This window comes from Diadema antillarum, unplaced genomic scaffold (assembly GCF_040938485.1).
Source record: "Diadema antillarum isolate AM-2024a unplaced genomic scaffold, OU_Dant_1.0 seq00000170_RagTag, whole genome shotgun sequence".
Lineage (NCBI taxonomy): Eukaryota > Metazoa > Echinodermata > Echinoidea > Diadematoida > Diadematidae > Diadema > Diadema antillarum.
In genome coordinates, this window is record NW_027271239.1 from 1,846,335 (window position 1) to 1,990,513 (window position 144,179).

Sequence of the window (144,179 nt, forward strand, 5' to 3'; positions counted from 1 at the left end):
TATAATATCATATAATCAGTATTATGTCTGTGTAAATAAGATAAAACAACATATCATTCCCGAACAGCCGTTTGGAAAGGTAGATCAACTTTATTCTGCGTATACATAAGAGACAGTGAAAGAAAAGAAAAGTTATCACAATATCGTTCAATTTTAAAGAGCATAGCGATGGGGCTATACTTTCTTACCTGTTGAATTTTTCCTGAAGATACCATATTTTTTTTTTGTCGTCGCAGAAATTGGATATGGAAGTTTAAAGTGTCAAATGGGCTTATTCGCAAATTCAAGTTCAATGACTTATCCCAGTTGCTTCCATACAAAAAAAAAAAGTTACAGTGTATCGAAAATGTGTGTTCACTTGTGCTGATTTGTAATACCATGATCATCCTTATATGTGGCGAATAGAACAACTGCCTGCCATATATATCTTATGATATTTTTTCTACTGTATATATACAATCATAATATAATGTATTCATATTCATATTTCTCCAGAGGACTTCGATAGGCCCGCAAAACACACACACACACACACACACACTCTGAACAAAGATTTTGTCGATCCACACAATACACACAATACCTTTTGTATATCATTACGTGATATCATGGAAATATTAGGTGCTCAGTCTATAGGGGAAGGTGCATTCCAATGTCTTTTGTAGATCATATAATTACTTTGGCAGTTATCAACAGATGACGTAACTGACAAAATCTTGGTTTGTTTGTTTGTTTGTTTGTTTGTTTGTTTTCGTGGGGTTATCCAAGTAAACAGAAGAAAAATATTGTAATATTCATTTGCCACATAATTATCATATCAATGATTCTAAGACTATTGGAAATCAAGACAAGTCAACATTCACTTGCAGTGTATTGTCATTTTTAATGATATCTCGAAAGCAAGCAATTCTCAAGAATTGATGCTTTCACATTTCCTGTATCAATATACCACATCGTGTCCATTTTTGCTGCCTTGTGTTACATTTGTTAACTTCAGAACCCTAAAGTTATACAACACCCATTATAGAATTGATAACTCAGAGGGAAGTTAAACATTATTCCGATAATTTTGTTCACAATATACTCTTTAAAATCATGAGCATGTACTTATAGGGGTCCAAAGTTAAGTCCGAGAAGAAAATATGAAAACAATATGGTAAAGGAAGCATCGCTGCTGTTCTATCTAGTGCCTCACATATTCTTACTTAATAAAATCGGTAAACAACGACGCGAACAAGACAGTTTTGATAAGCAGATGTCCTTGGACATAATGCTTTCAGAAACAGCTCGAACCATCTCTTTAATTCACATTCATAAAGCGTATATATGACTGCTGTATGACTTATGTTTTGGCAGTTTCATTTCTTCATAATCATCATGACAGTCTTACGCTAAATAATAATTGAGCCACTACAAGGTATATGCTTCCTTTGGTTATACCCTCATAATCATGAAAATTTTATTGCCTCATTTTCGCTAGTTCAAGAAGAATTAATATAATATGTTGCTTATATGTTCTTGCTCTTGTTTTGCAATGTTATTGATGGTTTGTTTTTGATTTATGGTAAATATAGAAAAATAAATATTTTAACTAAATCAAATATAGAAACAAGAGGAACCACTCAGGCTGAATTTTGAGGTAAAAAAAAAAAACATTGCAGAAAGCACAGAAAAATTAATCCTATGAAGCGGTGCCACGTTTGCACTCGACGGCTTAACCCAGATTATGGTTCCCCATGATATAATCGGATTGATATACCCATTGGTGGAATAGGCTTATGAAAACGCTGTATATGCCAATGCGAGGTTTACCACATTATCTTCTAGGATGAGAAGGCGCAATGGGTGTGCGTGGAATGGCCGGGGTAGCCCGGGCCGAGGTTTTCAGCAGCTCCGTAGGCGGAACATTTCGACATCCACTGGCTGTAGGAGCTGGAGCTGAGTATCTGGAAGTCAACGGCTGTGCCCTGGTAGTGCCATGAATTAGTGGAATGACAGGCACCGGCTATGGCGTTTATCTGTGATGTATATGGAAGGGAGAAAATCTAATATTCTTCGTCCGCGTCATTGAGGTTGCGAGATTATTTTCATCTCTGTAGTGACAAACAGAGCCCTGTTTCATAAAGCTGTTCGTAAAGTTACGAACAACTTGCGAACGACTGGTGATCAGTTCTGATGTGCTATACCTATCAGAATTTCCATAATTCAGCACAAGAACTGATCACCAGTCGCTCGTAAGTTGTTCGTAACTTTACGAACAGCTTTATGAAACAGGGCCCAGATCCGTGGAATTTTACAACGTTATCAGTAGTAGTATACGAATATATGAAATAGATGGTTCTGCATTGAAAAGACTAAACCAATGCCTTCGCAAGCGCTGCATGGCGTTTTTTTAGCGTTTGTAGTTGAGAAGTATAGGTTAAATGGGTGCAATTACAAAGTGGATGAGTAAACCTTTTTGATGTATTCATGCTTTCACAACTTCTTTTTTGTTTTACCTTTTGCTTGTGCCAAGCACATCAAAATTAAAGCAAGTAATGGTAGGACTGAATCTACCTATCACTCTTTTTTTTTCTGGCTTCATAGATATCTTGGGTCATAATCGCAAAGCAAAAAGAAGTATATGGGCAATTGTCAGATTAAGTGTTCAATTCCATGTGAGTAAAACCGAAAAATCAACCACAAAGTAATACATTCAAAGATGTGTTTTTGGTAACTTCAAAACCGGTCAAATACGAAACAAAAAGAGGAACATTCTAAATGATGGGCATTCATTGAGTAAAAATGAATTGAAATAGAGCATGATATATGATTTTTGATCACCAATCAGATACGTTACCGCAAATTTACATGTTGTAATGGACTCCTAACTTTGAATTAAATTTATTGTTTTGATCCAATTTCCGTTCAGGAAAAGACATCTGTCCCCCCTAAAGATATTGAGATTTTTCAAGAGGTAAAGACGTTGTCATCTCTTGCTAGTTGGTAGAAATTATTTCTGTGTGGTAGGTTGAAATATGTTTTTTGCTGAAATTAAATATAACCTTAAGATTCACTTTGTATTTTTAACAAATTTCGCTTACAAAGTTTCGAATGCCACAAATCATGCAAAGGGAACGATCCGATCTGGAATTTGCACAGGAAACAAATATGAATTGCTTTCCTGGGGAAATAACTATCGAAAAACATCGAATTGCCTTTGGTAACGTATCTGGTAAAATATAACTAATAATTTTAATTATGTGTGAATTAATGAATATCACCTGTTTAGTTATTTACTTTATGAATTGATGTAAAAATGAATGATGTAAGCCCAAATTAACAATTTTAAACATTGTACGTAATATTTAAACTATGAAATGTAGTGGAAAAGAGCCCTAAATATGAGAGCTGAGTTCTTCATTCACAGAATATTCTCATCTTACGTCTGAATGTATTTATCCATCTGACTATAAATATTCATTTAGTTTTGATGGATAATGCAAACAAGGTTTAAAAAAGATATTTTGTACGCACTTAGAAGGAAGTAGGTACAGTCTCTATGAACTCGATATACTAAAAAGTTGTTTGATCTATGGTAAAGTATTTGGCTCACCCCTTTTAATGAAAATGAATACATAATTGTTCAACTTATCAATGAATCTTGAGTAGTTCTTCATATGTTGAAAAACACTAGAATAAATATGCAACAGAACACTGAAACTTTTCCCGGAAGCTTTTCATAAACTACTTTTTACTCTTTCAAAGTTAGGTAACGTATCTGGCGTACCATAATGAATCCGTCGGTGAAGTTACAGAGTAATATCTACTGAATATTCTTCATTTGAACATGACTCTAATTTTTTATGGAAGCGTCATTCTATGCAGAATTGGTTTATGAACACTTTGTTGTACATGACATTATTTGTCACCGTGGGTGCCCTGAATAATACGTAACGTATCTGCTAAATCTGAAAAGCAAAAAACTGCTATGCTGAATCATAGCTTCGTCTTGTAAAATAAACGTTAAAAGTTGTTGCATAGAATATGAAAGTGGCTGGGTTTTATAGATTAGAACTTTGGAATTTATGAGCACATAACGATTTGTTTGTAAAAACATTTACAATTTTTTTCAGCATTTTGATTATGTGGTAACGTATCTGTCGGAAAAATTGGCATTAAGTTGTGAGACACTGACGCAGAAAGAAAAATCATGTGGAAGTGTTGCTCTTTTTCACCTCCCTGTCCTTTTGGTGTACGAATATAATCCTGAGGTCCAAGAAAACGAAGCATGTAATGTGTAGGGATGAATTTTGACCAGATTTGATCCCCTGGAAGCACAAGACCAATGAACAAAATTCGGTCACGTATCTGTGGTAACGTATATGGTCGATCATGTTATTATGAGAGCGATATCCACCGAATATTTCTCACTTGTACTAAACTTTAATGTTGAATCGATGCGTCATTCCGAGGAGTATTGTATAATATACAATTTGTCTGACATTGCAATATCTGTCGCAGTGGGTGGCGTGAAATGTATGTAACGTATAACTGTCCAAATTAAAATGTAGAAAACCGACATTTCAAACATTGTACCGTATTCTCAATAAAAAGCTGTTGCACAAAAAAACTAAGTACTTGCAATGTATGAAGTATATCCTCAGGGTTTCATACTCAGGGTCAGTGCATAGTCTTGTTATTTTCGCAATGCTGTAACACTAAAGAAACTGGTAACGTATCTGGTGGTGAATTTGGCGACAGGTTTCAAAAGGCTATGAAAAAGAAGTCAATAAAAATTTTGGAACTTTTCGAGTATTGTGATTAGCACATAAGATTTGCTTATCGTCCATGCAAAATAAATGATATTTGGAAAGTGTGGTTGTGGACGGAGAGGAGCATTTATTTATTTATTTATTTATTCACAACATCTTTTAACAGGGACATTCCGTTCAGTTCTGCTGACAGCCAGCAGACCTGCTTTTCAAGGAAGCCCTGTATACGATAATACAATGCATACATAAACTTTCAGGTAAAAACAAACAGTAGGTGACCTACACAAAAACAAACAAACAAACAAACGAATTATATACAGTATTTACAAGTACATTCACAAATGGTACTAGAGGGGTACCAGTGTATTACAAAAACATGTGGTAACATGTGATACAGGATTATATCAACTCAACTCAATGTATAATCAAATGAGCAAAAAACAAACAAACATTATTTTCTACCATGCTTCACAACCTAAGATCATATAGTATGTAGCAATGGTCGGCAGTGTTTCTTGAAAAGAGGCAATGAACTCAGCGTCTGGACGGGAAGGGGTAACTTATTAAAGAGCATTGGACCATAATAAGAAAAGCTACGTTTTTTGTACTCGGTGTTAACCTGAGGAACAAACAGTGGGCTGTTGGTAGCATACCGTGTTACATAATAAACGGGTCGCTGTGTGATCAGGCGATTCATATAAGGCGGTGCAAGCCTGTTCAAAATCTTAAAGACCATGAGACAATGCTGGTATTTTATCCTGTCTGCAATATTTTGCCAATGTAGTGTTGGTATATACAGTGATACAGATTCATGTTGCTTTATATCAAAAATCATACGAATATATTTATTTTGCATTATTTGTAATTTCTTAATGTGTGATTTGGAACATGAACCCCAGGTGGTGGAACAATAATCTATGTGGGGTAAAACTAGTGAGTAATACAAATTGATAATCGTTTTACGTGATAGAAAACATTTCACTCTTCGTACACTTCCAATTGCACGAGCAATTTTAATGCAAATATTATCAACATGTTTCGACCAGTTTAAAGTAGGTTCTAAAATAACTCCTAAATACTTAAATTCATTTACCTGTTCAATATACTGACCATTGTACATTACAGAAATTTTACAATTTTGCAATTTCTTTCTTGAACCAAACACCATTACTTTGGTCTTCTTTACATTTAACATCATCTTGTTTACTTTCATCCACTGAGAAATTTTATCGAGCTGTAGTTGCATTTCCTCTTGTAATGGCTGGATATTCTTATTTCTACAAAATATCACTGTATCATCTGCATAAAGAGACAATTTAACATTCGATGATACATCTATATTACACAGGTCATTTATATAAATACAAAACAACAATGGACCCAGTGTTGAACCCTGGGGTACTCCAGATTTGACCGTTAGGCATTCACTGAGAACACCATTTATAGAAACACACTGTTGTCTATTGTTTAGATAATTTGTGAACCACTGTAGTTCTTTGGAAAATACGCCATATTTTTCAAGTTTATGAATAATAAAATCATGTGGGACCAGGTCAAAGGCTTTTCGTAAATCCAAGAATAAACTTCCAGTGCAGTAACCAGTACATCGATTTTCTAATAGGTATTCGTTGATGTCACATCAGAGCAATAAAACATAATTCTAAAATAGCCGGCGACACTGCGTTTTGGGGGTCTTAACGAAGTTTAACAGCAAAATTTTATACAAAAAGGCAGACAACCGCATTTGATCGTGTTTATTTTTAAGAAATAATGTCCTCGTGATATATTATAAACATTTAAATAGTATCTAATAGGTTTCATGGAACCGCAAACGGTAATGGAATGTCGGCGACACCAAAATTCCGTATTTGCACACTTTTACTGAGAATGGGCCATAAGATATATTTGAAACCATCAATGTGATTTATCAAAAACAATAGCAAAATTAGCTTTATGACCTAAACTGACGTTACGACCTCCTCATCAACAAAACATGCTCAGCTGTTGATTACCACCTCCACGCGATATTTTCTTGCAAGCCGCTATTATAATATCGTAGATGGTACCAGTAACTGGTAGATCGAGAGATGGTATAAACATACACTGTGTTACTTTTCTCGCTCCAAATTTGTCAAAATACCTGAAGGTAGTGGCCATCGTCAGCAAGGTCGATGATGTATTCCAGAAGAGTCTGGCTCAGACAAGTTGAACCTCCAGGAGTACATCCGGAGGAGCAGCAGTAGCTTTGGGAGGATTTTAAAGAGACAGAAGACAAAAAAAAAAAAGTTTACAAAGTTGTGCATAAAGAACATGGAAAAACAGAGGGAGAGAGAAATAGAGATATAATAGATAGATAGAAAGAGAAATAAAGAGAGGAGAAAATGGGACTTAATTGGGGAGGGGAAGACAAGAGATAATAGAGAGATAGAGAAAGAGAGAGAGAAGGAGAGAGAGAGAGACAATGTAAGACAAAGAATTATAGAGAGAGTGATATTTTTGATTCCGCATAATCATACTGTGATTGACGAATTGCTCTTCATCGACGTCACAATACACACACCGACTATTCAGTGTTTATAGCCATGAAAAACAAATCATGGACATACACATTCGGGCATGCTCGGGTGGGACTCGTACACACAACCTTCTGATTAATATATACAATGGTCATATCCAATGTCAATTAGTGTCACAATAAAAAAAGGACTGGACGAAAAAAATAATAATTTGAAAAATTGGGAAGAATGTTTGGAAGAGAAATAAAGTAAGACAGCGGGAGACGTGCAGTAAGGAACATAAAGAATGAAAACGGAGGAATAAAAGAAAAGAAGGGTATGATAGTACAGTGTAACTTAGATACAAGATGGAGACGTGATAATCTTTTATTCTGCACTACAGCAAGGATAAGAAATAATACTAATAATACATTGATACACGTGTACTCTAGCAGTCTGGAAACTTAACATTGGTCTTCGAACTCAACGGAAAGTAAAGTGCTGGAGTATTGTAATATACAGCCATGGGGATTCGCCGACAAAAGATTGAAACTTCCAGCAACATCATTGGACGAATGATAGCAATTATTCTATATGATAACTAACCATGGCCATTCTTTCACTTGGACCTGGGCTCAGACATAAGCGAAGACCAGCCCTCAACCGTTCTATACGACCTCTGAATTCACCCTTCGGCAGTTATATTGGTTACTATGGGTCGTCACTCGAAAGGTTTTTGGAAGTCGGCAAATGGTTGCCAGCGGTACTGTTCATTCTCCCTGACAAAACTCTCAATTTCTACCACTCCCCCACCCTTTTCTCTCACACAGGCATGAATCATATGCGATGTGATGCATAAGGCAATTGCTTTACAAGCTCTATTTCAACCTTATATCTCTTTCCCATTTCTTCATGAAATATGTCCTCATTCTTTCAGAAGAGAGAATGATATAGAATCGACTCAAGGCGAATGTTATATTAATGGACATTCGTGTATAACATACGAAGATCGTAGAGCCGTGTAGCCGTTGCAGGTGTCGACGATGTTGGAGTACGCGTCCGCCCCGTCTCCGGAACCCAGTGGGTTTAGGATTCCGTTATCTGTAAGAAGGTCGATGCTTCCAACGTTGTGGAGAGCGAGTACTTCGCACGATAGCGACCGCACCGTCCAACTGCAGGACCCGCTACCTCCTCCTCCACCATCAGATCCACCTGCAAATAAATTACGATCAGGATGCACTTGTTACTGTTGTTATTAGTTAGAAAGCACTGCAAAATTAAAGTGGTACTGACGATTTGAGATACCATGACTAATAGGTCAATTTCTTTAAAACTTTCCAAGTAACTTTCCTTGCCTAATAGGTCAATTTCTTTAAAACTTTCCAAGTAACTTTCCTTGCCCATGCTCTGAAAACGTTTTAAAAAAATCTAAATGGAAGAAAGTCTCGCATGGAAAACCTTTTGGAATCAGAAGAGAGATTCACAATATATTCTGACTATATAAAATCATATGTGAAATTATGAGCATTTTCGTTTCATATTATACAAACTATATTACAACTTTTCTCTTTTTTCTTTTCTTTTTTTGTCGGTGATGCTGTTCTTTTCATTGTTCCATGCCGGTGAATCATCAATAATCACAAGCACTTTTGTGAGGACGCAACACCATTCTTCTCGTAAGTGATCACACACGATCGATGAAATGATGGCATAACAAGGCTTTCTGGCCAAAGTTCGACTCTGACACGTCTGATTTGTTGTTGTTGGGGTTTTTTTTTTCAAATGATTTGATTTATTCGGCATTTCTCAAAGCATAAGACAATGTAGGAATGAATGAATTGATGAAAAAAAAAATCAGCCAAAACAGCTAATGGGGGAAAAAAAGCCACCAAAGGGGTGTTGCAAGAAAGTTGCAATCAATATTGTAAACTTCGGTAACATTTCGATAGGCGCATCTTTACTCTCAACCTTCATTACGATGACATGGTGACGAGCGAATGATGCCTACTTGGAGTCCTCTTGTTCATTGACCAGTCCACTTACATGTATCACTTGGCTTTGAAAAGCAGCACTTCACGTCATTGGGTTTGGTCGGACACAGCCCGCTGATGTAGTTGCTGCTCGGACACTGCGAGGTGTCGATACAGTGACCGACATCTCCATATCGCCAGTGATCATGTTCAGCGCATTCAGAATCACTGTCCGCTATTCAACGGGAAAGCAACAAACAAACATACAAACAAACAAACAAACGAACAAACAAACAAAATTATCATACACATACAGATCAGAGGGTTTCATTCAAATGCATCATAACACGAGGCAATTGACTATCGGAAACATCGCAGTTGATAAATGTGTCAAACATTCCAGCCGAAGTTATCCACTCCTTCAAACAATATCATATCAATATTATCAACAATGCATATTAACTGATTTGTGAAAAGCATAATTTTGTTCAAGGAAAGTAGATTCCTCATCAATCACATCAATCGTTTTACTGCTGCTTCTATCCGCACACTAAGACATATTAGACTCAAATCGATAACAATGATCCAATAATGATAATAATATAGTGATAGTAATAGCAATAGTAGTATGGTAGTAGTAATAATGTATTATTCATTTGATATTAGATATTTCATATATCATATATCATAAATAATATATCATATATTATTCCATTTCCTTTCATTTCATTTATTGTTTCTGCATGGCACAAGTAATCAACTATTATGAACACTTTCGGAAATATACAATAGCTCATCATTATTCATGGCTGATTATATATTATTATTACATATTTAATATTACATATTTTTCAATTTGCCTTTCGAGTTCCATTATATACCATCAATGTTCACAGTTGTGCTTTGTTGCGTAGTATGTGCTGTTTTTTTTTTAAACCATGCGTGAATGCGAACTCTCCCTCTCAAATTTTCTATCTAATAATCATTATTTAAAAGACGATTGATTTTCTTTCTGTAGTATCACTGGTGTAGGAATGTTGTTATTTTGTCCGGTTTTTTTTTCTTCATGACGATTTTGATCATTCAGAACGAAATCTTATAAAGATGACTAATCTATATACAGGGGAGAACAATTTTTACGAACAATGTAATGCAGTTCGTACCAGTGAAGCAACATTTGATATTTGCAGCTTGAGATGGACACAATCCGCTGATATACTTTCCACCTGGGCATGAGGTTGTCGAAATGCATTCACCAACACAGCCGTAATTTTGATGATCATAACTGCTGCATTCTGGATCGGTGTAGCCTGAAAAATACAAACAGTCATTACGGAAGTTTTTTTTTTTTTTTTTTTTTTTTTTTTTTTTTTTTTTTAGGATAGCACACATACCCAAGGTAAAACAACAACAACGACAACAACAACAACAACAAACCCCAAACGTTTGTAAATTTTCGTTTTTAGAACTTTTCGAGAATAATAAGATCACTTCTAAAAGTTGCTTACAGGCAAAATTTACTTACTATAATGCATAAGTCAAAATACACATTGACAAAGTATACATTTTGGCTACAAAATCGTAATTCTTCAAACTTGGAGGATTAATGCTTGTTGCGCCATCATAGAATCGTAGAATGAGTAGTTGAATCGAGTTATCCCGTTGTGACCTTAAATCGACCAGCGACCGACGGGATTTCGACACGGCATCGCTCAGGCATTGCTTGGGCTTTACCGCCTTCTCGACTTACTACAGGCCTAAAGCGCCACATGATTAGAAGAGAGGTTTAACTCACCGTATGCCGCCGACAAAACACAGACGAGGAGGAACCCAACATTTCCCATGATCAATTTTTGAGTTTTAAGCAGGGTTCTACATAACATCGCGGTTATATAATGCATACGTGCCTGCGTCAACCTCTGCATATACTGTATTATAACATAGGCTTAGACATCATGGGAAGTTTGACAGACTCTCGCACCTTTAAATCCTATTGTCAATCACCTTGTCAGGAGAATTAATGTGTCACGTGCTTCCTCAAATCCTTTATTCTCCACAACACTGCAGTACCTCATCATGTTAAGTATGATTATGCACACACATTAACCCTAATATAACGCACTCGGACACACTTATAAACATACATTTTGTAGTATCCTCGTCAGTGTTCAGTAATGTTCTTCTTGTCATTCTTTTTTTTTTTTGCACTTTAGTCATTTTCCAACGTTGTAAAATATTGAGGCAAAAAAGTCTTTAAATCCACTATAATGTTACAATATGAACCCTCACAAAGTACTTTCCTCAAGTCGTATTCTCTTGAAGATTTTTTTTTTCTTACTCTCTCACATTTGTTACTCTCTCACATGTTGGTAGAAGATGTAAGTGGGTCCGAATCTTCCAACCTACAAGTTTGTGTTTCAGTGCAGATTTATGATATACATACACTGGTGTACTTGTATCAGTCTTCTTTGGATGTGCACTTAAGAACTCTAACCGAAGCGACCGCAGTACGGTTGTATCGTCCGGGCCATGGGTTCCCCGCCGATCCGACTGGTCAGCCGCCGAGTGATATCTCCAAATCAAAGATCGGCCCAGTGAGAGATCGTTTCGTGTTTGCAGATCAAAGTCCATAGTATGTGATGTATGGTTCCCGTAGGTCAGTTAGGTACCAAAATCGTCTGTGTTTGTTTGTTTGTTTGTTTGTTTGTATTTTTTAGCGCCATATCGAGAAAATACTTCGCAAATGAGCACCGTATGTGGATATAACTTAGAACCACAGAAATTCATAGTGCTATCTACGGAAAACACATATATTATTAAGTTTGTTGTTTTTGTTGTTGTTATCGTCGTCGTCGTCGTCGTCGTCGTTGTTGTTGTTGTACAAAGTTGTAATGGCCCAAATAAGAGCAACATTAAGTACATGTAGATAATCATTATTTGATGACATATGACAACATAACCCTCTCAATTAAAAGAGCACAGATATTGACAAGATCTGGAGGATGGGAGCGAAATGACCAATAACTAACGTTGTCCTTTTATTAATTAGTTTTAAGTAATCAACTTCTTAGGGCAATCAACATTTACGGGAATCGTATAATTGAACTTAGTGTAAGCCTATATGTTTACATGCATTTTTGACTCCCGAAATCAGGTAAACCTGCGCAGTTGCTCGCTCGTGTTTTGAATAGCGAGCTTTAGATCTGCAACGCGAACGTTAAGACGATTCTCATTAGGCAAAAATGGTGATCTGCACATGCGCAAGACAGTTGTTTCCATTGTCCAACCCGGGAGGAGGCGTCGTCTTAGCGTTTGCGTCGCAGATCTATAATGCTCGCTTATATCATTTTTGTAAGTAATAATATAATAGACAGTTAATTGCTGTAAAAATCGGCTTACCTATATAGTTGAAGGGCAAAGTGCTGAGATGAATTTTTCATGGATATGTACTATAATAATTTCCAATGACAGTTAGGCCCTACATTGATTACCGACATTTTTGGTCGTTAATTCTGGCGTCCTCTCCTATATACGTCATTATAGTTCATAGGAATTATAGTAATTTCGAGTTTGTACATAGAGGGTAAATCAATGTGAGGGGACTGGTACTACATTACGTTTGAGCAGCATATTATAAACTGTTATGGAATATGAATCTCCTTCTATCATTTTTTTTTAAAATGTCACATGATTATTATTACCAACACCTGTTCTGATGTTGTTGTTGTTGGTTTTTTTTTCGTGAAAAGAAAGTAATGAAATATACTGGAATCGCAATTGACTTATGATATTTAATGTAGAAGTCGTGCTCTAGCTGTCAGCATGGTCAGTCTAAAATTATACTAAAGCACTTTCTCTATGGTCTTCAAGTATGCAAGTAGTAGAAATTAGTGGCAATTATAACTTAATGTTTCGAGCCACTTGAGGCGCATTGTCCATAATTGTTTCAATTCTATTTCCGTACAATAACATACAGATAGTGCCTATTTAGAAGTGTGATATAACACTTGACTTCCCCGCGAAGAGATTGCGAATATTCTTCCCTAAGCGCTATCGCTTCGCGAAAAATTATTTCCAGGGGAGAATTAACTCACAATAAAGTGACTGTAAACTAATGTTGTATATCAAAATCGTTATTGAAGCAATATTATGATGTACATGAATACATATCATTTCATTCTATAGCCAATTCGGCAACAGCTAATTATTCTGAAATTATATTACGTGACGTCACTTGAGATTTGACAGTTCAGATTCTCGCTTCATTGTGATCACTTGATTGGAGTATGACCACTCACTGAAATAGAAACATACGTTATGATTCACATAAGCTGGCCAGCACTGTGCAGTTCTATTACTGGGCATCTGAAGTCACGTGGTTTTTAAATTCAAAGAGGTTACTATAATGTAATATTATACGACAGCTAGAGGGCGGGCTAAATATGACCCCGGAAACATTGAAACATCACGGGCTATTACATGCGGACTCGGAGATATACGTCTGTCATTTAGTTTAAAAAGAACAGCAACAACAAAGTGACCTCTATCACGGGGCGCTGTACAGAGCTATACCAACACTTTTCCTTGAATTGGAGGAGAAACACAGAAAAAAGTATTTTTGTTGTTTTAAGAGACTTATGTTTTAGATTTACACACGTTTTGTGTTCACTGAAATTATAAATGCGTTGTGTTTCGGAATTTTTAAACATCGGCTCTGGCACTTCATTATCATGGATTTTCACGAGGAAATCATTGTGAAATGTAATAAGGATGGCATGATCAGTCAGTGATTCCTACAAATGTTCTTACACTGTGTTTTGAACTCGGAAGTTTGTCCAAATTGAAATCTAAATAGACACTTTGTGTCATTCATAAGTTACACCCATAATATCATATGATATTGAGCATCATGTTATTTAATGAAACAAAATCATCATTATGACGAAAAAAATATAAAAAAGGAGACGCGTATCAAGAGTAAAGATTGCTATATATCGAGAGGTAGGATCGAATATCTCTCCACATTATGGCATTGTGTGTGTTTGTATACTTATGTGTACTATTTGGTGTGTAAGTGATTGGGAAAACAGAAAAAAAACACATGAGTGTGTGTGTGTCGGAAAGGAAAGAGGCCATGACTACAAGTTATCTTCATTTTAACTGTTTGTTCAAGGTCATATTGCACAGTATGAAGAGGATGGGAGGGTCGGATTGCTAACTAACTCAGTCAGCCACGTCGTTACAGATATGTCTTTCTCATTTCCGTTTGTGTTTTTCGCGTTTTTTGTTTTTGTTTTTGCTCGACGATATCAGGAACGAACACTCGTGACGCGCTCCACTTGAGATGCAAATTCAACCGCCAAGTGCTGGTTTTCCCATCATGTTGCCGCTCTGACTGAGTTGAGAGAATAAAAGTCACTTCCATTGCTCCAAAATTCTTAATTGCAAGCATATATCACTAGGCTCACTGTGTATTATCGTTCTTCCGCCTGCAAGAAAACAGCTTCATCATGAAGGTCGTCCTTTCGATCGTACTTTTCGTTGCCGTTGGCTTGGCTCGTAAGTTTTGGTTTGCTGGTTTGTCTGTCTGTCTGTTTGTTTGTTTGTTTGTTTGTTTGTTTGTTTCAATCGGTAATCACGCATCGTTTCCTATAATGCATTTCAAAGTCAATTGATGTAAGTTCTGATTCTTTCAGGTAACTTTGATTAAAGCTGCAAAATTAAATCAATGAATTCATCTGGTCTTACTGTTTTAATTCCGAGAACGTCTTGACGTCCGGATCCTGGATGCTTAATCAGCTTGTCGTATTACATGTATTACAGTCTACACGTTTTTATAGAACAGGTGATGGAGAAAATATGTGCCATATTTGCTTCTCGTTTTAATAAAAAAAAAAAAATGATTCAGTGTTTTACACCCCCCCCAAGCTTATTGTTTTCCTAATGTCAATACTTTGTTTCATATGTTTTTCCAAATATTGTTTATCTTTGCCTTGCTTTTGAGCAAACCTCTTTTTCATGTTGACATTGCATGTATCTTTCTTTCCATTTCATCTGATTTTTTTCTTTCTCTCCACTTTTCAGGCACTTTCCAGATTTCTCAATTTCTAATTCATTCTTCATTTCTCTCCCAGGTTTATTTAAATGCAACTGTCGTAAAATGAAATATTTATGTTAGTTTGAATACAAGTGTATATGCGAACTGTTACATCTAACGACCCCCTCCCCCGAATTTGACATCTTTTATTCGAATGGTAGGCTATTCTCTATGTTTTCGTAATTACACAAACTGCTGACTTATATATCATTACGTGAAACATGAATTTCATAATATATACATTAGTGTAACATATACTTAATGAATTACTTAATGAATTACTTTCTGAAAGACAAATAGGAGTCACGTGATTGAATCTGATGGCATATTTTCTTTTTCACTCCCTTACTTCTTCTATTAGGCCCTATCTTCTTTTCCTTTGACATGGATCTATAACATTTCCTTTTTTTTCTTGTCTGTGAAATCACTGTTATTTATAGAAATGAGACCTATCACGATCTCAGCGGTAATGGTTATAAATAATTTCAGCTGTGTTAGTTAACACATCGATCTTTGCTTTTGCTTTTGATACCAAATAATGATATTACTAAAGATCTCTGCTTCTGCCAAGTCGAAGAGAAAGCACGTGACCGAATGTGTGAAATACTAGACTGACATTTTAAGTAACGAATATCCTATTAGAACCTTGTGTGATCCCTCTGTCACTATGTCCGTTGTGACGTTTTCGTAGAGCTCGAAAGCAGATCTCTCTTTTTATTCTTTTTTTTAAAGACGTTTGGATGTATATTAAGTGCTTTATAATTATAGGTTTTCCCGCCCAATTTCATCAGATTTGCATTCGAATTAATGAAAAGGCGTTCAAATTAAAGCGATTTTGGTCACTGCTCTCCTCTCACCGTTCATTTTAATTCTTTTGAGCATTCAATTTCATTTCATGTCATTCCTTTTAGATTTTATTTCATTCAATTTAGAGAGAAATTCATTCCATTTAAGGACTCAAAGTTGGCATTCAATTTCGCGCCAGCTGGATAGACGTTCAAATTCGTGCCAAATACCAGTTTCAATTTCATTTATAGGAACACAACTTCGCACTTTGAACGTTCGAATTCAATCAACATAAACTACTTCTAAGGGTCTTTTTTCACCGTCATACGATTGGATAATACAATACCATTTACATTTCAAAGTTTTATTTAATTATCTTAATTGTATTGGTATTTCTTTCCTGTCGACCTTTCTGTCACTTTCAATTCATTCCTAACAGTATGGATGCAATATTTGAAATAGCCATATCCCAGAATATCTTAGGGGCCCTATACGTCCAAATCCATATTGATCCATTTTGATTCTATTCCTTAGTTCCTCGTGTCGATATCATAAGTTATCATAAGATGCCGTAATCGGATCAGCTGACATGTAGATAAACCTATTTCACCAAAGGGTTATATCGCTAGTTTTGCTGGTTGTCAAGGTCATGCTTCATCCGCTAATTCTGTCCATATTCGAAATGTTCACGCATACTCTGTAATGTAGAAGCGGCTAAAATCGTGTATGAATTAAATGTGTTTGAAAGTAGGGTTATACGAGTTATTAGCTAGTATGAGTAAAAAAAAAATCACATTGTATATTAAGTTTGCATATTCAAACAGCTGAGTAACTACAAAGAATAAACGCAACAACGAAAAAGACTGCCCACACTTTGTAATTGTTTGCCTTATGGTGAATTTGAATTACTTAACGCTCTCCACGGCGGTGCTGATGCGAATTTGAATGCGTTGAACTTGCATTTTTTATTTTAATGCCCTTTGTACACCCTTGTGTGAGAAACTCATGAAATCGTATGCTGATGAAATTAAATTGAATGAAGTAGTTACCTTTTTGAATGTCGATCTCGGCGATCATTCAAATTCTCTCAAACTTGAATGGTCGCATCGTTAAATCGAATGCAAATCTGATGAAATTGGGCGGGAAAACCTATATTATCATAATGTGGGCAAAATTCAACTGTCCTTCAATCCTGCTGAATAAATTGTTCTATAAAAACTAGAATTTGATTATAAGGGAACATGTCACTCTGCATGGGCTATGGACATTTCCATTTGAGGATGCATGTACATTGTATAATAATGTAGTTGCCGTTAGTCACGATCTGATCAAAAATTACCTGAAACATGGTGATTATGCTAACAAACATCCTCGACATTTTGTGTTTTCGTCCGTTTCGTCATTTTCTTCATGAATACCTTGTGCTGAAATTAAATCATTACAAACAGCCTATACATTCTTCAAGTTTCTGCTTGTTAGGTTCATTTTATTGCACGTTATCAATATTTGCTTATATCTGTTTTTCCCATCTTAACATGAGTACTTTGCGTTGTACTTCTCTTTTGAAATCAAATGGAATGTAAAATTGCATGAAATGTTTAATAAGGAACAATAAATAAAAAGGAAATTACATCGTATCTAATTGTGTCCTTGTAGGTGGCAAGTTTTCACATTCAATGCTATACAGCCACAGTGCTTCGCAAATCCTGCTTTCCATGGGGAACATTTTCCTAGGTCTTAATCAGGGGAAAACCAGATAAAGTGTGATGCAATAATTTGAGATTATGTCATGAGATACAATCTTAATTCACTGAAACTTCCGACTCAGTCATGCAGCAGTTTGTAATTACCAACTAAATTATTCAACAATGAAGTGTTGCTCTTCTTGCTGTGTCTGTGATATTAAGGTGCCGCGACCGATCCCGAATGCTCGTCGTATGACCACGCCAATTACGGGTGTGTGGGAGAGTGCGTGGCGACCTCCGCCTGTCCCGGCGGCAAATACATCAGCAACCTTTGCCCGAGCCAGGCCAGTAACGTCAAGTGCTGTTTCACAGGTTCGTCTTACTCATTGGTTTTTAATGACTTTACTATTCACCTTTGGCAGAAGAGTGCCGCTAAGTCAGCTTTGGCAACATCACAACAACTATTATACTCATGTTGGTATTTTCCTGCGACTGATTTTTAAAAAAAAACTATTACACTACTTCTTCTACTTCTAGTACTATAACTACTACTGCTACTGCTACTCCTACTACTTCTACTTCTACTACTACTACTACTATAACTTCTGATACTACGACTGCTGTCGGACCACTATACTACTACTTCTACTATCTACTACTACTACTACTACTACTACCACCACCACCACTACTACTACTACTACTACTACTACTACAACAACTACTACTACTACTACAGATATACTACATCACATGTATATTGCACTTATCATTTTTGTTACAAAAATTGTGAATATATGTATTTGAAGACGTTTTAGGGCACTTACCCCCCGAGGATAATTACCCCTGGCTAGTTACTGGTTAGTGATAAGGTCAGAGTAAAGATTAGGGAAGGGTTACATTTAGGGTTAGAGTTTGGGTTAGGGTTAGGATTAGGGTTAGGGGAAGGGGAAGGGTCCGGGATTCCAGGGAGTTATTGCCCTATACATTTTGAAAATATTCAATTCAATTCAATTCAATTTATCTTCATATTTCTCAATGAAGGAATGTACATCAAATATAATAAAATAAAGTGAATCACAATATCCGGCTAAGATGCTTAGTAAATTATTGTAAACATATAAAACATGGCGGTCAATATTCGTAAGTTTGGCTCTATAATGCTCAAGAACTGTGACGGAATTTACTTAAAAGCAAGCTTGTTAAGCGTAGGTCCCAAATTCTGAACAGAATGTAAAAAAAAAAAAAAAACAGATGAGGAGCACGGGTGCAACATAGAACCAAAATACAGAAAATAAAATGAAAGGCTATAGGATACGCGGGGAAATAACAGATTCTTCTCAAATACAGATAATGAAAACAAACAAACAGCCACATTCTGCAGACGTATGAACAGTAACGTATAGCGATGTTATGGTGTAATGATACGATTTGAACAATACTGGAAAGAACTCGACATGTGGGTCCTCAGAAGAGACAATTTGAAAATATTGTGGTTAGGTTCTCATTGTATGCCGCTGTAATGTCTATAAATCTAAATGAGAGAGTGATTTTCAGGTTTTGTTCCCTGCAAATCTAACTTTCGATGGAAGGTGCACAATATCGGGAGTGGGTGAAAATAGTATAAAATTGTTATATGTACATGTATTATATGTATATATAATTATATATTCATATATATATATATATATATATATGTATATGTATATATATATATATATATATATATATAACGCGGGAATATATATATATATATATATACAACGCGGGAAGCATCTACCATCTACCTTCGAATCCCGATGAAAACCCATTTTCTTTGCTCAAAGTTTTCGCTATTTATTATTACAATTGTTTCTGGTCAGTTTTTCCTTCCTTGTTTCAAAATATATATGTATATATATATATTGTAACGAAATTCGATTTAACCGTTCGATTATAATTTGTCATAATCGATTGTGCCGGCAGCGTAGAAAAGGGGCACTATCGGAACGTTTGGCAAATGCTGTAATGTGGTAGTGCATTATTATGAGTTTTAACACTTATTATTAAATATGTGGTTACTTGTTTGTCATGGGCAAGTTTGGGTTATTTAATACCAACTCCGGTTTAGACCGATGATATATGCCGAATTATACAGTAACCACGTACAAGAGATACTGCTAAAATGTATAATCGTTGTATGAATTTAATAACCACGCCAACATTATAAATAATTTGAACGACTACTGCGAGTATTTTCCGCGCTGCTTACGGCCGTGCGAGATTGCCTCCTTACTCCGCGATAGGAGGAGAGGCATATAAAGTGGCCGTTGTGTGACATAGTCCGCAACAAGTAGCCCGTACATGATAAACTCAAATGTGTTGTTCATGTTCACTTCTATGTGTATTAAACTGTAAATATGTTCCTGAACTGATGACTCCACTGTGTCTTCTTGAGAGTTCTATCACCAAGCAGCGGTGTGCAGAGTGGTGGTACATGTTCCTGAGTTGGAGCACCGTTCCTGAGAAGACCAACTAGCAAGCCGTTGGATTTCGGGCATATTGGTAATGTGACTTGTCGCATAGTCCGTGCCCAATCCAAGTTCCAGTCGTCGTCATTGGATTTCGGGTATAATGGTAATGTGACTTGTCGCATAGTCCGTGCCCAATCCAAGTTCCAGTCGTCGCCTGAGGAAGTTGGTAACGGTGCGATGTAGCACTTTACCCCGTGCCATCAACGATACCTGTGCCACCATATGGTTGTGAAAGGTGTTCCACGTTAGCGTGACTGAGTTGGTAACAAAACTTGGTAGCAGAACTTGGTAGCAAGAGTTGGTAGTAAAAGTTGGTAACAAAATAAGTGTACCAATTAACATCCTCTACAAGTGACGCTTGGAAGTGACATATTTTAAGTGATGCTGAACTTGGTATGTGTGCCGCTTGTGTTGTAGAGCTGCTTCTGACACAACATAATACATGGTAGCATACAGACTAGTAGTTTTAATAATCTAAAGGGATCGTTGTAAACTGCAACAAAACGAACCCCGCCTACTCGGCCATCCTGACACGGCTCGCGGAGACATTTGTACAGACAGTCAAATACACTCTCTTAATTCACGACGAGAAGGCGAGTTCGTCACACATGGTGTCAGGAGTGGGATCCCTATTTGTAACTTTTGTATGAATAAATGTAGTTAACTGTGTTTTCACGATGGCACACGAGATACCATTGTTGGAGTTGTCACTTTTGCTGGAGAGCAAGATTAGCGAAATCGACGACTTGATTGCTCAGGTGTCAGAGTCGGTGAGCAAACAAACTGGAGTAGCACCAACTTCGGTTTCTAACTTACGCTGCTCACCGATGACACTTGGAGGGCGCCCTAACCAGTCGTCACTGCCACCCTCACCAGTGGTGTCACCTCAGCTGTTTGGAGATGCGAATGGAGAGGTGGAGTTGTCAGCTCCGCCATCGGCAAAGCTACTACCTCAGCAGCATCAAACTCCAATGCAGCAGTCGCATTCATCTCGTACAAGTGACCAGCCTGTTACATTTGGAGAACAACCAGATGTAATGCCACACCAGTTTGGCCCGAACCAGCGACGTCGAACAGAGCTCTGGGACCAGAGACGTCATTATGATGTTCAGGGCAACGGAATCAGCAACCAGCCGGCTGTCATACCAGATAGATATGATGGCAAAGGACCTGTGCTGGACTATCTTTGCCATTTCGAAGCTTGCGCTGGAGTTAACCGCTGGACGGGAGTGGAAGCTCTTCAATATTTGGCTGCCAGCTTGAAAGGAGCTGCTGTCAAAGTACTAGCACAGCAGACGGGACGTCAGTTGACGTACCAAGAACTCGTGAACCGCCTGAAGCACCGCTTTGGACCTGTTTCGCATTCAGAAGTATTCCTGGCAGAACTGCGCACCAGACGACGCAGACCGAAGGAAAGTTTGCAGGAGCTAGGACAGAGCATTCGCGAGCTTACATCCATGGCATATCCTGAATTCGAGGAAGCGGGCCAAGATAAATTGGCTCGAGGTCACTTTCTCGATGCAATAGTTGACCGGGATATCAGAATCGGCCTCTTCCGGGCTCAGCCTCGTACGCTCGACGAGGCAATCCAAGCTGCTCTCAACACAGAAGCCTTCCTGCGGATGGAGAGCGACCGTCGGCAGTATAACCGTGTCTTGCTGTCACAGAAGGAAGATAACGTAGTGGCTGTGAAGGATGAAGACACTGCTGACAAATTCATGGGGGTGTCTGAAAATAACACCACTCTCATGATTGAAGCAGTCAGCGATCTCATCATGAAGAGGGAGAAGGAGCAACCAGCGCCAATGCCGAGAAACGACTTGGCATCAAAGACTGAGACACTCCCTAAAAGCGAACAGAAGGAGGACAGTCAGCCTTCTAACAAGGAGGACACAGCCAAGGAGGGTACGAATCCTCCAGACGACGGGTGCACACCAGCCAGAGAGGCATCCGAACCAGAGACATCTCAACCGCCACTACCTAGTTCCGGAACTCCACTTCTGTCATCCACGTTCCAGAAAGGACTGTACGTGAATTTGAACGTGAATGGGCAGGAGGTGATGTTTCTGGTAGACAGTGGTGCATCGCAGTCATATGTCTCAGAAGAAATGTACCTGCGAATGAGACCTGAGCGAAAGCCACCACTTGAACCAGTGACAAGCATCGTTCGTCAAGCAGATGGATCTCGGTTGAAAACAAAGGGACATGCAACCATGGAACTTCAGCTTGGCTCCTGCTTGTGCCATGTTGACTTGGTAGTAGCTGACATAAGAGCTGAGGGCATCCTCGGTCTGGATCTCTTGATTGGTCTGGAAGCCACGCTAGATTTCGAGAACATGCAGCTGCATACTCCATGGGTATCTCTCCCATGTATAAACAATGAGAGACATAAATGTGCAGCAACGACAGCACCAACATTGGTAAATGGAACAGAGGTAGCCAACCTTGCCAGCCTTGCTGAGGACGACACGGAGACAACGCCTCTCAACGGAGGCATACCCCAGAATCGTGTGCCGCCACATCTGGTGGACTTCTGGCAATGCAGTTTGACAGAAACTCCCCCAGAAAGCAATTCATCGGCATACCAGCTTCTGAGAGACGACTCAGAGGTGTTCTGTACAGGCCGAGCAGGGACACGTGTCAGCGTCAGCGCGACAGCACCAGTGGTTGTGGGAAAGCTACCTAGTGGACATCGCCGGTGTGACGACTCTTCCTCACCTGCACGCTATTCTCGGTCACCGGGAAGACCACCTGATTATCTACCCCGATCGAGGAGCCGCTCTCCGTTGGGGCACGCCCGTTCCTCTCGTCATACATCGGATTCATTCTGGCACACCATGCCAGGGTGAAATGTGACATTCCTCGTGTCGACCTGTCTGCTGCAAGGGAGCAGCCCGGTCAGGAAATCAAATGAAGAGACTGTTGAACTCTTAAAAGATGAGTTTCTGACGAACAATTAGTCTATATTATGACAGTTTTGGACAGCTTTGAACTAAAGACTGTAGCTGTCTCATTACGTTATTATGGACTGTACGTAGAGTTTTGCAAAGGAGCAAAACGTTCAATAATGTTTGTAGTAGTATATTTTGTTGTCATTTTTTGCTCTCTATGTGTTCGGCTCCAGGGACGAAGCCTGCATGGGGAGGGAAGCCATGTAACGAAATTCGATTTAACCGTTCGATTATAATTTGTCATAATCGATTGTGCCGGCAGCGTAGAAAAGGGGCACTATCGGAACGTTTGGCAAATGCTGTAATGTGGTAGTGCATTATTATGAGTTTTAACACTTATTATTAAATATGTGGTTACTTGTTTGTCATGGGCAAGTTTGGGTTATTTAATACCAACTCCGGTTTAGACCGATGATATATGCCGAATTATACAGTAACCACGTACAAGAGATACTGCTAAAATGTATAATCGTTGTATGAATTTAATAACCACGCCAACATTATAAATAATTTGAACGACTACTGCGAGTATTTTCCGCGCTGCTTACGGCCGTGCGAGATTGCCTCCTTACTCCGCGATAGGAGGAGAGGCATATAAAGTGGCCGTTGTGTGACATAGTCCGCAACAAGTAGCCCGTACATGATAAACTCAAATGTGTTGTTCATGTTCACTTCTATGTGTATTAAACTGTAAATATGTTCCTGAACTGATGACTCCACTGTGTCTTCTTGAGAGTTCTATCACCAAGCAGCGGTGTGCAGAGTGGTGGTACATGTTCCTGAGTTGGAGCACCGTTCCTGAGAAGACCAACTAGCAAGCCGTTGGATTTCGGGCATATTGGTAATGTGACTTGTCGCATAGTCCGTGCCCAATCCAAGTTCCAGTCGTCGTCATTGGATTTCGGGTATAATGGTAATGTGACTTGTCGCATAGTCCGTGCCCAATCCAAGTTCCAGTCGTCGCCTGAGGAAGTTGGTAACGGTGCGATGTAGCACTTTACCCCGTGCCATCAACGATACCTGTGCCACCATATGGTTGTGAAAGGTGTTCCACGTTAGCGTGACTGAGTTGGTAACAAAACTTGGTAGCAGAACTTGGTAGCAAGAGTTGGTAGTAAAAGTTGGTAACAAAATAAGTGTACCAATTTAACATCCTCTACAAGTGACGCTTGGAAGTGACATATTTTAAGTGATGCTGAACTTGGTATGTGTGCCGCTTGTGTTGTAGAGCTGCTTCTGACACAACATAATACATGGTAGCATACAGACTAGTAGTTTTAATAATCTAAAGGGATCGTTGTAAACTGCAACAAAACGAACCCCGCCTACTCGGCCATCCTGACACGGCTCGCGGAGACATTTGTACAGACAGTCAAATACACTCTCTTAATTCACGACGAGAAGGCGAGTTCGTCACAATATATATACATATATATATATATATACATATACATATATATATATATATATATATATATGTATATATATCCTTTGAAAATAGATTTTTAGGCGTTGGGGACAGTCGTTTCCCTGAGTGGTTGACTCAATAACGCCTGAGAATGTAGGCCTATATCACATCCCAGTTAATGGTGTAGTATACAGCATCAAATGATATATAACATTTTCCGAATTTCTCCCATTCGTGCATGACAGTTGACAGCGACGATGAATGCGCCGAGTACGACCACAGCACCTACGGTCAAGTGGGTCACTGCATCGATTCGTCTCAGTGTCCGTACAGCAACTACATCTCCAACCTTTGTCCCACCAAGGCGAGCAGCGTTAAGTGTTGCTTCAGCAAACCATCGGGCACATGTAATGCAGTATTATAAGCCTGTAATGATAATATTGAAGAAAATAATCATTGATAATTAAAACAATGATATGATATGATTAATCGTACGATAAGATGAATTATAACATCATTATCATTATCTCCATCAACATGATTATTGTCAGTGTTATCATTATGATGAACACCTGATTATACATACATACATGATAATATGTGTATACATATCTTATTTTTGCTAAGTGAGAGCAGTTATATCAGATCAATCTGCCCCCCTTTTTTTAAATTAATTTTTGGATTATCTATAATAGCATGTAAATGACGATATGTGTATATATCAATTCATTTACTTATTCATAAACATGTTTGCACATAACTTATTCGCAACAGTGTCACACATAACTGTTGTGATGTAGACTGAAATGTAGGTCCTATACTGAATTTGAAAACACACTCAAACACCCACAAATCACATCGACAGTCTCAGTTCAATTTCAATTTATATTCATATTTTCACATAAGATACATAAAACAATATAAATTATACAATACAATAACAGTGGACGGCACTTAACATTTTCAACTACTCAATAAATCAGCCAATGATTGATGCAAGCCTAGAATAGGCATAATATCTAATATCTAATTTGGAATAACGTGATAAGCAACTTTGTATAATAGTTGACAGAACATCGATTTGAATCATTTGACATCAATTTTTAATCGAAGGTGGAGGAGGAGGCGGATCCTGTGGTTCCACGGTGCAGTCGCTTGCCTGCGAAGTACTCGCTCTCCACAACGCGGGAAGCATCTACCTTCTGACAGACAACGGGGTGCTCAATCCATCCGGCTCCGGAGACGGCGCGGACTCGTACTCCAACATCGTCGACACGTGCAACGGCTACACGGCTCTACGATCTTCGTATGTTCACACGGATGTATATTCATCATAACATTCGCAAGGGGTCTGCGTCTCTGTCTGTCTTTTGTTTGTCTATGAATTAAGGATTCGAGTGTATGAAAATTCCAAAACAGATCAGGTTGAATGGCCTGAATGAAATACTTTTACTTCGTTTACGATGTTTTTTTTTCTTTGATAAGTTTACAGTGTGTTGCTCTTGATCACAACTATTCATCTCGTAGAAAATTGTTCAAAGTTCAACTTCAAAATAAATATTGTTTTCAGCTAAAAACAAAAAAGAAACAGCAAGGTAATTATTGAAATTGGACATGCATTTGAAGAATCCACAGGAAGTAAAAATAACAGCATTTTCATGTCCATGATCAATCCAAGAAGAGACGTACACAGACACACTTATTAATTCGGCGGGGAAAAAATGAAGGTACTCACCCAAAAGACTATGCTTGTACAATGTGGGTTACCACGCAAGGAAGGGGAAAAGTAGGTGAAGAGCTGCAACCAGAAAGAGTGCAGAAAAAAAATGTAAAGAGGAAACAGAAATAGAAAGAAAGAGAAAATGCAAAAAAAACCTCAGAAAATAGAGGAAAGGAAATAAATGAAACTGTGAGCGAATTGGGACGAGTAAAATACATATAATAGAACTCCGTTTATTAGAGTATTGTTCGTTCATGTCGTCTAACCATAGCAATTTCAAATAACCCGGGCTAACAAAATCTTAAGAATACGAAGTTCCTTGCATATGGATAACTCTTCAATCTTAATCCTTCATCTTAGTTACACTTGTACCATCCTGTCCGTTCTCATATTACTCCTTTATTTTCATTTCAATTCTCCGTGTATTTATACCTCACCTTAATATGTCTCCTGGGCCCTGTTTTGTGAAGAGTTAAAATTGATTATATACTATAGTTGATTTCAACTGTAAGTCTATGGCAGCCTGTGTAGTAAGGACATTTAAAATCTATTTTATCTTTTGATAAAACGGGGTCCTGTTCTCGTGATCACATCTCCTCTCAGCTCGATCTCCTCTTTTTCCTCCCTGTTTCTCTGCCTTTCTTTCTCCCTCCCCTGTCCACATCTCAGCCCCTCACATCTCACACTTCTCTCCTCTTCCCCTCTCCCTCCAAGTTCTAATTTCTCCTCTCTTCATTTCTATTCCCATCTATATATATATTTGTCGTCTCCCTCTGTTTACCCATATTCTTCATGCTTATCTTCGTAAACATTTTTTTTGGGGGGTCTTCCATCTCTTTAAAATCCTCCCCAAAGGTACTGCTGCTCTTCTGGATGTACTCCCGGTGGTTCAACTTGTCTGAGCCAGACTCTTCTGGAATACATCATCGACCTTGCTGACGATGGCCACTACCTTCAGGTACTTTGCAGTGCATCAAACAAAGAAGAAAGCTAGAAACTAAATGATTTAGCATGCACCGGCATTAAATGTTAAATGAGACATATCTTAAGTAAAATAAAACCTCTGAGAAAAATCAAATTTCCATCTAAAGCTGATAGCTAGATGAGGATGCGTATAAATGAAATGCAGAGTTGCCACGTTTCCAATCAAGAAAGTAAAGCTTTCTCATTTTTTTTTAAAAAAAGCATTACATCTTTACTTTATAACTTCACACTATGTCTTTACGACTTTGTCTTGTATTGTCTTTCACTTTCTACGACTTCTATGCAGCCAAATTGTATAGGCATCCTCTTTCATTCCTCTCTTCATTGCCATAATAATTCGACAAGTATAACCGGGGGGCCAAAAGCTAAAAACAGAGGTCGAGTTGCACTCTCTCTACAAACTAAGTAGACCATGCTTATTTTCAAGTTTTTATTGTAACAAACAACATTCCACTGGTCTACCTCAAAAAATTTGTTGCGAAAGCCTCCAAATCCAAGATGGCGTCCAAGATGGCCGCCATATTTACTGAATTTGTTATTTAAATGATAGAATTCGATAGAAACATCAGATTTCAACAAATGTGATGTCATATGAAAGAGAATAAAATTTTCTACAAGTTGATACCATTTTTGTGGGTTATTGTGATAACTGGATTGAGATTTTAAGGAAAAAACACTCATTTTTTGATATTTTTCTGAAAAAAGGAAAATCATGAAAATGCTTGATTCAGCATAAATCAGAGAAAGACTGAAGAATTATCTTGAAACGTTTCAAGAATTTTGTTTGACATATAATTAATATTTGGAGAAAATTAAGGGTCAGTACCATTTTCGGTTAAGGAGTTATAATGTCCCAAACTTGAAAACTCACTACGTAAAAATGGCCACTTTAGTTGTGACCAAGACCTTGCTGGTCATAAAAAAGTCTGCGCGCGCCAAGACTACTACACGCACCACTGGCACTAGCGCTTGTAGCAGTGCCAGTGGTGCGTGTAGTAGTCTTGGCAAACGCAGACTTTTTCTTTGACAAACAAGTGTTTGTACCTGCAAACTAACTTTTCATACCAAGTGGTAGCTCAGGTGATACTGATCGCTATTTTTTCAAAGTAGATTGTTCTGAAGCAGATGAGATGAAGCCAAAAAAAAAAAAAGAAATTCAAATAGAGGTTATAGCTTGAAACTTGGCACCAATCTTGTTATAGATAGTTTAAGACAGAATTTAGATCAACCGCTCAAAAAAAAAAACACAACAAATCAAGATGACAGCCATCAAAGTTGACATAGTGCATTGCGCCAAATTAAATGTATCATTTCGATTTTGATACAATTTTGTCTGTTGCGCTATCTTAAACTGTCTTAGGTTTTTATGGACACATTTTTAAAACCAGTGATATTCTACTCTCCGAAAAAAAACAACAAATCGAGTGGAAGTTTTTACTTTTGATGTGAGGAGTGAATAACAGAAAACGGTGAATTTAGAGTGAAATTGGAGTGACTTTTGAGTGAAAATGTTCATTTTCACTCATTTTAGAGTGACCTTAGGCAGGGCCCCACACTAACTTTTATTTTTGGTGGCCCAAAGGCAAATATCCGACCTTTTTTGGTTGCCCGATCAGGCCACCAAATTCTTCATTTCTGACATTTTGGTGGCCCGACGTGCGTTTTTGGTGGCCCTGGGCCACCAGACCACCGTTAGTGTCGAGCCCTGCCTTAGGGATCACTCGTCACTCTTCGAGTGATCCCCAAGATCACTCTAAAATGAATGAAAATGAACATTTTCACTCTCGAGTGATCCTGATATCTATATTATGGGAAAGCATCTACCAATGGCATAAGTTCAGATCAATTGTGACACTATAACCCACATGAAATCAGCCTAAAAACAATGTAAGAAAAATCTGATAACAGTAAGTACAGTTTCAGCATGCTTATTTGTAAATGTGAATATACAGCACGAATAATCAATTTGGACAATTTTATTCGAACAATATACTAAAAAAGTAATTTCGCACAACACATTCAAGAGCAAAGTTGAGAAATTGCCGCCATGTCGTCTTTTGCTTTTGTTTTTGTTTTTGTTTTTGTTTTTGTTTTTTTTTTTGGGGGGGGGGTTCGGATCAGAAGGGCTTTCAAGGACATCTGCGGATCAGACATTATTACACATAATTATACCATCATCATTCACGTTTCTACAACAGCAGAGTCGTAAAAAAAGCATATCTTTGATACAGAAGCATTTCTTTTTTTTATCAAAGATTGGGCCTTACCCAAACACTGGAATGAGCTCCACCACCCCCCCCCCCCAAAAAAAAAAGCCCCTCACTATGGTTTACACTAGTACAATATCGTTCGGATGTATAGAAACATGTAATAGACAGCAATATAAGAATACTGAACAAAATATATCAAATTACAAGTTATAAGTTGAGATTTAACTTTCACGCAACACACTAAAGGTATTGTTTACCATTGGGAGAGAGATCACATTCGATTTATATGTGCAGGTTAGTTGTATCACAAAACATTCTACCATGTAAAAAAATTATAATAAAGCCTAAAACATACGGAGATAACACCATTTCTTTTCAAGAAACCATAACCGTGATAACTGTTAACAATTTAGTATATAAAAAGACATTCTTATCAGATCTATTTAGTATATCTAACAATATTTAGCATTAATTATACTGATTTAAGTTTGTACATTAGTTGTTCTATCCCTAACTCACAGTTTAGAACTAGTTTGAGGAATTAAGTAAAGCTGGGTTTTTGTTTTACGTGCACTAATGGTAAATAATGCCTTGAACGACAACCTCGATTAATTACCGCCATCTTGAATTTTGTGTGGATACTATTCTTATCGCTAAATATTACACATTGGCAAAATTTGTGCCAAATTCCAAGCTCCTATCTCTTTTTGGAAAATACTTTCTGTTCAATCTTATCTGCCTCAGAACAATCTACTATGATGAAATGCTACAGTAATAGCGACCAGCGTCACCTACCACTTGGCATGAAAAGTTAGTTTGCAGGTACTTGCAAGTCACTAGACCATAACAATATTACATGTGACCATATAAACACATTGTATGCAAAATTTATAATGCATATATATATTTTTTTTCAAGTTTTAGATGTTAACTTGTCAACAGTGTATGATTATTGCCAATAATTCCAGAAATATGAATGTCTCAATCTCAGTAAATCTCAATCTCAATCACAGGTTTCAAAACAATTCTTCAGTTCTTCTTTGATAAATATTAAATCATGCATTTTTACATTTCTTCCTTTTTTCAAAACAGTATAAAAATATGTATCCCCCCAAAAAAGAGAAGCAAACAACACCCCCCCCCCCCCCAGTTTATCACAATACACAGCTAAAGTGGTATCAACTTTTAGGAAGTTTTGCTCTCCTTCATACGACATCAAATTTGTTGCAATCTAATGTCTCTATCAAATTTTATGTTTGAAATGTTAAATTCAATAAAAATGGCGGCCCTATTGGACCGCATCTGTACTTTGGAGGTTTTTGCAACAAATCTACGGAGGTGTACTTACGGAACATTGCTTAGTATACTTAATATTATGTGTGGTCTTGTTTATAGAGAGAGTGGAACTCGAAAAGTAAGCACGATCTTGGATTTGACCCTCTGTGACGTCTTTGGGAACAGATGCGTGCAAATATATAATATGTAAAATTGGATTTCAAGTTTTAGACATTATAACTCCTGAACCAAATACAATACTGACCCCTAATTTTCTCCAAATATTGATTATATTATGGGAAAGATTTTAATTTCTGCATGGTTTTCATAAACATTTTCAATTTTATTTTATTTTTACTTTTTAGAGAAATATTCATGGTGCATTCTGAAAAATGTCTCCATTAAAAACCTAAGATGGTTTGAAATACCATTAAAATGTTCAAAATATATAAAAACCATATAAATAGACAGCAAAACAGACAAAATTGTATCAAAATCGAAATGATACATTTACTTTGGGGCAATACACTATGTCAGCTTTGAATTTTTTGAGTAATTGATCCAAACTTTGTTTTAAACTTTCTATAGCAAGGTTAGTGTTTCAAGCTTCTACCTCTATTTGAAAGATATTTTTTGCTTCATCTCATCTGCTTCAGAACAATCTACTTTGAAATAATAGCAATCAGCGTCACCTGAGCTACCACTTGGTATGAAAAGTTAGTTTGCAGGCACAAACCCTTGTTTGTCAAAGAAAAAGTCTGCGTTTGCCAAGACTACTACACGCACCACTGGCACTGCTACAAGCGTCAGTGCCAGTGGTGCGTGTAGTAGTCTTGGCGCGCGCAGGCTTTTTTTACAACCAACAAGGTCTTGTCACAACTAAAGTGGCCATTTTTACATAGTGAGTTTTCAAGTTTGAGACATTATAACTCCTGAACCGAAATTGGTACTGACCCCAAATTTTCTCCAAATATTAATTATATGTCAAATAAAATTCTTGAAACGTTTCAAGATAATCCTTCAGTTTTTCTGTGATTTATGCTGAATCAAGCATTTTCATGATTTTCCTTTTTTCAGAAAAATATCAAAAAATGAGTGTTTTTTCCTTAAAATCTCAATTCAGTTATCACAATAACCCACAAAAATGGTATCAACTTGTAGAAAATTTTATTCTCTTTCATATGACATCAAATTTGTTGAAGTCTGATGTTTCAATCAAATTCTATCTTTCAAATAGCAAATTCAGTAAATATGGCGGCCATCTTGGACGCCATCTTGGATTTGGAGGCTTTCGCAACAAATTTTTTGAGGTAGACCAGTGGAATGTTGTTTGTTACAATAAAAACTTGAAAATAAGCATGGTCTACTTAGTTTGTAGAGAGAGTGCAACTCACTCGTTAAGTAAGCGACTTTTTGAGGTTTGGCCCTCCGGTTAGTACGCGAAAACATGTATAAGGGAGAAAAAATTTCGGATCTTTGCACTCTTGTCTTCACATTGTCTCCAAAAACAGCGTGTAACTATTTGTATGTTATGCAGTATCCATTGTGATTATGTCAGACACATTCTATTATGCAGCAAAAACTGCTTATTTCATTTTTCGTGTCATATTTTGTAATTTTAATTCTGTGAAAGTTGTGCTCTCACTGGAATAACAGTATATATGGAGTGTCATATTACTGACATTGAAGAAAGCCGATACGAACTCTTTGGTCTAATGTTATTATTTTAGGATTAACACCCCCCCCCCCAAAAAAAAAAGCAACGCAAAGAGAAAGAAAACATCTCATAACAACAATGATGTGGCCAAAGATTGATGGTAATCGACGCCGTTTTCTTCCCTCCTTTCTTTGCACCGCAGATAAACGCCATAGCCGGTGCCTGTCATTCTACTAACTCATACCACTACAGGGGTACAGCCGTTGACTTTCAGATATTCAGCTCCAGCTCCTACAGCCAGTGGATGTCGAAATGTTCCGCCTACGGAGCTGTTGAAAACCTCGGCCCGGGCTACCCCGGCCATTCCACGCACACCCATTGTGCCTTCTACTCCTAAAGATCGCGAGGTAGACCGCGCATCTAACGTATATAGATATAGATTCACTAAAGATAAGCTGGTGATTTATTTCGATTATTTGGGCTCATTGAATAAACCAAAAGCTGTTAGTATAACCTGAAATACATGATTATATAGTAGAACCCGAGCTGTGAACAAGATAGCATTTCGGAATCTTACATGTAATTGCATAGTGTAATGGTGATACATCATTGTTTCTATACACCGCGCCAAACACTTTGTAAGACATCGTGTGACATTTGGTATGATGTCAACAGCCAGACTCTCATAAGATGACTACATAATATTATTGACTACTCATTTATATTGCGTATCTCGAGAAGTAACGCTCATCCCTTGTAACCGGGGGTTACCAAAGGCAAGTATAAGCAAACACGAATAATTATAAACGCAGGAAACTAAAAAAAATCAACCATCAACAACCAAAGCAATAAGTGTTTAAGCAAGTGGTTGATGGGGAAAGACTTTAAATGATGATGGTAAATAGCAATATGCAATCTTTGTTTGGGAGGAAATAAAAAATTCACTTTACTCTCAAATTTTGTGTGTATACACTGAGTGGTCAATGTTGTATCAGACGAGACGCGTGCAAGTCTGTAGCTGATGAACTAATAGAAAATATACTTATATACATGATATGCATGCAAACTAGATTAGGCCTATATGCAGAATGCATAGAAAGTGAGTGTATGTGTGTATGTGTGTGTGGAATGGTCTCGGTGATGCATACAGAGCACGGTTTCAGTTCGTCAATCCGAAAATGAAATACTAGGTCCGACAATGAAATAACGTTCGCTAGTTGGAAGGTTCGCTTAATCCAAAAATCAAATAAGGTTTGCAATTCTGAAGGATCATTAGTGTGCGACTTTTTTCTCGTATTCGGATTAATGAACCTTATTTCATTCCAAGATAAACAAACTTTCGTAATAGAGGATGAAACATAGCGACATCCACTGCATCATTCCTATAGCGACATCCACTGCATCATTCCTATAGCTCTATTTACATTAATGTACAAATACACACACAGTACACGCACACGCACGCACGTACACACACTTTATATATGAAAACAAAGAAAGAGATAACTGACCAGAAACGAATGATAAAAAGTGAAAACTTTGAGCAAAGAAAATGGGTTTCTTCGGACCCGAGACCTCTGGATTGCTATATGAGACCGGTGCTCCCGACTGAGCTATAGAAAGCCCTAGTACAGTGTTCGTCCCACAACCCTTGATCTTCAATGCTCGTGTGGTCCAAAGTGTGTGCATGTCTGCCACACACAAAGACCCATTTCCTTATTCAAAGTTGTCACTACACACACACACACACACACACACACATATATATATATATATATTGTATATATCATCTATATTGTATATATCATATATATATATATATATATATATATATATATATGTATATATATATATATATATATATATATATATATATATATATATATATATATATAATTATATATAATACTTTGTAATTTATGATTGTTGATGTACGGTTGCATGTGTCTGGTCATGATGCGTCCCAAAATCCACATTTGCAATGCAAGGCTCTTTCACTTTGACATAAACAACAACACATGCATTATTTTTATCTTCAGCTAAGTTTGTTTGTTGCATATCCATGGGACACAAAACGATATTAAGTTTTTCAGTAAATAATCTCTCTCTCTCTCTTGTGGTAAACATTAGATCGTCTCTTTGGCTAAGTTAATACAATCGAAAATGTCGAAGTGATTCAAATGCTTTCCATGCAGTTATAAAAATTCAACGCGTTCTTCACAAACATACAACTAAAAAAAATACACCCCATCACTCTTTGTTTGTGTTACCACCCTTCTTGTTAACATCCCAAAGAAATACACCACTGGGCCACAAAGCATTCGATACCCTTTGACCCATCTCATATGTAAGCTCTCAAATGTGAATGCTTTGCCCCCTTCTGCATAACTATGGCTACCAGATGCCATATATAAAATCATCTAGGACCTATAGTGTCATTTTATAGCAATTTATAAAACATGTTCAAATTTTGATGTCTCATAGCAAAATGTCAAAATAGTATTAGAAATCAAGAAACAAACAAACAAACAAACAAAGTCGTCTGGCGCAAGATATCGTCTCACTATGTTTCACTTTTAAAAACAACAACAACTTCAACAATATTGACCAGTCTCAATTTCTAGTAACAATATCATTCGGCAGTTACAAAACAAAGAAGAATATTTGCTGATTAGCGAATAACAGTTTTTAGTTGCATGTGCATGGATTTTATCTGCATTGTCAATGTTAGATCTGTCGTTGATATTCAGATCAATTCAATTCAAATCAAATCTATCTTAAATTCCAACAGCAAAATTTAAAACAATTTATGTAATATGAAATATGTGGACTTAAATTTGAAAGCGGAAGAGTGAAATGAGCAAATGGATACGCTTCAAAATCACTGTCATTGGAGAAGACGACGTAGACGACAAGCTTGTGGAGATGTATGCCACGGAATTTACTGGAAGCGGCAACGAAAAAGGTAAAGTGATGAGAGCACATGGAAGCACATAGAAGCACACAAACACGCAAACACACTCACAAACACACATACACACACAAACATACACACGATAGAGGGGAAAAACGCAGACAGGACAAAACAGCAAGAAACTTCGAGAAGGGGACACAGGAATTAGTATAGAGAATAAAAATGATTAGTGGAAAGAAAGCGGGGTTTGCCACATTTACAAAGCAAAGCAGTTGCCGGAGACTATCCACTGGCATGGGTAGGTCCTACGGCAGTTGGCAGCAACAGAAAATTTTTATACAAAGAGTTGATTGAAAAAAAAAAACCACGATTAAAAAGGTATTTAAAAGCAGGATAAAGCGTCTTTAATTATTATTTTTTCTGTGTTAGAATACTGCAGAGGTCGTTAGAACGACTCGTAATGTATTTGTGCATGCTGGAATATTTACAAAATAATTTTATCATCAAACTCGATTTTTCCTACAATTAAACATAAATTGTCTTATAGTTGATTAAAAAAATGTAAATCCCGGATATTGAAATTTGGTTATCAAAACAGAACTCCTCAATATGATCACGTATCTCAGAACTTTCTTCTTTTCTTTTTTGTCAAAATCTAAGCTGAAAATGAATGAATGAATAGATGAAAATCAAATCTTCAAGAAATCAAATCAAATCAAATCTATGAAAAAAATATTGTTTGTGAATAACTTATTACTTTTTTTCACTATTTTAGAAGAACCAATCAGAATTGAGATTGGCCTATGAATACATGCATACAAACATAATTTTGATCTGATCATATCTGATCCATTTGGAATACCATTTGGATGATACGGAACACACTCAAACTGAATGATGACAAAAGTGAATTTATGATAATTGCATCAAAACATCTGGCAGCAAAGGTCCGTAGTCAGTCATTACGAATTGGATGTGTCAATGTACAATCTGTGTCAAATTGTAGGAATCTTGGAGTTTATTTTGACCCTGAAATGTCAATGGCGACACATATTACAAACACATGTCGATCTGTATATTTGCAACTACGCAATATTCACAGTATCAGAAAATCCTTATCAAACAAAGTTGCAGCCTCTGTTATTCATTCGTATGTTTTGTCTCGTATTGATCATGGAAATGCATTATTGTTCAAGGCTTCATCTTACCAACTGACCAAACTACAGCGTGCTCAGAACTCTGCTGCTCGGGTCCTCAGTGGAACATCTCGCTTCTCCAGCATTACCCCAGTTCTAAAAAATCTTCACTGGCTACCAGTATCCAAGAGGATAGAGTTTAAAATTCTTATTCATACATGGAAAGCAGTACATTCTTCAGCTCCAAAATATTTGCAAAACCTTGTTTCAGAATACGTCCCTGGCAGAAATCTCCGTTCATGTAATAGTAAACAATTAACTGTTAAAAGAACAATCTCGACTCTCGGAGAAAAAGCCTTTGTTTCTGCAGCCCCATCTCTCTGGAACGCTCTTCCACTGAGGATCCGATCAGCAGAGACCATTGAAACATTTAAAAAGCTTTTGAAATCACATATGTTCGCATCTTGTTTCGATTGAATTTTCAACGAATTTTTCATTGGTGTGTATATCTCTACCTATCTCTTTCTTCTTTTTCAACCTTCTTATGTACAATTATGACTATGATGTATGCTATTCTTTTCATAATTACGTCCCTTTGCGCCTCAGAATAGGATACTAGATCGAAGGCGCATTACAAATGCTGTACTTATTATCATTATTAATACTGGAACTACTTTTCAACTTTCATGGCAGAATGCACCCCACCAGATGTAAGTGACAAATTGATAATTTTATAGGTTAAAAAGAGGGTTTACAGAACGATAAATTGTACATTTTTTCGAGGATTGTTTCCAATATCATTGTGGTATGGGGTCTTTTAAAGAACAAGTCCACCTTCATATACATAAGGATTGAGAGAATGCAGCAATATTAGTAGAACACATCAGTGAAAGTTTGAGGAAAATTGGATAATCCGTTCAAAAGATACGAATATTTTAAGTATCTGCGCAGTCACTGCTGGAAGAGAAGACTACTACAGTGTATGATGTCACATGCGTACAACTATATAAGGAAAATAAAAAGAGAATTTCACAAAACTTTACTTTTTGAATAAAGTGCACATTTCTTCGACTTGCTTCTGACGTATGTTAAGGGTAATATCGTTCCCCCTGCCTTCTGAAAGAGAGAAGTCGAGTGTTCTTTTGTTATGCGAGAAAAATGGAAAAATATGTTGAATTTTCTTTATTCTTTCTTTATATCGTTGTACTCATGTGACATCACAAGCTATAGTAGTCTTTTCATCCAGCCGTGACTGAGCAGAAACTTCAAAAATTCATAACTTTTTAATGGATTGTCCGATTTTGCTCAAACTCTCACTGATGTGTTCTACTAATATTGCTGCATTCACTCAACCCACATGTCTATGAAGGTGAACTTGTCCTTTAATCTGTCAAACTTAAAAGAAAATTAATGTCTATCATCTACTTCTTGCACGTGTAGGGTTGAACATTGAAGAAATGTAGCTTTCCGATTCGGTATGTACCTAAAAATTTCTGTAATTGTTTCTTAGATTACTTTGCTAGACAGTGGTACATTCTGAGCAAGATAGAGAAAGGAAATTATCACTACATAATGACAAATGTGTGATATTCGGGAGGGGTTATTGATATCAGTATAATCTCATTCATTATCCCTTTTTGAAATATTGCATTTATGCTTTTAGAGTCATTGTGAGTATTGAGCCCGACCGAATTTTGGGCGAGTTCCTAGAACAACCAGGTCCCGGCCCCACCCCCATATTGTTAGCCAAAACTCTCACTCTCACTCGCTTAAAACTGATTTATTCAGGTTTTTATCTTTCCCCATTCATGAAGGACGATTGAATAATATTCCCTGTTGTATTCCGCGGTGCTTTGAAGAATTTTGTGAATAGATAATTACTTTGTTGATTGTTGAACTCTGGCTGTAAAGGGCTTTGACGAAAGATATCATAAGGTCATAAAATGGGCTGTATATGAAATACAGACATGATCATCACTGGCACTTTAGTCTGACCAGACGCCTCGATTTGAGAAGCGAAAGTACTGTTTATGTTTTCATTATCACATTACCTTTCGCTGCTGTGTTTAAGATATTAAACGACGTCAGTGTGATATATACCATTGATGTCTTTTGTATGATAACTGGTGTCCAATGGAAAACTTTAAAGTGAAGGTGGCTGAATACTTTTGCACACAAACTTTTCTATCATTACTCAGCCCTTGGCGTGAACCTGAAGTCTTTGTCGATTTTATTTCATTCACGGTGTGATAGGAATACTTGAGACGTACTCGTGACTTTGTCCATGTAATTGATCATGCTTTATTATGTATACAATAATAATGTACATAATCTCATACAATAATACTTACCCTGCCAACGCTATAGGGTAATGATAATGGAAAGGCCCTCTGGTAGAGCAGTGGCGACACTGCAGAGGCTACCCTGTATAAAGAAGACCTTGAAAGAAAGATATTATTCAGAGGGGTGAATGTTTAGTTGTGAGTTTCCCTCAATTTGTCTCCCTCTACAAATTGGTGTAAGTTTGTTATGTTTGTTAAGATCACAACTGCTGATCTGTAAATTTGTTATTTACAGATCAGCAGTTGCGATCTTAACAAATTTAATTTGTAGACGGAGACCAATTGAAGAAACTCACAACTAAAGAAAACCTTGTTTGTGAGTGTGTGTGTGTGTGTGTGTGTGTGTGCGTGTGTATCATATCAGATCAGTACTTTTCAATTCGGGTATAGATGTTAAGGACAAGTTCACCTTCATGAACATGTGGATTGAAAGAATGCAACAATATTAGTAAAACACATTTGTGAAAATTTTAGTAAAAGCTGGCAATTCGTTCAAAAGTTATGAATTTTTGAAGTTTCATTTCCGCGATCGCTGGATGTAAAGACTACTACAACTTGTGATGTCATGTAATGTGTAGAACGATATAAAGAAGATATAAAGAAAATTCTACATATTTCTACTTTCCTCACATAACAAAAGAGCACATTACTTGCCTCTTTCAGACGGCAGGGGGAAGTAATTATTACCTTTAACATAATTCATTCATTTTTCCACCTCCAACATCTATGTCAGTTACAAGTTGGCGGAATGTATACTTTTTTTCTTCAAAAAGTGAAATTTTGTGGAATTCTCTTTACATTTTCTTTATATCGTTCTACGCGTGTAACATCACCAACTGTAGTAGTCTTCTTATCCAGTAAAGTGACTGCACAGAAATTTTAAGAATTCATAACTTTTTGATGGATTGTCCGATTTGCTTCAAACTTTCACTGATGTGTTTTACTTATATTGCTGCATTGATCTCAATCCACATGGGTATATTACAGTGAACCTGTTCTTCAACACAGGTAATATTAGGTGCTTAAATGCCACTCTGCCATTCTCTATTCTATACAGCCTTGCCCTTCTTGTTCAGACTTTGTTTGTTTTTCTCTCTGCATACTTTGTGAAGGGGGTGGGATGGGAGGACATGCGTGCAAGTGTCTCGTGAATATCCACCATACTCTCCTGAATAATTGATATCTATCCATATTCGTGCCAACAACCCTCTTCTGTATCACGAGAGAGCAGCAGCTGGGTAAACTTCATCTCATAGTTTAGACTTGCTATCAGATAATAGTGCGATAAATTATGCTCTTTGCCCTATTACACCATATCCAAGGAAAATAAGATGGACCCTGCAAAGACTGATACGTGGCACGAAATTTCTAGAAATTCTGTCTCTTCCAGGCTGACACGGCCTCTTTGATTGTATGTGAATGTATTGATAATGGTAACGATAATGATAGTCATAACGATAATAATGATAATGATAATGATAATGAAAATGATAATGATAATCATCATCATCATCATCATCATCATTATCATAACAAATATAAATTATGATATCAATAATGATAATAACAACAAGAGCAACAGTTATTATGATAATGATAATTCTTCTCTGATCATGCACTTCGCTTGCGAATTCTACAGCAGCAGGGCCTTATACAGAGACTTTACTGCGGTCTTCAAGAAGTAACAGAACCTTCACAGCTTATTTTCTCCCATGAAATATGACCTGTCACCATGAAAATGCGACGAGTTGCGAAAACGTTGCTTCTCTGGTTTTGTCAGTAATCAAGAGCACTCTTACATGATATTATGTACAAATAGACATTCTAGTAGCTCGTCCTCTCGGCAGAAGCTCAAGATATCCTGTAACTCATACGCAGAAAAAACAAACAAACAAACAAATAAACAAAAAGGACACCTAAAAATTCGTTTAAACAGCTTTCATCCTAGTCATCAGCGACATTAAACCCCTTTGCGTTCTTTGAGAACACAGAAAACGCCACAGCGTTAATGCACACTGTCCAAAGTCCCTGACACGGAAGGGGTTAAAACTCAAAGGAAACATTAAAGGAACGTTATCCTGGGAAGGATGTCTGTACCATTCAAGTAGTTGGAGGATGATAAACTTAGCTTGTTGAAAAAAAAAACCACCACCGTTGTGAAGTGGGAAATTGAAACGAATTGCATTCGACTGCCTCGCTTCTTATAGTGTAATTCTTACAAGGCGATGAAGAAAAGTGCAAAAGGGAGAGGCATAACAAAAACAATAACAACGTACACTAGCGAATTCCAAGTAGATCACAAGAAGTACATTAATACCCAACTGGAAGCGTTAAAGAGATGGTACAGTTTCCGTTAAGATTGGGGTTCAGGTTTCCAACGTTTTTTTTTTTTTTTTTTTTTTTTTTTTTTTTAAGATAATGAGAAACCTCTCATGAAATATGAAACAGCATAGTCTAAGTAAGATTCAAAGTTTGATAGATGAAAATTGGTATTGAAATGGCTGAGATATTCAAAACAAAGTGATCTTAATAAAAGGCGGGACCCACCTTTTATTAGGATCCCTTTGTTTCGCATCGTTTTTGGATATCACAGCCATTTCAAACCTGATTTTCATCATATAAACTTTGAATTCCTTTTAGAATTGTACGCTCTTTAACATTTCATAGTGGTTTCGAAGTATCATGCAAAGAAGTTGAAAATTGAATCCTCGTCTCAACCAATACTAGTACCATCCCTTTAACATCAGTATTTAAAAAAAAAAATGAAGAGACTATATGGACCCAATGTATTGATAATCATTTGAACATTATTATGATTACAATGTTTTTCCACAGATCTAAGAAGGGGAACCGGGGAAAGTCAGCGATTGAAGCGAGAATTTTACTTTTCATCATGCAGTAATTGACGCGTCCCCTGCATGTATGTATTCAGTTTTACAATTTCAGGAATTCCGATTAAAACGTCGACGTGACATGATCCGTTTATTCGCGTAAAGATAAGGCACCCTAAAAGTCTGTACATAGTTCACTCCTGGACTTATGAAATAACACGATATGGGAATAAAACAGTTGTTGACGCCTTTGTTATCTATTTCATATATCGTTTTAGCTTCAAGAGACCAAAGAAAGATAAAATTATATAATTTTCGTCAGGTGAGGGATGGTTCGGTTGGTGGCAGTGCTTTGGTTATCTCGTAATTTATTGAGGACATCTCACACGTCTTATTCCTTGCCTTCATTTCCTCACCATGGAAACAGCAGATGATGGGCGTGTGCGTTCATCGACCTGGCCTGTTTTCATAAACGTTGCTATCAGTGACAAGTTACGATATAGTGGTTAAAAGCTACTGAAATCCTTGCATCTGATTGGCCGGGAGCAAATTTGTCGCATAAATGTTGGAGGTGTTACTGATAGCAAGTTTTATGAAACGGGACCCAGGTTTCGTAACCAGTGTCCTGTTGTAATTGTATAATCTATGTAATCTTCAGGCAGGCATATAGCAATCAAGCAAAAGTCCTTTATCTATGAATTCTTTAGGAGTGTGACATGCTCATACTGATGGAAAGTAACGACCACGTAGAATACTATGTGACAGATGGTCTGATATATCTTAGCCTTTTATATGGAAATGGAATCATTGTGCTAAAACGCTTGCTTGTTATTTCATAATACTCTTTGATAACGTTCCTAGTAAACTTTCAGAGCCAACTTGACAAAAAAATTACCAAATGTATGCATCATAATTCCTTGTTATACAAATCTGTCTGTTCACACTGACTGCTACATTTTGCAAGTATGTTAAGCCAGGTATTACTTCAGTCACACAATGTGTTTTGAAGGCCTCTTGAGATACAAAAATGGAATTACTGATTGCGGCAGGAAATTTCTGGTGATTAAGATGAAATGTTAAAGACTGATCGAATCTCAAACTCTAATTTTCGAATACACCCTCTGAAATCAATAAACTTAAATCGACAAATGACATTATTTCTTGTGTGCCAATAAGCGTCAGCCCCTTATCTTTAGATACATATAGCTTCATTGCTATGATTTCATCCCGACAGTGATGATGATGATAATATTAATACCTTATGCCATACTTCCCTTGAAATATTTTGTCTATAATTATTGCCAGGGTTAAAACTAAGAATGTGTTTCGAAAGAAGATGAGAAATGCCTGTCTTTAGAACACGACCCTATGTGTAAAAACGAGAGAATCCATCAAAGCTTTAGAAAACATTTCATGATTATAGTATGTAAAACCATTTTATGTCGCTGGTGTTAAATTTTGCGTGCTGCCGAGGAAACTTTACTCATTATAGCATGCAATACATCGGAATCATGTGATATGTACTTATGCAAAGGATACCACGATGGGAAACAGGACCCTTGATACCACCTGCTAAAAATCACCTTGAATACTCAAAGAGATTGTATACTACTAGAGGACGCGAGCGCACTTAAAAGCCTGGGCTGACGGCTCACCGCCATTTGCAAATTAAAGAGGTCGAAAAATAAAATTTTAGCAAGCGCCTCGAAAAAAAAAATGTGCAAGGTACATTTGATTGGTATTCTACAAGAGAAAATGTAGATCTAAATTACAAAAAAATAACGATAGAAGTTAAATTGTATCAACTTACCGCATTCGCTCAATCGGTATCCTGCACAGCTACCGCACAGTGCACAGTGCATGTTCAGAGTAAATGCCAGTGCCGCGCAGGCGCTCGCAGCTGGCTCAGCCTCGTCGCGATTGCGATTCACTTTGTAGAGAAATCGATAGCTTAATCTATCTCGTTATCGTAAAAAATGACGTCAAAATATTTGGATAGCGAAAAATGTACCGAAGTCTGACATTACGATACATCATTTTTTTTCGATGTAAAATTACCTCAAGTCACGTGAGACGTTCTCGGCCAATCCTGTAGTTCGAGAATTCCTGATGTGGGATAGGGCCTTTGTATAAATGTTTCGTTTCTTTTTGCTTGTAAAATATTGAAAAGGAAACGGGACCGAATGTATGATTAAATCCGGGGCGATTGAAATTAACATATTGCAATATACTTGATATTCATAGAAATTTCTTCTGCGCTCGAAAAACAAATTTTATAACAGCAAATTGTGACGAGTAAAACTTTCATGAGTCTCACGCACTCTTTGGTGCAGCCACAAAATCAAAAGTAGGCCTATGAGTGTGTTTCATCGGTTATTATTGGCTTCATGTTGATGCTCATAGTTTACACATAAGAGAAAGCCTTCTTTTATCAAATCACATTGAACATGTCGGGAATAAATCTCTTTGATGAAATGTCACGGTATATAGGCAGTTATTAATTTCCTTATAATTAGAGTGATTTCGACATCTGCCATCAACTTCAAAGCTCTGCCTCACGTGCATTAGGCTACAGGAGGTCTGTACTATATGCGCGATTCCGTGCGAGGGCGCTGGTCACTCTTCAAATGGCCTCGTTAAATTTCGAGTGAGTCGACCTCCATTTAGTATAGCAATCTCTTTGAGTGTACTCCAAGAATGCTTGATACCAGAAGTTGAAGGGCGATCTAATGCAAAGAGCTTTAGAGATATCCTGATCCAAAGACGTCAAGATGGCGTGGCTTGTAGTTATCCTTGCAGCGTGCATTTCTCTGGCCTGTAAGTGTTACAAATTCATCTAGATCTCTTGTTGTTGTTGTCGTTGTCGTCGTTGTTGTTTTGTCGCACACAGTCCTGAATGGATTCTCTTTCGCAGTCTCTTGCACAACTAATACCAATACTTTGTGTGTGTTTTTTTCAATATTTCGTTTTCCCTTTTTCATGTGACTTGCCGCAGGCGCGGACACTGATCCAGAGTGTGCCAACTACGACCACCAAAACTACGGCTGTGTTGGAGAATGTATCTCAACAAGTTCTTGTCCAGGAAGCAAGTATATAAGCAACCTCTGTCCGAGCCAGGCTAATGATGTTAAGTGCTGCTTCACAGGTAAAGTAACAAATTATCTTATCCTATATGTTACGACTGCACTTGAATAGACACGAAACACGTCAAAAAAAAGAGAGAGCCTCAAAATTATTTTGTAGGGGTTATCGACTGCTGAAATTTGATATTACAGGCAACGGCGTAAATCCGTACTGAGGAGTGGGGGGGGGGGGGGGGGGGGGGGGAGGGGGAGGGGGAGGGGGGAGAAGCTTGCCCCCCCCCCCCCTCCCACACACACACACACTTTACAGGGATCAAATGTCCCACTCTTTTCCATGCAAAGTGGGAGGGAAGTGGCAGCAAAAATATGAAGACCTTTTTGTTCTTGTTTTTGTTTGTTTGTTTGTTTGTTTTTCTTGTCAGCCGACTTTCGGCGGAAAATCAGACCTCAAAAGTATGAAGACTTTTTTGTTGTTGTTTCTCTTGCCTTTTGATGTTCTTTCTTCTTGACTGACAGGCGATTTTGTCACCCCCCCCCCTTTAAAAAACGTAGCGCAGCCCTGAATAATGCCCAAATAAATTCAATAAAATGCTAATAAGGATATCCATTTCTTAAATAACGTAGTAGATATTTTCCTGTAGCTATTAATTGTATTCTTCAATTTTCTTGATTTAAGTCAGTAAAGCAATCATCCCAGGGGCATCGTTCCGTTTTAATGATGGGGGTAGGGGAGGGACTTTGAGTTTGAATATCTGTGCGAGGGAGCGGAGCGGGGGAGCGGGGGGAGGGTGTGGGAGGGGGGTATCCCCCTCCCACACAAGGAAAATTTGGCATTTTCAGACCTGAAATTCAGCGATCTGGTGCACACTTTTGGTGAAATTTGGGATTTTTCCTATCAAAAAACAAGTAAGAAAAAGAAATATTCATAGAAAATTGAATGACTATACATCGTGGTATTTAAGCTCTTGCTCGGCCTATGCGACATCACTGTGAAGGCTATATCATACTAAATAGTGGGGCCTATCACCGGCGTAGCCAGGATTTGATGTTAGGGGGAGCGGTTAGATGCGAGGGAGCGATGCGAGCGAGGGGGGAGGGTGTGGGAGGGGGGTTTCCCCCTCCCACAGTGAGAACTTTTTGCATAATAAATTATTGATGTTATAAATGGTGCGATTTGATGCATCTTTTTTGCGTTTTCTATCGACTTGAAACAGTCCAACATGTTTAAGGTAGCAGTACATTTTATGTAGATTATTATTGAACAATTTTGCCTATAAGATGGTATCATTAACTAGATAAACTTCTTGTCTTAATTCTTACATTGAAGATCATGAACGCGATCATGAATTTTTATATTGTACAGTCCAAAAACGGCCGTTTGTAGCTATATTTTTTTTCGCTTTTTTAGTTAGGAAATTAAGGGGGCGCACCGGGCGCATTTGCTGGCAGTTACTGGCAGCATCATCAGGAGAATGACATAGCGATTAAATGCGAGCGAGCGGAGCGAGCGAGCTTGAAAATTTTGGCATTTTACAGTCCAAAAACTGCCGTTTGTAGCTATATTTTTTTCGCTTTGAAAATTAAGGGGGGGGGGGCACCGGGCGCAACTGCTGGCAATTACCCGGCAGCAACATCAGGAGAATGGCATGACGATTAAATGCGAGCGAGCGAAGCAAGCGAGCTTGAAAATTTTGACATTGTACAGTCCAAAAACGGCAGTTTGTAGCTATATTTTTTCGCTTAAGAAATTAAGGGGGGGTGGGGCGCACCGGGCGCAACTGCTGGCAATTACTGGCAGCAACATCAGGAGAATGACACAGCGATTAAATGCGAGCGAGCGGAGCGAGCGAGCTTTAAAATTTTGACATTTCACAGTCCTAAGACTGCCGTTTGTAGCTATATTTTTTTCGCTTTGAAAAATAAGGGGGAGGGGGGCGCACCGGGCGCAACTGCTGGTAATTACCCGGCAGCAACATCAGGAGAATGGCATGACGATTAAAGGGATAGTACAGTTTTGGTGGAGATGAGAATTGGGTTTTTACCTTTTTGCGAGATACCAAGAAAACACTTATGATATAGTACAGAACATACCATTTTAAGAGGAATTCAAAGTTTATTTGACGAAGATCGGGTTTGGAATGACTGAAACATCAAAAAACAAAGTAAAACAAAGCGATCGTAATAAAGTGTGGGTCCCACACTTTATTAGAATCGCTCTTTTTTGATATCTCAGCCATTTCAAAACCAATTTTCATCAAATAAACGTTGAATTCCTCATAGAATTACATGCTCTTTCACATTTTATAAGAGGTTTCTCATTATCTCACCAAAAAATGTTAGAAACCTGAAGTTAGGTCTCAACCATAACTGTACAATCCCTTTAAATGCGAGCAAGCGAAGCGAAGCGAGCGAGCTTGAAAATTTTGACATTTCACAGTCCCAAAACTGCCGTTTGTAGCTGTACTTTTTCGCTTAGGAAATTAGGAGAATGACATAACGATGCGAGCAGGGAGGTGTTTCTCTTCCCACCTCCCTGACGCGAGCGAGCGGAGCGAGCGAGCTTGAAAATTTTGACATCTTACAGTCCCAAAACTGCCGTTTGTATAGCTATATTTTTTTCGCTTTGAAAAATAAGGGGGGGGGGGGGGTTCACCGGGCGCGACTGCTGGTAATTACCCGGCAGCAACACCAGGAGAATGGCATGACGATTAAATGCGAGCGAGCTTGAAAATTTTGACATTTTACAGTCCCAAAACTGCCGTTTGTAGCTGTACTTTTTTCGCTTAGGAAATTAGGAGAATGACATAACGATTAAATACGAGCAGGGAGGTGTTTCTCTTCCCACGTCCCTGATGCGAGCGAGCGGAGCGAGCGAGCTTGAAAATTTTGACATCTTACAGTCCCAAAACTGCCGTTTGTATAGCTATATTTTTTTCGCTTTGAAAAATAAGGGGGGAGGGGGGCTCACCGGGCGCAACTGCTGGCAATAATTACACGGCAGCAACAGCAGGAGAATAGCAAGACGATTAAATGCGAGCGAGCTTGAAAATTTTGACATTTTACAGTCAAAAAACTGCCGTTTGTAGCTGTACTTTTTTCGCTTTGGAAATTAAGGGATGGGGCGCACCGGGCGCAACTGCTGGCAATCACCGGCAGCAACAAATATCTCGTAAACACATTTATGATGTAATCTGGGGAAATTTCAATCCCAGAAGTGTATACTATTTTTTTTTTTTAGGGGGGGGGAGGAACTCTCCGTTAATTGAAAGTATCTAGATATCTCCTCACACCCAAGGAACATTTGCATTTCTTTAAACTGAAGTAACAGACCTGGCGCACACTTTAGATGAAACATTTTGAAATCTGTCAATCTAAAGTGTATTAAGTAGAAATGATTGAACGGGGAAGGTATGGGAGGGGTTAGGCCTATCCCCCTCTTACGCGAGGGAGATTTTGTATTTTCAGAATTGAAATTCAGCCATCTTTGGGTGAAAATATCTAGACAGTCTTCTATCAAAAAAAGTAAGAACATTTCCACATCTCGGGAGTTACGAGAAGGAGCAAAATGATCTGTTTGTCCCCAATACTTTTATGGGGGAACCATCCCCCTCCCCCTCCATCGACGCCTCTGCATATGAGGGAGCTTTTGTAAGTGAAAGATCTGCTGCACACTCTTTGATAAAAGGAAATAAAACGTCAATCTCAAAAGTGTACAAAGTCTATCGAAAGGGACCCAGTAGCGGAGCTTTTGCATATTTATGATTGCAATTCAGCGATTCGGTGCATAATTCTGGCGGTAGTTGTCCAATTTTCCATAAAGAAAGTTCGAGATTTGTCCTCATCTCGGGAATTGCTCGGGGGACAAATGATTTGTCTGCCCCCAACATTTCCGTAGGGGCGGGGCAAATGCTTTGGGAATCTCGGGGGAAAAAATCGGGAAAGTTTTATATGTGATTTCTTTTATGTATAAAGGGATATATTATAAATGTATATCTCTATTTGTTAATTTCGTTTCGCACATTCTAATGTATATGCTTATTATATAATTCCTGATTTATTCTGTGTTATGTTTTGTTGGAAGAAAAATGAGAATAAAAATGAATTGAATTGAATTGAATTGAATTGAATTGAATATATCTGTGACGCCTGTATGGTGCATAGAAGCATTGTTCTTTCGTATCCCTCACAAAAATTGTTCATCATTGCTGAGTATAATACCCGTACATAAACCTTTAAGTACACAGTTAGTAGAATATCTTTTCCATTAATGTATACCATCTAATAACACGATAGAAACTTCGACTGCCTATTAAGTATTCATAAGATTCGACTTTGTCAATGCTGACACCTTGAATCACATGGGCCATTTTTTTTCTCGAAGTCTTTATTTCATCTGATTGTTTTGCTATACAGCGGACACTGACGAGGAGTGTGCCACGTATAATCATCCGACACACGGTCAGGTTGGCTCGTGCATCAGCACAACGCAGTGTCCCTATGGCAACTACATCTCCAACCTGTGTCCCTCCCAACCGGCCGGTATCAAGTGCTGCTTCAGCAAGCCAACGGAGACGTGTGGAAGTGAGAATATTGCGCTCCCTTTACCACATAATCATTCATTCGTTAATTTCATTCTTGATTTCATTCCTCAAACGTGATTCGCTCAAAAAACAACAACAACCACAACAACAAAACCCAAATAAAATGTTTAACGTATATAGTAAAGGCGTGAAGTAAAGATTAAATACAGAGCCTAAGTGCAAAATGTATTAACCAACATCTTGCGATATTTGATACTGTCTCTAATGAAATACAAAGAAAATGATTAAAACATTTTTGACAGCTTTGATTTTTTTTTTCAACAAAAGTTCTTATGTATAATCATTGAAAATATTTTATTATTTCTTTTTACACTTTGGAATCTTTGAAAATGGCGTTTTTCTGTTGTTGAGTTTTTTAATGCATTCACTGGGTCTGCATAAATACACACCCACCCATACACACAACATACCCCCCCCCCCTTTTTTTTTTTTTTTTTTTTTTTGCTTGTCAGCTGAAGAAACCCGGAAGTGGTCGGGGAGAAGAGATGAGCCGACGTGTTTTTTTTTTTCTTGTTGTTGTTGTTGTTGTTTTGTTTTTTTGCTTGTTAGCTCATGAAACCCGGAAGTGGGCCCCCATACACTTTTGATTTGCCAATCATCCGAAACTCTCTTCTCACGTTGGCAAGTTGTACTGTAGACTTCTTGGGAGAGTATATAGCGGAGGCGGATATAGGAGTTCCTATAACACAGTCGTCCAACGGCGTAGCCAGGATTTCATCTTAGGGGGGGGGGGGGCGGTTAGTCTGCGAGGGAGCGAAGCGACCGAGCCCGAGCGAGCGGAGCGAGCGAGGGGGGGGGGGGAGGGTGTGGGAGGGGGGTGTCCCCCCTCCCACGGTAAGAACTTTTTGCATTTTGATGTTGCAAATGGTGCAATTTGATGCATGTTTTTGCGCGTTTTATCGACGTGAAACAGTAACATTAGTGTAAGGTAGCAGTATATTTTGATGTAGATTATTATTGAACAATTTGCCTATAAAATGGTATCATAAAAATAATCTTCTTGTATTAATTCTTTTCACTGATATCATGAACGCGACTGAACCCGAGCGAGCGGAGCGAGCGAAGGGGGAGGGGGAGGGTGTGGGAGGGGGTGTACCCCCTCCCACGGTGAGAACTTTTTGCATTTTGATGTTGCAAATGGTGCAACTTGATGCATGTTTTTGCGTGTTTTAACGAGTTGAAACAGTCCCACTTGTTTAAGGTTCCAGTATATTTTGATGTAGATTATCATTGAACAATTTGCCTATAATATGGTATGATTTAAATACACTTCTTGTATTAATTCTTTTCACTGAATATCATGAACGCGACTGAACCCGAGCAAGCGGAGCGAGCGAAGGGAGAGGGGAGGGTGTGGGAGGGGGTGTCCCCCCTCCCACGGTGAGAACTTTTTGCATTTTGATGTTGCAAATGATGCAATTTGATGCATGTTTTTGCGCGTTTTATCAACGTGAAACAGTAACATTAGTGTAAGGTAGCAGTATATTTTGATGTAGATTATTATTGAACAATTTGCATATAAAATGGTATCAATTTGAATAATCTTCTTGTATTAATTCTTTTCACTGAATATCATGAACGCGACTGAACCCGAGCGAGCGGAGCGAGCGAAGGGGGAGGGGGAGGGTGTGGGAGGGGGTGTACCCCCTCCCACGGTGAGAACTTTTTGCATTTTGATGTTGCAATGGTGCAATTTGATGCATGTTTTTGCGCGTTTTATCGACGTGAAACAGTAACATTAGTTTTAGGCAGCAGTATATTTTGATGTAGATTATCATTGAACAATTTGCCTATAATATGGTATGATTTAAATACACTTCTTGTATTAATTCTTTTCACTGAATATCATGAACGCGACTGAACCCGAGCAAGCGGAGCGAGCGAAGGGAGAGGGGAGGGTGTGGGAGGGGGTGTCCCCCCTCCCACGGTGAGAACTTTTTGCATTTTGATGTTGCAAATGATGCAATTTGATGCATGTTTTTGCGCGTTTTATCGACGTGAAACAGTAACATTAGTGTAAGGTAGCAGTATATTTTGATGTAGATTATTATTGAACAATTTGCATATAAAATGGTATCATTTTGAATAATCTTCTTGTATTAATTCTTTTCACTGAATATCATGAAAGCGACTGAACCCGAGCGAGCGGAGCGAGCGAAGGGGGAGGGGGAGGGTGTGGGAGGGGGGTGTCCCCCTCCCACGGTGAGAACTTTTTGCATTTTGATGTTGCAAAATGGTGCAATTTGATGCATGTTTTTGCGTGTTTTAACGAGTTGAAGCAGTCCCACTTGTTTGAGGTTGCAGTATATTTTAGTGTAGATTATTATAGAACAATTTGCCTATATTTAAATACACTTCTTGTATTAATTCTTACACTGAATATCATGAACGCTGTCTGTTCAGCAATCAAACAGAAAAAGCATGCACACGAGGTTGTAGATAGGGGCATATCCCCTCCCACACGAAGGGGATTTTGCGTTTTCAGACCTGAAATTCAGCGATCTGGTGCAAATTTTTGGTGCAATACTTTTTCATCGAAGTGTTAAAATCACGGAATTTAGCTCTTATTCCGAATGTGAACCATCTGTGTGTCAGTGTATAAAGTCTAGTGAGGTAGAGCTTAGGGGAAGGGGAATTCCGCCTCCCGCTCGCGGAGCTTTTGCGTTTTTAGAATTGAAATAAAGCGATCTGGGTATAGCCACAGTCTACTTCTATGCATGGCGGAAAGGGGGGGGGGGGGAAGGAGGGGCGGGTGAGCAGGGAGAAGGCGTGGGCTAGTGTTATCTCCACCTTTCCCTTCCGATGGAGCTTTTGCCTTTTTAAGGTTGAAATTGAGATATCTCGTATACGCATATTTGATGGAATCAACATTTGGGAAATCAAAAAAAAAAAAAAAAACTGATGGGGGGAGGGGACTGAGGGAGGAAAGGGTCGATTAAAAGGGGAAATTCCCCTTATACATGAGGGAACCTTGAGTTTTTGGAAGGTATGTGATAAGTCTTGTGTACTCAGAATTATTCATATTTTTTTTTGTAAATCTAAAAAGTGTACTAAGCTAGGGAAAGAGGCACAGAGGGGGAGGGTTTGGGAGGGGGATACCCCCTCCCATGCACGAGAGATTTTGCATATTTTGAATTGAAATTCAACGATCTGGTGCACACTTTGAGTGAAATATTCAAAAAAAATATCTTATTTGATGAAAGGTTGCAAAGGAGACCCGCTTCATGTGCATGCATACAGTATACACGCATTTTTTTTCCGCCTCCCAAATCCCCGGTTCAAATCTTAGGGGGGGGGGGGCGACCGCCCCCATCGCCCCCCCTGGCTACGCCAGTGCAGTCGTCATAGCGACATTCCTAGTTTTTAAAGGCGCCCTCGTTGCAAATCCCTCAATATTAAATTAGACTTTCTTTCTGTCATGTCATATCTTTCATCTTTCTTCCATGATGCGAAAAGGCGGCGGAGGGGGTGAACCGTGCAACGATCTCTGCGGCAGCACGGTGAAATCTCTGGCCCAGCAGATCCTTGACTTCCACATCGCGGGTAAAGTAACGCTCAGGACCTCGCACCTGAGCGGTGTCAGTGACGGCGCCGATCCCTACAACAATATTCGCGACACAGTACTTGGCTGCAAAGCCACCAGATCTAGGTAATGGGAGAACTGATCCGGCTTCGGAAGGATTAGTGGGTTGGTGGGGGGGGGGGGGGGGAACGAGTGAGGTGTAAGAGTTGAGGAGGGGAGAGCAGAGTGCATGAATAGATCTATCATGTCTAATGACGAAAGTTTTATCCTTCGGAAGGACTGATCATTATTAACCATCATTCACTCTGCTGTTAGAGCAAAGTCAGTGAGAATTTACATGATATTATCACTCTGCACTGTTCAGAAAGTTGTTCGAACTTAAATCAATAAAACTGTAGCCACAGATGAGAAAATCGAATGGCTATTATTTCTTAGTACAATTAGAATATCACGAAGATACGTAGAGATACAAACATTTTAATGAGCCATCTGAATTGGACCTCGACTTAGCCCTCTTGATCACCTATGATCCAAATAGTGCTTGCATAGAAAAGGTAAATAGCTAATTACTTAATGTATTTTTAAACATTAAAGTTATATATATATATATGTTCGTATAACGTCGAAAAATGTCTACTGCTTTAAAGCAAATTGTTATGTAAGCTTTCAGGTATATTTTCATCAAACAGTCGATCAGCTGTCATTCTGTTGATGATGCTTCAGGTACTTTCCCCTGTAATTTGTTTATTCGTTTTTATTTCTCTTTGTTTTAATGTGTGGTGTATGCGAGTCTTCAAATGCCGATAAATAAGTGCATAAAATGTCCTGCTACTTCTATACCTACTTCCGAATAGCTATTCCTGCGCCCAGGGCAGTGCACCGGGAGGTACAGTGTGCCTCAGCCAGAGTGTCCTGAACTACATCCTTGGTCTCGCCAATGACGGTCACTCCATGGTGGTATGATGTCACTTCACTCAAGACTTAGTGTTACTGTTTATTTTTCTCCGTTTGTACCCATCACCCCATTCTGTTTAGTGCCCCTCTCTTAATGTTCTCATTATCATCCATATTATATATTTAATTCTTTTCAATATTTTTCATTCACGATAGATATCATTGTCATCATCATTGCCGTCATCGTCATCGTCCTCGTCATCCGTAACTGTTATCATTCAGTAAACATTTGGTGTTCGATTCATTGAATTGACTTCATACAATCAAACCTGTCTATAGTGGTCAGTCAAGGGAGATGAAACTAACCATTTTATAGACAACTGACCGCAGTAAAGACAGGTCTTTATAACAATTAAATGAAACGCTCAGTAAAACAAAAAGAGTGAAAAGCTAAAAATGAAAAACAATAACAAAGATAATACGTAACAGCTCCGAAATACTATCATTCTTTAAAACAACAATAATGACAATATCAAAAGCAACTTGTTCCTCAATAATCAAATATCTTGTCCTAAGATTCCAAAACATAGGAACAACAATTACACGCGCAAATTTGGCTGAAATGCCTTTAGTATATAGTACTAGGACAGATAAAATGAATATGATTATCTCGTTGTCAGGTCTGCAAGGAATAAGATGAACAAACAAACAAACAAACAAACAAACTTTGAGTACCTCCTATGGATATTTACTTCCCGCCATTTTATTTTGTGTGATACAACAGGTAAATTCGCTGGTCGGTGCCTGTCACGGTAAGAATTCACTGCACTACCAGGGACTAGCGGTGGACCTAACTCCATCCTACTCGGCTAGTTACAGCACCTTCATGAACTGGTGCCAAGATATGGGCAGCGAACAGATGACCGGGCCCGGCTACCCCTCCTCCAGTTCGCACGTTCACTGCGCTTTTTCCTCTTAGAGAGATCCTTAATGATAATTTATGATCAAAGCGTCGTCTGCGTCATCTGTAATCTTAACTAATGTTGAGCATAAACTTCAGTACTTATCGGATTTAGTTCAGAATCAATACCTAGTGTTGATTTCATCTAACTCCACACCATTTAAAGATTATCATTTTGTTTCTGTTGTCAATCCTCCATATTTCTGAGGGCCCAAATAAATGCTCTGTTATTTCTTTGGGAAGGCCATTGATAGGTTCAGACGGATGATTCAAACACAGAGAAGCCTGTCAGGTATATCAATGTGAACTACACCGTCTGGTTGAAATTCTAAATGCACTTATGTTCAACAACTCTGACGTGGATGATCACAAAAAATGGCAGCTTGCCTATGTATGGGTCATCAGTAATGTCTGTCTGCTTGCCTTGCCCAATTTCCAGGAGCCATATAGAGTGACGATTTTTCGACACGGCTTCTATGCACAATGATATAGGCCTACAAGGTTACTAATCTAGCAATTTGACATCAGAGGGTCATGTTGAAGAGTTGATCAAAGTTGCGCCTGATTCAGGTAAATTTTCTTCACCTATACCTTTTGGGATGCTCTTTTCCTCTTTATAATTGACCTTAAAAGAAATGTTACACATTGACAACCCGAACCGAGAGTTGAGACATAATAAAATTATTATCAGTTAATAGGACCATGTTTCAACAAGCAATATCTTACATATATCTTTGCAGTACCTAACAAGATGCCATGATATAATAATGGTGTATAGAAATGATGGTTGGTCCACTTTCATTGCTTATGAATGCCCCTCAGGCCTGATAAGTCGAACAAATTGATTGATTGGCGACGGTCATGAACTCTTATGATTCACCTGCGTCTGAATAATATAATATGTATTGAATTGCAAAAAAACAACAACAATATAATATGATTAAAACTGACAATAAACTACAGGGCACACTTTCTGCCTTTTAACCTTTGATTTAGAACATTCACCTGATAATCTTGTGAGAATCATGTTGCTAAAAGTGGTCTATGCGTGAAAATAAACACGTTAGTGATTGCTTATCGATGCGTGTTTTTGCGTATCTTTTATTCTAACTGCGTGTGATAAATATTTTTATCTTCTATAATAGTCACTATGGTTGGAAGACCTTTTCGTGATAATATTATTTTACAACTATTTAGAGCGTCCTCCAGTCGCGCCATTATGTGGTATATATAGATGGAAAATGACGTCACTTTCTTTGACAAAATTCTCACAAATAGTGCACTATTTATGAAATGTTGACATAAAGCAATTATGACATCATCACGCGTATGTATGAACACTATCAAACACATTTGGAATTGAGCCAAACTTTAAAACAATTAAAACATGTGAAACTTCTCACAGGACTCACACTATCAAGATGTACAACAGACCTATGAGAGAATAATACAATACGGCTGAGGTATACTGTTCAGTCATCATCACATGAAATTTATAGTTTAAACAGACTTTCGACTTAAGATATGTGAACTTTTTTTTTTCAAAACTTATATCCAAAAGCAAATATCATAGAGCCTATAACAACCTACAAACGCAACATGATAAACAAGTATACCTACAGAACAAAACATAATGAGAGAGAGAGAAAAAAAAAATCCCTGTCTCAGTTTCCAGCATCTACTCTTTTCATTAATTCAGCCACGTTAAACTCAGAATGGGGGTTCAGATTTTATCAATATCATTTTGCCGACGAATTATGGCAATGCCTACGTGTAAATTTGACAAAAATTGACACAGTCAGAGATACGGTACAGTCGAAAAGAGATACACCTGCATCCTTGCGTAGTGAAGTTTACCGAACATGATAATAATTAGTGTCATATTCATTGTACATCCATCATGTTCATTTTCATTATGTATCTAATGCATTTGCAAAATGTATAATGTAGGAATGTAGGCCTACTTGTCGGGCCCACATTAGGTGAGCATACGGACCTTCGGAATAAACACTGTACAGTGTACAGTAATTACAGTCTAACGACCTGTTGATGTAATCCACGGACTGTTTAATATGTGTGTCGAGCTAGATATCCTGGACGCGAGGTGGTCAAAATATTTTGCTCAAAATGGCAGAAACGGAGTCGGATGTTACCAAGGAGAAGGTACGCTACAAAATGCTCGTAATTTGAATTGTTGCATGAATGTTTGTCAGCAGTATGGTAAATGGTGTTGAAATTAACCAGTGGAAAGATGAGTTGAGTTTTAAGAAAATACGCATTTACCGTAGAGAGAGATTACAGTTTTTGTATCGAGCTGACATAGGACCGAGATGTTAAATTATGTAGTCCCGCGTGTTAAAGTTGGTGTGTGTGTGTTTGTGTACTGGCATACTGGAAATGGAATCATGTCATGTGCCACTGTACTGACTTGCATGCTAATTGCACTGACCCACTGTCTAAACGCCTACGTAGAACTACGCTATACCTATGATATGTACCATGCATGGTACGTCAAGTAAGAATGGGGGAAAAACACAGTTACACATCTTTAGTGGCCAACGACACTATACATGCTATACTTTAATACCTGCATTATGAATTATTGTGGATTAGGCGAGGTGGATTGTGGTAAACAGCACTCAACTCTTCAATTTCAAATCTAACTTGGAAGTTGGAGAAAGCATGGAAGTCAAAAAAGGACAAATATGACCCAAACAGCAATTTCCATGCCCATGTTCTCACTAAACTGCACGCGCAGCACAGAAAACAAAAGTTTGTTTAAAGTCACCGCATCCAGACGATGCCGATGGAGAAGCAGATGGCCGAGGGGCAAATAAGTTCTTAATGCCCACAACCAGATATTGTCATGATTGTTTAAACCAGGTACATTTGAAAAAATCGGCTCATACTCTTTCCAACACGTTCGTTCATAGCCAGAGTCGCACTGGTCGGCCAGGCAGGATAGACTGCAGTGCTAGTGCTAGACAGTCTAGAGGAGAGTCTGGATCTATGTGATGATGCCATGCCTTGTTGAATGAATGGTACTAGAGGCTACTAGTACTAGTCTAGCTGTAGCTATATTGTAGGTTCTACAGTGCACTCCCGTTACAACGAACACGGTTAAAACGAAATTTCGTTATATAACGAACTAAAACTTCTGGTCCCAAAATTATCGCCTTCAAAGTCTATGGTACAAAATTCGCTTATAACGAACACGGTTATAGCGAAATTTTCGTTATAACGAAGTCTTTTCCGAGCGCCACTGACAAAGAAAAACAAAAGAAATGTGCTCCGTTATAACGATGCGGATCGCTTCCGAAAATACGTAGCAGAACAAGCATTTATAGCGTCTCTTCATGGGCAAATGCTTCACATCACTGCGTGTTCGCTCCATGTGTCACGCACAGTTTCCAAGGGACCTTGCGTTATTGTAGTACAATAATCTGAAATTAAAAAGGTACCATCCCATTTCACATAACTTTCCAGTGTATGATGAGTATTCAACAAACAGAATATAATATATGCGTGGTTTCCTTGTTTTTGTTTTATATATATTGTATTTGTTCGGTTATAACGAAAGAAAACTGCCGGTCCCAAGCATTTCGTTATAACGGGAGTGCACTGTATCTGGTGCTGCAACTGCTGGTGGTGTGTTGTGATAGGAAGGAACCAATCCTAGTCTGCCATAGCTTAGCTGGTGCAGCAGCTGTAGACATTTTTACCAGAAAACATAATGCTTGATTTGATTATACATCTGCAAAAGTGTTAGAGTAAAAATAAAAGTAGATTAAAATTTTGAGGAAAATGCTTTGCACTGTACAATTGTCTCATTTACCAAGCCTAATGAAAGGGCATTTTGGCTTACCTCTTTCAGAACCGTAGGCAGGGGGAATAATATTAAACATTTACATTTATCTGTAACAATGTGTATAGCATGTGTACTCTTCTTTGAAAATGAAATTTTGTCAATTTCTCTGTACATTATGATTTTCTTCATATTGTTGAACTACTTTGACATCACAAACTGTGGTAGTCTTCTTAATCCAGTGATGGCACTACCAAAACTTCAGACTTTCTGAACTTCTGAACATATTGTCCAATATTTTTTTCCCAAATTTTACTGATTCTTCTAATATATAAATCTGCATTCACTCTGTCATTATACATTTAGGGTTATTCCCCGGCACGGAAGAATTTGTTATTGATGACTTATAATACAGATATTATACAGTGAAATCTTAAGTGCTTACAAAGGTTATCTTAACACAAGAAAAGCATGTTGATATATCAATAATGTGTGGGGACAAGAATGTTGAGGTTGGGCTAATAATCATGCCTGCAATAATTAAGTAACAATGTACACTTTTCTGTGAACAGGTTGGTGGCATGGCAGAAGAAGATATTGTCCAGCCGAGAAGGGCTGATCCAGAACCGAAGAAGCCATCAGATTTAGCACCCCAACTTAGCCCACAACGCGACGAACAGCAGAAGCCTCAAACAAGAGCAAGGGGCAAGAAAGGTATATATCTACACAAAGTAAATTGCCACTGTACACCTCTGGATAAAGATGAGATAAGTTTTTATGGCGTGTTTCTATTATGGGTCATAACTTTTGATCCATAGGTCCGTTTGTGACTAAACTTGGATGGTAGATATCCTTTGGGGAGTGGATGGTCACCACAAGGTCAATGGTCACAAGCATGGGTCAACAAACTTTTAGAGCCCAATGTTAAGTTTTTATGGCGCGTTTCTATTATGGGTCATAACTTTTGATCCATAGGTCCGTTTGTGACCAAACTTGAATGGTAGATGTCTCTTGGGGAGTGGATGGTCACCACAAGGTCAAAGGTCACATGCAGGGGTCAACGAACTTTAAGGTTCAATGTTAACTTTTTATGGCACGTTTCTTTTTTGCCATAAATTTTTACTCTTTTATATCTCTTTTTGTCTGTTATATCTCTTTCTTTTAATCTGTTATATCCCATTCGCATACAATTTCTTGTACGCGAATGGGTGAGACACATTATGGCACTTGCCTTTTTTTATTTTTGTTTTGTTTTTGTTTTTGTTTTTTGTTTTTAGCACCAGAGCTGCCTGTGTTTGAAAGAAGGAATTGGCTGATTCACCTTCATTATGTCAAGAAAGAATTTGAAAACTGCAAGGTGAGAGTTTTATTGTTTATGTTTCTGGGTATTATTGATATTCATAACAACATCACTATGCACAGTCATACAAGATGCTTTGTGCTGTTGATAAGTTCCCATAGTTACCGCCGAATGAAAGGTACTGTATACGCCGAATACTTCGTGAGGTTTTTATTTTTGCAAATTTCGCGAGTCAGCTGCTATTCGCGAAATTAAAAACACACGAAAATATTGACTGTAATGCCGATATGAATGTGACGTACGCGTATACATTTCTCTGTTCAGTACAGGACTCCACGATCGCAAATTTAACCACTTGCGAAATTGTTGGGAAGTCCCGAGTCTGGAAAATTTAGACTCACGAAATATATTGCATACACAGTACTTAGAATATGATTACTTCATATCAGTATCAAATGTAAGCACACTGACCATACAGATTATGTTGTATATAATGCATATTGACTGATTGGGGTATTTGTGTGTTATTGAGTGTTATAAAATGGGTTCAAGAATGTAGCCAATTGGAAGCGCTGAAATGAGTCACGTGTGCGTGCATTATTTTCTTCAGGTAAGCACTAAGAAGAGTCTCTCTTCCACCTCCCTGGCCTGACGTACGTCACAATGTTTTACACTAGCAGTGCGCACTCAATCAGTTGTTACAAGTGCGTCACGCGCTACTATACGCGCTGTCAATCCTGTAAACAACTTCTAGTTCGGGCCGCGGGCTGCCACAACAGCCGGCGGCCTTTCTTGTGCATAACAGTACGTGGCGTACGTATACTCTTATACGTACGTACAGTACTAGGTGAGTGTGCGGGATTTCCGAGTGCGACGTGCGTAAATGTTTGGGACGAACATCTTCGGACATCTTGACTTTTGAGCGAGTGCTACATGTAGCTGACTGGTATTGACCCACAAAGGTACGTGAATAATGCTGTTAGTTTTCGACCCATTTTATAAAACTAATGATGCACAGGATTATTTCGTGGCGTTAGTGAAGGTGCGGCTCACTCTCGAGTATTGACAACGGTTGCAAACATGCACTCGGCTGCGCCTCGTGCATGTCGCACCATTGTCAATACTCTCGAGCGCGCCGCACCTTCACTAACACACTCTATCCTGTGCATCATTAGTATATTATTACACTGCTGTTTGTGTGTATCCATCATTTTGACAAACTTCAAACCTTGGTTTCAGAAAAGCAACAGGTACAGGCCCTTGACATAGTCACTCCGTATGAAAAATTAAAATGCAGTATGATGAAAGTACTTTTCTAATTATTTTCTTTATTCAAAGACAAAGACTATACTTATCAACTTAAGAAACCAGATTTATGTACAGTTGTATATTACACATGATCATGTATGTTTACATATTTATAAGTCCCATTGATCGGGATTTGCGTGGAGTTTCTCCATCATTGGGGTAAAAGTGCTGTTCCTGTATGAAATCAACCTTCTCCCAATCAGCATTTTTAGCACCTTAGTCGCTCAATTCTGTCCTTTTCTCATCTCTGCCATTCAGGACTCACTTTTGTTGAACAGCTTGTGTGCCAATAGAGTGATATGAATGTGTATGTTGAGTATTCTGTAATAGTCACATGTGCACTATTAAAGTCTTTTATTTCCAATTGTTAGTCATTCATCTGACCCTGGAGTTAGATTGACCTGGCTGGAAATACCAAGGGTTCTGTTTTACAGTATCCAAAGAGGGTCATGTTCATAGTTAGCGCTATTTATGAAAAGATCATACGGAACTATAAGTATGTAACAAATATAAAAGTTACCAGGCTATCTACAGACCAGAGAATGAAATAAATGGTACTTTGGTTGCTATTGGAATGTAGATGGACATGGTGTCAGTGTGGGTGATGGTAATTTCACTTGTCCTCATCTTGTCAAACATTTATATCAATTTTTCGCTTTTACTACTTTCCCTCCTTCCTAGGGTCTCATCAAAGATCAGCTTCAAGAATCTAACGGGCTGTGTGAGTACGCCCTCTATGTCCAGGCACTCATCTTGCGGCAGGAGGGCAGGATCCAGGAGTCGCTGGAATGCTTCCAGACGTGCTCCCTCATCAACGCCCAGAATCCCGACAATCTGAAACAAGTGGCCCGCTCCCTGTAAGAAAGGAGGAATTTGCCATTGCCTCTGATTAACATACTTTTGTGCAGCTGTACTTCCCTTGCGAGGGAATATGAAAATCTCTTTAAATTATTTCCTTTATCTTTTGTTTGAATTAATCAGGCTGTTTCTCATTTTTAACGAAAGGTTGCAAATACAGCAGAACTGTATTATATGAAAGCTTGGTAGTGCTATTTGTTTTTTTTCCTTTCGGCAAGAAATGGTACATAAAATGATCATGATCTTTGCTGCAGTAATCTCAGAATGTCAGGTATTCCATTTATATTTTGCACTTGTGTGCAAACAGGAATGCTGACTGTTAAAAGAGATGAGACTAAGTAATATTATTTGTTGTAATTTCAGTCTATGTATAAGAAAAAGAAAAGAAAAGAGTAACTGAAACAAACAAATCTGGTACTATTATCAAACTGCTATGTTGCCAAGCCAAGGGAGACTTGCATCCAACCCTTAATGCATGAAGTTTAAAGTCCAGCATCTTCCATGCAGCACCTTCCATGTTGCCTTGTTGGTCTTGAGCTAATGTTTTTTTGTTTTCGACTCTCTTCCAGCTTCCTGCTTGGTCGCCACAAAGCGGCTATTGATGTCTATGCAGAAGCAGCCCGGATGACAGAGAAAGACTGGGAGATCAGCCACAACCTGGGAGTCTGTTATATGTACCTCAAGGAATATATCAAGGTACAGTAGCTATGTCATCCTCTATATCTTCGGTTCTTCAAACTTGAGTCATTGTGTACAGTTTCAAATGCCAGGAAAAAAAAGAATATAGTTAAAAAGTAAGGGTCAGAATGTTTCAGTCCAGCACTTTGTGCAGTGAAGGAAATTTGTTTGAAATGGGTGTGGTCTTGTTTTTTTTTTTTAGTTTTTTTTTTGGATGTCGAAACTGTGAGGCTTATATGGCCAGTCGCCATATTGGTACAATGCTATCAAACATTTGTGTGTGCATGTGTTTGTTTCTGGGGACATGCATTGTAATGTGTATGGTGCTGAAAACATTCCAGAGATGATGCAGGACATATTGAGCTTAAGGAGAATATCGGTCTCGAATAGGAAAGACTCTTTAAACTGAAGGATGATGTATGAGAAGATACTAATTCTCAAGCAAAAGGAATGTGCTTAAATTCTAGAAGATGTCCATTTTTGGCAGTCAACCACTCAATAGGAGTGCTTTACACATTTGCCTATTTCATAGTTTTCTTGCTTTTTCAGTTTCTGCACATAAAAGCCTCCTTTGTTTTGATATGTACCCTCTTCTCTTTTTTAAAAATCACTTACGTATTTTTCATAGGCCAAAGAATGTCTGAAGCGAGCCATCCAGTACAACAAGCATGACCTGTCATATGTGATGCTAGCCAAGATTTACCTTATGGAGGGAGACATTCAAATGGCCACTGATGTCTACAAGAGAGCCGTCGAGTGAGTGGTTTTCGTCTTTCTCTCAAGGGGCATTTACATTGCAAAACCCAGTATGGAAAAAAACCCAACAACATCAGAGCTTTCAATGTACTATTTAGGTATACTGCCAGAAAAACAAAACAAAAAACAAAACAGAAACTCTCCATGTTTTTGGTATGAAATGTGCATGCATGAGAAAAAACATTAATAATCAGGATTTATTATTTTTGTTGTTGTTGTTGTTTAAATCAATTGTGTGTATGAAATACTTGAGCTGTCCTCGAGTGGAGGTCACTGATCTTTGTGATTCTTTCTACATGGAGATCAGTGGTGTAGGCAGGCAGGCAGGAGATTCCCCATGCAGAGGGTGGGTGCCCTGTGACTAAAAAATTAAATAAAACTGGCGAGCCGGGGAGTGAGTAGCTGTATTTGGAAAAAACCTGAATAAAACTCTCAAAAAATGAATGTCAAAATATGTACTCTTGATGAAGGTTTTTTTATTTTGATTTTTAGCTCACATACCATTTGTTGCTTATCAACTGCCGACAGAAAACTGGAATGTACAATAACAATAAAGTACAGATTTTACAGTGCCATTGTAAATACCCCTATTATAAAAAGAGTTAGGATCGTATTGTTGGTGTTCTGTCTTCATGGTGATTCACACTCTAGGAAAAAAAAAAAAAAATCTCGTCCCTGCTTCGCATCCAGTTCATTGGGAAGTTATCAAATGTCAAAATGTGTTCTTTTTCGATCCAATTTCAGAGCATTTCCAGAAAACCCTGACCTTTTAACAACTCTTGGATTACTCTATCTTCAGGTGAGTTGGAAACATGTCAGTGTTGTCTCTTCCTTCTCCTCCTCCTCCTCATCTTCTTCTTCTTCCTCCTCCTCCTCTTCCTGTACCTCCTCCTCCTTCTCCCCCTTTGTTCTTCTTCTTTCTCCTCTTTCACCTCCTCCCTTTCCTCCTTCATTCTTCTCCCTAACCTCTGTTTTAGACTTATTGGCAATGATTCCCATTGCTCTGTGAATCAAAAATACATAACGAATCAATACAAAATGTATGTGGCTGTTATGTTGTAAATAAGTATGTATGTATATGTGTGTGTTTGTATGTATGTATGAATGATATGTTTATATTTTACATTTTTATACAAATGTGTATGAACTGTTTGTTGCTCTTTCTGTTTATCATATTCCATGTTGTTTATTCCTGTTAGGTTGGTCAGAACCAGAGGGCATTTGAGCACCTTGGAAATGCCCTGACATATGACCCCAGCCATGTAAAGGTGAGTGCAATTTTAGCAGGCTGATTATATATGTTATACTTTCAACTTGTAGAAGAAGAGTGTAGAAGGACTGAGATCAGATGATAATCATATCAATGTACACATATTGTTTGAAAGGAAATCCCAATCTGCTGCTTTTTTGAGTGTATATGTGTGTGTATTTATGTCTTTTTGTGAAGGTTTTGAAATGAACTGACTGAAAATGAAATCCACATGTAGCATTAGGAAACCAAAGAAGGCATATGATAGCAAACTGCGAATTAAGTGCATTCAATCTTGCATGAGAGAAGATCTGATATATTAAAACCCCTCTACCCTGTACATAAATTCTCCAGAAATGTTTAGTCATTTTTCTCTGAAACAGCACATGATGTGTGAGTCACAGTCCTCTTTTTTTGTGATTCCAACAGCTTTGTATATATTTGAGACACCTACATTTCCAGGGAGAATAAAGGATGCAAACAATTTTAAATTTATATTTGTTTGTTTGTTTGTTTCATTTTCCATCTGAGAATATGACAGGATAGCCCGTTTTCAGCTGCAAAAGCGGGTCTTCCATGGGGTGCAGATGGGTGTAAAGCAGGACCACTTCACTGGGTTAAACACCCTGCTCTTTGCAATGCATGAATGAAGCGGGATCTTTTAGGTGCATGATTTGTGACTCTCTCACACATGGAACCTCCATTTCATGTCCTGCCTGAGGGACATAGTGTTTTGCCTTCTACTAGAGGGGTCGGTATGATTACATGTAACATTGCTCAGCGGGACCCGGAAATTCAAACCAGACTCCTTTAGATTGTAAGGCAGATGTGCTACCAACTGAACTAACTTGAATACTAGGCAACTAGTCTTCATTTCAGTTGAGCTATAATTGGTTATGTCAGCTGATCGACATACACCACTGTTTGTCTCCCTCCACAGGCAATTCTGGCCGCAGGGAGCATGATGCAGCAACATGGAGACTACGATGTAGCCCTCACCAAGTACCGCATCGCAGCCGCCGCCGTTCCCGAGAGCACAACTCTGTGGAACAACATAGGAATGTGCTTCTTCGGCAAGAAGAAATTTGTCGCCGTGAGTAAGATGTTTTAATCCATCCCCCAACCCGATCTGTGTTATTTTTGTTTTCTGTTCAGCGCAAATGAACAGTACATTACACAAGAGGCCAGGACCCTGATTTGGACAGCTATTTTAAGATCCTGTAGAACAGTATTCTGACATTGAAATTGGTTGAAAGTCAGACCAAGGTTGCAAGATTCACTCTTGAATACTGTATAGTTACTTGAATAGTTGTCATACCGTTATACTTGAATAGTTATCATTGAATACTGACTTCACATCACTGCTTTAGATTTCAATAAATTGCACCCCCTGGGGAGTAGTCTGCACTACCAACCCAAATCCTATTAACTTTTTATATGAAGTATGTTGCCGATGAGACAGAGAGAGCTAAACTTTGCTGTGACTGCAGATTAACGAGAACAAATGTGTGATGCACTGTGACCTTACTTCCTTTTCAGGCCATCAGCTGCCTCAAGAGGGCGGCATACCTGTCGCCCTTTGACTGGAAGATCATGTACAACCTTGGTCTGGTGCACCTCACCATGCAGCAATACGCTTCGGCGTTCCACTTCGTCAGCGCTGCCATCAACCTGCGCCCCAAGATGGGACAGCTGTACATGCTGCTAGCAGGTGAGAATGAACAACGATGCTTTGATATGATAGAGTTACACAACCTGAAAGTATGAGTGTGCTCATTGAATAGAATAACTTTTCTGCCTTTAAGTCATCAGTGTTTAGTGAAAAGTCAACCATAGTTAACATGACCATGTAATAGTCTGGGCCATGCAGAATGAGTTAGAGTATTATTGCTAAACCACAGAGAGTTTCACATATGATTGACTTTATAATCTATCTAGTCAGTAATCTGAAATAATGATTACAGGGGAATGATAACCAAGTATAAAATTATGTGGATTGTATAAACGCAGCAGTATTAGTGGAGCACATTAGTGCAGTTTGAGGAAAATCGGATAATGTGTTCAAACGTTATAAATTTTTAAAGTTTAGATGCCGCCATTGCTGGATGAGAAAACTACAACAATTCAGGATGTCACTGCAGGACAATAATATCGGGAAAATATAAAGAGATTTCCATAAAATTTCATTTTCTATGAAAAGTATGATATCCCTCCACTTGTTACTGACATAGGTCGAGGGTAATTTCATTCTGCCTACTTTTTAGATAAAGCAAGTCAAGTGCTCTCACGTTATGCTAAAGAAATTAAAATCTGCCAAGCGCTGAGCTGTGATAAGAAATGTTTCGCCCTCTTTTCTCCTGTGTAGTTGCCTTGACGTACCTGGATGATGACGAGAACGCAAAGCATGCCTATGAGCAGGCAGTTGCTCTTGAACTGTGAGTGAATACATCCTGCACTGTTTTTAATGTATTTCATATAATGGAGGGAGGGGGTGGTTAGGGCTGAGGAAACACAGATTGAAGGTTGTGTAAAGTAAGTCTGGAATTGTGAGTTGATACTTGTAGGACTTGAATTATATGTGAATACACCATATTATTGGTTACTCATTATCTTAGGGGATTTATTTGTTTGTTTGTTTTTTGAGAGGTATTAAGAGTTGCCTGTCTCTGTAAATGAGGGCTGCTATACTTATATAGGTGAAGTAATAATGCCTAATGGCTTGAAGTTTTCGTGATAGCTTATTGATTATTTTTGTTATTGTTCTTTTTGCATAATGCATTATTAAGCTGTAGAAGCAAAAGTGTATTCAAGACCACTTGAATAGAGACTAACTACCGGTAGTTTGCAATGACATAGGATTAAGTCATGCTATTAGTCTATGATCATAATTTCTCAGTATTTGTACATCAAGCAATCTGTTTTCTTATTTTTCTTTCTTTTTCAAGAAACATGATTTGCCTTTGTTAACCTGTTCATGCAGAAGGAGAGATGATTTTGAATACAATTGAACAGGAGGAATGATTGAGTGATTTTGTGTTTTCCTTCTGGAGCCTTGCAAATGTAGCTATGTATCTCTTTGTATCCATTTTGCAGGAAGGACCCGTCAGTGTGGCTGAACTATGCTGTATTTCTATATAATAGAGGGGAAAGGAAGACAGCGGCCAAGCATTACGCAACCTTTGAACAAAAGCTGCAGAAACTGAAGGAAGCTGGAGGACAAGAAATTGATCAGGAGGTATTCATCGCTCGCCACATTTTCCTGTCCTGCTCCCTCCCCCTTTGTATTTGTATATGTAGTTGTGTTCATTTCCTGCGACTGAATTCAACCAGGAAATCTGCCACAGCTGTAATTAGTCCCCTTGAAAGTCAGAAAAGGAATGCATAAAGAAATTATTTCCAGCCACCTGTTCACTTGCATATACAATCTTGATCAATTGTGAAATGACAGTTCAGTAACAAGAAGCTATGGTATCCACAGCATCACATAATCTCATCCTCACTGATGTTAATGGTGCATGCCATTTTTGTGAGACATCTTATTGAAGAAAAAAAAGAAGAAGAGAATATTGCTGTATATTAAAATGAGAAAGAACTGAAATTTTGAAGCAAATATGAATAACTAATCTTTTAAAATATCAGGCCAGAAATCTCTTCTTTAGTTTCTCATATCAAATACCAGTGAGAGAGTATAGACGATCTTGGAAGTATGTGAACCAGTTGAAAAGTGTCTAGTACCAATTTTTGGCTAACAGATTGACTCCTTTTACCTTTCTGCTTCATGCAACCCCTCAGCTGATTGATGTTGCCAGCAAGCTTGGACCAGCCCTGCAGGTGGGGGAGAGTCTTGTGTGGCGACAACAGGCCGAAGAAAAGCAGCAGCAGCAGCAGCAGCAGCAACCGCAACAGCAACAACGGCAAATGCAGAATGGGTTGCAGCAGCAACAACAGCGACTGCCGAGCAACGATGCAGCCCTCATGTCGGCGTTACAGAATGCCCCCCAACCACCGCCTGCCTACGACCCCCCTGCCTACTCACCCCAGCAGGCCGACGGCAATGCCACACGGCAGCGAATCCCAGACTTAGCACAGTAAGCGAGTCTTCTCTCTGTGCCGAACTCAGCACTGAAGATGAACATTTGCTGTTGGAATTGATGGTAGTAATAGAGTGCAGTGACCCCGCAATGAGTTATCACTCGGACATATATGAATACATAATTCCGCATAGACGTGCATTGTGTAGGCCATGGATTTTTTCTAGACCCTTTGTCCGAGACCTTGAATTTCTTGACCATGTAAGAGTACATGGTTCCCTTCAAGAATTACCTTGCATTTACCAAGGGTGTCAAGCTTGATTCCAAGTCAGTGAGACAGAGTAGAGGCACATTTACTTTGTCTGACACTGATGTCACTAATGCTGACTGATGGGGCTCCTGACTGTGTGGATATTATACACCGAGATCACTTACGCTGACTGATGTGGCTTGACTGTGTTACACCGAGATCCCTGATGATGGCTTAGGTGGTTCCTGACAGTGTAACACAGAGATCCTCGATGCCAACTGGCGTGGCTCTTGACTGTGTTACACTGAGATTCCTGATGGCATCTGATGTAGCTCTTGACTGTTTTACACTGAGATCCCTGAAGGCAACTGATGTGGCTCTTGACTGTGCTACACTGAGATCCCTGATGGTGAGTGATGCAGCTCCCGACTGTGTTACACTGAGATTGCTGATGCTGACTGAAGAGGCTCCTGGCTATGTGACACTGAGATCCCTGATGCCAACTGATGTGGCTCAACTCTTTACACCAAGATCCCTAATGGCAATTGATGTGACTCCTGACTTGTGTTACACCAAGATCAATAATGCTAACTGATGTAGTGCTCAACTGTATCACACCAAGATCACTGATGCTAACTCTTGCAGCTCTTGACTGTAAATGCACCAAGATGACCAACGATGACCAATTTGGCTTTTGACTATGCTTTACTGTGTTAAATGACTGTGTCGCTACTGCCCACAATCATGGCATTTCCATTGTATTGTCAATGTATTTCATGCGTTTTTCTGTAAATTTGTCTTTTGATCTGCCTTGTTCCTGAGAATACAGACTGAAGTTTGCCCCTTTATCTGATCATGGCATTCTGCTGTTCACCTCTGAGCTTTACATGCATTTGGGCTTTGGGATGAATAAGTGTTTTAATCAAATAGAGATGCTATTCTGTGTTGATTTGCATTGTGGACATAATTATATGTACAGTAAAAATACACCAGTTGCATTGGATACCTGTTCCATAAAAGGTAGACTATGCAGGAAAGTCTGCAGTTTGAGGTGCAGTCAAAATTGTTGGTATATTGCTCAACTTTCGTACCTCAGTGATTTTGGAGGGTTCCATCAGGAAGAAACGTCTCATCTTAGATGTAGCCTGAAGCTCAGGTGTACACACACAAATAATTCAAGATGCTGTATGCTTATTATTGGCATACCAACTACAGTTGGATATTTTGTCAGTGATGGTCTCATATTATTGTCTGTGGACAGTGCAAGTGTAAGTACAGAGTAAGAAACATAGTAGCAAGGTTCCTGCTAAAAATATTCCTCCCCCCTTTTTTTGTTCCAGCAATGAATTTTTCAAATTAGAACAATGACCCTGTTTGACCCTATTCCTCCCCCCCCCCCCCCCACACCAAGCCTTTAAACCTTATCCCCCTGAGCCGTGAATCATATCTTAAGATTGGACAACAGGGTCCATTCGTGAACAGTCACACTTGCTGATTCTAACCTGCAAATAAGTTGGTTCTCTTGTATCTTATAAATACACAAAATTTAGTGTATATTTCAGATGTAAAATATATGATTGTACTTGTATAAATGAGACAGCTTGTAAGTTATTTCTCTGTGCATTAAAACCAATCATGAAATCAAGTCAGCTTGAGTGTGCAATCATTACAAATATTATTATCTATGGCTGAACATAAAGGAATACTGTAGTTCTTTTTGATGCAATAGGAGTAAAAAAATTTATTACAGTGCACTCCTATTATAACAAACACGGTTTTAACGAAATTCCGGTTACAGCGAAGTAAAAATTTAGGCCAAATATCCATTCTATGTATTTTTATTGTTTATCTGTTCGGCTATAACAAAATTTCAATATAATGAAAGGAAACTGTCGATCCCGAGGACTTCGTTATATCGGGAATCCACTGTACAATGTATGCTGCCAGTAGAGTTGACCCAAATATCACTGGAACCAAAACTTAAAATAGAGTTGAAAACACACAAAGTGGGCTTGGGGAGTAGAAACACTAAGTGGCTGAAATATCCAAAGGTAGACTCAATGCTGTTTTCAAGTTTTTGTCGAATTTTCAGTTTGGTTCGAGGAGATGTTACATTTTGTTTTGTAACTGTGATTGCTCATCAGACTGTGGTAAATACTGTATGACAAGAAAGATTATAAACAGAATAACTCGTACTGTTTCAATTACAAAGTAAAGCAGTGTAACTCTTCACCAAATCAAGAGAATTAGAAGACATTGGCTAATTAAAGACACAAGCCTTGCAAAAACATTTTGAGAAAAACCTGGGAGATTTCAAGCCACTGATGCTTTAGATAGGATATGTGAAATATTTTGTGTGTGATATCAGAAGGAGCACTTTGATTGTGTGTGATGATGTTAACCCGTTGAGGACAAGTCCAGAGTTACTCGGGCAGGGGTCTATGGGAAATAAATGCATGTTGTAGCAAAATCAGCCCATCCTCATCGGATTAATGGAAGGGGGTTATGAAAGGAATGAATTCACTAAAGAATATTTGATAGATTTGATGAAAGAGTGATAAAGAGAAAGAGAACATGAGAAGGAAATGTGAATGTTTAAGCCCCACATGAACTTTGGCATACCTCCAAGAGAAACCATCCAATTTTCTAAATGGCTTGTTTTATATGAAACCCAATCATAAAGATAACGGCTCTCGTGCACACCTTCATAGTCACAAGCCAATGGCATGGACGTAATTTCATTCAGTTACACAATATAATGGTCTTTACTCAACCCATGCTCCAGGAAATGTGAGAGTAATAACTACACAAGAGTGTTGTTTGTTCCTGCTGTAAAAGTAATTGAAGTGTCACTGTCTTTGCTGATATATCCTCACCACCATGCAATGTCTCCAGCTCCGATCCAGCATACAACAGTGAAACGAACATAAAGCTTTATCATGGTCACAGGTTCAATAATATAAAATTATTTCTTTAGGTAAGTCACACCTTCCTTGGGAAAGATAAAACTGGAAACTTCTTTATGATGGATTGGGAAAACAATACAAGTGTACTGTATTAAGGTTTTCAGTGAATTCATTCGGACCCTGAAAAAATTCTGTTATTCTTGAGTGGAATGTAGTTAGTTTTGTTTTTAAAAAAAAAACCCAAAAACCTAACTGTTGGTGTATTACCATAAGATTTCATACACGATATTGGGAAGTATTATCCCGCAACCATGCAAATTTTTGTGACGTTTAAAGAAGGGATAATATGACCTTTAGAAGAAATAGTCGAGTGGTATCACTGATGATACCTATGTCCCCTCCCCTCAAGTGTGTGGATTCATATGAATCATTATCATGAGAATGAAGTACAGTTATACACACATTAAAAGCAAAAAAAAAAAAAAAAAAAAATGCAAATAACTACTTTTAGCCACATATTTACACATGGGATCCAACAGAACTTATAAAAAAATCACACAGGATATTCCGTATAAAAAATGTATTTACTTTCTTATCTTATGTTTTTACAACATATACAATTTGGAGAAACGTATCACAGGCATGTATTAGAAGTGAATAATGAATTCAAGAAAACAGATATTAAAGCCTACAAACAGATTTCAACCAGAACATAATTACACTTGATTACAAAAGAACAGATAAAGATCTTGAATCTACATGTATAACTGTCTATGGCTCTGCCATCTACAAATATTTGAATTGCACAAATAAATATATGAGAACATCTTCTGTTATTTTTCAGTCTTCACTTATCAACTTTTCAGAATTTCACCTAATTTTTTCCCCTTTTCTGTTCATGATCACGGCACCTGCAATAAACATTGCACTTCCTGTGGAGCCAATTTTTAGTTGACATTTTTACCCGTGCTTTGGCCTCTCCATTCAATATCAATATACCACATCATTTTGACCTAAAAATAGAATAGATCTATAAATATTAGTAATATGTGAAAGAACCAAATGAGATACATCATAGTGGCCACTGCCATTTAAATCACTGCTATGGTTCCTTCAAAATATACAAAATAGTAAACTAGCCACCAGTACTACCAAAACTGTAAATAAACGCACAGTATTGCTCTTAAAATGATGACTCACGTTACTCTTTTTTTTTTTCAAACTTCATTTGAAAAATTGAAAGTTTATAATCAAAATAGCAGGTCACAGCTAATCTTCAGCATTTCTCTCCCTACCTTGTGGTCCCTTCCCCACCTAAAATTGTCTTTGACGAACTTTCAGTTCAATCGCAATCTAAAACCCTTTTGAGTCATGAAGAGAAACTGATGCCCAAACACACATCAGTGCATGAATAAATCCATCTATAAAGATATATCCATACATGCGGATAAAATAACTTTGCTTCCTTGTCAAAAATAACCAACATCTTTGAAGATTTCATATACATTTTTCAATATCTGATACCTTAACCACAATATTGTAAACTAAACATGGACTTTTAATGGGAAGGGTTCATGTTTTTGAAAATTTCTGGATGTAATGAAATGAAAGAATGACTGAAAAAATGATGCATAACATTCCTACATCAATTATGTGGCATGGCAAGAGAATATTCTACTTACAGGAAGAAAAATAAAGGATACTTATGAAAAAGTAAAGACAATTACATATTTCTCAGAGGACAACCTCATGTGCAAGAAATGTTTTCCAGACTCATCTACCAAAACCATAGACCTGTTGCAGTGTAGATGCACATTTTGAAGAAGTGCCTAAAACTACTGGAAATGGCTGATTTATCCTGTAAAACCTTGTACAAATATAGGCTTTCAAAGATGGGTTACATACTATTAACTGTATACAACACAAAACTGAGAAAACTGGATGGAGGCCTAGAATATAATGACCTAATACAATGCACATAGATGAAAATGAACCTTTTTAATCATTAATTATCCTATTAAGTATGCTGCCCTCTACTGATTAGTGTACTAGTGATCATATGCAGATTTCGGTTTTTTTCATCATCGGCATGCAAGTAATCACTGACAGTTTACTTAGATTGTAAGACTGCTTCAAAATTGATACAACATAAGAGGGTTTTGTGGTGTCGAAGGCAGTCACTTGGATGCTTGAGTTGCTGAAATAGCTCATTTAAGACATAGTTCCTCTTCGCTGAGGAAATACAGTTACATGGAAACATAAAACACAGAAAAATTAGAATGTTTCTGCAGACTGTTAGTTCATATGTGAGAAGATTTTTAGATGTTTTAGATGAGTTTCATCATGACCAAAACCCTGTCGAAACTTTTAACACAGAAAGCTATTATAATAACTTTTTTTTGGAGGGGGGGGGGGGGGTGGCAAGAGCCTCTGATGTGTTCAGTAAAGATCAGCCATACCTTGCTCATGGCATCAGTATAAAAGCTGCTTTCACAATCACCAATAAGAAGTGGATGATTTATTTGAATTATCTTTTTTTCTGGCATGTGTACGTAGTTTTTTAATTGTGTGTGTGCGCTTCATGCTTTTATCATCTTTCAGTAGGACTAAAAGACAATAATCTTATGTCAACAAAACAAAGGGCTCTGTCCTGTATTAGAGTTATCAATTCAATTACAAAGTAAACCAGCATCAGAAAAAGAACACTTCTAAATGACACCTTTAATATAAGACTTAAGAGCCTTCAATCAAGACCACCTAGAGCCTCGAGAGCAAATCTTATTATCCTGTTATCCGACCCTACTACACGGGAGACGTTAGTTTCACACAGCTCATATCAAAGAGGATCACGACTAAACATACCTACTTAAACTGAAATGGGGGAAAACAAAAGCATGCATACATTTTCCTTCCAGTACCATACAGCTGTACCTTCATTGCATGGGACAAAACCAAAGATAAATGTGTGATGATTCCACCAAAACTAAATATGAAACTCAAAGTAGACAGTACAAAAGCAAATATTATTTGCTCTCTCTGAACTTATTTCTGCCACAGACTACGAGTATGATCAGGACGTTTACAAGGTATTGGGTCTTGTCTCAAGAACTTACAGATCAGCAAAAAAAGAAGACTTTTAATGACAACCAACAAAGAGAACTAGGAGTGGTGCATTTTGTGGACTCTCTGTATAACCATTGCCTTTTTGTTCAACCGAGCATCCTATCACACACTGCATGCATATCCATAATCTCTGGTGGACAATAGCACACTTGGACAAGTTTCATAATAATAACAATGATAATTATAATAACAATAACTGTATGCAATGTCCTCTTTCATAAGCCCTCTGAATTTTCAGCAAATTTGTCTTATATGGGATTTGGTGTTGGAGAAGTATATGCACAACTGTAGCTCAGTGGAACAAGCAGCCTCAGATCACTGTGCTCCCACAGTTGATTATTTGTTTGTTTTTTAACCACAACACAAATATATACTAAAACTGCTGGATGTCACAATGTGCAGGAAGTGATTCTTCTGCTCTTGTGCAATGAGTTTATTTTAATAGGTGCTTTTTCATTTCACCTCATGGCAATGACCCTGTCTCTTCAAGACTTCTAGTACTTTTAAGACAAAAACAAAAACAAACACAAACACACACGAACACACAAACATGCATACTCGACAGTGTAAACTTAATACACAACCCACTTTTACAATCTATCATATTTGCATTGAAGGCCTTTACTCAAAAGGCACAACAGACTCCACTTTCAGGACTTCTTGAGGGAGAGTGGTGTGCAATTCAAGGTAACTGCTAATTACACAAGGTGAGCACATGCCCAGAAAAGCTGGTCTCAACAATTGTTTTGCTCCAAATGAGATCTAATAGTCAGTCTTCACTGGTTCGATAGAGATGTCAACCTTCACAACAAGAACATAGATTGACAAATTGCCCGTTATCGATGTGAAATAAGCACCAATTATTGAGTGTTTTAGAAGTTCAACCCAAGTGTGTACGCCTATGATTGCATTAATCACGGCTACTATTAAAACATTGAATAATCTGGGCTTATTTACATTGATGGAGGGCAACTACTGTATACGCTATATATTTCGCGGGGGTTTTATTTTCGCGAATTTCGCGAGTCGGGAGCTATTCGCGAAATTAACAACACGCGAAAATATTACCTTCCAAAATGAAACCCTTTGCCTTGATGATACGAACATTTCAGTACTAGTATACCATGTCACGGCTTACCGAACAGACCATACTGGCTAAGCTTGTTTACGCACGTCGTCGTCCATGTCTACAATATGAATACTGTGGAGAGCCAATCCATTATCGCAAGGGGACCACTCGTCAGAAATCTAGCGTGATGGACTTAACCACTTCAAAAATGTTGAATTCTAACTTACTTACTAGTTCGCAGAGTTTGGTAAGTTTTTTTCATGCAGTGTATAACTAGTATCATTCTTATTTGCTAGTAAGTTGAAAATTCACACTTTCTTTGTCACTTCATATTTTCTCTGGTCCCCCAATCGCGAATTTAACCACTCGCGAAAGTGTGTGACAGCGGCAATTCGCGAAAATTTATGTACGCGAAAATTATAGCGTATACAGTAGTCAATCATTTACAATAAAAACAACTCAATGCAAGAATTCATTGATTTGGAAGCATTGCTGTCGTTCTACTACTAGTAAAAAAAAAAAAACTTCATATCCTGATATCTCTGATGACGTCACACACAGTCATTTCAAAATACAGAAAAGTGGTTGACGTAATGCCCTCACACTGCTCTCACTTGCACGAGATGGCCACGAGTTTCTCAGCAGATGTTCTTGCCCTGACCAGAAACGTCGTTCATGATGGCCAGGATAAAACTCTCGGAGAATATGAAGACACCGAGTGCTAGGAGGAAAGTCCCGAAGGCTATGAGGAACCACCGCTTCCTTGGCGACGCCGCAGAATGTTGGAGTACAAACTGGACTAGACATAGACCTGGGAAAAAGAAGATGGAGGTTTGAATGATGGGACTTATGCCAAACATTACATGATGAGATGACTTGCTATGAAGCTATCTTTCTTGTCATTTGAAGATCCATATCTCACTGATATATTTCATTGAAGCAAATCATCAAAAATCGACAATATCTCTGGTCCTTGATTTCAGGTGTCAGGAGTATGTAGATACAGTGGTGCACTACACATCACACAATTTTTTTATCCTTTCTTTCATGTCAAATCTGAGCACGTTGCTCTCCACATGAGTTGCAAATACGCTCTTTTCAAAGATACAACTTGACAAAGGGACAGATTAGAATGCAAATGGAAGGTGACTAATCAGTGGAGTATTTCCTGATAAAAACCAGGTGGTAATCCTCCCACACTGTGGAAAGAGAGTGTACTTTGCCCGCTTCCAAAGGATAATCTATAGTTTTGTTCACAAATAGGTACATATACAACCTTGGCCTACAGGAAAGGTGTGAATGGTCAGTTTGCATTTTCAGTTTTAAAAGATATAATAAACTAGAAATATCACTTAAGGTGATTAATACCCCCGCCCCGTGACGACAGTCTTACCCAAGGAATGATCTTTCCTTGATCTTCTGCCATTTAAATGCCGTTACCATGACAACGCAGCTTCCAACACGTCCGAAAAATATGTCTTGCACATCTTCCCACCAAGACTATTGTGTGTGCCACATTTCATAAGCTTTTGTCAAAAACTGAGGAAGTAGTTCAATCCACAAGATCTTTCCTTGATCTTCCGCCATTAATATGCCGTTACCATGGCAACGCAGCTTCCGACATGTCCAAAAAATGTGTCTTGCACATCTTCCCACCAAGACCAATGTGTGTGCCACATTTCATGAGCTTCAGTCGAATACAGAGGAAGTAGTTCAATCCGCAAGATCTTTCCTTGATCTTCTGCCATTTATATGCCGTTACCATGGCAACGCAGCTTCCGACACGTCCGAAAAATATGTCTTCCACATCTTCCCACCAAGATCAAGGTGTGTGCCACATTTCATAAGCTTTGGTCAAAAAACTGAGGAAGTAGTTAAATCCGCAAGATCTTTCCTTGATCTTCTGCCATTAATATGCCGTTACCATGGCAACGTACTTTCGGGTACTGTCAAAAAATGCGTCTTGCACATCTACAACCAAAGGCACACATCTGTACCAAGTTTCATGGAAATTGGGCAAAAACTGAGGAAGTAGTTTGCAACACAAAATTTTCCATCATTTTGGCTCATAATATGTGAGCTGTTACCATGGCAACATACTTTTTGTCATGCTGACCTATATCCTAAGACAAACATTCAATATGAATTCCATGAGAATTGGAAGAACACTGATGAAGCAGTTTTGCCATGAAGCATTTTGCCCTATATTTTACCAATAACATGCCGTTACCATGGCAACGCACTTTTTGCCACTGCGGAAATATGTGTCTTGCACATTAACATATTCAGATGAACATCTGTACCTAATTTCATAAAAATTGATCAAAAACTGTGGGAGGAGTTCGCGACGCAAGATTTGTACCCATTTTTGCCCATAATATGCCGTTACCATGGCAACGTACTTTTGGGTACTGTAAAAAAATATGTCTTGCACATCTACAACCCAAGGCACACATCTGTGCCAAGTTTTATCGGAATCGGTTGAAAACTGAGGAAGTAGTTCGCGACGCAAGATTTGCAACGGACCGACCGCCCGACCGCCCGACCGCCCGACCGTCCGCTGATTCCTATATACCCCCTTCAAACTTCGTTTGGCGGGGGTATAATGAAATAATAAAAACAAATAAAAGTTGCGATTTCAGACTTGAAGATGGGTACATCTTTTCAGCTGATTTTCTTTTATCATAATATTTCACAGTCAAGTTCATATCCAAAATTTAATGTCTGACAAGAGATTTTTCAAAGCCCTATACACAAAGCATTCATATTCTTATCTTCTCCTATGGACCATGTAATATATGTCACATTGATGCTCTGATTACAAGATCATACAACACTGTAAATATAAAGTAACTTAAAGATAATTCCACAGATTTCAACTTCTTTGTTGCACAAGAAGCTTGAAGTTATCTGAAATCCTTGAGCACAGACGCTCGGTCCAAGCCAACATTAATATGATTTAACATTATACAAAGATGCTACAATCATACTGTATGAAAAGATAGCTCAAGACTTTAAGCTGTAGCTTTTACGTATAATTCATTGCATTGCCGATACGATACTGTTGCACATTATAAAACTAATAGAGACCAAATTTCTCTCTAAACAACTTTATGCCTATGCTACCAACAATGTGTGTACATGTACAATGATAATGAAGAAACCAATTTATAAATTAAATCAAATCAAATATTATATTATTTTAAATTATATTATATAATATTATATCACATCATATCATATATTATGCATCATACATCATATCATATATCACATATCATACATCATACATCATACCATATCATATCATATATCATATCATACCATATCATACCATATCATATCATACCATACCATACCATACCATACCATACCATATCATATCATATCATATCATATCATACCATACCATACCATACCATACCATACCATACCATACCATACCATATCATATCATATCATATCATATCATATCATATCATATCATATCATATCATATCATATCATATCATATCATATCATATCATATCATATCATATCATATTATAATAATGTATGAGACAGATGGGGAATTTGACTACCAAATTAAAAAGTCCAAGAAGTAAGTTTGCAGAAATGTGTCTCCTAAAAATTCTGTTCAGAAGTGTAGTAACCATGGCAATACTCGTGCAAAAAGATATGCAAATATCCTGCCTTGCACAATCCTAAACTGAAGCACACACGCATGCAGATTAAACTGAAATTCTAACGAGTTAGACAAACACCCACCTGGGAAGACAAATATAAAGACAGCACCCAGCCCACCGATGACGGAAATTACGACACCGATGTCGGGAATGAAGAGCGCCAGCAACAGCGACAACATAAACCACGTCAGCGTTTCGATCACTCGCCGCCTCCTCTCTCTGAAACGCCACTCCTCGTCGGTTTTCTTCATGATAGACTGGAGCATAGTGTCCACCGCAAGTCTGTTAGAAAGTTTTGCAGAAGCAAATTATTATGGTAGACATAATAAGAATTTTGTGGTAGAAATGCACAGATGAAAAGGTGTAAGTTGTTGTATGTTGCACACACACGTATACACACAACCACATTCACATACACTTTGTATACTGTAATTTAAAGTGGATATTTTCGTGCAACTAGTTTTTCGCGCTCAGCTGGGTAAAAAGAGTTTCGTGTGTTTTTAATTCTGCGGAAACAAGAAATTAACTACTGAAACATATGGCAAACAAAAATATTCGCGTGCTTTTATTTTCGTGCTAGTTTCTGGTTACGCAAAATAAACAAAAATTTCAACACTGCAAAAATTTCCACTTTTACAGTACATCATATAACATGTACCTGTACTGTACTTTCCAACAACAATACTTGCAAAGTTAAAAATAATGCATGGATTGCATTTTTTCACCTGCAAGAATCTATCGTCACATGGTTATGTGAATTGGAAGTAGTGTTTGCAAGGTACACAGTTGAATGCTTTGCCAATAAAAACTAGATGTTGTACCTGCACACAATTTCTGTAATAAGGTTTTGAATGATTACATTTTTCTTCACAGCGCAGAGAGAAAATTGGAGAGGAAAAGAACCAAAAAGCGAATGCGCCATCATTCTGCACCTTAGGGACTTTTTCTGGACTCTCCTGAATCGTACCACTGAGCAATACTGTATAACTATTGTATGGGTTGTTCACATGCCAACAATCGACTATCGGTAGATATATATGACTATGTGATTGCCTGCCATTTGTACGAGTCTCCATTTGGCAAAATATCCTTGCTAATATTCCCCCATGGCAGACAAACATGCTCATGCGATCAATTGGCAAATGAAGGCGTCAATGTGTAATTGATAATAAAAACTTTGGTATACAATTTCGGTGCACACTGCACAAGTGAGGTGCAAACTGCAGATGCCTTTAATTAATAGTACTCCCTGCATAGCTAGCTAGCTATCTGTTGGCTTGTTGGTGCTGCTGCAGAAATAACTACAAAAGAAAATTTTTAGTTGAATGTATGCATCTGTCTCAAGCTACCTTGACTGAACTCATACAATAGCAGGTGGTTACTTCTACTGGAGGAAATAAACAGAATGTTCTAACCTCTGGGTTTGAAATGTGATAGCTTCTTGGAGGTTATAAGTCATTCAATATCATTTCATACTTTCCCACCCATCATGCAGTATGTGCCCTTCTCTACTAGTCATGATATATACAATATTGGCTCCAGCAGACCATGAACTGCCTATCTTGTATTTATAAGCCAGGTCCATGTTACAAAATAAAATCACCTGTTATGAGAGAAGACAGACATAACCAAGATCTAGTGAGACTAAATAACAAAATTCCAATTTCAAACATTATGAAGAAAAAAACTATTGAATATTCAATATAAAGATGAGTGATACATTTACATGTATTCTGTATCTGTAAATAAATGTTATACAAAGTGGTAGTTACTCAAACGTTTGTTTGCACACATGAAAATACGAGAAATATTAAAACTTTGGGTCTCGGTTGAAGATATTAGTTATTGAGTTGTGAATTGCTGGAATGGATTCAGTAAAATAACCCCCTGCAGGGCTAAAAAGTTTGGAAGAAGAAAAACAAAAGGTCTAGTGAGACAGTAAGAGGGCCTGCAAGTGGTAGATATGATAGGGAAGAGAAGGCAAAGAAAGACTAGGAGAGAAAAGGCAAGAGATAAGAATGACACATGATATTCCCCTGGGTGAAAAGTTTATCACACTGAAGAAACAATGGCAATTTTGAATTGGGTGTTGGAAAAGCATATGGCTCTTTTCACACAACAAAGTGCGATAAACAATATCTGCATTTGGATGGACACGCATTTTTGCATCATGTCTCACGTGTACCACAGCATGTCAGTATGATAGCTAAAAACTGCCTTGATAATTGCCTATGGAAAGTTCAGGAGACTTGAGAAGTTGTGTTCATCTTGAATTTCTTACTTTCTCATCATTTGCAGTTTAAATTGAATTCTTCAAACATTTTAGGCCTTCAAACAAGATATTCTGCATAGGCCACTTCTACACAAATGCAACCATGATTACGACTATGTTTTCTGCAATAACACTACAACTTACAGATTAAATGCATATTATGCTACATGCAGGAAATATGCTGAGAATAGGGCTGTGCAATCATTTTATGAATGAATGTTTTAGAGTAGCATATCCTGTGTTTGTCATTTCCAAATCTAATCAAACATGTGAGAAAATATTTGCAAAGATGTGTATTTTGGCTCTGAATTTTGGAGACTGCATGATGGCACTCATTTAGAATGCCTGAAATATGAAAAGCAAGAGATACCAACCTGTGCTGTAGCCACATACAGGCTTTGTCTTTGGGACCAGCAGTTTTTTTTTTTTCTGTTTTGTTATACCACAATTTAATTACAGCCGAACAAAAAAGTACATAAAGATACACAGACAATCATTTTGGGACCTGAATTTTCACTTCGTTGTAACGAGAGTTTCATTGGTTTTGCTACAAGCATGTTTGTCATAATGGGAGTGCACAGAACACTGTATGTAACTCCATAGTGTTAGAAGGTGAGAGAATGAAAAAGGCAACTTGAAAAGCACTCTGAGAGCGCAGACCTCCGCCAAGCAGTTACTTTCCACCGATGATCTTGCTCTTCCAATAGAGATTTTTTTTTCTCCTGTCTACCACTGGGGAAAAGCTCTTTGGGCTCCTCCATAGAGATAAGTGATTTCCACCCATAGGTCTACATGCTGAAAAATTTCCCAATATAGAAGCCTTTGTTACATCATAAACTCTCAGCTGCGCGGCGCGCCTCGCCCTAGCAAAAAGTGGGGCACGCACTTTAGTGCGCGCATGCAAACCTCAAATACGCGCAGCCTGAACTCCCAAGTTCATTGACCCTACCTGCCAAAATATCACAAATCCTTCATAAATTCCCCAAAAATTCTCGGATCACTGCCAAAAGTTAATCGTTTTGTACTTGTGTCATTCTCAACCTTCCCTGCAAGTTTCATCCCAATCCATTCACTACTTTTTGATTTATTTTGCACACGGACAAACGAACTAATTAACGAACTAATGAACCAACGGTAACGAAAACATAACCTCCTCCCTTGGCGGAGGTAACTACACTATACAAAGACCCATTTCATACCAAAAGTGCTGTCTCTACACATACAAGCACACTGCACACTGATCAGCAGTATGCAGTCAAATCTGCCTGTTTGAAAGTAAGAAAATAATCCCTAAGCGATCACTAAAGGACAATTTTTATTTTTTGAACGGACATCTCTATGGCAGTACCTTCACAACAAGATCTACTCATGCAGTCTGTGTATATTTCGCATGTACTGAGCTGCATCTGAATTTCTCTTTTACAGAACATGTAACGAGAAGTGAACGTAGGAATGAATGTGTGCATGAATGACACAGCGCTGTATGTATGGCCTCTTTGCCTGCATATAGGTCTCCAAGTGGACTGCAGATGCAAGTTGCCTCACCTGCCGCAGAAGTGCAGTATGGGGTAGGTGGTGAGCATGTTGGCGAGGGCCATGAAGCGCGCGATCATGACGGTCACCTCCCTGCGGTGGTAGGACACCAGGATGTCTGAGCAGACATTGCTGCCGAAGGTCAGGGAGCCGAAGATGCCCGCCAGCGTGTAGGCGGTGAAGCTGATGAAGAGGCCGGGGATGACCACGCGGGCGAACCTCTTGACAGACCGGTTGTAGAGGCTGGAGTACACCGGCACGACGCTGACGTGACACTGCAGGACAGTGAGGACAGCAAGCAAGAATGATTCTTTTAAAAAGAATTGTTTTTAAATTACAGTGTATGTATTTTGCTCATTTTGACATCTTTATTTCACTATATATGCTGTACATTTTATGGCAGGTTTTGCTTTTGTGCATATTGTAGATTGATTTTGCAAAATCAAAAGCAAACTGAAACACTGCCTTCTTTTACACAAATGAAAAATATATGTATATACCGTGTTTACGGTGTGAAAAAAACTCACTCTTCTCAGTTGCAATTTCACCATTTGCGAAAATGTCTCCCTAAAGCTCTTCTCAGTTGCAATTTCAAAATTAGCAAAATTGTCTCCCAAAAGCTGGAAATATTATGTTATTATAGCGAAGTACATGTATAACAGCAAGTCCCTAATCACACATTCAAGTAAATTTTACTTCTGTAGGACTTGCAGAAACAATGGTTAGGGTGCTGCTGCAGATGTAGGAACAGCTGAATGCATAAGCATTGTCATTCTACATTTGAATTCTTCAATTAAGTCTTTTGACCTGTTGAGGACGGGTTGATTTTACTACAACACACATTTCCCATAGACACTTGCCTGAGTGTACTCATCCTCAATGGGTCAATTGCATTTTGTTTTCTTAAGTGCAAGCTACTGCATACTGATCATTCACTTTACACCAAAAAAAAAATCCCCTTTCTTTCAAATCAAGCAGCAGGAAACATCATAGACACACACACAGTGGCTCTGTTGCAGAGGAAATGGTGCCTACTATCAAAACGGCCGAACTTGCCTGAAAACCGAAGCATATAGTTGGCACAGCTACAAAGACCTGCGTCCATGACGACGGCTCAGTGACAAGATCTTCACTGGGCGTGTGCTTCCAGGCGAAATAATTGATGATGACAACAGCACAGATATATAGAGATGCCAATACACCTACAGACCTGTATGATTGGGTAGGAGAAAGTAGAATTACATAGATAGGAACATACAACCAACACCCACATAGTATTGCAACTGATTGAGAAGGAGCTCTTCAATGACATATCTCAGGTATGTATGCCCATGATTTTTTTTATCACGGCCATTACTAATTAACAATGAATACTGTAAAACGAGGAATGTTCGCGTGCATTTTAATTTTGCGAATTTCGCGAGCGCCAAGATTCGCGAAATTAAAATGCACGCGAAAGTTCTTGTCTACACTATATGCATTGAACGCCAGTGGCAGTTCGCGAAAATTTCATGCGGCACAAAAGGCCATCGGCTCCAATTCGTGAAAAATTCATGCCACGAATATATCATGTTTTACAGTAATCTATGCTTATTCACATCAACACAGGGCAATTTGTCAGTCAGTTGCAATGTAACAACCCGATGCAAGAATCTATCAATTGAATCCACATCCTAGTTCATGTGTAGCACAGCATACAATGTTTGGTGCACTTGTCAGGATCCTCTCTCCCACATAATATAAGCATATACAGTGCATATACAGGGCTCGACACTAATGGTGGCCCGGTGGCCCGCTGGCCCGGGGCCACCAAAAACGTACGTCGGGCCACCAAAATTTCAGAATTGAAGAATGTGGTGGCTTGATCGGGCCACCAAAAAAGTTTGGATGTTTGCCTTTGGGCCACTAAAAATAAAAGTTAGTGTGGAGCCCTGGTATATATATATATATATATATATATATTTTTTTTTTTTTTTTTTTTTTTTTTTTTTAAATCAATGCATTGAAAAATTTTGTTGGTTGAGAATTGCAAGGTTGCAGGAAAATATAACATTTATTGAATCATTGTGATCATTTTATGCCCATACCCCCTCCCCCTTGTTAGATCTGACATCTCCAGGTCGCCTGGTCTGTAGTATCTACCTGGGTGGGACTGGATATTCTCATCTCCTCTGCAAGTGTCTCTCTAAAAGTGTCATGGGGTCCAACCACTGGTCTCAAATTGGACAAGTTATTAGCTTGAAAGACATCGAAGCTTGCTTACCCTGGGTACTTGAGGAAGTCGACCTTCTTGGGTATGCAGAGTGGTAGGACGATAAGGAGGCCCCAACATGTGATAGTGAAACGTCTGTCAAGGTACCAGTCCTTCACTTCCTCATCCCCCTTGACTATGTATGAAATAACTGTGAACAGAAAACAAAATTTGAATTGGCTTTTGCATGCTAAGGTCCCTGCACTATATTCCTACAACTGTGCATACTACGGTATCAGCAAACTTGAAAGTGTGGGGAAAATAGCCCTTCAAAGAAAATCCAAACACATATATCCAAACAATGTCTCAGCGATAGCAATTGGATTGTGATACTTCAATTCAAAGGAAAATTATGGTTCCCTGTACATTATGCAGAAACATTTTCTATCATTTTAATTCGACCAGAAGAAAGAAGTGTTGAACAGAGTACAAATGATATACAAGGGTATGATTTAAATTCATTTGCCCTACTAGGCTAGCCTAGCTCATTACTGATATGGTCGCTTCAACCACTACATTCTGCAAGCATGTCCACCTTCAAGATAAAACTCAGAGTAATTCAAACTTTCTTTATAGAGCCTGGTGACTTAATGTAAAGTCAGGGCTCGACACTAATGGTGGCCCGGTGGCCCGGGGCCACCAAAAACGCACGTCGGGCCACCAAAATATCAGAAATGAAGATTTTGGTGGCCCGATTGGGCCACCAAAAAAAAGTCGGATGTTTGCCTTTAATTTTGGAAATAAACGGCGGTAACAATATTGGCTCCGTAAGATGCTAAAATAAATGTCAATGTTTGCTTTTTATTTTAGAAATGAATAACGGTAATATTCGACTCCGTATGATACTAAAATAAATGCCGGATGTTTGCTTTTACGTTCGAAAGTAAATAGCAATGACATTCAGCTTCGGAAGATGCTAAAATAAACGTCGAATGATCCCTTTGACGTTCGGAAATGAATAACAATAATATTCAACTCCGTACGATGATTAAATAAAATAATGTTGGATGTTTGCTCTTACTTTTGAAAGTAAATAGCTATAACACTCGGCTGCAGAAGATGGCAAAATAAATGTCAGATTGTTGCTTTTACGTTTGGAAGTGAATACCAGTAACACTCTGCTCCATACGATGCTAAAATAAATGTCGGATGTTTGCTTTTACATTTCGAAATGAATAGCAGTAACATTCAGCTGCATTTGATGGTAAAATAAATGTCTGATGTCTGCCTTGACGTTTGAAAATGAAAACAGTAACATTCAGCTCCGTACGATGCTAGAATAATTGTCAGATGATTCATTTCACTTTCGGAAGTGGACAGCAGGAACATTCGGCTCCGTACGATGATAAAATAAATGCCGGATGTTTGCTTATAAATTTGGAAATGAATAACAGATTGTTGCTTTTACATTTGGAAATGATTAACGGTTTCAATCGGTTCAGTTAGATGCTGAAATGAAAAGCGCATGTTTGCTTTCACTTTCGGAAATGAATAGGGATAACATTCAGCTCCGTAAGATGCTAAAATGAATATCGGTTGTTTTCTTTTACATTTAAAAATTATTAACGGCAACAATTGGTTCCGTAAGGTGCTAAAATACTAGTAAGTGTTGGATGATTGCTTTTACAATCAGAAATGAATAACGGTAACTTTCGGCACTTTACAATGCTAAAACAAATGTCGGATGTTTACAAATGTCTGTAAATGCTCCCACTTTCTCATTTCAAACGGAAGTTTTGACCACGAAAATAGCATAAAATTTCAATATAATCTATAAGCCTATTTGCTAAATGTTAGAACTCAGAATAACGGTAAGATGATTGAATTTTCTATTCACTAATGTTGGACATGGGTACCTGTATTACTTCAGTAATGCTTAATATTTATGCTTCTATGTTTAGTAGGACCGACTTAATTTTTTCATGTTTTTCTTGATTTTTTTTCGGGCCACCAGATATTACTTTCGGGCCACCAAAAAATACAAAGTCATGATTTTGGTGGCCCGATCGGGCCACCAGAAATAAAAGTTAGTGTCGAGCCCTGAAAGTATACAATTGTCCTCTCTATAAGCTCTTGATAATAACTGTTCTGAGAGTAATTATGTTTGCAAAGGTTTTTTTTCCCTTCTTTATCCCAAACACCTTTTCCTGCATAGCAGACATGAAGACACATCAAAGATAAGCATTTTTTTTTCTTCTGCAAATGCAGCTGAAGCACATATTCCTCTGATTGCTGGGCAGACGAAAGATAAGAGTGTAACACACATTAAATAGTCACTTGATTCTTTACAATTTTTTTTTTTCTATTGAAAGGCAGTGATTTTTCTCTTCCAGCCCAATTTACCTTTCAAACCTTCCCCCTCTTTCTTGATACTTGATACTTGATAAGGTGGAATATACTGGAGCGGAATATACTTGTGTGTCGTGGGGAAGTGCTACAGTGATGGTCTTTATTTACGATGAAAAGTGTGCACTGTGAGAGTAAAATCTGGATAAATTCTTCTGTACAGAATAACAGATCCAGTAGGAGACTGCAAAATTGTAAAAGTGGGGAGAGCAGCCTCTCTGAATATTGTCAGGGTGGTGGCATGCACGACTGGACAATCCAATAGGTGGGTGGTTCCAGATACTAATTGTCCTTGGAAAGCATGCATCATAAATGCATCAAGAGATGTCTTGGGTATTATGAACTTCAGGACATGTGGGTGTACCATTTGGCAATTCATGAGTGAGAATTCTCTTTGGATGTCTACTCAAAATTCAAGGACTACATGAACATCCTCCTGGTCTACTTACTCCCATCTGTTTGGTCTCCGATGATGATAAAGAAGGTGATGCAGGTGCCAAAGCAGTAGGCGATAATGCACAACTCACAGGCCAGCCGCCCGATGGGGCCACACATCTCCTGTACCACCCCCTGGTAGGAGGTAGATTGTCTCACGTCAGAGCACAGGGCGAGGATGAGTAGGGTGGCCATAATGAGCCCAACGAGAACCTAAAAGAATGTACATGCAAAATCGCATAAATACAGTAAGACATGCATTACAATCAACAAGTCAATGCATAAACGAACCTCATGTTACAAGCTTTACATTGTAGCTGCACTGTCAATTTGGGATGCCTCAAGTTTATTCCTTCAAGGCTTCTGAATTTGACAGAATCTTGAATGGAAAACTGCAAATTTTATATAAACCAATGAAAGGGCAGTCATTTCACTGAAGCCAAGAATTACAGTACTTAAACGTACACCTGTATTCTCAAATTTTATAAGGACATCTTGACTGATCTTTTTTTTCTCATAAAAATTATGAATGCAGTAACCCCAGATTAAAACCTACATGTATTTATTCTCTTAAACTGAATCTGAATTCACTAAAAATCTCCACTGGGTTAGGATAAATCTACTGTACTTTCAGTCACGAGTGTTAAACAATGTTAAAAGATAAATGAGCAAACAAATACTATGATCAGAAGGAAATCTTTTAAAAGTTGCATTACCAATATTCCCCACAACAGTACATTTACATCAAGGCCACACAATTCAGCCTCTGGGCTGCTACATTGTATGTACTTTCCTTTTGATGAAAGAAACCAATATCTATCTACACAATTGCAGCACAGATTAATGAATAAAGTCCTAATAATGATGGCAGCTGCAAAACAACTCACTGATTGCAAGATGATACTGATGGTTATGCCGCCTGCTGCCTGGTATGCAAAAGGGAAGTTGAGCAGCCCTGCTCCGATGCAGGCGTTGACCAGAATGAACATGGCTCCAAGAATGGACGTCTCGCCGGTCGGGGTAGGGAGCATCCGGATGGACACGCTGCCCAGAAGGGATTGGCTCTCACTCGACTCGTATCCATCTGGGGCGGCGTTGACACCATTCAGGTTGAGAACCTTATTGCTCATCCTGAAGCTGAAGAAGCAGCTCTCTAGTAAAGGTCACAGCTACTTTATTGCCACACAAAGTTGTCATCAAACACATTGGAAGTGTTTTGCTCTTTTCTTTCTCTCTCTCTCTCTCTCTCTTTGCCAATTTTGGCACAATGAGTTCAAGTAAATGTACAAAGTTGGCAGTTTCTGTCAGCTTTTCCTCCCGCACACATATCACTCCAATTTTCTTGCACGCTGCGTCTGGTCGGGCCAAGCAGAGAAGTACCGGTAAGTTTATATTTACAGTATTCTACTAGTCCTACACTTCAGCAGACTTACCAATTCAGTAGGTTTCTACCACAGGTCTTGTCTGTTTTGCAATGCTCCACATGCACACTCCACTCCAGACAACACAAAATAGATATCTGATATCATCAGAGCTGTTGTCTTTGAGCGTCAAAAGTGAACATCATAGACGGTATTCGGTATTAGTACACAGATCATCCAATGACAATGTGTTGGCGAGGTCGAATTTCACTGCTCAAGGGAAGTCCGGGCCGGGTGACAAATTACACATACTAGTGGGGTGGCTTAGTGACAAATATACTGATAATCGTGACACGCCGGACAAAAGTGTCATTTTTTCCTCAGACATTTGTATATATATGAGGATCAAAATTAGGGGGTGCTCCAAGAAATCCGCTAACAGAAAAGATGAGAAAATGCCCTTAATTTGTACATAACAATAGTGTCTGAATTCAAAGACTATACACAGGGCATTCGCCAGGTTTCTGTACAATGCAATGCAATGTACATGGTTGCTAGTCTTAAAATTCAGACCCATAATACGACATATTGTGTGCATGTTTACAGTAATACACCATTTTTACTGGTTTTCCTATGGTAACAGGTGGTTAGTCTGTGTTGCAGACCTGAGGGAGGTGTGTTGGAATAGTCCAGTTTTCTTAAGCACCTTTTCATTAAATAATTTCCTATAATTTCTGGTAAAGGATTTTTTTAGTACTGTCTACCTCCTGTAGAGAAATGGCAAAGAGTGACATGTGACTCTGGCTCAGATACTTTAAATCTTGGGCAATGACTGAGCCAGGTGTAGGACTATGTCACAGTTCATTTTTTCTCCCAGAACTACTAGTTTACCAGTAGAAGAGCTGCATATTCCATTGAGAACTTAAGGTTTTGGGTATTGACCTACATATTTCCTAACAAATTTAACCCGTTTCCTCCAAGATTGTGTGAATTCCATAGGTTTAGCGCAGGGATTACCTGGTTCCCGTAAGCAATTTTTATAGTCCGCACCTCCCCTCTTTATATGTTTCTTATTTCTTGTGGGGGTTATTCAAATGTTTAAAAAGGTTAAAAGTCTATTTTCATAGATGAAGTTGAATTTAGACAATTTGAATATTTTTAAAAATATATTGATATTTGTAATTTCACTCATAAAGACTTAAAGCGGTTTGAATATTTTTGGTCTGATAGCTATGTATAGACATGTTATTAAAAAGTAAAAGCAATGTTTGATTGGTTCACATTATCCAAAGAGGGTGGGATGTAGTTGGCTGGTGAACAAAGTCTATGGGGAAGTTTAAAAAGTTGATAGAAATAAAACAAAATCGGCATAGAGCAGAATCTAAATCACAATATGATATGACAAAATTCCCGACCCCAAAGGCGGTTGATTCTATGATGCTTTATGTCAAAATACATTCCACCCAAAATACATGTGATTGATAGGAGGAAAAAGTATAGTACATTAAAAACAATATAGTTCAACTAACCCCATTAGTCGAGCAGCATAATGAAATGATTGTTAAGTTTTATCGCCTTGTCAATTGAAGATGATGTTACATAATGACAATTATCAAAGTCAGCTAGATCTACGAGTATATCAAGAAACCAAAAAGAAGGGGTGGGGTGGGGTGGGGAGAGAAGAATGAAGTAAGTTATTAGTATTTGTAGTTTTGGTTTTCAGTATATTCATTTTAATTTCCTTAATTTCCGTTAGGTCATCATGGATTGGAGCATTTGTGTACTAGTAATCTGCCAGGAACAAACACAAGAAAAACTTAAAGGTCCTATATTATACACTTTTGGGAGAGTGACTTGAAAAAAAAAATGTTCAGGATATCACATTTTATGCATAATATGTGTAGGTCTGGGGGCATTTCATGAAGCATTTTGTCCGACAAGTTGTCGGACAAATTTGCTCTCTGCCAATCAGATGCAAGGATTTCTGTAGTTTGTAACAGTTTGTCAGAAAAATATCTGACCAAACTGCTTCATGAAATGCCCCCCTGGGGGGCATTTCATGAAGCATTTTTGTCCGACAACTTGTCGGACAAAAATGCTCTCAGCCAATCAGATGCAAGGATTTCAGTAGCTTTTAACATTTTGTCAGACGAAATATCTGACAAAACGCTTCATGAAATGCCCCCCAGTTGTATCACAAGACATCCTACCATATACAGTTTTTGCAATCAAAGCAAACATATAAAGAGATATCAGTATTTTTCTCATTAAAGCATAAATGCGGACGGTTTAGTCTGGAAACATGTTATCATAGAAATATTGTTCACATTTTGTGTTATTAACAATACTTAACATTGATTATACAGATTCATTTTTTACAGAGGTTCTTTGTATCCGTAACTTACACTTAAGAATAATTTTCAAGCACTAATTTTGGGTTTTTGCCTTTAATTATCCACAAAAAGGAGGACTCAGTGCATAAAAGGTGTATGCTTTATTTTTGGAAAATGTTGAGGAGATCAGGAAAATAATATATATTGATGTAGATTTTGGACCTGAAGGAGCAGTTGAAGCATTTTTAAGAAACAATGCCTTGTGGCATCGTTCTTATCATCAAAAATTAATAATGGCAAACTCAAATGAAAATTGGAGGGGGGAAGAAAAGATGAACATAATGACATGAGACAGCTTGGTAAAGATTAAACGCTAAAATAGACAATGCAGCCTCTTTTCTCAGTTCATACTTATCCAGAGTGTGTGCTTTCTTTCCAGTACCGGTATTATTATTTAGATAGGTTAGGGGAATCCCTTTGAATTGTGTGATACATCATTTTAAAGCTTACAGTCTGCTCTTTCAGAATCTGTCCTTAAAGGACAAGTCCACTTTCATGCGCACGTGGATTCAGTGAATACAACAATATTAGTAGGACACATCACAGAAAGCTTGGAAAAAATCGTACAATCCGTTCAAAAGTTATGATTTTTTAAGGTATCTGCACAGTCGCGGCTGGATGAAAAGACTACCACAGTGTATGATGTCACATGCACACATTCTAAGGAAAATGAAATGAGAATTTCACAAAACCATACTTTTTGAATAAAGTTCACATAGTTTCTTTGACTTGCTACTTACGTATGTCAAGGGTAAAATTATTCCCCCTGCCTTCTGAAAGAGAAGTCGAGTATCCTTTTGTAAGCGAAAATAATTTATGTTGAATTTTCTTTATTCATTCTTTATATCGTTGTACACATGTGACATTACAAGGTATAGTAGTCTTCTCATCCAGCCTCGACTGCATGAGCAGAAACTTCAAAAATTCATAACTTTAGAACGGATTGTCCAATTTTCCTCAAACTCTCACTGATGTGTTCTACTATTGTTGCTGCATTCACTCAACCCACATGCTATAAAGGTGACAAATCTTTGTCTGGCGACTTTTTTGTTGATCAATTATACCAACCCTGATGGAAATCTCTTCAAATTCATAAGTTCTGAAGTCTCCTTTAAGTTTAACCAAAATCTATATATGTAGTTGCCATGGCAACATACCACTTAACACTAATGAAAAGTATTTCAAACCTCTATACATCCCGTTGATCAGTTGTACCTATTCAAATGGAATCTCTTCCAAACTGGAAAATAGCCTCCTGTAACTAACTTCAATCAAAAACCCTCGTTTTGGGTTGCCATGGCAACGCACAAATCAACAATTATATTTGACCCCTGGTTTATACTCTTGGTACCTTCTATATAACGTTCATATCAAATTTTGTGAAAATTGAATCTTCCTACCTGGAGAAATAAACAAAAACATGATTTTTAGAAAAAGTTCATTGACCTTTGACCTTTGACCTTTGGAAAATTCACCCCAAATTCAATCAAAATATTTTACTTGTTCTCAATATTCTTCCTGCCAAGTTTTATCCAGATTGGATATTCCTGACCTGAGAAATAGCCAAAAAACCTATTTCACAAATAAAGGTCATTGACCTTTGACCTCTGACCTCCTTCCCAGCATCAATTTTCTTGGAGCACCCTATTTTTTGAGAAGGTACATCATGAAGTACCTTTGGTGAAAAAATCATGCTTTTGTCCGCCGTGTCACGATAATTTCACTAAGCCACCCCACTATACCCCGTATACCGGCAGTAGAAACACGTACACAATGTACCTTTCTGTCTTGTGAAACTGTAGGTGCAGGCACAACACCACTGACACGATGTGTGTGTATTTTTATTGTGCACATCAAAATCTTTCGAGTGTGCACGGTACTAGTCATGTGACTACCGCAGACATGTGACTTTCAGCGCATCAGATGGTCGGTTGACTCAATTATTTACGATTCTCCGCGTGTATCACCAGTGACGTTGACAGCAAGCTATTTTGGAGTCCGCGAATGGAATGAACAAATCACGTTATATAGGGTAGGCCTACGCAGAACACGTCTGTCTGAAAGTTGACGGAATTCATGCAGTGGTACAGTTTATATCAGCGAAAACTATCACATAAGTTAGTTTTTTTTTTTAACGATGAGGTGTGAACCAATCGGCTACAAATTTAAAATCTTCTATATATAGGGTATCTGTATGCAACTGTGACTGACGAGTTTGTTTTTATAATCAAACGAGGAATAATTAGAAACTTCAACTTTCATGATTTCTAACACTAGAGAAACTACATCAAAATGATTTGATATGCTGCTGTGACGTATATTACAATCACGTGTTCTTCTGCGCTTTTTTTTTTCTCTTTCTCTTTCCTGTTGTATTTGGAAATGATCGAGTACTAGTACTTAATTTCTCTGTTGCTTTTACTTTCTTTCATGTTGTTCTGCGCTGCTGGCTATTTGCGATATTCCTGTGCTGCCGATTTCTAAGGCACGTGACCTTGATGTCATTATTCAAGATGTTCTTAGTGTGAAAACTCACATCAATAACATATGCAAATCTGCAGCCATAGGTCTACACTACAGGATCATTGGAAAATTGAGACACGTTCTCGATAAAGCAACTACAGAAAAACTGGTTCATGCGTTTATTGGATAATAATAATGGTTTGCTCATTTGAGTTCCAGACTCTCAGCTGAAAGGATTCCAACGGATACAAAATTCAGCCCCAAGGCTTGTAACACGCAAAAGGAAATTTGATCATATAACTCCCATCCTTCGTAGTCTTCATTGGTTGCCCATAACAAAGAGCTCGTATCAGGTTTAAGATTCTTATTGACCCAATTGTATTCAAATGTTTTCACGGAAATGCCCCTGCATGCCTCAGTGAACTCATTGCAAGCCATACCATCCTGGTCGTAATCTGCGCTCAAAATTTAAAAAAAAAAAATCTCCTCTTTGAAATAAGTGTCAAATCTAAGACATTTGGTGATAAGGCTTTTGGAAAAATGGCACCATCATTATGGAATAATCTCCCTCTCAGTATTAGATGCATTACAGATTTTGATAAATTCAAATCTGTGTTAAAAACTCACCTTTTTGATAGTTGTTAATTACATGTTTGAATAGAGAAATATGTGATAGATTTTGTTTTCATTAATTTTGGTTCTTATGGTATTATGGGTTCTAAGAACTGACTATTATTATTATTATCATCATCATCATCATCATCATTATCATTATTATAAAGTCTCTTGTAATGTGTGTCTTCTTGTCTTGTGTACGCTATCTCGCTGACGATAAATTTCGCGCCAGGAAAAGCATCAATGCCAATATCTATTTATATAATCATCTATCGTTCATTTGATTCAATTGAGCGTATTATTATAGTGATTCATAAAACGGGAAAGTGGTGAATGTGTCTTAATAATGATAAAAATATCTGATCAGTATGAATTCACTATCTTCTGTTGTTACTTTATTTCAAACATTGTGGTGTAATCGGACGATGAAGTGTGTGGTACACATGTACTGGTGAAAGCCACTTCAAATCAAAATGTAAAGAACCATACATAACATTAAATACATTGTCTTTCCTGTTTGACAAATTACAACATGATTGGACATTTGCTTTCTTATGTTATTCAAAGCTTCCGATGGCAAAACTGTGTCAATATATCATAATGGTGAGCGTACTACAGGTAGTGCCTTTTACATATGAATAGTCAGTTTCTTTCCTCTTTCTACATGTCTTACAATATTTTCAGTGCCATGAATTGTGTTTATATATAGAGGTACCATGATTTCGAAGTGAATTCAACGACATGCTTTGTTTCACTTGGACGCTGTGGAAAATCAATGGTATAGCCAGCAGCTGTAACCGTTTGTATACATTTACTAACCCGTTTATTCTAATATCATTCTGTTATCATAAATATGATCTTAAAGGATTAATTCATGCGCGACATGCCCATGATGTCCCGTAAGCAACCCATGCAGGTTTAAAGTCTATCTCAATGCCACGTTGACACACCGATTTCCCGTTGGAGTTTGCGTGCATAGTGGAGATAATGTTTCATATATGGTAATCAATATGAGTTATTAGAAGCATCAATAGCTTCTATACAGTGCAGTAATTAAGTTGAGCTAATGACCAGAGTTGCGTTTTCTTTAGTATTTTGTTTGGCATTCCCAGTATATACCATCGCATTACTAGTCAAGAGGACGGAAGGTGAGCAACATCACGTTGGAGTTCTGTCGAAGGCGTTTCGGCTGTCGACGTTTCCCGTGCGGTGGTTGATATTTAGTCTCGATCATAGTCTGAGCTATATGCCGGGAGCTGTATTAATGGTGCAGTATTCAAATTTGATCAGTCTTTGACGAAGACAAGTTAGAATGAAAAGCTCATGATGACAAGGACGATGACGAGGAAGATGATGCAAGCCCGAGTGAATTTGCCCGAACTCCAACACACGTCGTTCGATGACAAGAACTGTGACGACGTTGACAACACGTTCACAACAGTGTCAGACTAATATGACTAATTTCTCACTTGACTCTATACTGTTGACATCATCTCAGACCTTATCCTTCGGAAAACAATATTGTTGCCGACATTGTCACGGGAGTCGAAGCTATAGCGACAATGACACACTTAACTCGTTGATGCCATGCCATGTGAAATATATTGATAACAGACGCAGTATCTGGCCTGATGGGTTATACTTTTTGAGTGTTGTATATGATTGTTTTGTCGGCATTATAGGATATGGGGGCAAACCTATGTGCGATTCCTGGCTTCATTTGTCTTTTTTTCTTTGTTTTGGTATTTTGTCAAGATCAAAGTTTCGCAGATTCCTTGAGCAAGGTCCGAGATATGAAAAAAAGTGAAATTTTGGCATTTTCACTTGACTTTTGACCCTTGATCCCATGGCCCAAAACTTTCCCTAGACAATCTTAGCGGGCTAACACATGTATACATGAAGTTTCAAGAAAGTACCCTATGGCATTGCATAGATAATGGGGGGGGGGGGGGGGGAGATAGTGAAATTTTGATAATTTGACCTTGACCTTTGACCTCGAGCATATGCTCCCAAAAGTTGATAGGTATGTGCACAAATTCGTCCATTCAAACATACATAATATGCCGAGGATATCTCATACTGTTTTTTTCTTAAGTTACACTGTCCACAAAATTCATTACGAAAGAACGGACGGACAACCCGAAAACAAAGCCTCCTATGACGGAGGCATAAACTCACTTTACTTTATAAATTATATGACAGTGTGACACATGCTCTTTCAGGTTATATTTGTTATTGCATCATCAAATTACTGTATTTGAGAAGTGGTATATACATGTTATGTTTATGGAGACTTTTTATTCCACCAAGAATGTTGAAAAGTCAGATGTTTTATGTATACGTTTATGGATCTATTCGATGGTGACAGTTCGTTAATCCGATGGTTCGTTAATCCGAAAATGACATAAGGTTCGTTATTTCGATGATTCGTTAATTTGAAAATAAAAAAGGGGGTGGGTTCGCTATACTGAAAGCTTAGAACGAAATAAGGCTATTAAAGGGGATGGCTAGTAACCGATCAGTGGGAATCAGTGGGAATGCTGCAGGATGATTGTGGGATTCATTTAAGAGTACATTATATATCTATTGTTGGGTGAAAATTATTTGCTTCAGAATGGTCTCATATTCAAGTAATATGCAGTTTAATGTTTCCAGGTTAGCATGCCTGGTCAGTGACGGGGCATTAATCTGCACATTACTTGAATATGAGACCGTTCTGAAGCAAATAATTTTTCACACAACAGTAGATATCAACTGTATTCTTAAATGAATCTCACAAGGATTGGAACAATCATCCCTCAGCGTTCCCACTGATTCCCACTGATCGGTTACTAGCCATCCCCTTTAATTCTGAAGTTTGATTATTGGTACCCATCCCCTTTTCATTTTAAGATCGACGAAATTTGGAATAACGAACTTCCTTTCATTTGCGGATTTACGAAACTTCGGAATAGCGCCAAAGCCATGTTCGGACTAACCAACCCTGTTTCATTTTTGGATTAACGAATTTGTGTGTTGCGGAATAACGCATGCCTTCGGAATAGCGAACATCACTCATAAACAAGTGACATTAAAGCAAAATAGAAACTTCTGGCAGAAAATTCGATTTGGCAAAGCAACGTTCGGGATGGCATATCACACTGGGTGCATTTTCTGTTGAAAAGACTCATACTTCATATACAAAATGCATTGAACGTGTTAGCATACATAGGGTAAAAACGCATGCATTTCAAATATCGAGAAACAAAGTGACAAAGACACGAAAGTATTTTGATGAAACGTAGGTATAACATCCCAATTTGAACCAGAGAATCGAATCATTTCAATATCACTTTTTTATCCAAAGCAATGCCAAGTGAAAACGTCAACCTTCTCTCCATCACTATCATTGTCAATTTATAGCAACATGAAAAATTAGTGAACGGATACAACTGTTCTTTTTTAGTCACATCAATAGTTTGAGGGTTGTAACGATTCGCCAATTATGCTTTGACAACTCAGATAGGAGTTGTAGTTAATTTTCTTACTTTTTTATATGATCCAATTGGAGGTTTTTCCAATCTGTGCAATAAGATGTGACCTTGACTTACTCTTTGGTAAAAATGATATACAAATTCCACCTTGAACATATTATGGAATCTAAGGAACTGCAGTTTCACCAAAGTCAAAATTAATACAGGTTGGTGAAAAACTATTATGAATTATGTTGTAACTGTTGGAAAAAAAAACCACCTCAGTGAAAGGTCTATATAATTGTATGATCATAATGCTAATTTCATAAAGAGATTGGCTCAGGTGCGAGTTCAGTAAATATCGAACAGGGGATCTTTGCCTAGGGACTGCTTTTCAATCTTCCTCTACCTATACAGCCAGTCAATAATGGTAAGGAGGCGATAAGCTAATGCCACTGAATAATCTATTCATTACATTTTTCATAACGGCCTTATAGTCACATATCTCAACGTCAACACAGTGGGTGAGATCGTCAGGGAAGGGAGGATACGATCAGAGCAGACCACTTAAAACGGTGCTGATGTGTAGCATGTGATCAGTGTGAAAACGGACTTCTCGGGAGAGCGTTTAGCTGACCGCGGGTAATGGAAATTAACCTTTAGAATCCGGCTCCTACCCGGCTGACATGGATTGGCAGAAGGTGGTTCTCTTGTGCGGAGACGTGGTCCTTCTGGTTTTGGGCATTCCAGGAAATTCTCTCATCATTTTGGTCTGCTGTTTTCACACCCGTCGCTCCAGCACAGACATTCTCATCGGATTCCAAGCCGTGGTTGATCTCTTGGCGGCTCTTCCCGCCACTTTTGCCATTGTCAACACTCTGGCTACCGATCTTGTTTACACTTCTTCCTGTAAATTCAACGCATTCTCACTTCGCTACGTTCGCTACACGTCACTCTTTCTCACCGCCGCAATCGCTTTGGATCGGTATCGTGTCGTCTGCCATCCGCTGAAGAAGAAATGGCAGTGGAAGTCGACTAGCTTGGTATGTCTTATTTCTGCCTGTAACCTTCTTGGAATTATAATCAGCGTCCCCCTTTCACTTCAGATAGTAGCTGCACACCGATCTTCAGTTGGTATGTGTATACGAGCTCCAAGTAAGCTGCCCTACTTTGATGTCCTCTATCCGATATTTTCAAGTCTCATCTTTTTCCTGGTTCTCATCCTGAGTTGTGCCCTTTATCTAAAAATCTATCTGACCATTACAAAACCTAATCGAGTGGGATCCGCCATTACCAGGCCATCGGGCCCACCATCTCGCACGGTTTGCATCACCAAAGATTCGCTGCTTCAAACTAGAAGCAAGAAGAACTTGGCGTTACCTTCGATTTCCGGTACCGTCAGCTCCAGACGGCTGCCCTCGAGCTATGAGTGCTCCGAATTTCTTCCCAGTTCGGGAAAGGGGAAGGTAACAAAAATGGGCACTGAGACCTCTGCGTGTTGCTCTGAATCGACTGATGGAGTTGGGATTTCGCACAAAGGACAAAGGAAAACACAGAAAGACATGGTTCACTTGTCTCAACCTCTCTCGGAGCACGACGGATTCAAGTCTCGAAGAGAGCTAACGTCGTTGGCTTCCAAGTCTGCCTCGATAAAGCGCACAGCAGTGGAACAGAGAGACGTGGAAATGCATTTTCCCCGTCCACCCTGGTCCAGGAATTTCGCAAACTACGCAGACAAAGTACGAGAGAGGCAGACAATCCGCATGCTTTTCGTTGTTAGTGTCATTTTTTTCCTGTCCTGGCTACCCGGTATCATAGCGACGCACGTTCCGAGCGAGAGGATGCGAGTTTTTCGCGCCACACCCATCAACAACATGCTGGTGATGCTTGGCTTCGCCCTGAGAAACACCAACCACATCATCAACGTCTTCATCTACACGTTGATGAGCAAACGCTTCAAGAAACACTGCTCGGAAATCATAAGAAAGATACGCAGGAAAACAAGATCATGGAAATGAAAATGAAGGGAAAAGACGCGAATAGTGGCGATAGTCATTGAGTAAAATTTCAAGGTTAAAGATACGAAAGTGTAAAGTGCTAGAGAAAGCAGAAATTCATGAGAATTAGCTTTTTCATTTTCTTGAAAAAACACCTCTAGAATTTCAACACAAGCGCGCATGATGAAGTCATAAAAAAAGTATTTTTTTTTCCTTCTATTCGGAATTCGAGGATTCTCTTTTGGAATCCCCTTTACTTCCATATTCCCGCAGACATTCTCCTTGAGTCGTCTGATCAGACGAAATCAGATATCGTTAAAAAAAAAAAGATGCACCAAAACTCAGTGGTTATGACCACCCCCTGGTTCGAGTCAAGTTTAATGTCTGCGGCGATTGCATCCCTTAGCATTGCCCTTATCCAGATCCTCGTTTGCCTATCTTTATAGTCCTTCGGAGAGGAGCTGATTATACGCGTTGCTGCTTCGCTCCAGTGGTTGTTTACTTGCGAGCATTCATTGCAGCCTTAGCTTTACATAAAATACATCAATTCAAATCAAGTCAACAAGTTTCAATAGCACAAAAATGACTCTCTCCAGTTTGAAAAAAAAAAGTAGGAAGGAAGGCAGATGGTTTGAATAATATGTGATTTACGAAATGCTAAAATTACCCCATCTCAATACGGTAGGCCTATGTCTAACAGTCATGAGTAAACTGCCAAAGTGGGGTGACATGGTTTAGACATCGCATGTGTGTCATCCCACATACGAGGGTTATGTAATCCATTTTCATTAGAATTAGATGTCACTGCAATCCTCTATGGTAAGGACAAACCAATTTTCATTGTCTAGGGGAAAACAAAATATTTGTTGTGACAAGCAGAATTGTTTCTCTTTGTAACACAGGGAAAAAATAATAATTTGATGATAATCCTCATTCAAAGAGGATCCCGTGTTTTCAAAGTTATAGTAACGCTCTTTAGAGAAAGATGGGTTACCTTGCAGGGTTGGACCTACTACTCATTGACCGCTTTTTGATCAAATACATTGTATCTTAAAAAATATTCCTCAGTTTCGCCTTAATTTCATTTAAATATGGCAGAAAATCCTGCGCAGATTCATATCACGGGCTAAGACTGTTGACTATAGCGACGAATTCTTGGCGACAGACGCAAGTGACAGTTTGTGCGCCGGTGCAAGCTCATCCTTTTAACCGACAGCCTGTTCTCCATTTTATAAAGCGCTTATAGATCTAGTGAATGCAAAGACGTGTTAACATCAATTATGCGTATTAATGAGGTTTTTCTTCAAGTCTTTTCCTTCTGTTTCCTCTTGTCATTTACCTGCACCCTCCTCACTTCTCTTGATTTGTATAGTGAGGTCCATTTACATTGGCAGTCATTAACATCGCGATTTTACTATAGCATGTGCACTATAGCAACGTTACTGTGACTTTTGATTTCATACGCAAGAAAACCATTGCGCGAAGGTGCAGTCGATCTAAACATAGATGGTCGATCAGTGGTAGACTTACTATGGAGTTATGATCGAAAACCGTTTATTTTCTTTTTCTTGAAAACGCATTCAAATCATTGATATTAATTAATTTCAAACATTAGATAAATGTATATACAATGTAGATAAATATTTATAAATCATATATGTCCATTTGTGAATGAGAATGTTTTCTCGTCTTCTTTGTTCGATGTTATGTCATCACTAGAAATGTCATGAGTGAGATTTATGTGTAAAAGTCTGAAGTAGTAGTTGTCCCCCTCTCGATTTTTAAAGTTTGCATTTCTATGGGTCAAATTTTTAAGAGTAATAAACGATTCCAAAACTTGTAAACAAAGTAGTTGCCGCATACTACCCCTGTCGTAAGCATTGTTCAAGCATCAAATTAGAAAAGATCAGTTTATGTCTAAGAATATTATTATGCTGTGTGGGCTAGTTCATGTATGACACCCAACTACTGTATTTTGCGTGCTTGCACCTGCGTTTGATGAAATGATACGTGACGAAACAGTGAACGTACATAATTAATTGAGTTTATAAGGCGCAACGAATACCTTAACGTTTAATGATAAACTCTGTTTCAGGCAAATCTAATGGCCCAGAGCGATTCAGAACCTGTTTTCTATTTTGACTTCACTTCGTACCTTTGTCTTTCCCTTGATAGTGAAAAGTTGTAAGATAAAAAGGAAATAAAGAAAGATATTGAATACACTTTTAAAATGTTATTCGTGGTAAACGGTCAGAAAACCATGTGCAATGTGATACAAAAGTCCATGCTTTGTTTTTTAGGGAGAGATTTGATGCTAAATGACGATTCGTGATGCAATCGATAGCTGATATCATATGTCAAATTAGCAATAGCAATTTAGGAATGATTAACAGCTACAAACAAATCAATTTACATATTGTGAGAGCCTGATGGTGTCAGGTTGATGAAAGAGTGAATTCAGCATTTCCATATCTCTTGCTCTCGATCGTTGACTCTACACCTTGGCTATACGTATTTATACCTTGATCTTTACTTTTGAGGACGCAAAAAGAGCACGCAAAGTGAAAGTGACGTCACGAATGTATAAATACAGTGATTTCATCAAATGTGAAGAAAAAGGTCATAATATATATATTATGTAGATGTATATAATTATATTCATTGTCAAGACGTACATCTAGAATTAGTAGAAAATAGTGCATTGTTATTGGTAGTCATCACAATATCGCGTCGTTCAAGGATCGTACCTATAGTTTTAGTTGAGACCTAACACTCGGGTTTCGAACATTTTTCGGTGAGATGATGAGAAACCTCTTATGAAATAGATTATGAAAGAGCATGTCATTCTAAGAGGAATTAAGAATTTATTTGATGAAAATTGGTTTTAAAATTGCTGAGATATCGAAAACAGAGCAATTCTAATAAAAGGTGGGACCCATATAGGATTGCTTTGTTTTACTTTAGATGTCTCAGCCATTCCAAAACCAATTTTCATCTAATTTAACTTTGAATTCCTCTTAGAATATAACGCTCCATATTATTTCATAACTGTTGTTTTTTATTTTGTTTTTGGTGTCTCGCAAAAAGTTAAAAACCTAATCCTCATCTCCACCAATACTACTGAGTATTATCATCCCTTTAATGTCAACATCGGACGTTTAACTGAATATTAAAGGATGCACAAAAAACAACATTTGAATGGTAACAATCTCATTTGACAATGGAGATAAAGTATATTCAAAGAGAAAGAAAGAGGGGGAAAGAGGGGCAGAGAAAATGAAAGAGAGAATGAGAGATCTTCCAGTAGGGCCTACCTTAGGTTCTGTGTCTTCAGTTTAAGCTCTATTGATATTCATTAGAATATCGGTCCCTTCCGTTGATGATGCATTTTTCTTATATTTTATGTCAACCGTACTTGCGATTTATTCGTGTGTCTGCGCGTGATTGTGACTTTACAAATATCGTGATTATCTTTCACGTCTCTCAGTGTGTCCAGGGCCTTACGTACGGAAACAGACGTCACCCCTTACCTTGCCTGTAACAAAAGAAAAGAAAAAGACATACACCAGTCGCCTCCAGCATCAAGAAGATGAAAGGTTTTCTCCTGATTTTTCCCCTCACTAAGTACGTTTTCATACCTCTTGTTTGTTTTTTCATCTTCTCACCTTATCCTTTTTTTTCTTTTTTCCCTCTTTGCTTTTTCAAAAACCCCACGTCTTCTTGAAGTGGTAATTTGAAACTTCAATCTTCAGAGACAGCAATGTCGCTCTCATCTAGGATTTACGCTGCCGTGGCAACAAACGAGGTAGGGTTTCAGTGAGATATGAAATTTCCCGACGAGCGACCTCCGTCGCGGCCGATTACTTTTTTCTTCTTTTTTTTCAACCAGAAATAATTGTTTGATCATTCATTTTCATTCTTTATATTGTGGTGACCGTATTGTAGTAATGTAAATATTTCGTATACATTAATTAAAAAAAAATATTGGGGTAGCTTGAACTGAATTGAGGGAGAAAGACGAGTGTATATTTGGTTGTTTCAAAACATGTTTCAAAACAAACAAACAAACAAACAAGCAAGAATAAAAACGAACGCTCACGTCCGACGTGGAAGACAAAATAGTTCCAAAGCTTCGCGTATGAGATAAAAAGTCATCCGCATTACTTACAGCACATTTACATTACACCATCACACAGAACTATGATATGTACTGATATAAACCTCTCTCCTTTTCGCTATAATGTCAAAAACAGACCCTTACGATTCAATATTAATACCTTTTCAGCATGCTTTTATCTTGACTATTGTTAGTCATAAAGATTATAAAGAATCAATTACTGACAACAACAAAAAATAAAATCCAATACTTCTGTATTGTCCGTTCCACTGTGTAATTTTTCCTGCATTTGAAGACAGACACAGTTCTGCCAGATAGTAATATCACGGTTTTGCCTATCCCTGCTGGAAAGAACGCAGTGTCTCACATGTGGTGTGTTCACAAAATGTTCACACAGTTCACTATGTGAAAACAAACTCTCGAATTTAACAGTGTGAAGATGATTTCACACTGTGGTATTGTTTTTCACAGTGTTCACATAGTAACGCTCTGTTCAACACTGATTTGGTGGTTCATACTGTGAATAGATCATGTATATAATAATGTATATCATATAAACATATATAGATTTTGCGATATGATTATATTCCATATATTGGTACATAGAGAAACACATTGCAACAATTTCTTTTTTGAAACAAATAACCCCAACCTAGGAAACAACCGGAGGAACTCCATCGACTTGATATAATTATCTCATTTTATAACAACATTTCAGGGAATTTTGCGTTAACGTTGTATGAATTAATGAAGCTAACTCTTTATCTTATATATTGCCCAATAATGAGCAAAAGTTTACGCAGATAATAGGTGAATTTGACTAAGGAACCAACTTTGGACAATTTGTTTGGTAAATTAGTTTATCTTTTATCTCAGCGAAGCAATGATGGCCAATCTCAAAGAGAACTATCTTCACGATGAACATATTGTACCACACATAACATTGCTTTTGATAAAAACAGCATATGACGAGACAAGACTAAGGAACTGCTAACAATCCATTTGCAGTTAGATGCATTTTAATTGTCATCAATATCAGGGGGAGAGTGAAAAACGGCCTCTTGGGTAAGACGGACACACCCAATTGTCTCCGCGGGTATAACGCCTGCATTAGGTTATCTAAATATTAACTAATCGCGCAATTATAATCCTGAATAAAGGGAATGGTGTGGGCAAAACACGTCCTCTCCAGCAGAGTAAAAAGGTCGTTTCTACAGAAACACAAAATAAAGGGTAGACTTTGTCTTTAATCATCTTAATGTCTCTATACTTAAGGGTTATTTTGGTGAATAATTTACCTTTCTCGCTTTTGCGAATTCGCGTAATTCTGTTATCAGCTTGAATGCGTTGAGTGACATATTATTATGAAATTGCATTTATTTCAGCAGGGGTCACTGTTCACTATTTCCAAGTGGTCGTTGTGGGATAATGACGGACTTATGGCCCTAGGAAGGAAGCAATACTGCGGACAAGGACTCGATCTTATATGTATCTTTCACTGTTCAGCATGAAATGTATCAACCCTATTACACAGCATGCATTCATCCATTTACGCAAAGGCTCTGCCACAAACGCCTTAAAGAACTGCTACCAACGAGGAAGAACGATTTTTCGACCATTTCGTATTTCGTAAGATCTTCTCGGCGTTCGTAGACATTTTTTTTTTTTTAAAGTTCGCAGCCTGGTCGATGGTATCGTCCAAGATTCTTTTCATCGTAAGAACCACTCAAGATTTTCGTAAATTTTGTAGGGTTGCGAGACAAATATTCTAGAAGGATCAAATTCATAAAATGATCGCAATTGCGCCTAAATTGTTCACAGAGGGCTCTTGCGGCGTACGTAGGAAAGCCTTTTACAAACGGAGATTCGTACGGCCTTCGTACGAACGACTCCTAGCGTTCATAAGACATTCGTGAGTACGCATTACCGTGCAATTGTTGAGTTTTAAGGAGTATAAAGCCAGACAGTTCACATCCTCGTAATCATTCTGTTGCAGATGTCATCTTCAGCTGCAGCTGCAGTTGTAGTCTCCTCGGCACTAATGTCATTTTGACATTACATGTATCAAACTTTCAACAGCATAGAATTTTCGAAAGTATACGTACTGCAGTGGGGTTTTTTTTTTGCAACTGGAAAAAATAAAAACACATATTTATGATACATTTTGTATCTTCTAACGAATGACTTGAGAATGCGATGGGCCGCACATGGGACTATCTTGAGACGGGCCGCACATGGGACTATCTTGAGACAGCAAAAATCGTAAGTATGACGTATGACAACTCAAAGGAAAAGTTCACCTTCATAAACAAAGGATTGAGAGAATGTAGCAATATTAGTAGAACACATCATTGAAAGTTTGAGGAAAATCAGACAATCCGTTCAAAAGTTATGAATTTTTGAAGTTTTTGAGCAGTAACCGCTGGATGAGAAGACTACTCCAGTGTATGAATAACTTAGATGTCACATGCGTACAACAATGTAAGGAAAATATAAAGAGAATTTCACAAAATGCCATCTTTTGAAAAAAGTACACATTCCCCTGACTCGTTACCGACAAATGTTATGGGTAATATTATTCCCCCTGCCTTTAGAAAGAGGCAAGTCAAGAGCTCTTTTATTATGCGAAAAAAGAGAAAATATGTTGAATTTTCTTTTACATTTTGTTTATACTGTTGTACGCATATGACTCACAATCTGTAGTAGTCTCCTCATCCAGCGATTCCAACACAAAAATTTTAAAAATTCATAACTTTTGCATCGATTGTCCAATTTTCCTCAAACTTTCACTGATGTGCTCTACTAATATTGTTGCATTCTCTCAATCCTTATGTTTATGAAGGTGAACTTGTCCTTTAAGGCATTCTTGCCAAAAACGTACGAACTCTAACGAGTCTAAGGCCATTGTGTAACAGAAAATCAATTCGTTTCTCAAGAAGGTCTTAAGCTGTTCTTGTGAATTAAAAGGCGTTCGTCGACGGTCGACAGAACTTCGTGAGAAGACTGTAAGAAACTATACCCCATCAACGAATCTCTTGGGACTCGTGAATTCGTAGGAACAGCCGAAGGAGATAATTTTTTTCGCGTACGAACGCATCGCTCAGTCGTTTGTTAATTCGTATAGTCTCTCACGTTTTTGTGTCAAATTTGGGTCTTCATCTTGTTCTTTATTCAAACTTCGATTTCATCAATTTCTGACTTCTGCTAAAGAATAATTCGGCAAAACCACCTATTTCTGTTCTTCGAGATAATGTAGTTTTGAAAATCAAAGATCTTGCGTCAGAGTTGCCATCCGTATAAAGCCTTAACAGATCCTTGACAGCGCCTCGAACTCGTCGAGTCACGTGGTTTTTGCCAAAACAACACGTACAGCAAAGATCGTATACTCCTCGAGATGAGTGGTTTACCAAAACGATGGAAAACAAAAGGGCGAAGAATTTGTTGGCAATACTACATATCTCAAGAAAATCACAATGATTGATTTTGTTTTGTTGTTGTTATTGTTTAGACTGTAAAAAACTCACAAAATACATTATTGACATGCAGGTGAAGTGTGCTATAAAAGAAGTAAGCAGCAACATAGCATGGCTTTAATGTTTCAAGGGTTGGAAATCTATTAGTGTCGAAACAGAAATATTTGTTTTCTACAACATGGTTGCTTAGATCCTGATAGAAGAAGTATCAAGGCAGACTCCCACCCTTTTCTGTTCGGTCACCCTTTCCACAATAAAAATAAACCAACAAACCAACAAAAACCATCCAGCGGACATGTTTTTCGTGTTGTTTTTACTAATTTTATACGTTTTTTTTTTGCGCAGGCATCGAAAGGAATTCGGCTGTTCACCTGTTCTCCTACTTTATTTTCAGTGTTAAATTAATAAAACTATTTCAATGAGCACCCTCAAAGAAGACAGAATATAATTCCATGCAGCTCTCTTCTTCTCTTTCTTAAGATATCTAGAATTAGCGTCATTCTTTTGCTGACAATCGAGCGTTGGAAAACAAAATGCGGAATTTGTTCCAATCTGTTTTCTTCTGTTTTTTATCATGTATTCATTGTTTGGAACAAAGAACCTTCTATTTCATGATGATTTTTTTTTCTTTTTGGTGTCATTTGCTTTCATAGAAGTCTAAGTAAAGCCTATTTGTACTTATCTATTTACAAATTTGCGTTTACATAGTTCCTCGATGTATACTTGTGTGGGGACGCGGTAGATGATGATTATAGTCATAAAAAGGGATTATTGATTTCGTCCTGAACAAAATTATCTTCGATGACACGATGTTTACTGCAAAGGCAGTTTGTATTCCATTTAGGGGCCTAACAGGCCTCTGTAAGTCTGTATCGAAATGAATGAATGAATTATGCGTTATGTGTGTATACTGCACAGGTGTCAATCTGTACCGAGGGATGCAATTGGGTGACGGGGTTGAAAATGGGCGATAGTCATTGCATACTATAGCACGAATATAAGCCATGATGCGCACATGCGTGCCATGTGCATACGCAAAGAAAATAAATAAATGAAGGGAATGAAATAGCAATATGTATTAATCTCTGTATGTAGTACATGTACGTATTTCCTTCTCTTTATCAGATTTCTTAATTTTCTTGACTTCAGTAAATTAAAACAATCATCCACAGAGGCTTCGATCCAGTCTATAATGATGTCCGAGGAGGAGGGAGCAAGACTTTGAAGATGATGTATACGAGAGAGCGGAGCGACGTAGCGGAGGAGGGTGTGGGAGCGGGATACCCCCTCCCACAGGAGAGAAATTTATCATTTTCAGACTTGTACTTCAGAGATCCAGTGCACATATAATGGTGAAATATTCAATTTTTGTCTCTATCAAAAAAGAAAGAAGAAGAAGAAACATTCGTTTTCAAGGAAAGGTAACGATAGAGGGTGTGTGTGTAGGGGGGGGGGGGGAAGGCTCCATCCCACATAAGGGAGATTTTGCATTTTCAGACAATGCCAGACCTGAAAATTCAGAGTTCTATTGGTGACGCATGCGATTTCTGTTTCTATAAAATATTAACATTTATATTCAGGGAAATGTAGGGGGGGGGGGGGAGGGTGTGAGAGGCTCTCTCTTATATAGACAAGGGAGATTTTGCATGTGCATGTTCAGAACTCAAATTAAGAGCAATAGTGCACTTTTTTTTAGATATTCTATTTTTGTTTCTATCAACAGAGTAAGAAAAATATAAGGCCTAAACTGATATTCAAGGAAATGTGGGGGAGGGTGAGGGTAAATCAGATCTCAACCGCTGCCCCGCAAGTCAACAAGAGAATGATGAGAATAAGAAGAAAGCTGAGAGAGAAGAGAATGAATGGTTAACAAGAATTAACAAAAAAATACATAGAATTTCATAGTGTGAAACGTGCTCTTTCAATTTAGATTTGTGAATGCATCATCACTGTATGTGACATTGTATTTTAGGCGATACATTTTGTTTATGGAAACTTTTTATTCCACCACGAATGTTGAAAAGCCCGATATTATATATATATATATATATTGATCTATTGCCATTTTAGGTTTTTTATCACATATATGTATGTGTGTGTGTGTGTATGTCTATTCAATGGTTACAGTTTGTTAATCGGAAAATTAAATAAGGTCCGTTAATTAGATAATGAAAAAGAAAAATAGTTCGTTATTCCAATGTTTCGCAACTGGCACGCACCTCCTTTTCATTTTCCGATTGACGAAATTCGGAATAGCGAACTTTCTGTTCATTCTCGGATTAACGAAACTTCGGAATAGCGCACCATCATGTTCGGATTAACTAATACTACACTGCTATAATAATCATCTTCGGATTAAAGGACATCTAGGTATAGGAAGCTATACCTTTAGATTAACGAACCTTCGGAACAACTAAGGATATACCATTTTTGGATTAACGAATTTTCGGAATAACGAACATCACCCATCAAAATGACACTAAGATCAAAGGAAAATTTTCCCGAAGGAAACTCGGTTTGACAATACATCGTTGGGGGTGGCATCGTATACCATTGGATGCATTTTCTGTCGAAAGGACACAGAATCTAAAACTCATATTTTGTACGAAAAAAAAAATGCATGTCACAAAGGGTAAAAGCGCCCAGGAAAACCATGCATTTCAAATATCGAGAAACGAAAGCGTTTCGTTGCTACCTATAGGTATAACATCCCGATCTACACAGAGACTCGTTCATTAATTTCCAACCATCTCTCCTGATCAAAAATCACAATACAATTGTCATAAATCATTTTCTTCATCGCTATTGCTGGTTATATGATAGAGAACAAGAAAATAAAGATCCTTCAATTTTCCCCGCACTCCAGTTTGACTGCAAGTTTTGGAACAGTCACAAACACCAAGTAGGCTTTGAGGAGCATCGCACACACACACACACACACACACACACACACACTCACACGCACACACACACATACACACAGACACGCACTCATACACATATATTTGCACTTAACACGATCATGACATACTCAAATCATGAAGCTACTGTAACTATACCATTTATTATTTATATACATACTAGCACATAACCTTATGTCCATTCCCAGGCGTAGGCCAAATAACATCAAAAAAATAGACGGTTTCTGTAATTCATTACAGCTTATGGATGTTTCTTTTCTTACTGCCTACTAACAAAGCATTTCTTTCACCTGCCCTCTCCTGTTAAGTTCCTCTGGCGGGAATTCACTTAGTTGATGCTTGGTCGGGCAAGCCTTTGGCAAGCTTTGTGGTTGTTACCCAAGGTTAAGGGCAACTTTTTTGAACAAACATGCGTAAAGTCTGAATACATCACAAAACCGGTCTATTGAATCATACGGGGACGAGTGATTATCAATATGAGAATTTTTGCGAATATTTGCTAGTTTCGCACTTGTGTCTTACCTGCTAGACGCGTGCTACTTACCTTCTGCTTGCGTGTATTCCGTGTGACCTACGTGAGTGCGTTGAAACCGATCCGTTTTCTGTTACGAGCGACTTACGGGTACTGAGAAGTACCTGCGTTGGAGTTGCCTGCGAGGTGCTGCCGGTAAGGGTCTCCTACTGAAGAAGTTTTGCGGGTTGACTTGCGGGGAAACAAATTTGCTACCCGGAGCTCTCAGCAGTTGGTCCGCACCTGACAGTACCTAGCGCGTATCTCGCCTGTAGTTGCCAGGAGGTGCGCACGGAAGTCCGATTTAACCGCAGCCAAGTTTTGAGCATGACCAAAACTTTTTCCGGATGAGTCGCGGGTATTCCCCGGAGAGGTCCGCGCAGAACGCCAGTAGGAGGCCCTTAGCGGCAGCACCTCGCAGGCAACTCCCACGCAGGTACTTTGCAGTCCCCGTATGCAGCCAAGATAATGACATTCTGTGGGACTTCTGCCATTCATTCAGAGGAATTCCTTCACTTAGTTGTCAGCCCCCATGCGTGGCACGCAGGTCACATAGAATACCCGCAAGTAGAATTTAAGTAGAACGCGTCCATCAAGTAAGACACAAGCACTGACTCGCCCAAATTCTTGTGAGCTCTCAGAAATTGTGCGGAATGCTGGAAAATCCCTATACGCAACAAGCCTGAGTAGCTTGCCCGGAAAGGTGTGACAGGGCCTAAACATGGCTGCGGGTGAAAAGATTTTTGTGCGCACCTCCGGGCGACTACGGGTGAGATACGCGCTAGGCACTGTCATGTGCGGGTCATCTGCGGAAAGGTGAAATACGGCGTTTAAACGAGATGATTATCAACACAGAATTTTTACAGTCGCGATCAACAAATCATGTCTACATCAAGATATTGTCGACTTGTAAGTGTCGACTTTGACGTAGATTTCCGTTAGAAATAAGGCAAAAATTGAGATTGTTTAATGCGGCCACAAAACAGTTTCAGATCAAAGGTTTGGAGGATTTTTTATTATCATCAGTAATGTTCAGTATCTACTGCCACATGGTACACAGGTAGCACACATTCACACATGGTTATTTTACATTTACTTTTTGTGATTCCACAAAGCTCTAAACGTACAATTTCGCAATTTCATTCATGGCAATATCTTATGTGCCTTTTCACCTGTTTTGCAAATGAATAGTGCTATATCTAATGATGATTTTACGAACATTTTGATGAAAATGAAAGGAAATGAAAAGAAATAAAAGGAGAAGGAAACAGAGAAGAGTGTACCCGCCAATACTCAATACTGACGTTACAATGCACGTGGCCGCGATTTCCACAAAGCATAAAAGACTGGTGCGTATTATACGAATCCCTACAGCATCTTGCGAAATTTCTTTGACAAATACGCGTTTTGCCGATAGCACATTTAATGACGATGGTTGGGCAAAATGAAGAGTTAGATGATCTAATTTGTTGCGCACATGATAGATGTATCCCCCATTATGATAGTTTAATCTGTAGCAGATACGAAGCGTAATAATCACAGCACAGTCCTTCAGCCTTTGCATCTAAAACAAGCAAACACGAGTTTCCATTATTCTTATTACGTCGATTGAGCTGGTATGGTCCTACAAGAAATATCATATAATGATTATACACAGTATGGGCGTTAAAGGCGACAGCGAGATTCCCCTTTCCGATGAACATCTTTCCTTTACGTCGGGCGAGACGGGGGCAGTGTGATTATTGTCCACACCGAAGATATTCGACACATCCTTGGCGGAACTTCCGGTTGAAGATCAGGTAAAAGAACACGTTAATGAAGTGATTGCAGTTTTTCAGCTGTAACAGGACGTTAATTGTGGTCAGAGCGTGGGGTACACGCCTGGCAAAACCCTGCTTAGAATCCGGGGGGACCAGTCGAAGTGCCACGGTCGGGAGCCAACCAATGAAAAAGATGATAGTGGTGAACATCAGCATCTGGGTTGTCTTGTGGTCCGCTTGACGCCGTTGCTTAGCAACAGGTTTGGTAACAAGAACGCTAGCCGGTTTGTTGTCCCAAGCACTTGAAGGTGGGATACGTGTTGTACTCACAACGGCGTTGGGGCCGACCTGTTCCCCTGGTCCATGGTCTGATTTAGACTTGTTCTGATCACAGCCGCCAGCGCAGGAGATGTGTGTGTCATCTGGTGAAAGCGAATGCTCTGATGTCTTAATTGCGATTGAGATGTCTTTTGATGGACGAATGACTGGGGTCTTATCCATGTCAGCGCCGCTACTTAGGGGTGCAGTGATGGTTGAAACGGTTACGTTACCTGTTATCATTTGCTCTCGGAGTTTTTGTTGTTCTCTTATGGTATTGTACACTCTAGCGTACAGAATGATTATACCGAGGAGCGAAAGCAAGAAAATCAGCGCGGGAAATATGACGTAAAATTTTCGCGCCTTCGGATCATACCCGTACGTGTTGCAGGCATAGGTGTCCCCTTGCTTCTTGGATGTTGCAGTGAAGATGAGGGGAATCTGGACGAGGGTTGCAAGGAGGATGCAAGCAGCGGAAATGAGCCACGCCCTCCATGCTACGATCATTCGGGAAAACGGATGTAGAACCGCCACGTAGCGATACACTGCGAGTGAAAGGGTGATGAACAACGCCGAGTAAAGGTTTGCCTGTGCCACCATGGATATGACGATACATGTCCAGTCAGCGGGACCGTGGAACGGGTGAACGATGGCTTTCGTCGCCAACGACAGACAGCTGAAGAGGTCGACGAGAGCGAGAGTGATGATGGCAACATCCGTTGCGTTTTTCTCCTTTCGCCGTCCAAAGACGACGGCGATGAGAAGGTTGCCCGGTACGCCCAACCCAACGGCGATCCCGCCGACAGCGAGCCGACGACTTGCCATAATGGGACCGTGTGGTGTTCGGATTTCACTCGAATCAGTTTTTTTTTTCAGCTTTTTCTGGAAGAATTAGATGCTCCAATCTTTTGGAGTTTTGAGTGAAGATTCCAATAGTAACAACACCTGTTACTGATGCGCTACAGGCAAAAACGCGCGGTTGGTGTTCTTGTATATATTGGAACGTGGCGTGTGGCGGTCCGGCAGTCACCAAACTCAGCTGTTGCTATATCTCGGAAAAGTTGTACTTCAGTCTCGCGATATTCAGGTTTAAGTAAAGATCACGGCAGTACATTTAGAATTCGCCGATGCTCCAGGGAATGATGCAAGGATGCCATTATTGTGTGTCTTGAAATGACGATCGACAGCAATCAAGTTACATTACTTCTGATTGGACGGATATGTTAAACTTTACACTAAGGGGAAGCATGGACTATTCCATTCCTAATCAGACGTTAATTTCATTTCCAGTCACCGATTGCTCTCCGACGGATCTCCTAAAATGGATTAACCCACAAAATGTACATCGTTACATTATACATGTACTCACCTTTGCCATTTTGAGGCTGTCTTACTAAAGGCCAGGAATCCATCTATGTTATATCCCAAGTAGTTAAAAGTATTATCTGTCATTCTCAAATCTCAATGTGCCCCTTTTATTGAAATGATGGCCTAGGAGAACGTTTACTTGTGGTATAGAAAATGTTTTCCTTAGCCACTCAAGGCAACACGATACACTTTACGCTGTGGAAAAACAAATAAACAAACAAACAAGCAAGCCAAAACCAAAACAAAACATTAGAATATTTGATATTATTCGAAATATGCTGCACTTTCATTTTGCATGTTAATTGTCATATTCTCGGCAAAATGCATGTGAGAAGGTTACAATTATTGACGGTTTAAATTTTGTCCGTTGTCTTTACAAAGTCATACATTGCCTGTCATAGTTTCATATTCATTATTATATCTTCATGGCTATAGTGCAAGTTACTGCCAAATTACTCACCATAACTGTTTATTTTGAGATTCTTACGCAACTGTGATATGCAGGCCGCTGAGATCGAAACAGTCAAAAAAAAGTTTTTTTATCCTATTCTGCTAACATCCTCTTCTATTAGTTGCCTTCGTTTCGCTACATATTGTAATACAATTGTTTGTACTCAGCAAGAGGCCATATACAGGTGCAGATAGGCAAACAAAACACAGGAAGGATCTTTAGTCCTAACTGATGCATTCATTTTAGACTCCAATGAGACAGAAACATTGTGTTTATTTTTCATCTTCCATGTCTTCCGTAAATTTGAGTTTCAAGGAACTTTGTCCTCTTTACTGACAACTTCAGTGTATATATTTTTGAGCCATTTATGAAAATCGATGTGGAGATTCCAGACCGTACATTACCCAAAGTAATGTTGATAAAGGAACAAAGGTGCGTCAATGGCTGACGATGATAAAATATCTTCTGGCTCTATAGAAAGTACGGCCTATCATCAAAATATTTTGTAAAAATGAATGCGATGCGACGTCGATATTTCAAACTTTGCTTTGAACGACTGACATTTATAAAGATGCTGAAAGAGACCGCGATTCTGCCATCTCCTTTAGTACTTAAGATTCCTCAATCGACAACGAATAATCAATAGTACTTATGGACATCTCTCGTTAATGGAAAAATATTCTAAGCGTACTATATCACATGGGTCGCTATTCAACTCTTCTTTTCAATTTGGAGAAATAGAAGATTCCATTAAAACAGCAGAAGTTGTTGTCAATGCACCTATATAGTGTAGAAATAAGAGAAGAGAGCTTGCTACATTTTTCAAAGAGAAAGACGATGTCGAAGAAGAAGAAGAAGAGAAGAAGAAGAAGGAGGAAACAAAAAGAGAAAAACAAGCAGTTAAAGGGTTAACAGTATTAGGAGTAGTAGTAATAGTTGTTGTTGTAATACATTTGTTGTTATTGTTGTAGAAGTAGTAAAATCGTATAGGAGTAGTAATAGCAGTAGTAAATGATTGTGATGATGATGACGATGACGACGCAGTGGTTCAATATATTATAGTAGCAGCAGAAGTCGGCAGCATGCAGTAGTTGTACAGTTATAATAATGGTGAGGGGATAGTAAAAGTTGAACAAGAGCTGGCAAGGAATAGTTGCATCATTCGCATAGCAGCGCTAACAGTGACAACGGTTGCCATAGTTACGAACGCTTCTTCGTGTCATTCGACTTAACGAAATGGCGAGACACTTCATCTTGTCAAGTCGACATAATATTCTTATCATGTCTACATGTCAGGATATCTAACTCACTTTGTTGATTTATCAACTTTGATAAGTCCACATGATAACTTTAATAAGTCGACATGACGACATAGATTACCTCGCCAAGTCGACTTCCAAAAAGTGTATGTCGCATGTCGACAGACACTTTTTGGGAAGTAGATTTGACGAGATAAGCTTTGTCGCAGTGTCGACATACACTTTTTGGAAGTCGACTTCAGTATACAGAAGTACACAAAGCGGTATAATTGGTAGAACCCTCATTTACAGCGGGCGGACGGAAAGACGTTTATGATGATGCTTTTGGGGTCTTTTCGCAGGTCCTTGAAAAGTTTATCATTCTCTTCAGTTTTCGAACTGGTGACGAAAAATTTTATGTGAAGAATAATTTGAAATTTGAAATGATAAATCAGTTAAATTATATGTCTGTTTCAATTGAAAGTATTTTCATTGACATAAGTATGCCAGGTGGTAAAAAAGTATTGATAGGAGAAATTTACAAGCCCCCAAATTGTAATCATTCTGACTTCATCTCAACCTTAGAAATTGTTTTAGTTTCGCCCTATCTCCGCAACAAACACGTGTACATAATGGGAGATTTTAACTTAGACTTACTTGATTATGGTAAGCCACAAACACGTGATTTTCTTGATACTGTGGTATCATCCTCTTTCACTCCTTGTATCACCAAGCCTACAAGATTATTTGGAGTCTCCGCAACACTGATCGATAACATATTTTTAAACAACCATGATTATGACGATCAATGTATCGCTGTTACGGACATATCAGATCATTTTCCCGTTATAGTTTCTTCCATTTCTACTGTGCCTGAATCGCATAAACAAAAGGTGTGTAAAAATGTATCGCAATCACGAGTGTTCTCCGATCATAATATCCAGCTGTTCAAACAAAGTTTATCCGAAATTGATTGGAATGATGTTTTAAACTCCACTGATCCGAATGACGCGTACGACAGATTTATAAATATTTTGGTACCTTTATATCACTTGCATTTCCCTTTGAGAAATCAAAGAGGAAACTACAAAATAGTCCCGCGCTCACCCTGGATAACAAAAGCTTTACTTAGATCCATAAACAGAAAAAATACTTTATTTTACAGATATAAATCATGTAATACAGCTTTGAATAAATCAAAGTACATTAAATATGGGAATACTCTTACGTCCCTGTTACGTAAAGCAAAAAAAAAAGATTATTTTTGTTCTTTGTTTGAACAGCACAAGTCAGATGCAAAATCTACCTGGCATGTAATAAATAGCGTTATTCATAAACGTGTAAATAAGGGTATTATTGATAATATCCTTTGTGAAGGGAAGAATTTAACAGATGATGTGGAAATTGCGGAAGCATTCAACTCTTTTTTTTTTTGTTAATATTGGTCCGAATCTGGCCCGCAATATTTCATCTGTACACAGACCCTTTCATTCTTACCTTTTAAATTCCAATCCACAGTCTTTATTTTTTCTCCCAGTGCTTGAAACAGAGGTCGTAGATTGTCAATTCTTTTAGCCCCAAGAAGAGTACAGGTCATGATGGGATTTCTAATCACCTCATGAAATGTATTGTAAACGAAATACTATCACCCTTAGTTCACATTTTGAATTTATCTTTATTAACTGGTATTGTGCCCATTAAAATGAAAATTGCTAAAGTTATTCCAATCTATAAGAAAGGCAGAGAGGATGAGTTAGGAAATTATCGACCAATATCGCTTCTGTCATCCTTTTTTAAATTACTTGAGAAGGTGATTTATAATCGTTTAATCAAATTTGTAAACGATTGTGATATTTTAGTTGATAATGATATTTTAGTTGATAATCAATTCGGGTTTCGGAAAAAACATGCAACCACCCATGCTATATTACTACTGGTTGAGAAAGTTGTAAGAGCTATAGACACAAAGTCGCATACAGTCGGTCTGTTTCTGGACTACTCCAAGGCCTTTGACACAATAGATCACGAAATTCTTTTGTATAAACTAAATCATTACGGCATTCGTGGAAAGGCCTTGGAGTGGTTCAGAAGTTATCTTACCGGTCGATCTCAATTTGTTTCCGTAAATAATCATGAATCTGATATAAACTCGATTTGTTGTGGTGTTCCACGGGGCTCCCTCTTAGGTCCTCTTTTATTCATTTTATACATCAATGACTTCCGTAACTCATCCTCTCTGCTGTCTTTTCTTCTGTTCGCAGATGTTACAAGTCTCTTTTATTCTCACTCAGATCCTTATGTTTTGCTCGATTCTCTGAATAATGAACTTAAGTTGGTGTTTGAGTGGATTCAGGCAAATAAATTGTCGCTTAACATAAACAAGACCAATTATATGGTTTTCAGTAGCACAATAAAATCTCTTCCAGGTTTAGTTTTAATGAACGGTTTACAGTTAAATCAAATAGATTCAACAAAATTTTTAGGTATCTATATTGACAGTAACCTTTCATGGAAGGTACATGTTGATTATTTATGTAAATTGTTGTGCAAGAATGTTGGAATTATTCACAAACTGAAATATCTCTTGCCAAAGCCAATACTAGTATTGCATTCTCTTTATACAACTTTATTATTACCTTACTTGAATTACGGAATATTAGCCTGGGGGAATTGCTCAAAGACTAAAATTGATTCGTTATTTTTGGTTCAGAAAAAGGTCTTGCGGATTACAAATCGAGCACAATTTTTTGATCACACTGATGAATTGTTTGTTTCAAGTAAATTGTTAAAAATTTCTGATTTGTATTTATATCATGTTGGAATTTTCATGTATAAGTTGAATACTGGCGACCTTCCTAGTATATTTTCCTCAATGTTTGTGAAAAACAGTGATATTCATACTTACCCTACAAGACACAGTGAATCCTATCATTTTTCCCCTGTTCGTACAGTTTTAGCCCTTAAGACAATTACATCTACCGGCCCTTCTTTCTGGAATGAGTTAGATTCGGTTCGGTTGCACTCAAGTTCTTTAAGCTCCTTTAAGAAAAATCTCAAAGCCAATTTTCTAAAATCCTATGTGTAATTATTTTGCCGTAATCGCTTCAATTTTTTTTTTGTGCATATACTCAAATGATGTCTCGCTCGGATGACCTCACCAGTTTGATTAACTTGCTACTTTTCTAAGCATTATACCATAAGTTAATCATAAACATTATATACTATACTTTGTACATCCCGTAAACATTGTAATATTCTCAATATTTTGAATTTTGCATGTTACGTTACTTCTGACTTTGATATACAGTACTAAAACCCTATGTTATATTTTTGGAACCCACATCCTACAAGCTCTGCTTTTTAGTGGGTTCCTCATATTACACGTTAATTATATGTCCTTATACATTTGTGCATTATTGGTTGAAACTGACCATTGTGTGAAAAAACATTTCTGCTTCAAATCAAATGGAATATAAAACTTGTACGAAATGTGGAATATGGAACATGAATAAAAAAAATAAAAAAAGTTGAATGAAACCGATATTGGTTAATATATTGTATCATCAATCCATGCTGACGCATTTACTAGTAGTGCCTTCATTCATCCAGAATGAGCACGGAAAATACACATATATCATACGACATAATCAAATTGGAAAAAAAAAGGAAATAGAAAAGAATTTTGACTTTTGCATAATAAGAATATAGGCCTGTCAGTATCTAATGTGCAAGTCAAATTAAATAGGTAGTATAATTTTCTTATGGCCATAGATTGATCGAAGTCTTACTATGAACACAACCACGCCCACTCATGTGTTTGGTTTACAATGTAGTTTAATTGTTTTGGTCTATTTTTGTTTACTTAAGACAAGAATGCAAAAAAAAAAAAAAACCCTCACGCACTCACACACACATATACGTAGGACCTACACATTGATAATGATATATATATATATATATATATATATATATATATATATATATATATATAGGGCCTAATATGTATGTATATATATGTATATATATATACATATATATCATATGCATATTTTTTTCTCTTTCTTTTCATGGAGAACATGACAGAAGCGGTGACAGTAAAGACAAACACTCCAAATTTTATACCTCTGGTAGGTCCATGCTCTGTCGTACCTGGCAAAACACCAGGGCCCCATTTCATAAAACGTTGAGATATAGACCGTAGCTGTTGATGAAGTCGATGAAGCTGGATTCTTGTCATTACCATGACAACTGCCATTCCAGCAAGAGTTGACATCATATCAGCTTTTTATTAGATATGGGCCTGATTAATCTAGCAAGCCATGAGATCAGTTATCGCCGCTGATCGCAAGAAAACCTCACAAATTATTGATGTCGTGCTAGTGACCACGGTAAGGTGAATGTACGTATGGCAACTTGCTCAGCTCTGTGCTATCTGGGCCTAGAAGAGTCGTGGACGCCCCATGCGCGCACACCCACACAGCAAGGAGGTTTGAGAAATGGAGTAACAACAGTCTCATTCCCCTTTGATCCCATGTTTCATGCCGCCACTCAGAATTATTTGTAGTACGTGCTAAACTGGAGCTACCCCACAGATAGAAAGATAATCTATTAATGTGTCATTGCATCATGACTAGTCACTTTCAAAGGAAGATATGTCTTTATGATGGTAATTACTTTTCACCGTCCCTTCTTACAAAATTAAGCGATACATAATTATATATGTACAGACACGGGGATGCGCGAATAAAATTGTTCAAAAATTGATGAAATAAAAATCAAAATTGCTTAAATTTACATGACTTTACACTAATCTAACATATAAATAAATAAAGACCCATATTTGAAAATTATACCATTTCAGTTTCATTTGTCGAAAGTGATCGGAAAGATGATAAAATCGGCTTTATAGTGAGGGTACAGTTTCAAATATTTTCACGACATACAGCTCAGGTTTACACTTTTGCACATAATCCTGGACGGGATTTACTCTTGTTTTATATGCTTTATCATTAAGTAAACATTCATTCTATTTAAAAAATAAACAAACACAATATAGCCGATATCAAGTTAGAGTTTAGAATGAATCTTCAGATTGCTCAAAAGACGGCGGTATGGAACCCCGGTCATCAAAGGCACAAGAGCGCCTGTGGAATTCTTTTGTGCATCAATAGAAAAAATGACAGCTGTTTGAATAATTACAGCAAGTTGGAACTCCATCTCTTAAACCTCCTTGCACACAGGTACTTCCATGCTACATACGAACGGCGATGGCTCCAGAGAGCGCTAGTCATGGTTGAGAGGAGAATAAACATGACGATCATAGCGCCAAGATCGAGCAATCGGAAGTGTCCTCGTCTGCGTTCATTCAAGAGATCCTTTGGTGAAGAGGAGAGGTGGGGCGGAATGTTGAGTCGGGGAGTGTGAGATGATGATACAGAGAAAGACGGATAGAAAGATATTTATATTGAGAAAGAAAAATAAAAAAGAAAGAAAATGGAATCAAGGAGGTGAGAAAAAAAAGTCAAAATCTGAGGTTTCCTAACTCTATACACTCAGATTTCAACTGTGTTAGATCTCTTTAAAACAGACTGCATAATCTCTTAGTGATTTAAGTCACCCAGGGCATTAGTTTGTTAATTTAGAAATCTGTACAATAAGACGTTATGAATTTCGACTGACCTACTTACAGGAGAAGACTGATTCAAGTTTGATTTATTTAATTTTGCGTGCATTAGACAGATGAATTAAGAACTGATGTTGGATCCTATTAATTATCTGTTGTTGTTGTTTTTTTGCGGTTAGTTGTAAAACACGTTTATTCATTCAAAGTATGCGTATTTGAAGGCCTTTTCAACTTTTTCAACTCCTTGACATGTCGCACGACAGACGTCTCCACCTCCTCCCAGCTCGGGCTAAGTGCGAAAATTCATCATTCTTTTTTTTTTTTTTTTTTTTTTTTTTTTTTGCGGTGCATAAAACATATATTGACCGCTTTTTTTGGAGGGGGTATTGTGGACATTATCATCTCACTCGAAATAGCGTGAAGTTGAGAAACCTCGGGGATATGATATCAACAATACCCCCGAAAAGCTATTATCGTCGATTGACGAATGTTGTTTTACGCATAAGTCGACATGACATTTTCATTCACTTAGAGTCGTACGGGTGCAGGATGACGACTTTTTGAATAAACAGAAAGGGCTGGTATATAAATCTCACATATAAATATTTGTATACATAATTGTTAAGACGAAACATGATCGTACCGACTGACATGTTTTCCTAAACTACAATACACATTTTGTCTTTGTTTTCCCGATGTGTTGGTCGGTAACGTTTCCATTTCGACGTGAAAACGAGAAGCGAAAAAAACAGCGATCTTAAAATTTTATTGTATGTATTTGAATTGGATCCGCAGTAACATCGACAATCTGATCGATGCGATTGTAGCGCTTCGTTTTCTCTTGTGTTTAGAGAAAATGGTTTGACAACGTGAAGCTCGTCCCGAAGAAGTTTTTTTTTTCTTTCAAAATTTCAAAACGTGCCTTTGCGTTTCGACATCGATCCTTTCTTGACAACGAACCGGCACGGAAGTGGTATCAAAGTGATATTGAAACAACAGGAAGTTTATACTCGATTGGTAACGCATCTATCGGGAGTTTATAGATATGTCATTGGATTAATTTTTCTGTTCAGAGACATCGAAATTCAAACTCACACTGCTTACCAAGAATGCATTGGATAGAAAGACAAAGAGAACGAGCATTCGTGTCGTTTCTCAATTGGTTGTTAGATATCATTAAAAAGTTAAACAAATAATCATACTTGTTGACTAATACCATATTTTATTTTGTCTGGACCCAAAAATCACATGAATGTAGGTGACACTCCGAGTTGTAAATATCAACTTACCCATAAGAAATGAGTAATAACCCAAGCTGAAATCAAGACTTGTTCATAAAGCATGCACAAAATTGTGTCATGCCAAATCTTTGGATGAAATTAATTACTATCAATATCCACTACCATCACGGTAATAAGGTAACATACATGATAATTATGATATGATATAAGCCTCTCAACATAGCCATTTTCGTAAATACACTGTACTTCATTGCATCATCTTATAACCTCTCTTCATCTGAATGTGCAAATGAATATTGTTACTTTTAGATAATTTTGTAATATTTGGAAAATAAATAGGCTGAAACGAACTTAAATGAATAGAGTAAATAGTGTACTAGACCTTTTAGCATTCTTTGAATCTAACATGGTGCCACTTCACATGCAGAAATTAAAACATCAATATACTGACATTAATATTTTGAAACATCTGCGCAGTCTCATGACAAAAAGCTCGTTTTTTTTGTCAAAAGATATTGTTTAGTGAATAATTATAACGACGCAGGTACTTATTGATAGCCTATAGGAAATTAGGATGAAGTATAATTTGGGTGATAGGTGCATTTACGAAGCGATAGAATTATATTACATGTGCATACTGTGAGTTTTATACTAAATATCAGGAAATACTATAATGATTATTCATTTATTTGTTTTCTTATTTATTTATTCATTTGTTTATTTATTCATTCATTCATTTGTATGCTTACTTATCGCTATTCATTCTTTTATTCATTTGTATATCTATTTTCATTTACATTCTCTATCTTGTCTTCCTTATAGGGGGGGGGGGGTACGGATTTAAAATGATCCTATAGGAAAATGTGCATGGTAAACTAAGTTGAATTGAAAACACGATTCTCTTTTGAATGCAGAGAATCTTTCCTATTCCTCGGTCGAGATCGGACAGTGTGATGACGTCAAATTCTCCTTTTAATGTCCACACCAAAGATATTCAACACATCCCTGGCGGAACTTCCGGTTGACGATCAGGTAAACGAACACGTTGATGAAATGGTTGCAGTGTTTCAGCTGCACCAGGACGTTGATTGCCGTCAGGGCGTGGGGCACACGCTTGGCGAAAAGTTGCTTAGGTTCCGGAGGGATCATCCGAAGTGCCACGGACGGGAGCCAGCAAACGAAGAAGATAATGGTGGTGAACATCAGCATCTGGGTTGTCTTGTGGTCCGCTTGACGCCGTTGCTTAGCAACCGATTTGGTAGGAAGAACGCCAGTCATTTTGTTGTCACAGGCACTTAAAGGGGGAATACGTGTTGTACTCACAACGGCGTTGGGGCCAACCAGTTCCCCTAGTCCATGGTCTGTTTTAGGTTTGTTCACCTCACAGCCACCAGCACGGGGAATATTTGTGTCATCCAATGAAACAAAATATCCATGCGTGTTTAATGCAACCGAAATGTCTTTTCGACGGGTGGCTGGCGATTTGTCCGTGTCGGCGCCACTACTTTGAGATGCAGTAATGGTTGAAACGTTTGCGTTACCTGTTATCATTTGCTCTCGGAGTTTTTGTTGTTCTCTAATGGCATGGTACACTCTGGCGTACAGAATCATGATCGCCAAGAGCGAAAGCAAGAATATGAGCGCGGGAAATATGACGTAAAATTTTCGCGCCTTCGGATCATACCCGTACGTATCGCAGGCGTAGACTTTTCCCCTCTTCTTGGAGGTGGCGGTGAAGATGAGGGGAATCTGGACGAGGGTTGCAAGAAGGACACAAGCGACGGAGATGAGCCACGCCCTTCGAGCCACAATCATTCGGGAAAAAGGATGCAACACAGCCACGTAGCGATACACTGCGAGTGAAAGGGTGATGAACAGGGCCGAGTAAAGGTTTGTCTGCACTACCATGGACTTTGCGATACATGTCCAGTCAGCCGGACCGTGAAGCGGATACATGACAGCTTTCATCGCCAACGACAGGCAGCTGAAGAGGTCGACGAGAGCGAGAGTAATGATGGCGACATCCGTTGCGTTCTTCTCCTTTCGCCGGCCGAAGACGACGGCGATGAGAAGGTTGCCCGGTACGCCCAACCCGACGGCGAGGCTGCCGACAGCGACCAGAAGAGTATGGTTATCAAATACCATAATGAGAGCGTGTGGCGTTCGGCAGTCACGAAAATAAGCTATCGCGATTTCTCAACTAAGTGGATACTTTAAAATCGAGAAGATTTAGTATGTCATGTATGTAGGAGAAGATCGTAGTATATTTATTCACCGATGCTCTATAGGTAAAGATGCGCGGTTATTGTCATTGTGTGTATCGAGATGATGATCGACAGCGATCAAGTTACATTATTCCTGATTGGTCGGATAAATTATGTTAAAACTTTGCACTCGGGGAACGCGTGGACTATTCCATTCCATTTCATTCCATTTCCTAATCAGACGTACACTCCACTTTAATCATCAGTACTCGAAAGTGATGTTGTCATTCCTGCATGTTACCATACACACGTATCTTTGCATTCTTCTTCTTCTTCTTCACAGTATCATCATTATCACTATTTCTTTTGAAAGATTATTAGCATTATCAATGTAATTCTTGAAAGGATTGACGATATCATAGTTGATATTTGTTTCATTGTCTTTTTTATATTTTAACCAGGTGTTCGTTTTCTCCCGCCACATTAAGAGAAAGAAATCAAAGTATGTTTCGTACAATATAAAACAAACGAAACTACAAACCTTAATGAATCAAATTTTCAGGGTTAAAAAACAGAAGCTCGTTTTATTGTGGCCTATGATGTTATTGCATTTCCACATTTCGATGCATAACAAAATGTTAATATTGATAATCACAGTTTGACATGCACAATCAAAATGCATATCATACTTCACTATTCAAGTCTGTGGATGTAAATGAAAACAGTGACCCCTAGACCAGACACATAGTACTAAAAAAGAGATGGTATATTTGACGTAATATGTATACATATAATTATATATCTAATGATGATTGTAGTCCACGTGTTGATTCCGATATACAATAGATGAAAACAGGAGATTGTAACGCATTACTAGCGTTCAACAACTTTTACTGGTTGCATCAAATCATCACAGCGTCATGCGTCTTCTTTAGGATTTCGGACAATCCTGTCTGAGACCTTGAACACGATGAAGAACGCTCGTGATGAGTTGATTTGGTTTTTTAGCTGCTATAGATAGCCTTTGTTCTCTGAAGTAGTGAACTCTTCATCAATCTTGTACATTTTACACCCAGTTCTCGTAAAAAAAAGAAAACCCCAAATACAGTAATGGTTAATCGAAAAGAGTTTGATCGTATTCGAGATAAATTTTCCAATCCATCCCCATCCCTGCCCCAATATTTCGTAACTCGGTAATACTTCATTCATTCACTTCAGTTTTGGTGCGACGGTTACTAAGTTCGTCATTGATTTCACAATGTGTACTTTCTGTAGCTTGTCAGCTGTTATGCGTTTGTCCTAAATTTCTATGATGCTGCATAACAAGGCTTCTGCCCATCACTATTACTTCAATCGCCCAATATGTTTTTGTGACGATTGCGACCTCTTATTTTATTATTTTTTTACTCGTGTTCATGTTTTTTTTCTTTAAATCATCGATTAGCGTCGATCACCACTGAATACGACATTATTTCCCCTACTTAGCCAAAACTCTGAGGAGACATTACTTGGCAAAATGCCTTTTGACCTATAGACCTTTCAAATCATTCGCTCCAATGCTCTTTTTCAAGACTACCAGAAGAATATTCGTCCTTCCAGCAATAATTTATCATTGAATGGAAGATTACATGTGTTTCTTGTAACTCCCCCTCTCCTTTATTTTGTTATTTCGCCTGACTATATTCGCATAAACAAGTATAATTCATGACAAGTATCTGCTTTCAAGTATAATACGCCAAAATGTGGCTTGACCTATTCTGGTGATTTGTCCCCTTCGTATCAAAGCAGGTATTGAAATAATTGTCTTTGCCAACTAGAGGTTATTCTTTAAGAGATAGGCAAATAGCATACGCAAATAGAATAGGCCTTTGGTTCTCAGTGATGAATGCTTGAGGTTTTATGTTAGACCCAAAGCACATATACAAAACAATTTTTTCCTCTTGAACAGTGATACTGAGTTTCAAGGAACTTTCATGCTTTATTGCATCTTCAGTACGTTTTCTTTTTCTTTTTTATTTTCAGAATACAGGTTTGTGATTTCCGTAATTTGCGATTTGACGTTGGATTTCTTTTTCTAGCCACTTTTGAAAAGTCGATGTGCAGAGTCCAACCCATACAATGCATATCAAAGGTGTATTGATGGACAACGATGGCAAAATCTCTTGTGGTTCTGGAAAGTACGTCCGTTCGACATCCAACGACTTTGTACAAACATGCGATGCGAAATCAGTTGAAATTAACCACAATTTGAACGACTGACCTTCATGAAGAGCGGGAAAAACCATCATACAATGTACTGTCATCTCTCTTTTTTAACTTTAAAATCCTCAATATTGATTTCGAATAATCAATAGCACTTTATCGACATTCGTTGTCTACACAGGGAATGAAATAACCGCAGAAGTTGCTGTAAATGCACCTAGTGCAAAGTGAGAGAAAAGGGGAAAAATGTTAGTGGTGAAAGAAGAGAAGAAGAGAAAGACAGCATCGGAAAATATTCGGAATAGATGGAAGCAAAAAAGAGAAGGAAAAATCAAATAACAGCAGTAGCAGCAGCAGCAGAAGCAGTAATAGTGGTAGTATACACGGTAGTTGTAGTAGTAGTAGTAGTTGTAGCAGTAGTAGTGGTAATAGCAGTAGTAGTAGTAGTAGTACAATGTAATAGTATAAAACATTAGTAGTAGCAGTATAGTAGTAAATGATGGTGGTTATTAAGCAGTAGTAGTTTTAGTAGCAGTAGTATCGTGTAGTATAAAGTGATACTAAAAGAGGAACAAGAGGTGAAAATAAATATCAGTCGTATAACACTATCAAGAAGTATTTGCCGTTGTAGTACAATAGTAGGAATATAGACTGTGATAGTAGGTAGAACCATCAGTTTAAATAGCGAAAGGGCGTAAAGACGTTAATGATGGCGTTCTCTTAAATGGGGGGGGGGGGGGGGGGGGGTGAGAAGCTCCTTGTGGGTCCAGAGGTACAAACCCCTCTACCCCATTTTTTTAAAGAATGATTTTCAGAAACATAGTTTCAATGAGAAGTTTGTAGTTGCCATTTAACAGGAGGGTTGGGGCAGATGCGTTGACGAAGGGAGGGGTAAATTGGACATTACTGGGGTCGGAAGGTGGTTGTATAGGAAGTACATCATAGGTTTATGGGTTAATGGTTAGGCCTACCTTAGGTTCAGGAGGGACGGGGGGGGGGGGGTAAACTTGCAATGGGGAGATGGGGCAATAGGATTGGGCGTGTTAATTTTTCTTATAATGAACACAGATTCCCATTGTCTTTACTTTTGTCTTTTATGATTTTGCTATACTTTTTTTTTGTACTTAACAAGGGTACGAAGGAACAAAGGATCTTTTTGTTGTTGTTTACCGCTACATCGCGTCAATGACCCTTTTCTGTGCATATAGAAATACCGGATTACGTTGTCATTTTATAAATTAATTGGATGTAACTAATTATTAAAAAAAAATGATGGGGGGGGGGGGGAGACCAGTGCTGTGAAAGGAGCAAAGGTGGGAATTCAGATTGTAGTTGCAGAAGTAGCTCAGTTGTATCTATTCATTTCATGCTGTTTATCATCATTCAGCAATGTAAAAAAAAAAGAAGACTTTCAATCAGCCGTTTGACTGTTTTCTGCAAATCTGTATATACATAATTATTTCTGTACATGAATAAACCTTTAAAAAAAGAACCAGCGCAACTCTAAAACAGTGTAACATGTCAAAAGTTGTATCGTGTTATGAATTGTTTGATTAAGTAAACAGTGAATAATGACACGTAAACTCACTCCTTCAAGTTCAAGTTACTTTTTCTATTCAACATAAGTACAACATGACAATTGAAAAAATGGAAACAAAGAAAATGGATATAAAATTAAAAAAAAATATTATAACAATATACATGAATTTATTCAGATAGGAAAAGGGGCACGAAAAATGAAAACTGTGTAAAAAAATTATGTGGGGGGGGGGGGTCAACAAGGAAGATCAATAAGCCCTAGGAAACGCTGAAGAAATTTAGGGATATCACAAACTATTATTCACTGAACTCATAAATGAGAGAACACATCTTTAACCCTCACACAGGCACTAATATATTTTTGATAATTACGTTGTTTTGTGAAATTACGTCACAATAGTTATATGACTTTTAATTGGCAAGCTTTTTATGGAGATGCGCCCCCAATTTTAGGTGAATAGAATGGTTGTAAGAGACCAAATTTGGTTACCATCGTTACGTTACACATTGCCATTGTTTATCCTGAAATTATCCTTTTAGAGAAATTAATTACAATTTACACAACTAGTGAAATAACAATTGCCAAGCAGAGACAGTGTACTATTCAACCGTATTCAAACATCTAGTTGTCTATCCAATTTGGATTTTTTTTTTAAAATTTGTTAAACTTATACTTTTGTTTCGATGGTCTCGCCTCATGTTGTAAGAAACGGTATGCTTCAGTAATACATACAACAGCCATATGTGATACAGCATCGATAATGATGTACAGGTCAAGAATTCAATCGGCAGTATCTCTGGCGATATAGGAGTCAGGCTCTTTTAGTAAGAATATCAAAATAATAACTGTATGGAAGAAAATGAATTTAGGATGAAGTCGATTCCTACGATGAAAATAAGGGCAATCGGTCGTTTAGCCTTATATACCCATACAAGGGGAAACACAGTCTGATTAAGCAAGCCATGATACCAGCTAGCACCGCTGATCGCAAGATACACGCCATTCTGGTCAGATCATCATATAATATACAGATTATTTAGATCTTTGTAGTGACCACGGACAGGTGAATTCATAAGATGGTAATTTGCTCAGTTCTGATACTCCAGTGCCATCTAGTGGTAGGAAAAGCCACATGCGCGCGCGCGCGCGCGCACACACACACACACACACACACACACACACACACACATACACACACACGCACACACATGCACGCAATACACACGAACGGTGGTCGGTCGACCCAGTAGCTCACGAAGCAAAGAGGGCGCCAGTCATGATCGAGAGGAGCACGACGGTGACGATCATAGCGCCAAGATCGAGCAATCGGAAGTATCGTCGTCTGCGTTCATTCAAGAGATCCTATGGTGAGGGGAGACAGAGAGAATGGGTGGGGGAGGGAAGAAGAAGTAAAGCGGAGTCGGAGCGTGTGAAAGGAAACAGGAGAAAAAGTAGGGAGAGAATGAGGGATAGATAAGGAGAAAGAGGGGGGGGGGGGGGAACAAGGCGAGGAGAAAATTTAGTTAGTTAAAACTTTAGTTCTCCTAACTCCATGATACGTCAATATTTTAGCAGTATCACTTCTTTTCCAAAAATGATTGTAAAGTTTCAGTAGTGAGTTGACACTCAGGGCATTTGCTTGTTTGCTCATTTTGTACATTAAAGTCTTTAAGAACTTGGCCTAAACTTTCAGTAGGGAACGGCTGATTTAAGTTTTGAAGCATTTAGTTCTACATGCATAAGAAGTAGGCTATTTTCTTAGGTCCTTATTATTATTTGGTTGTAGAACACCTGCAGGTTCAAAGCACATGTTCTAAGGCCTTATATGCATGCATAATTATATCCAGTTTGATTTCATTTTGGTTCCTTTTTGCATTTTTCACTGTCATTATACCTGCGTCGTCTGAAGGCCCTCCTTTACGATGCTCAACTCTGGTCTCGGGAACATGCCATAACTCACGGCCATCAGCACCGTGATCATCGCCGTCATCATAATGCTTCAGCTATCATGCTAATGTTCATGCTGATGATCCATCATTCAGGTGGCAATTATAGCTAGTCGGTTTCCTAGTGTGTCGTATGGAAGTCTAGCAATCAAAATGTGATTTTATTCTATTGGTTGGTTTGTGTGTCTCTACTTCGAATCGACATCGTCGTTGAGGTCTTTACATGCAAATTTATGCTGTGGAATAGGCCTTGAGTAGAGTTATTTCGTGTGCACATGTAACGTTTCCGTCAGCACAGAGTGGTGTTCTTGTAGCTGTCGATAAAAAAATATCCTTTATATTTTTCTTGTTATTCAAAACAATTATGTTGTCATAAAATGTAATGCAGAGCAAAATCCAAAATGAAAATTTATGACGACAAAGTTGAGACAAGGGGAGATTGTGTGAATCTTGTGAATTGAAGTGAAATCCTACCATCCACGCGGCAATGACGGACGATGCGATGAAGCTGTCGGGATGGCGTCGGCGGAGGATCACGGAGACGGAGAGGTCGACGAAGGACTCGATGCAGCAGTTGTACTTCTTGACATGTCGCACGACCGATGTGTCGACCACCTCCCATCTCGGGTTCGGTACGAGGTCGTGGAGATCGAGGGCGGGGTCGGACGGCTGGAGCGAGATCATGGATTCGTCGTGGATCCAAGAGCCCCACACTAACGTGCAGTTCTTGAGATAGATAAATAGATAGATAGATAAATAAATAGATAGGTAGATAGATAGATAGATAGATAGATAGATAGGTAGATAGATAGATAGATAGATAGATAGGTAGATAGATAGATAGATAGATAGGTAGATAGATAGATAGATAGATAGGTAGATAGATAGGTAGATAGATAGATAGATAGATAGATAAATAGATAGATAGATAGATAGATAGATAGATACATAAATAGATAGATAGATAGATGTATAGATAGATAGATAGATAGATAAATAGATAGATAGATAAATAGATAGATGAGTAGATAGATAGATAGATAGACAAGTAGATAAATAGATAGATAGATAGATAAATAGATAGATAGATAGATAGATAGATAGATAGGTAAATAGATAGATAGATAGATAGATAGATAAATAGATAGATGAATAGATAGATAGATAGATAGAGAGGGAGGGAGGGGAGGAGAATGTGTGAGAAAGGGAGGGAGAAAGTACAATTTGTGTTTTTCCAGGCGTGATTATGAAAAACAACAGTAATGATAATAATAGTAATAATAGTAATAATAATAATAATAGCAATAATAATATTAATAATAATAATAATGATAATAATAATGATTATAATCATAACAAAATAGCTAGTTTTTATATAGCACATTTCAGACTTGTGTGATGGTAAGAATTGCAATGCCTTTTAGAAAGGCCTACATGGTGCTCCTTAACACGAGTGATACTATCAGAGTATTCAATATTTCATAACTTTACAAAATATTTTGAAGATTTCGATTAGTGTCTACTAAAAGTGCACTTCTACTATATACTTGTTTATGCTAAAAGTGCACTTCTAGTAGTTTATGCCTGTTCTTTGTTTTACTGGAACAGGTTATTTTGTTTAGTTAATTAATCAATGGTTAATCACCTGCGGTCTTTCACGAAGGTTATCTCAATAACAAGTCACGCTTACCTGGACGTCGTACGGATATTTTGCGAGGTTCATCTCGCACGACGATTTCACACTAAGTGGAGCGATGGAATACACAATGCCGTCCGGGTAGGCCAACACATGGACCGGAGACAACGTCTCCCATTCGGCAACGCTGCAAAAAAAAAAAATAAAAAAAATCATGGTTTATTTTTTGCGTTTCACTGCACGAAAGAAGGAATCTCTAAATTTTCAGCACAAAAAAAAAAACTTTTAACTGGTGTTCTATAAATAGCACCATCATTATTTTCTTTCAAACTTCCTATTAATTGGATGGCACACATTTTTACAAACATCAAAATTAATCTTATGTCCTTAAGTTGGGGCTCTCATTTCCTACCAACACAATGATTTTGATTACACAGTTTGATATACTTTATGCACTTTGTTATTTTTCTTTCCGCTCACATTTTTTTTTTCATTTATTTTGTATCAAATCACAATGACTTTTGTAATCATTGCATTTGAGATAATCTGTGTGATTTTGGAAATCAAATTTGAATTGAAACGAACACCATGCCATCACTTAATTTTAGCCATCCATGCAGCCACCTGTTATAGAGAACGATGTCTGGAATCCATAGCTGTGATGCCGGTAACCGAAGCACGTCGATGCCGTCGAAGTTGGATTCGTTCCACGCCAATCTGGGATCAGTCCAGAACTGCGTGACAATTATAAAATGTCAGAAATTGGTTTAATGATAGGAAACTATGATATGGAAAGCAAACACTTGCAGAGGGTCATAAAAGCACCACAAGATGTTGGGGAAGATATAAAGGGAGGGGGAAAACAACATGACGACAGAAGCAGCACAACAGAATCATTCTGGGCTCATTTTTCTGTAGATATTCATTTTTCAAAAGACAATGTTCTAATCTAATACATCATAAAATACCTCTGTGTAAAATCTCTCACACTAAATTGCAAAGGCGACCGACACGAAAATAATACAGTGATTGTGATTTTAAGAATCGGCAATCACCATCTCAATAAAAGTATCAAGTTCTTTATATTCTCATGGAATCAGCGTCATAGAACAGTTCTGTGTCTCTTTGATACTTACCAATTTCTGCCACACAATAGCCGAGAAAGTGCCCTCGAATTCATCCTGAAAAAAAAAAGAAAAAATATGTCACCTCTATGATGTAGGAATTACAGCACAGGATCAAATGATCATCGTCCCGCGATTGTTGACTGATAAAAATGCCAGCACGCCTTCGCGTATACAACACTTACTTCTGATACAAGGTCTGTCCAATATCGATCAACGTTGTTCAAAATCATTGTTCCTGCTACTGTGGTGTTTTTTGGCCATTGTTATGAAAACCTGTCAGTAACTATTTCACTCTAGGGGTAGCAAACTACCATTTTATAAAGAAAGGACAACTGGAAGTGCCTTTTTTAATTCATTATCTCTATAAAAGGTAAATATGCATTCATGCTTCAACGTCCATCATAAGTTAGTAGCATTTATTGTGAAGCTTTCTGAAGAAAATAGGAGTATATCGATAAATCACCAACAATACGACGTAATACTATTATACTATCTAATTTAACATAACATAATATAATTAGTTAGGAAATCAAAATGCTGAGATGCTACCTTTCTGGGTGGCAGCAATAATAGCAGTGCTGAAAGATGGAAATAATACAGCATCAACAATTGTTAAGAGTTCGACTCCTTCAGCAGGAATTCCGAGATATCGAATGTTTATAAGAAGCGGAAATAAACAGCAATAGCAATGCATTAATTGGCTTAATAAATATTGACCACAACTTTAAACAAATGCGAATGGAACAGAACTTTATAAGTGTAAGTTATTGGCGAACAGATATTGTAAAGACGATTTTATTTTTTGTGTGTGCATCTGCCGTTTACGATATTGCAGCTTTTGATGAAAATAAGAAAGCCAAAATAAAATAATACAAGAAGGTATAGCACTAAAATAACAGGAGTTCGGCTCTACTTTGGGTCCTACCAAGTTCGCCACACTACGTAGAATGACTCCCATTTTGACTCTCGTCGATTCGTTGTGTGAGGGCGGGTTGTGCTTGTTGTACTGACTGAATATTGTGGCAGTCAGATTGTCTTGGGGGCCAAGCTCTGACAGAGGTTACGAAAGATGGAAGAAACGTGAAAAGTTTGAGCACGCGGGGTACATTTTGTGTTATGATGATTAAACTCCAAAGCTCAGGAACCTGTTCGGAATAAATGAATCCGTGCATTCTTAATTAGAATCTCGCAACACATGAGTACAGGAACAGCGGATTTGGGGTTTATCTCTTTGGAGGTATTGCAGATACAATTGAAAAAACAAATGCATATATATATATTTTTTTCATATTTTTTTGAGAGGATAAGGTAAGGTCTCACTGGCTAATGACAAAGTTGAGGGAAAAAATTGCTATTCTAATTAAACAAAATCAACAGAAAATGATTTATACTGAAAGGAAGACCCTTATGCTGCTGTGACAAGGATACTCAATTCTTTGTTTCTACGTTATTTTTGTATACTGATTTATCAGTATTGTTTCAGTTCTAAAATTTGATAAGTCTACAGAACATCACCCACATCAAAAATGAGAATGAAATTACCCTATCCATATTACGCACAAACGTTTCTCGAAGACAATAAAATCGAACACAGTTAAACCCAAAGACACACACAATCAGTATGGTAGGCAATCTTAGTACACAGACTTGCGCTCTACAGACGAGTGATTGTCGGAAAAAAAAACAGTAAGGGGAAACAACATTCTATAGTTGAAGGGAGGAAGTTGAACCACAAATTGGCCCCTCGGAAAAGTTTTGAAGTCACACTAGTTCTCTTTGCCCCCATGCATGCAGTTCCCTCGCTCCGGGAGGAAATAGTCATCTTTCACCAGACCCCCTTATCTCCCCCTCCCTACCACTCCCTTCACCCCTCCCTCACCCCTCAACTTGCACTCTAACCGTACTGTCTGTTAAAGGGAAGGCATAGTTTTGGTTGAGATGGGGGATTCAAATTTCAACTTTTTGCGAAATAATCAGAAACCACATATGAAATTTGAAAGACCATACAATTCAAGAGTAATTCAAAGTATATTTGATGAAAATTGATTTTGAGATGGCTGAGGTTTACAAAGTAAAACAAAGTGGTCCAAATAAAAGGTAGGTCCCTCCTTTTATTAGGGTCACCTTGCTTTTGGATATCTCAGCCATTTCAAAACCAATTTTCATCAAATAAATTTTGGATTCCTCTTTAGATGTATATGCTCTAAGTGTTCCATATTTCGTAAGAGATTTTTCATCATCTCACAAAAAGTCGGAAACCTGAAGCCCCATCTCAACCAAAACTATACTATCCCTTTAAAGTGTGACAGATCACTTCCATACCGCGCTTATATTTCAAGATATTTCAAGCTCATACTTCATGCACGGCAAGATTCTAAAGCTTGTTGGAGGCTTGCCCAACCCAGCTACAAATCAAAATACATGCGATGTATATTGTAATTGATTTATACCTGTGAGCGCTTCACTTACATTTCACAGGTAGAGAAAAGAGTTGCTTGCTACATGCATAATCGAGATAAAGCAAGCATCCAGTAATTCTTAAAGTTATATGAACTTCGTGTATTAAGACTGAATTCAAGCAGGCGTAAATATAAAGGTCAGAACTTTTCAAAGCTAAGTCTACCCTCTAATATAAATATATTGATTAATCCATATACATCAGATTCCTACTTAATTCTATTAAGTAAACCCAACTTAATCTGAATGATGGTTTTAGAGCCAGGGAATTTAATGTATGAGCTAGACATTGGTGATATACTTAGCACGATATATTACACGTGTACAGACGATTTGGATCAGACTTTAAACACGTATTTTCGTCTCTTCCTTTCCTCATGATCCCCCGGCCGCCCCCTACCAAAGCACCTTCAACGTCACCCTACGTTTCCTGACCATTCCTTTCTTTTATTTTTAGTTAACATTTTAGAGGGTAAAGTCTGGCCTGCCGCAGAATGCACAATCAGGAGATCCATATAGTTTGTGACAACCACTATGACACACTTGATACTTTTTAAGAGTTTTTATTTTCTGTTTTTTTTTTTTTTGCTTTTTTAAAAAAAATAGTAGTTGCCATATACTCTGAGCTCTCACTGAAAAGAAGAAGAAACCGTTTAGAACAGATACAAAGCTGCAGGATACACAGATATAAATAAAAGAGGGAAAAGTAGGAGCAAGCCATGTAAGCTCATGAAAATTTCACAGCACACACAACACACACACAATCAAAACACAGATACACACAAACAAAACACAAACACAAACACAAACAAACAAACAAACAAACAAACAAAAACTCCACAAAACCCAGGAAGACAAGAAAGAGATCTTTTCCCACTTCCCTGCAGAAACATACAGTTGTCAATATAAGATAATTGTTGGTTATGGGTCTGTGTGTGTGTGTGTGTGTGTGTGTGTGTGTGACCTACATTCAAGAGGGGAGGAGGCGGGTAACAGGAAATTTATTGGCAAGCGTTCCTCGGGATGTTATTATTAGTATAATTGTGATCTCTATAACTGATCTACACTAACGAAATTTTAGCAACAAAATGTTCGATGACGTCATCCTGGGAGGCCTGCCAAAAAAATTACCCGAGGTCAACATTGTGGGATACTGCTATACCAAATGTGGGTACACGGTGGGACAGTCTTAATATACCGCACTAATTTAGCTATTTTGAGCCCAATACAACTAAAACTTATTCGTGATGTCAGAAGCAATTATAACTTGTTTTCGTTTGTTTGTTTGTTTGTTTGTTTGTTTGTTTGATTTTTTTAGGGGGAGGCAATTTTTGTTACCACACATCAGGTAAGTCATCGAAAACGATAAATCGTTTTATATTTTATTTTCTCCGCATTAACTCATAACATTTGCTGAAAATTCTACGCACGTCACAATAAATTTCAGGATGACATGCCAATAGCTTGAATTTATTTTAGAAGAAAAGATAAAAATATCCTGGAAATTCTCACTTTCAGTTTCTTTCACGGAAATCTAATCTCGAAGGAGTGAGTTTATGATAGTGTCACAGCAGCTTAACAAAAGTGAAATATCATAATCAGTGACCACAACTTAAAAAGGACCCTTAATATGATTTCTTTCAGTTCATCCAAAATCATTTGGCTTTTTGTTTTTATTCTTTTTATTATTTTGAAAGTTACTAGGAAACCACTGATGAACTGTTATCTTTTCAACTTTCTGAACAATGATTATAATGATAATAAATAGTAGAAATCGCTGTATAGGGCCTATTGATGATAATAATAGTGATAATGAGGATAAAGGCAATCATACCGATAATGATTGTGATCTTAATCGTAATCATTTCATTTCATTTCATTTCATTTCATTTCCGACAATGTGACTTTTGCATATTCAAATGAGATTTAAATGGACACCATTTTTTATCATAATGAAACAAAACATAATAGATAAAGAAATCATTATGTCATATCATTATCTCCTTTATGCGGGAAAAGTAAGAGGAATAGTGCCATTATTATTATTATTATTATTATTATCATCATCATCATCATCATCATCATCATCAATGTCATCACAAAAATCATCATCTATTAACATCAGTATGTTACTTCCTAGTTGGAGGGGACAGCATTCGCGAAGGACTATAAAGATATCAATATGGTTGAATTAGTATACGATGCTGCCAAAAAAGGAACAGCTAAATTACAAAAATTGCAGCAACAACAACGACAAAAATGGACACACTATATATACACTCGCAAGACTATATTACAATGTATATTACTTCAGAAAGGTATATTGACAACGATGCGTACATGGGATTGCAGTCACTATACAGTGCAGACTGATACGTGAAACAGCAACATGCAGTGCTACAGGAGAGATACCCATCGCATGCGCAAACCATATCAAAATTAAATATTTCGTTTTCATTTCATTTCATTTCTAACAAGAATTATATAGGCTCACTACTTCTTTGACCTGTACGAAATACGACAATGATAACAACAACAACAGCAATAATAATGATAATAATAGTAATGACGATAATAATAATAACGATAATAATGACTATAAAGCGATGGTACCATTTAAAAAAACTAATCTTTTTTTTTAAACAAACACAGAATAATGTAGGTCTACAATTTTTATTTTTCAAGTGTTTTACTTGTACTAAGTTATTTAATAGATTAACAAACTTTACCTCGACCATTTGCCAATCCGTGTAGCAGTGATACCAACAGAATAATCTCTTGTAGAATATGCAGGCGAACCATTCTGACTTTCCAGAGTATCTCCAATAGTTCTCCAAAGCTGGAATCTGGAACATCGACACATCAACAGTTGACAATTAAATTCCACGGGTATCTAATCATTATTCATGAGGTTTCCTGCGTATTTTTGTTTGTTTTATTTTGGTTGGGAATCTCAGATCTCTGATCACCTCAGCTTGATTTTGTTCATGAGATTTCAACCGTTTCGCCTATGACATTCATGACGTTTGCAGTAAACGCATGTTGTCGTATAAAGTTACATCTATACGTACATCTATCTGTATGTCGTGGGAAACTATTGATCTAACAATTAATGACATAATAATAACAATGATATATTACAGGGAAACCGCTCAAGTGATATATTTTCGAATAATACTCACGTAAACACGCAGTCCACTATTAAACGGCACGTCTATCGACAGTAACGTCATATTCATTATTGGCAGTTATACCTTGTTATGATGGAAACGCTGTGAGCCGTAGCTTGCTGATATATCCGTCATTCACTGAAACAGATTTCAGAAGATTGTGGTGTGTCTCTGGCTTGTAAAGGTCGTTCTGGATGCACTGACGGAGAGTCTGATGGGTTAGACGAGGAATCCTCGGATAATCTCAACCAGATTCCCCTGACTTACTGGCTGTCTTCATATTCTGAGACATCCGCCTTTTCTTGTCGAGGGGCTGCGCTCACTTGTCGAGCTGTACTCTAGCTGGCTGGACTGACTTGGCAAGTGATGGACGAATTTCCCACAGCAGGAAAGGCGGCTTCCCTCGCCCGACCACACTTCAAGGTCAGGAGCCCACAAGCGGCTTGCCTGCATTTTTTCTCTTGATATTTCAATACAGTTTCATAATTTTCACGCTCCAGACTTTTAACACGAATAATGTTTCTAATCATGTTTAAAACCCCTCAAGAGGTGTATGTAGATCAAGATGATAATGATAACAAAAACAACAATAGCAATTATGACAATAATAAGTTTGTACACACATCATGAATGTGAAAAAATGTCTAGGGCCTGTATAACTAACACTACCCCCCCCCCCCCCCCCCCCCCCCCCGTGAGAGTCATGACGTCAGTATAGAGCAATGGCAGGCCCACTATTTTCTTTTAATAGGAAGAATCTCGATGCTTAATCCCTTGAAAGTCGTGGGCTTTATGTATGTGATTCTATTTTCAGTTTTCTTCAAAGATTTTTTTTAGCTGTGTGTGTGTGTGTGTGTGTGTGTGGTGTGCGCGTGCGCATCCCCATATTCTGATGTGTGCAATATGAATTCATGAAACGAAATGAATGTAGGTTTGTAGTCTGAGACGGTATGCCGAACCTTCTGTCGCATTGAGCAGAAGGGTAGTGCAGGGGTATGATGATTGAGTGGAATAAAAGATTAAAGAATGATTGATGGTTGTAACCCTGTAATTGCTTTCCGGCTAATTGTCTCGTCCCTTCGTCCTTTTCAATTTCTATCCGTGTTCACACATCTGTTAAAAAGCAACTCGTGGCACTGTACTGTATAAAGGAGAAGCAGCGGTTTACATATTATATTCAAATTTATATGCATAATATGCACGGACATAAGGAAGAACAGCCGTGATGGCTGAATCATGTGCCGTGCTGAAAAAAGATAATGAAGTGAAATATGAAATGAAATATACACACATGTTTTAAATTCAGTTTGCATTTGAAATTGGATTTATTTCATGTAAAAATCATTTAGGGAGGTATTCAAATTCAAGATTATACGCCATGTTCAGTTACTTTGGAATAAAATCCAACGAGAGTTCGTTATTCCGAAGGTTCGACCTACCGAAGGTTCATTAATCTAAAAACAAAAATAATTATTGTAGTACGCACCGTGTTTTTTTTTTTCGGATTGAAGAACCTTGTTTTATTTTCAAACTATCGAACCTTCGAAATAACGAACCTTATTTTAATTTTCGTATATAAAGTGACCTTCTGAATAACGAACCTTCGGAATCAGGGCTTTACTTCATTTTCGAATTAACGAACATCATGATAAGTATATGGAATTTGTGCGTTTTTGATTAACGACCCTTGTTTATTTTCCGAAGTAATAAACCTTCGAAATAACGAACATTGCCCTTCAAAAACATCAGTCCCTCTTGTTTCCCATGTTTCACTTGGCAAAGATAATACCAGAAGTGTCTTGAATAATTAGAGCTCCCTCAGCAAGGCAGCTATGGGAATGATCAAGACATTTATTTGCCAGTTTACTGATGTAGTCAAATTTGTTTTACTGAATCGTCAAGCTTCAAGTAAGCTTTTTAGTATTCAGGAACAACATCTATGGTCAACGAGAAAAAAGAAGAAGAAGATAACATCAAAAATACGAGGGAAATTCAAAACATGATATCAGTACTAAAGGAATTCACTGTCACTATTACTTCAGAATCATAATTATCGATCTTCCTTGAATTTAAATGATAGAAGGACAGAGAAGTTATACAAACCTGATACCTCAAAGAGGACATATAGCAGGCAGTGAGTATATAACCTGCTTGTACAACGTACACCAAAGGGTCCGTTTCATGAAAGTCTTAAGAGAGACTTTCTCTCTCCTAAGTCACACTTAGGAGAGACTTTGCTAAAAAAAATAAAAAAAAATCATGAAAAAGCTATCGCATAAATCTATCACATAAACTCAGACTGAGGAGAGACTTTTTCTAGAAACCATTTCATGAACAAAGCTAGTCTCTCCTAAAATTCTCTCCTAACTTGGCAAAGCTATCACATAAATCTAGGAGTGGTCAGGAGCACTCCTAAGTTTATGTGATAGCTTCATGAAACGGACCCCTTCTCCTGTAAAAGGACCAAAAGGTTTAACCTCTCAGTAAAAGGATGCATACAAATAAGTAATGCCAATTTGAATACGTAAATGTATTGATTACCGGCCATCATTTTCAAAACCTACATAGGTGCATACAAAGACAAATAAATACTGTAAGATTTCCTATACACAAAAGAGATATAGTACACTTCCTTGTCATGGTAGAATTACCAGACGACAAAATAACATTACAGGTGTATTTGAAAAAAAAATAAAATTATATATGAGCAGCATACGTCTTCTTATTGGCTAACTGCTGGGTATTGTTGTTGTTGTTGTTTTTCCATAGAGAGGACTGCGCGGAGTACTCAGACGCATTCTTCACGCCCTCTGCTCTGTTGCGTTTTATGTATGCGCGCTATAACCATTTCTGACGTCATTATAAGGAGGTATGTTACGCACCGTAGCGCAAGGAACACGCCTTATGGTACGCAAAAATATGCGCGTTGACTTGACAACATATCCAAGGTAACAGAAAAACAAAGCAGTAGCATTCTGTGTGCTGACTTCGATCGAAGTGTTTTGTCACGGAATTTTCTCTGATATTTTCGTATTTCTGCGCTCAGAGAGACGACAAATCGTATTTTGTCAGGTCAGTACTGATTGTTTACACTTCATTACGCTAGCATGTGTAATTACTAGCTTTTCTGTTCACTGATTTTCATGATATCAAATTTAAATTCTTTCTACTCGAGATAAATCAAAGATACAAAGTCAAACAAAGGTCACGCATTACAGCGCATTGTATATACATGGGCGCGGGGACACATGCAAAAATATGAATGGGGAAATTCATGACTGCTTACGATAGACAACGACATTTACTACACTATCATTGAGTCTAGACACATCTTTTCTTTCATCTGGTTTTTGTAGATATTGAGATCTAGACCAAGTTCTAGTCTGACAGACGATAGATGGAGATGTTTCCCAAGTCCCAAATTCACGTTCCCGTACCATGGGAGTTACAGAAGAGGGCTTGGTATGTCGAACCGTGGGTATGGGCGACCGCAACGTCACCCGCGAACAGCCCTGCAGATGTAAGCAAGACTGTCCCTCTATGTCACACATATTATGCCGCTAAAATACAAACGATTACCCTAATTTTTCAGTGCTTTAAGAATATTTGGGGCTACAAATCCACAATAACATTTGATTCGGATAAACAAATATGAGAATGTTGAGGAATAACACAAAGGTAATCGAATGATTGTAATGAAACTATTAATGTATCATATACCAATTATTATGAAAAGTATATTACTGCATATATTTTCCGTAAGTCAAGAACCAAACAAAGACAGTGTATGCCTACGTGAATTATTTAAATCACTCCATAGAAGCCGAGGACTCGTTTAAATGTTATACTTCGCATATAGATCACATATTCAAATGAATAGATGTCTCTTTTTGAAATAATCAATACCAGGGGACAGACGATGTAAAGTGTTGGATATAGATTCTCTACT

General features: G+C 38.1%; 8 protein-coding genes across 8 annotated transcripts; 3 read left to right on the plus strand and 5 right to left on the minus strand.

The window, feature by feature from the left end:
* Positions 1–1,823: 1,823 nt before the first annotated feature.
* On the minus strand, positions 1,824–11,063 carry LOC139728269 (uncharacterized). Its single transcript, XM_071639227.1, has 6 exons — positions 11,015–11,063; positions 10,383–10,529; positions 9,293–9,454; positions 8,254–8,461; positions 6,895–6,997; positions 1,824–2,018 (listed from the first exon to the last, which is right to left on the minus strand). Exons 1-6 carry the CDS (start codon positions 11,061–11,063, stop codon positions 1,824–1,826), a joined length of 864 nt encoding a protein of 287 aa, XP_071495328.1.
* Positions 11,064–14,729: 3,666 nt separating this feature from the next.
* LOC139728270 (uncharacterized) lies at positions 14,730–32,902 on the plus strand. Its single transcript, XM_071639229.1, has 6 exons — positions 14,730–14,778; positions 18,010–18,159; positions 24,905–25,066; positions 25,773–25,965; positions 27,235–27,337; positions 32,708–32,902. Exons 1-6 carry the CDS (start codon positions 14,730–14,732, stop codon positions 32,900–32,902), a joined length of 852 nt encoding a protein of 283 aa, XP_071495330.1.
* Positions 32,903–35,361: 2,459 nt separating this feature from the next.
* On the plus strand, positions 35,362–54,808 carry LOC139728271 (uncharacterized). The gene is made up of 6 exons (XM_071639230.1): positions 35,362–35,470; positions 44,724–44,873; positions 49,225–49,392; positions 52,869–53,061; positions 53,790–53,892; positions 54,614–54,808. The coding sequence occupies exons 1-6, from the start codon at positions 35,362–35,364 to the stop codon at positions 54,806–54,808; spliced, it is 918 nt and encodes a 305-aa protein (XP_071495331.1).
* Positions 54,809–56,927: 2,119 nt separating this feature from the next.
* On the plus strand, positions 56,928–68,911 carry LOC139728242 (BBSome complex member BBS4-like). The gene is made up of 13 exons (XM_071639203.1): positions 56,928–56,953; positions 59,168–59,309; positions 59,873–59,952; positions 61,885–62,060; positions 62,631–62,757; positions 63,368–63,495; positions 64,240–64,294; positions 64,695–64,763; positions 65,685–65,837; positions 66,284–66,455; positions 67,110–67,179; positions 67,838–67,979; positions 68,537–68,911. Exons 2-13 carry the CDS (start codon positions 59,177–59,179, stop codon positions 68,834–68,836), a joined length of 1,605 nt encoding a protein of 534 aa, XP_071495304.1. The 5' UTR covers positions 56,928–56,953; positions 59,168–59,176; the 3' UTR covers positions 68,837–68,911.
* A 7,850-nt stretch (positions 68,912–76,761) lies between these two features.
* Positions 76,762–89,776, minus strand: LOC139728272 (sodium-coupled neutral amino acid transporter 7-like). The gene is made up of 7 exons (XM_071639231.1): positions 89,534–89,776; positions 88,661–88,859; positions 85,878–86,016; positions 84,671–84,824; positions 83,627–83,889; positions 79,892–80,091; positions 76,762–76,934 (listed from the first exon to the last, which is right to left on the minus strand). Exons 1-7 carry the CDS (start codon positions 89,774–89,776, stop codon positions 76,762–76,764), a joined length of 1,371 nt encoding a protein of 456 aa, XP_071495332.1.
* Positions 89,777–113,688: 23,912 nt separating this feature from the next.
* On the minus strand, positions 113,689–114,852 carry LOC139728273 (uncharacterized). The gene has a single exon (XM_071639232.1). It carries the CDS (start codon positions 114,850–114,852, stop codon positions 113,689–113,691), a length of 1,164 nt encoding a protein of 387 aa, XP_071495333.1.
* A 10,068-nt stretch (positions 114,853–124,920) lies between these two features.
* LOC139728274 (uncharacterized) lies at positions 124,921–126,093 on the minus strand. Its single transcript, XM_071639233.1, has one exon. The coding sequence runs from the start codon at positions 126,091–126,093 to the stop codon at positions 124,921–124,923; it is 1,173 nt and encodes a 390-aa protein (XP_071495334.1).
* Positions 126,094–131,145: 5,052 nt separating this feature from the next.
* On the minus strand, positions 131,146–140,683 carry LOC139728275 (neuronal acetylcholine receptor subunit alpha-6-like). Its single transcript, XM_071639234.1, has 6 exons — positions 140,554–140,683; positions 135,529–135,653; positions 134,101–134,210; positions 133,531–133,663; positions 132,315–132,566; positions 131,146–131,256 (listed from the first exon to the last, which is right to left on the minus strand). Exons 1-6 carry the CDS (start codon positions 140,681–140,683, stop codon positions 131,146–131,148), a joined length of 861 nt encoding a protein of 286 aa, XP_071495335.1.
* Positions 140,684–144,179: the final 3,496 nt, after the last annotated feature.

Bases quoted from the DNA above. Each gene is read 5' to 3' on its own strand.
- LOC139728272 (XM_071639231.1), bottom strand. From the start codon at position 89,776: ATGAGCAATAAGGTTCTCAACCTGAATGGTGTCAACGCCGCCCCAGAT. The intron at 80,092-83,626 runs GTGAGGCAACTT...ACTTTCTAACAG, and splicing joins ATACTGCACTTCTGCGGCAG to ACTTGCGGTGGACACTATGC. The intron at 76,935-79,891 runs GTGGGTGTTTGT...TCTTTTTCCCAG, and splicing joins CTTTATATTTGTCTTCCCAG to GTCTATGTCTAGTCCAGTTT.
- LOC139728242 (XM_071639203.1), top strand. From the start codon at position 59,177: ATGGCAGAAGAAGATATTGTCCAGCCGAGAAGGGCTGATCCAGAACCG. The intron at 64,295-64,694 runs GTGAGTTGGAAA...TATTCCTGTTAG, and splicing joins TTGGATTACTCTATCTTCAG to GTTGGTCAGAACCAGAGGGC. The intron at 67,180-67,837 runs GTGAGTGAATAC...TCCATTTTGCAG, and splicing joins CAGGCAGTTGCTCTTGAACT to GAAGGACCCGTCAGTGTGGC.
- LOC139728273 (XM_071639232.1), bottom strand. From the start codon at position 114,852: ATGGCAAGTCGTCGGCTCGCTGTCGGCGGGATCGCCGTTGGGTTGGGC.
- LOC139728269 (XM_071639227.1), bottom strand. From the start codon at position 11,063: ATGGGAAATGTTGGGTTCCTCCTCGTCTGTGTTTTGTCGGCGGCATAC. The intron at 10,530-11,014 runs GTGAGTTAAACC...TGTATTTTTCAG, and splicing joins TGTTTTGTCGGCGGCATACG to GCTACACCGATCCAGAATGC. The intron at 8,462-9,292 runs GTAAGTGGACTG...ATTTATTTGCAG, and splicing joins TTCAAAGCCAAGTGATACAT to GTGGATCTGATGGTGGAGGA.
- LOC139728275 (XM_071639234.1), bottom strand. From the start codon at position 140,683: ATGCAGGCAAGCCGCTTGTGGGCTCCTGACCTTGAAGTGTGGTCGGGC. The intron at 132,567-133,530 runs GTAAGCGTGACT...ATCTATCTCAAG, and splicing joins AATATCCGTACGACGTCCAG to AACTGCACGTTAGTGTGGGG. The intron at 131,257-132,314 runs GTAGGATTTCAC...CCCTCACCATAG, and splicing joins CCGTCATTGCCGCGTGGATG to GATCTCTTGAATGAACGCAG.
- LOC139728270 (XM_071639229.1), top strand. From the start codon at position 14,730: ATGAAGGTCGTCCTTTCGATCGTACTTTTCGTTGCCGTTGGCTTGGCT. The intron at 14,779-18,009 runs GTAAGTTTTGGT...TGTGATATTAAG, and splicing joins CGTTGCCGTTGGCTTGGCTC to GTGCCGCGACCGATCCCGAA. The intron at 18,160-24,904 runs GTTCGTCTTACT...CGTGCATGACAG, and splicing joins CGTCAAGTGCTGTTTCACAG to TTGACAGCGACGATGAATGC.
- LOC139728271 (XM_071639230.1), top strand. From the start codon at position 35,362: ATGAGCAAATGGATACGCTTCAAAATCACTGTCATTGGAGAAGACGAC. The intron at 49,393-52,868 runs GTGAGAATATTG...TGATGCGAAAAG, and splicing joins GCCAACGGAGACGTGTGGAA to GCGGCGGAGGGGGTGAACCG. The intron at 53,062-53,789 runs GTAATGGGAGAA...ACTTCCGAATAG, and splicing joins TGCAAAGCCACCAGATCTAG to CTATTCCTGCGCCCAGGGCA.
- LOC139728274 (XM_071639233.1), bottom strand. From the start codon at position 126,093: ATGGTATTTGATAACCATACTCTTCTGGTCGCTGTCGGCAGCCTCGCC.